Source organism: Ochlerotatus camptorhynchus, unplaced genomic scaffold (genome assembly GCF_037179485.1).
Source record: "Ochlerotatus camptorhynchus isolate MF236.1 unplaced genomic scaffold, CSIRO-AGI_Acam_v1.1 ptg000055l, whole genome shotgun sequence".
NCBI lineage: Eukaryota > Metazoa > Arthropoda > Insecta > Diptera > Culicidae > Ochlerotatus > Ochlerotatus camptorhynchus.
This window is the reverse complement of record NW_027040545.1, coordinates 3,703,356-3,837,520: the sequence shown is the minus strand read 5'-3', so window position 1 is coordinate 3,837,520 and position 134,165 is coordinate 3,703,356. Positions and strand designations below refer to the sequence as shown.

The following is a 134,165-nucleotide window of genomic DNA, read 5'->3' as shown; positions in this document are numbered from 1 at the left end:
CTTTTTATTATCGTTTCAGTTGAAAACCGGAAAATCCCACGAGCGCCAATTGAATTTACTCTCGTTCTGTACGTTAAACATAATGTCGGACATAGTGCGCTGTATTCGCACAATGATGTGCTATTCAGCGCACTATGTCCGACGTTATGTTTGACGTACAGAACGAGGATAAAATCCATTGTCGCGTGTGGGTTTTCCGGTGTCCAACTTGAACGACAATATTGAAGGTTCTTATAGAAGCTTTTTATTGTGGATTCTTTAAGAAGGCGCTTGCCCGTTCCTTTACTCCTGCATGTAACTAAAAAAAAAAACACGTGCAGAACCGTAAACAGTAAATCTGCGAACATAGTAACCTTAGTAGAAACCCTAAATGGAAGTTTTACTTTTAGCGTATTCTGATGCTTATATCAGAACGCAGCCGTGTCACAGTTTTCAAAATCCCCCTTATTCTGCGAGTCACGTGACTCTCTCTCACCGGTGAGGTGACAATTGTCACCTCGCGTGAGGTGACTCTCCATGCAAATCAAATGGAGAGTCACCTCACACGAGGTGACTATTGTCACCTCACCGGTGAGAGAGAGTCACGTGACTCGCAGAATAAGGGGGAATGTCATCTCCTGCTAAAACGTGGTCATACGTCGTGAAAAATAATCTTTAAAAAGTGTTGAAAAATGTTAGAAAATTGGCTCAATAGGTTACAGTTACGTGTACCGTTCGTGTAAAAAGTATGGAATTTGTGTTTTTAATCGTGTAAATTCGAAATCATCGTGCTTATCCGAAGTTGCTCAGCTGAATTAAATGGCTTCTCTTTGTCTAGCAGCAAGGGGTCGACCAGAAATGCCGTCACAATGAGAAAAAAATCCTGAAAATTTGATATAGAGGAAATGTCTAATGTTGGCCTATAGAGATTTTCACGTCCGATTGTATTGGTTCGATATGTGAGAGCGTGTTAGTGAATATCCGAGGAAAATACATAACAAATCGATGTCAAACTCATTTTGACAGATCTACTTTCATACATTTTTTAGGTTAGCCTGAGGAAAATAATAAACAACTTTACACGGCGTTGCCCCCGCTAGTGTGCGTGCGTTAAACGTCACTAATCTCTATGGATCTAAGATTGGGCCCATCGCTAAAAATCTGCTATTTATCAATTTTATCTAGATTATACATAGGTATTAATTCCTTTAGTTTTTTTTTCACAGATGGATCTCTAATAGAGGAGTCCACTAGTTTTGGTGTATTTAATAAATTTCAGAGCGCCTCTGAATTTCATAGAAAAAAAAAGTGTACAGCTGTTTTAAAGCCGCTTGCCCCGTAACGTGGGTAGATCACCTTTTCGTGGTACGTTACGGGATGTAAGATCTACCATCGATTCCTAGTCCTGAGTACTTCAAACCCAAGAGAGAGGAGCCAGCTCAAATGACAGATGCTTTGTTTTGGTTGTCTTCTTCTTCTTCCTTTTTGTTGAAAAAATTGTTGATGGAAAGAATCATTCAAACGAGGATGCGCGTTTGTCACTCGGTTTGTTGATATAGTTTTGCCGTCGGAGTGTTCAAACTTGTCGTGAACTGTAGGTTGTGAGCAAGTATCTTACTGCATATTGCTTAGAGCTATCGGGTTCGTATTAAACGGGTTTGATTTTGTGAATTCTGGTGATTAGGAGGAGGTTAAAAGTGATACACAGCAGATAAAATGCGTTGTCAAGTGAAGCGTTGCGGCCGGAACAAGAAAACCCACCCGGATGTGTTGTTTCACCGGTTTCCAAACGATCCATTGCATCAAGCACGGTGGGTTGAGTTTTGTAATGTAGGAGCTGATTTTATTGTCACAGATGCAATGAGAGTACTGGGCAGAGCTCGTCGGAAGCCGTTTGTTTTTGTTACACGATCCATATTTTATTTTTTTATTTGTATGGAAGAAAGCATCAACCAGCATTTTGAAAATCACCTCCAGTTAACCAAGCATCAATTTTCTTCTCTCGAAAAGTCTTTAAAATCATTACCTTTGGAAATTCCTGGTTGCCACAGTTTAAAAACCAAAATTATCAAAAGGTTTTTGAGATTCAAAGCAAACTCAAATCGTACGAAGAAATCGCGTAAGCGAAAATATGAATAGTCGAAGTATGCTAAATTGATACAAAAACTTCAAATAAGAATCAAGAGATACCACAATAAATATGTCTTTATTTCACAAATTAACAATTATTTTAGTCAGAAATCTGAAATAGACCACCCACTCCTTCACAGTAGTCGCCAAATAGTCAATGTATTGTGCAAAAAAATGGCTATTTTTTAGGAGCTCGGAGTAGCAGCATTTCAATGGAAAATAAATCCTTTGCGTGAAAACTACTAATAACACCCTCACCCTGCTTCACAATAAGTAACAGAAACGCCGAACGTCCAAAAACATTTGTATTTTGCACCGTCATTAACTGCCATTTCAAAAAAACTATCTTGAAAAAAAACAATACGCAGATTTTTTCCGATTAACAATACTTCCCCCACTTTATTGAATCAAAATTTCGGTTCGCAGTGACAGATCATGACTGGTTCGCATTGACGTTTACGCGATCGGCTTCAGAGCTAGCTGGCGCCTCTCTCTTGGCTTCAAACTAGGGGAACAGGATTTTTCAGTAATCCAAGGAACACATCTTAGTCCTTGTTACTTTTTATCCCTTTTTGATAGTGACAAGACTCGGCTTTGTCTACCGAGGAAGATTTTGAAACAAGGAAACAAAATTAGTTAGTTGTCTTCATCTAGGGGAATTTACGTATTCTCGTCAATCTAAGCAGCGTCTGCACTTCTACTAGCATTTTCTCAGCGTCACGCACATATATGATGTGTCTGTTTGTTTACATTCATCTGCTGCTTGCTTTTCTATCCATTCCAATCGACAGAATTTTTCAAAACGTTTTGAAAGCGTTTTTACAACGCTCCAAACTTCTCAGGTGAGTGTGACTATTGTCGGCAGCCTCTTTTTCTTCGGCAACCTTCCCATTAGAACTGCGTGTTAACCAGCTGTTCTATTATCGGCAACTCGAAATCAACCCCATTTAGTGCGTATGCTTTATTTGAAGAAAAATGTAGCATTACTGGATTGCTCGATCGTTCAAATATAATCAGATTGAAGCTGAAAGGCTAAACAATCGTTTGGACACATTCAGGGAAGTGCGTTGATGGGAAAACATAGTGAAATTAACGTTTAAATTTTGGTTGCCGAAAACAGTCAATGGGTGCCGAAGCCAACATTTACCCTATGTGATTCCTAATCTTCTCATCGTTGTTCCCTAGTTTGAAGTGGTTAAGACTAGGGTTCTGATGCATGGTCATTATCGGTGTCATACCTTAATTTTGTTAGCAACAATCCAATTTTGACTGACAAAGGGGCGCGCCTTTGGGGGTGTTTCAACACTCCGAAGGGTATAAATAGCGGGACCTTTCAATTAGAGTCGGATCCTTGCGATAAATGCAAGGGTGGCAACTGTAAAAAAAATCGAATACTTCATCATTTCCCAATAGTGATGGAGAAATACGACATGCACTAAACTCAGGACACGGGATATATTACAATAGATCAATTTACTGGTCGCAGTAGTGTTAGGTCCCGAACAGAGAAAAAAAAAACAGCCGCTATTATTTACATCCTGTCCTCATTCTTTATTGTTCAAATTCACTAATCAAGTGCAAAGGCCTCAAATTCCAATATCAATCTGAGTAAGAAATTAACCAGTAATAGACCCCCATACGGTAGTAGAAAATACACAACTTAACAGCAGCAGTGACAAATTTCCAGGGTCAGTTGTTTATAAACAGTTGCTACCGCGTCGTCAGCGATGCGCGCTGGCTTAACTAGGTGCTTCGAGAAAGGTCAAAGTAAACATTGGTGAGTAAGCATCCTACATAGCCGTTCCTACCGCGAGGAGCATTAATTCTTGTTAAAAAAACAGACACCGACTTTCCAAGAGAAAAGCTATCTGTCTCGCTTTATATGTACATACTGGAGAAAAACTATTGTGTAGAGTTTAAGTAACAAATTCATGTATAAAAGGTTTCGAAGAATAAAGAATCGGGGCAGTTGTTCTGATGAGTTATTATCCGAGGTTTGCTAGGTGCGGACGAGCACAGTTCCAACCTCAGGATAACTGATTCATCAAAGAGCTTTTTCCATACAGTAGAAATGGAATTGCACTGTCTTTCATTTTACGAAGAAAGAAAGACCACGCGAGTTGTTGCTCTACGTTGGGCACTTCAACACGGGAGTGAAACATGGATGCGCAACGGAGTATGGGCGCTTCATCTGGTGACAGCGGAAACTAAACCGCTATTTTCAAGTGTTGGAACGCCAAAATTTCGACTGGCTAAAATCAGTAAGTGTTAAAAAACCAAAAAGTGACTTTGATTAAATAACAAAAAAAGAAAGAAGTGAACTAGTGATTAATAAGGAGTACAGCACATTGGTGCACATCTGGTCAACTATAAAGATATGGGAACTTCATCGCAGACTCAACAAGGAATAACCCTGATCCTGCTCCTGATAGGGTGAGTACACAAAAAAAAAAATAAAAAATTGTGTAAAGTTCTGATACATTACCGTATTATAAATATTTTACGCGTACAATATTATAAATAGTATACATTTCATCTTTGTAAACAACATTTCTTGCAAGATGCTTAATGCTTAATCAACCACTTTAAGGGAACGTTAAATTAATTTAAACAAATTTAAAAGGCCAACATGCAAATTTGATTAACAAAGCACAAAACATGAAAAAAATTGTCTTGAATTTACGCTGAAAGCGTTTTTGATCCAATTAAATTCGCGAAAAGGCAAGATAATAACAATATCCATAATTTAATAAGGGACTGAGAAACAGTCGCAGTTTTTCTCGTTTGCTTCGAAAAACAAACAAAAAAATGGCAGAGTTCCCAACTGAAAGAGCTATTCAATGCATTCCAGAGTTCAGAGGCGCAGCCTCAGAATTACCATCGTTTCTATACCAGTGTGATTTCTTCGCTAAGAAATTGCCAGTTGAAAAATCGCATGAACCTTTAATTCAGGTAATTTTGATGAAATTGAAAGCTCCGGCATCAGGGTATTTCAAACGCAGTATGCAGAAACATGGCCCGAAGTGAGAACCAATCTCGAAAGAGAATTTGGGACAAATATTAAACTGGAAGAAATTTTTCAGAAAATCGAAACTTTGGAGCAAGGACCAAACGAATCCTTTGAAGATTACAAAGATAGGGCATTAACATTAAAAGAACACGTGGATGAATATGAAGAAAATAATGCCAAAGGCAGAGAGTCATATGCACTACGGAATTTGAGGATACATTTTTTGGGAGGTTTGAAAAATAGGAACTTGAAAAATATGGCAAAATCACAGAAAAATAACACCTTCAATGAACTAGTCAAATGTTTACAGGAAGAGTGTATCTACGAAAAACAAATTGAGGATATCGAAAAAAGACTTCAGTGTATTCACATCGCTGAAAAATCAAAATCACAAAGGAACCGAAATAATTGGGATAATCATGTTAATCAACCCAAATATTTTAACCGATATCAACGAAAACATCAACAAAACAATTCTTTTGATAGAAAATTCAGACCTCATAGAGATTTTCCGAATAATTTCGTTAGGTCTAATCAAAGGCCGTTCAATGGAAATCAAAATGGTTACAGGGGCACGAGTTACGAATATCAAGAAAATAATAATTTTAGCAGAAATATGAATAACAATAATTCACCGAATAGGTCAGACAATTACAACAGGAATGATAACGGAAACTACAACATAAATTACCAAGGTGAATACAGCAATAGATACAATGACGAAAACCGCAGAGAGAATTTCAGTATCAGAGATAATTTCAACACAAGACATAAAAAACTAAAATTCCGCAATCCTGGAAAGACACATGTTACAGATTCCCTATGTTTTCACGCTGGGATAAAATTTAACCGAGTCATTACAACAAAGCATAAATATCCAATGTTCGGCGGAAATAACGGGGATTTCTACTGGTATATGTCAACAGCAGAAAACCCGGAGTTCTTTTGCAGATACTATTTTAACACAAGTAAAACCGAAAATTTTATGCATAAAAGTATAGCATTGAAAGTGGGAGCAAAACTGATTAACCCACTTAGTGTGGCATATACAGAGATAGACGGAGAAGAAGAAGAATCATTTGGAGACATTTGGGTCAATTTAAAAATAGGCAGAAGTAACATACCAATTAAATTTAACTTAGTTCATAATTTAGCTGTACCAGCCACGATAGGCACAGCATTCGCAAGAGATCATATCGAAAGTATAGGTGGGAGCTTCAGATTTGCAATCTTCAAAAGCTTCTCTCATCCTATAAATAAAAAATATATTGATTATATACATAGAGAAAGTAGTGTGAAAGACATTAAACGATATGTGGAAATTGAACCATACGTTTTTAAAAAGGACATGGTAGGAATCACAGCGGATGAAAATATAATTGAGAGAAATAAGGAGCTCTCAAGTAAAAATAGTCATGAAATAGAATTTAATTTTCATGCAATAATGGGGAAACAAAATAAAAATAAGCAATATAATAACAGCGAATCACCCCTTTATAATATAATATCAAATAAAATAGCACTTAAAAAAATCTATTCTAGAGATAACTTATTTTTTGTCGAGATACCTACATCTAATAACCCCGCATATAGGCTGAGATGTTTACTCGATACAGGTTCATCAGTAAATCTGCTCAGATATGAAGCAGTCAAATCGCTAAGAATAGACCAAGTAAATACAAAGGATACTATAACAATAGCGGGAATTGGTGGAAATACAAAAACAATGGGATCAGTTAATATAGGTTTAATCATAGGAAACATAGTTTTCCCAGCAAAATTTCATTTAATGACACATTTATTAGTACCATGTATACTCGGAGGAGAGTTCCTTCAAAAACATGTAGCACAAATTGGAAGAAATTTTGAATATGCTATTTTTGAGCTTGACACTTGCAAGAAAAACTATAAAGAAGACGAGTGTAAAGATTTTACACAAGTCCATACATTCAATGGAATGGAAATAGATGACCCGTCGGAAAATGATTTTTATCATGAAGAATATAATGAAGAAGGAAGTGAATATGACGACAGAGAAATGTTGGACTTAAATACTGACATAGACTACGATATTGTCAAATACAAAAATATTAAAATGCTTCAAGGACACGAACGATATAATAAAATCTTCGAACAGATCGAACTTGATCATTTATCACGAAGCGCTTTAGAATCAATTGAATCAATTTTAAGTAATTTTAGTGATGTGTTTTTTCTTGAGGGTGATAAACTGACAGATGCGGCAGTGCACGAAATAGAAACTTCAACGAACGTACCCATTAATAAACGGCAATACAGATTCCCAGAAGCAACAAAAAAGCAAATTAATGAAGAAATCGAAGAAATGTATAAGCAAGGGATCATCAGACCAAGTAAAAGCCCGTGGAATGCACCAGTCTTGTGTATACCAAAGAAGGACTTGGATTCAGCTGGAAATAAGAAATATCGAATTGTAGTGGACTTCAGGGCTTTAAATTTGATAACTAAGCCTTTTGTATATCCAATTCCACTTATCAATGAAATCATGGATAATCTTGGAGATAGTGTATATTTTTCAACATTGGATTTAAAATCAGGATTTTATCAAATCCCAATCGATCCAAAAGATGCCGCTAAAACAGCCTTCTCAACCCCAAAAGGACACTTTGAATTTACAAGAATGCCTATGGGATTAAGGAATAGCCCATCAACTTTTCAAAAATTAATGAATACGGTACTATATGAAATCGGAGATGTTCGAGCCGTTGTTTATCTGGATGATGTCATCATTTCAGGAAGAACAATCGAAGAACATAATGAAAACTTATATAAAGTATTGCAAGGACTACGCAAACATAATTTAAAATTGGAACCTGTAAAATGCAAAGTTTTGAAAACAGAAATCAAATATCTTGGTCATATAAAAAATCAATATGGTATAAAACCAACCAAAGAAAATGCAGAAAGTATACAAAAGATGAAAAGTCCATCTACAGTGAAAGATGTTCGATCATTTTTAGGTACAATTAATTTTTATGGAAAATTCATTCCCAACATTGCAAAGTACAGGAAACCTTTGAACGATTTATTGAAGAAGAATGTAAAATTTGTATGGACACGTGAATGTGAGGAAGCTTTCGAAATGCTTAAAACATGCCTCATATCTGAACCTTTGTTAGTAAGGCCTAATTATGAGGATACATTTGTCATCACCACAGATGCTAGCAATTACGCGATAGGAGCGGTGTTATCTAATGAGAAAACTGTCGATAGACCGATCGCCTTTGCGAGCAGGGCATTAATAGGTGCAGAAAGTAGATACCACACAATCGAGAAAGAATTATTAGCGATCGTTTGGGCGGTTGACTATTTTAGACATTTTATATTTGATCAAAAATTCATTGTTTACACAGATCACAGGCCTCTAATTTCAATTTGGCGGTTAAAGGAAACGTCACCCACATTAACAAGACTGCGTCTTAAGCTGCAAGGTCTTAAATGTGATATACGCTACAAACAAGGGAAAGAGAACATTGTTGCAGACTTTTTGTCAAGGCTACCATGCACGAAGGAAAACAAAAACGTCAACCAGATTCAACCAACAAGTTATTGTCAGGGGCAATCAAGGTTAAAACGTTGTAAGGTTAAAAAAGGTAGCGTAGACATTAAGAATCAACAACATACGTCGGTAGAACAAGAGCAGGTAGTTGCAGTCGTTACGCGTCAGCAGCAAAGAATGCAGAGGCAGACAACCCAAACAAAAATAAACAACAAGCGATCAAGCGATTCCACTGACCAATATTTGAGAACTGACCAACCTCAAAGGGACTCAGTTTTTAATGAATTAGTTAACATGGATATAAGTGACAATGAAAACACCACAAAGAAAGATGATGACCACAATTTATACAATGATTTCAAAGCAAGCGTAGAACAATCATTAGTAAACACAGATGAACTTATGATTTCAGGGCAATTAACTAATGACTCAGCAGATGCTACATTAGTTATATTAAATAGTAGATCAGCCTACAAGGAAATTTCAACTCTGTGTAATTTACCACATGGGTTGAAGGATTATGATAAAAATGGAATTATAAATATACCAAACGAAAAGATTGCAGGATTGATTATCGAGGGGAAAAATAACTCTTTGCTCAATGGTAAAAGTTTCCTAAAGAAACTCAATAGGAGCTTTATGGAAGGTCCTGACTATCTAAAGCAAGCAAAACATGTCCATATATTATCATTTCGCAAAATAAAACAGTTTAGAGTATTACAAATGATACAATTCATATCATTGAAATTTGATAAGAAAATTTCTTTGTACAATGCAGACTCTGAACGTATCCAAATAGAGGGTGAAGAAATCAAAACAATTTTACGAAAGCACGAAATTTTTAAAATCGAAGATTACCAACTCAAGCTTATTGATATTATTTTTTGCAAAAAGATTCTCAAGCTCAGTAAGTAAGGGGGATGCAACAACCCCAAATTCAAACATCAATCCTTATAGCTAATTATTCGTAATGATTCTATAGAATGTTAACATTAAATATCAATTGCAACAAGAATGGTATAACTCAACTAAACGCATAATTAACGTAAAGTCAGTTAGGCACATTTTCATATCAGCAAAACGCGTGATAAAACTTGTTAACACATATGATTTAGCCAAATAACAAAATTAAGTTAAAGTATGAACGACTGAATATGTTTATCAATAGTACAAAGTAGGGTCAAAAAGGCACAGTAGGAGTAAGAACCATAGTAAGAAGATCCAGTAAAAAATTAGCAAATATGGAATAGATACCAGCGCATATCCTTGAGAAGAATCTCTTCGATATTATTCTCAAGCTGGTTAAGTAAGAGGGGATGCAAAGGCCTCAAATTCCAATATCAATCTGAGTAAGAAATTAACCAGTAATAGACCCCCATACGGTAGTAGAAAATACACAACTTAACAGCAGCAGTGACAAATTTCCAGGGTCAGTTGTTTATAAACAGTTGCTACCGCGTCGTCAGCGATGCGCGCTGGCTTAACTAGGTGCTTCGAGAAAGGTCAAAGTAAACATTGGTGAGTAAGCATCCTACATAGCCGTTCCTACCGCGAGGAGCATTAATTCTTGTTAAAAAAACAGACACCGACTTTCCAAGAGAAAAGCTATCTGTCTCGCTTTATATGTACATACTGGAGAAAAACTATTGTGTAGAGTTTAAGTAACAAATTCATGTATAAAAGGTTTCGAAGAATAAAGAATCGGGGCAGTTGTTCTGATGAGTTATTATCCGAGGTTTGCTAGGTGCGGACGAGCACAGTTCCAACCTCAGGATAACTGATTCATCAAAGAGCTTTTTCCATACAGTAGAAATGGAATTGCACTGTCTTTCATTTTACGAAGAAAGAAAGACCACGCGAGTTGTTGCTCTACGTTGGGCACTTCAACACGGGAGTGAAACATGGATGCGCAACGGAGTATGGGCGCTTCATCTGGTGACAGCGGAAACTAAACCGCTATTTTCAAGTGTTGGAACGCCAAAATTTCGACTGGCTAAAATCAGTAAGTGTTAAAAAACCAAAAAGTGACTTTGATTAAATAACAAAAAAAGAAAGAAGTGAACTAGTGATTAATAAGGAGTACAGCACATTGGTGCACATCTGGTCAACTATAAAGATATGGGAACTTCATCGCAGACTCAACAAGGAATAACCCTGATCCTGCTCCTGATAGGGTGAGTACACAAAAAAAAAAATAAAAAATTGTGTAAAGTTCTGATACATTACCGTATTATAAATATTTTACGCGTACAATATTATAAATAGTATACATTTCATCTTTGTAAACAACATTTCTTGCAAGATGCTTAATGCTTAATCAACCACTTTAAGGGAACGTTAAATTAATTTAAACAAATTTAAAAGGCCAACATGCAAATTTGATTAACAAAGCACAAAACATGAAAAAAATTGTCTTGAATTTACGCTGAAAGCGTTTTTGATCCAATTAAATTCGCGAAAAGGCAAGATAATAACAATATCCATAATTTAATAAGGGACTGAGAAACAGTCGCAGTTTTTCTCGTTTGCTTCGAAAAACAAACAAAAAAATGGCAGAGTTCCCAACTGAAAGAGCTATTCAATGCATTCCAGAGTTCAGAGGCGCAGCCTCAGAATTACCATCGTTTCTATACCAGTGTGATTTCTTCGCTAAGAAATTGCCAGTTGAAAAATCGCATGAACCTTTAATTCAGGTAATTTTGATGAAATTGAAAGCTCCGGCATCAGGGTATTTCAAACGCAGTATGCAGAAACATGGCCCGAAGTGAGAACCAATCTCGAAAGAGAATTTGGGACAAATATTAAACTGGAAGAAATTTTTCAGAAAATCGAAACTTTGGAGCAAGGACCAAACGAATCCTTTGAAGATTACAAAGATAGGGCATTAACATTAAAAGAACACGTGGATGAATATGAAGAAAATAATGCCAAAGGCAGAGAGTCATATGCACTACGGAATTTGAGGATACATTTTTTGGGAGGTTTGAAAAATAGGAACTTGAAAAATATGGCAAAATCACAGAAAAATAACACCTTCAATGAACTAGTCAAATGTTTACAGGAAGAGTGTATCTACGAAAAACAAATTGAGGATATCGAAAAAAGACTTCAGTGTATTCACATCGCTGAAAAATCAAAATCACAAAGGAACCGAAATAATTGGGATAATCATGTTAATCAACCCAAATATTTTAACCGATATCAACGAAAACATCAACAAAACAATTCTTTTGATAGAAAATTCAGACCTCATAGAGATTTTCCGAATAATTTCGTTAGGTCTAATCAAAGGCCGTTCAATGGAAATCAAAATGGTTACAGGGGCACGAGTTACGAATATCAAGAAAATAATAATTTTAGCAGAAATATGAATAACAATAATTCACCGAATAGGTCAGACAATTACAACAGGAATGATAACGGAAACTACAACATAAATTACCAAGGTGAATACAGCAATAGATACAATGACGAAAACCGCAGAGAGAATTTCAGTATCAGAGATAATTTCAACACAAGACATAAAAAACTAAAATTCCGCAATCCTGGAAAGACACATGTTACAGATTCCCTATGTTTTCACGCTGGGATAAAATTTAACCGAGTCATTACAACAAAGCATAAATATCCAATGTTCGGCGGAAATAACGGGGATTTCTACTGGTATATGTCAACAGCAGAAAACCCGGAGTTCTTTTGCAGATACTATTTTAACACAAGTAAAACCGAAAATTTTATGCATAAAAGTATAGCATTGAAAGTGGGAGCAAAACTGATTAACCCACTTAGTGTGGCATATACAGAGATAGACGGAGAAGAAGAAGAATCATTTGGAGACATTTGGGTCAATTTAAAAATAGGCAGAAGTAACATACCAATTAAATTTAACTTAGTTCATAATTTAGCTGTACCAGCCACGATAGGCACAGCATTCGCAAGAGATCATATCGAAAGTATAGGTGGGAGCTTCAGATTTGCAATCTTCAAAAGCTTCTCTCATCCTATAAATAAAAAATATATTGATTATATACATAGAGAAAGTAGTGTGAAAGACATTAAACGATATGTGGAAATTGAACCATACGTTTTTAAAAAGGACATGGTAGGAATCACAGCGGATGAAAATATAATTGAGAGAAATAAGGAGCTCTCAAGTAAAAATAGTCATGAAATAGAATTTAATTTTCATGCAATAATGGGGAAACAAAATAAAAATAAGCAATATAATAACAGCGAATCACCCCTTTATAATATAATATCAAATAAAATAGCACTTAAAAAAATCTATTCTAGAGATAACTTATTTTTTGTCGAGATACCTACATCTAATAACCCCGCATATAGGCTGAGATGTTTACTCGATACAGGTTCATCAGTAAATCTGCTCAGATATGAAGCAGTCAAATCGCTAAGAATAGACCAAGTAAATACAAAGGATACTATAACAATAGCGGGAATTGGTGGAAATACAAAAACAATGGGATCAGTTAATATAGGTTTAATCATAGGAAACATAGTTTTCCCAGCAAAATTTCATTTAATGACACATTTATTAGTACCATGTATACTCGGAGGAGAGTTCCTTCAAAAACATGTAGCACAAATTGGAAGAAATTTTGAATATGCTATTTTTGAGCTTGACACTTGCAAGAAAAACTATAAAGAAGACGAGTGTAAAGATTTTACACAAGTCCATACATTCAATGGAATGGAAATAGATGACCCGTCGGAAAATGATTTTTATCATGAAGAATATAATGAAGAAGGAAGTGAATATGACGACAGAGAAATGTTGGACTTAAATACTGACATAGACTACGATATTGTCAAATACAAAAATATTAAAATGCTTCAAGGACACGAACGATATAATAAAATCTTCGAACAGATCGAACTTGATCATTTATCACGAAGCGCTTTAGAATCAATTGAATCAATTTTAAGTAATTTTAGTGATGTGTTTTTTCTTGAGGGTGATAAACTGACAGATGCGGCAGTGCACGAAATAGAAACTTCAACGAACGTACCCATTAATAAACGGCAATACAGATTCCCAGAAGCAACAAAAAAGCAAATTAATGAAGAAATCGAAGAAATGTATAAGCAAGGGATCATCAGACCAAGTAAAAGCCCGTGGAATGCACCAGTCTTGTGTATACCAAAGAAGGACTTGGATTCAGCTGGAAATAAGAAATATCGAATTGTAGTGGACTTCAGGGCTTTAAATTTGATAACTAAGCCTTTTGTATATCCAATTCCACTTATCAATGAAATCATGGATAATCTTGGAGATAGTGTATATTTTTCAACATTGGATTTAAAATCAGGATTTTATCAAATCCCAATCGATCCAAAAGATGCCGCTAAAACAGCCTTCTCAACCCCAAAAGGACACTTTGAATTTACAAGAATGCCTATGGGATTAAGGAATAGCCCATCAACTTTTCAAAAATTAATGAATACGGTACTATATGAAATCGGAGATGTTCGAGCCGTTGTTTATCTGGATGATGTCATCATTTCAGGAAGAACAATCGAAGAACATAATGAAAACTTATATAAAGTATTGCAAGGACTACGCAAACATAATTTAAAATTGGAACCTGTAAAATGCAAAGTTTTGAAAACAGAAATCAAATATCTTGGTCATATAAAAAATCAATATGGTATAAAACCAACCAAAGAAAATGCAGAAAGTATACAAAAGATGAAAAGTCCATCTACAGTGAAAGATGTTCGATCATTTTTAGGTACAATTAATTTTTATGGAAAATTCATTCCCAACATTGCAAAGTACAGGAAACCTTTGAACGATTTATTGAAGAAGAATGTAAAATTTGTATGGACACGTGAATGTGAGGAAGCTTTCGAAATGCTTAAAACATGCCTCATATCTGAACCTTTGTTAGTAAGGCCTAATTATGAGGATACATTTGTCATCACCACAGATGCTAGCAATTACGCGATAGGAGCGGTGTTATCTAATGAGAAAACTGTCGATAGACCGATCGCCTTTGCGAGCAGGGCATTAATAGGTGCAGAAAGTAGATACCACACAATCGAGAAAGAATTATTAGCGATCGTTTGGGCGGTTGACTATTTTAGACATTTTATATTTGATCAAAAATTCATTGTTTACACAGATCACAGGCCTCTAATTTCAATTTGGCGGTTAAAGGAAACGTCACCCACATTAACAAGACTGCGTCTTAAGCTGCAAGGTCTTAAATGTGATATACGCTACAAACAAGGGAAAGAGAACATTGTTGCAGACTTTTTGTCAAGGCTACCATGCACGAAGGAAAACAAAAACGTCAACCAGATTCAACCAACAAGTTATTGTCAGGGGCAATCAAGGTTAAAACGTTGTAAGGTTAAAAAAGGTAGCGTAGACATTAAGAATCAACAACATACGTCGGTAGAACAAGAGCAGGTAGTTGCAGTCGTTACGCGTCAGCAGCAAAGAATGCAGAGGCAGACAACCCAAACAAAAATAAACAACAAGCGATCAAGCGATTCCACTGACCAATATTTGAGAACTGACCAACCTCAAAGGGACTCAGTTTTTAATGAATTAGTTAACATGGATATAAGTGACAATGAAAACACCACAAAGAAAGATGATGACCACAATTTATACAATGATTTCAAAGCAAGCGTAGAACAATCATTAGTAAACACAGATGAACTTATGATTTCAGGGCAATTAACTAATGACTCAGCAGATGCTACATTAGTTATATTAAATAGTAGATCAGCCTACAAGGAAATTTCAACTCTGTGTAATTTACCACATGGGTTGAAGGATTATGATAAAAATGGAATTATAAATATACCAAACGAAAAGATTGCAGGATTGATTATCGAGGGGAAAAATAACTCTTTGCTCAATGGTAAAAGTTTCCTAAAGAAACTCAATAGGAGCTTTATGGAAGGTCCTGACTATCTAAAGCAAGCAAAACATGTCCATATATTATCATTTCGCAAAATAAAACAGTTTAGAGTATTACAAATGATACAATTCATATCATTGAAATTTGATAAGAAAATTTCTTTGTACAATGCAGACTCTGAACGTATCCAAATAGAGGGTGAAGAAATCAAAACAATTTTACGAAAGCACGAAATTTTTAAAATCGAAGATTACCAACTCAAGCTTATTGATATTATTTTTTGCAAAAAGATTCTCAAGCTCAGTAAGTAAGGGGGATGCAACAACCCCAAATTCAAACATCAATCCTTATAGCTAATTATTCGTAATGATTCTATAGAATGTTAACATTAAATATCAATTGCAACAAGAATGGTATAACTCAACTAAACGCATAATTAACGTAAAGTCAGTTAGGCACATTTTCATATCAGCAAAACGCGTGATAAAACTTGTTAACACATATGATTTAGCCAAATAACAAAATTAAGTTAAAGTATGAACGACTGAATATGTTTATCAATAGTACAAAGTAGGGTCAAAAAGGCACAGTAGGAGTAAGAACCATAGTAAGAAGATCCAGTAAAAAATTAGCAAATATGGAATAGATACCAGCGCATATCCTTGAGAAGAATCTCTTCGATATTATTCTCAAGCTGGTTAAGTAAGAGGGGATGCAAAGGCCTCAAATTCCAATATCAATCTGAGTAAGAAATTAACCAGTAATAGACCCCCATACGGTAGTAGAAAATACACAACTTAACAGCAGCAGTGACAAATTTCCAGGGTCAGTTGTTTATAAACAGTTGCTACCGCGTCGTCAGCGATGCGCGCTGGCTTAACTAGGTGCTTCGAGAAAGGTCAAAGTAAACATTGGTGAGTAAGCATCCTACATAGCCGTTCCTACCGCGAGGAGCATTAATTCTTGTTAAAAAAACAGACACCGACTTTCCAAGAGAAAAGCTATCTGTCTCGCTTTATATGTACATACTGGAGAAAAACTATTGTGTAGAGTTTAAGTAACAAATTCATGTATAAAAGGTTTCGAAGAATAAAGAATCGGGGCAGTTGTTCTGATGAGTTATTATCCGAGGTTTGCTAGGTGCGGACGAGCACAGTTCCAACCTCAGGATAACTGATTCATCAAAGAGCTTTTTCCATACAGTAGAAATGGAATTGCACTGTCTTTCATTTTACGAAGAAAGAAAGACCACGCGAGTTGTTGCTCTACGTTGGGCACTTCAACACGGGAGTGAAACATGGATGCGCAACGGAGTATGGGCGCTTCATCTGGTGACAGCGGAAACTAAACCGCTATTTTCAAGTGTTGGAACGCCAAAATTTCGACTGGCTAAAATCAGTAAGTGTTAAAAAACCAAAAAGTGACTTTGATTAAATAACAAAAAAAGAAAGAAGTGAACTAGTGATTAATAAGGAGTACAGCACATTGGTGCACATCTGGTCAACTATAAAGATATGGGAACTTCATCGCAGACTCAACAAGGAATAACCCTGATCCTGCTCCTGATAGGGTGAGTACACAAAAAAAAAAATAAAAAATTGTGTAAAGTTCTGATACATTACCGTATTATAAATATTTTACGCGTACAATATTATAAATAGTATACATTTCATCTTTGTAAACAACATTTCTTGCAAGATGCTTAATGCTTAATCAACCACTTTAAGGGAACGTTAAATTAATTTAAACAAATTTAAAAGGCCAACATGCAAATTTGATTAACAAAGCACAAAACATGAAAAAAATTGTCTTGAATTTACGCTGAAAGCGTTTTTGATCCAATTAAATTCGCGAAAAGGCAAGATAATAACAATATCCATAATTTAATAAGGGACTGAGAAACAGTCGCAGTTTTTCTCGTTTGCTTCGAAAAACAAACAAAAAAATGGCAGAGTTCCCAACTGAAAGAGCTATTCAATGCATTCCAGAGTTCAGAGGCGCAGCCTCAGAATTACCATCGTTTCTATACCAGTGTGATTTCTTCGCTAAGAAATTGCCAGTTGAAAAATCGCATGAACCTTTAATTCAGGTAATTTTGATGAAATTGAAAGCTCCGGCATCAGGGTATTTCAAACGCAGTATGCAGAAACATGGCCCGAAGTGAGAACCAATCTCGAAAGAGAATTTGGGACAAATATTAAACTGGAAGAAATTTTTCAGAAAATCGAAACTTTGGAGCAAGGACCAAACGAATCCTTTGAAGATTACAAAGATAGGGCATTAACATTAAAAGAACACGTGGATGAATATGAAGAAAATAATGCCAAAGGCAGAGAGTCATATGCACTACGGAATTTGAGGATACATTTTTTGGGAGGTTTGAAAAATAGGAACTTGAAAAATATGGCAAAATCACAGAAAAATAACACCTTCAATGAACTAGTCAAATGTTTACAGGAAGAGTGTATCTACGAAAAACAAATTGAGGATATCGAAAAAAGACTTCAGTGTATTCACATCGCTGAAAAATCAAAATCACAAAGGAACCGAAATAATTGGGATAATCATGTTAATCAACCCAAATATTTTAACCGATATCAACGAAAACATCAACAAAACAATTCTTTTGATAGAAAATTCAGACCTCATAGAGATTTTCCGAATAATTTCGTTAGGTCTAATCAAAGGCCGTTCAATGGAAATCAAAATGGTTACAGGGGCACGAGTTACGAATATCAAGAAAATAATAATTTTAGCAGAAATATGAATAACAATAATTCACCGAATAGGTCAGACAATTACAACAGGAATGATAACGGAAACTACAACATAAATTACCAAGGTGAATACAGCAATAGATACAATGACGAAAACCGCAGAGAGAATTTCAGTATCAGAGATAATTTCAACACAAGACATAAAAAACTAAAATTCCGCAATCCTGGAAAGACACATGTTACAGATTCCCTATGTTTTCACGCTGGGATAAAATTTAACCGAGTCATTACAACAAAGCATAAATATCCAATGTTCGGCGGAAATAACGGGGATTTCTACTGGTATATGTCAACAGCAGAAAACCCGGAGTTCTTTTGCAGATACTATTTTAACACAAGTAAAACCGAAAATTTTATGCATAAAAGTATAGCATTGAAAGTGGGAGCAAAACTGATTAACCCACTTAGTGTGGCATATACAGAGATAGACGGAGAAGAAGAAGAATCATTTGGAGACATTTGGGTCAATTTAAAAATAGGCAGAAGTAACATACCAATTAAATTTAACTTAGTTCATAATTTAGCTGTACCAGCCACGATAGGCACAGCATTCGCAAGAGATCATATCGAAAGTATAGGTGGGAGCTTCAGATTTGCAATCTTCAAAAGCTTCTCTCATCCTATAAATAAAAAATATATTGATTATATACATAGAGAAAGTAGTGTGAAAGACATTAAACGATATGTGGAAATTGAACCATACGTTTTTAAAAAGGACATGGTAGGAATCACAGCGGATGAAAATATAATTGAGAGAAATAAGGAGCTCTCAAGTAAAAATAGTCATGAAATAGAATTTAATTTTCATGCAATAATGGGGAAACAAAATAAAAATAAGCAATATAATAACAGCGAATCACCCCTTTATAATATAATATCAAATAAAATAGCACTTAAAAAAATCTATTCTAGAGATAACTTATTTTTTGTCGAGATACCTACATCTAATAACCCCGCATATAGGCTGAGATGTTTACTCGATACAGGTTCATCAGTAAATCTGCTCAGATATGAAGCAGTCAAATCGCTAAGAATAGACCAAGTAAATACAAAGGATACTATAACAATAGCGGGAATTGGTGGAAATACAAAAACAATGGGATCAGTTAATATAGGTTTAATCATAGGAAACATAGTTTTCCCAGCAAAATTTCATTTAATGACACATTTATTAGTACCATGTATACTCGGAGGAGAGTTCCTTCAAAAACATGTAGCACAAATTGGAAGAAATTTTGAATATGCTATTTTTGAGCTTGACACTTGCAAGAAAAACTATAAAGAAGACGAGTGTAAAGATTTTACACAAGTCCATACATTCAATGGAATGGAAATAGATGACCCGTCGGAAAATGATTTTTATCATGAAGAATATAATGAAGAAGGAAGTGAATATGACGACAGAGAAATGTTGGACTTAAATACTGACATAGACTACGATATTGTCAAATACAAAAATATTAAAATGCTTCAAGGACACGAACGATATAATAAAATCTTCGAACAGATCGAACTTGATCATTTATCACGAAGCGCTTTAGAATCAATTGAATCAATTTTAAGTAATTTTAGTGATGTGTTTTTTCTTGAGGGTGATAAACTGACAGATGCGGCAGTGCACGAAATAGAAACTTCAACGAACGTACCCATTAATAAACGGCAATACAGATTCCCAGAAGCAACAAAAAAGCAAATTAATGAAGAAATCGAAGAAATGTATAAGCAAGGGATCATCAGACCAAGTAAAAGCCCGTGGAATGCACCAGTCTTGTGTATACCAAAGAAGGACTTGGATTCAGCTGGAAATAAGAAATATCGAATTGTAGTGGACTTCAGGGCTTTAAATTTGATAACTAAGCCTTTTGTATATCCAATTCCACTTATCAATGAAATCATGGATAATCTTGGAGATAGTGTATATTTTTCAACATTGGATTTAAAATCAGGATTTTATCAAATCCCAATCGATCCAAAAGATGCCGCTAAAACAGCCTTCTCAACCCCAAAAGGACACTTTGAATTTACAAGAATGCCTATGGGATTAAGGAATAGCCCATCAACTTTTCAAAAATTAATGAATACGGTACTATATGAAATCGGAGATGTTCGAGCCGTTGTTTATCTGGATGATGTCATCATTTCAGGAAGAACAATCGAAGAACATAATGAAAACTTATATAAAGTATTGCAAGGACTACGCAAACATAATTTAAAATTGGAACCTGTAAAATGCAAAGTTTTGAAAACAGAAATCAAATATCTTGGTCATATAAAAAATCAATATGGTATAAAACCAACCAAAGAAAATGCAGAAAGTATACAAAAGATGAAAAGTCCATCTACAGTGAAAGATGTTCGATCATTTTTAGGTACAATTAATTTTTATGGAAAATTCATTCCCAACATTGCAAAGTACAGGAAACCTTTGAACGATTTATTGAAGAAGAATGTAAAATTTGTATGGACACGTGAATGTGAGGAAGCTTTCGAAATGCTTAAAACATGCCTCATATCTGAACCTTTGTTAGTAAGGCCTAATTATGAGGATACATTTGTCATCACCACAGATGCTAGCAATTACGCGATAGGAGCGGTGTTATCTAATGAGAAAACTGTCGATAGACCGATCGCCTTTGCGAGCAGGGCATTAATAGGTGCAGAAAGTAGATACCACACAATCGAGAAAGAATTATTAGCGATCGTTTGGGCGGTTGACTATTTTAGACATTTTATATTTGATCAAAAATTCATTGTTTACACAGATCACAGGCCTCTAATTTCAATTTGGCGGTTAAAGGAAACGTCACCCACATTAACAAGACTGCGTCTTAAGCTGCAAGGTCTTAAATGTGATATACGCTACAAACAAGGGAAAGAGAACATTGTTGCAGACTTTTTGTCAAGGCTACCATGCACGAAGGAAAACAAAAACGTCAACCAGATTCAACCAACAAGTTATTGTCAGGGGCAATCAAGGTTAAAACGTTGTAAGGTTAAAAAAGGTAGCGTAGACATTAAGAATCAACAACATACGTCGGTAGAACAAGAGCAGGTAGTTGCAGTCGTTACGCGTCAGCAGCAAAGAATGCAGAGGCAGACAACCCAAACAAAAATAAACAACAAGCGATCAAGCGATTCCACTGACCAATATTTGAGAACTGACCAACCTCAAAGGGACTCAGTTTTTAATGAATTAGTTAACATGGATATAAGTGACAATGAAAACACCACAAAGAAAGATGATGACCACAATTTATACAATGATTTCAAAGCAAGCGTAGAACAATCATTAGTAAACACAGATGAACTTATGATTTCAGGGCAATTAACTAATGACTCAGCAGATGCTACATTAGTTATATTAAATAGTAGATCAGCCTACAAGGAAATTTCAACTCTGTGTAATTTACCACATGGGTTGAAGGATTATGATAAAAATGGAATTATAAATATACCAAACGAAAAGATTGCAGGATTGATTATCGAGGGGAAAAATAACTCTTTGCTCAATGGTAAAAGTTTCCTAAAGAAACTCAATAGGAGCTTTATGGAAGGTCCTGACTATCTAAAGCAAGCAAAACATGTCCATATATTATCATTTCGCAAAATAAAACAGTTTAGAGTATTACAAATGATACAATTCATATCATTGAAATTTGATAAGAAAATTTCTTTGTACAATGCAGACTCTGAACGTATCCAAATAGAGGGTGAAGAAATCAAAACAATTTTACGAAAGCACGAAATTTTTAAAATCGAAGATTACCAACTCAAGCTTATTGATATTATTTTTTGCAAAAAGATTCTCAAGCTCAGTAAGTAAGGGGGATGCAACAACCCCAAATTCAAACATCAATCCTTATAGCTAATTATTCGTAATGATTCTATAGAATGTTAACATTAAATATCAATTGCAACAAGAATGGTATAACTCAACTAAACGCATAATTAACGTAAAGTCAGTTAGGCACATTTTCATATCAGCAAAACGCGTGATAAAACTTGTTAACACATATGATTTAGCCAAATAACAAAATTAAGTTAAAGTATGAACGACTGAATATGTTTATCAATAGTACAAAGTAGGGTCAAAAAGGCACAGTAGGAGTAAGAACCATAGTAAGAAGATCCAGTAAAAAATTAGCAAATATGGAATAGATACCAGCGCATATCCTTGAGAAGAATCTCTTCGATATTATTCTCAAGCTGGTTAAGTAAGAGGGGATGCAAAGGCCTCAAATTCCAATATCAATCTGAGTAAGAAATTAACCAGTAATAGACCCCCATACGGTAGTAGAAAATACACAACTTAACAGCAGCAGTGACAAATTTCCAGGGTCAGTTGTTTATAAACAGTTGCTACCGCGTCGTCAGCGATGCGCGCTGGCTTAACTAGGTGCTTCGAGAAAGGTCAAAGTAAACATTGGTGAGTAAGCATCCTACATAGCCGTTCCTACCGCGAGGAGCATTAATTCTTGTTAAAAAAACAGACACCGACTTTCCAAGAGAAAAGCTATCTGTCTCGCTTTATATGTACATACTGGAGAAAAACTATTGTGTAGAGTTTAAGTAACAAATTCATGTATAAAAGGTTTCGAATAATAAAGAATCGGGGCAGTTGTTCTGATGAGTTTATTATCCGAGGTTTGCTAGGTGCGGACGAGCACAGTTCCAACCTCAGGATAACTGATTCATCAAAGAGCTTTTTCCATACAGTAGAAATGGAATTACACTGTCTTTCGTTTTACGGAGAAAGAAAGACCACGCGAGTTGTTGCTCTACGTTGGGCACTTCAACACGGGAGTGAAACATGGATGCGCAACGGAGTATGGGCGCTTCACAAGAACAACACGTGAAAAGGGCATATAAGCTTTTTGTAAACATCTCTTCTTATGTCCTTTCTCGTCACCCATATTACACTAACGCAACCCATCAACATCACCGGGTAGGGGAAACTTTCCTTTTCCCGATGATGTAATTGGTTGGCGAGATAATGGCCTACAAAGGTTTGTTTACAAAAAGCAAGTATGCCCCTTACACATGTGGCTCTTGAAATGTAAAAGAAAAAGTTATATCAGAAAATGTACAGCTTTTTGTGCTCTGCTCATACTTCAAAATATAAAAAGAATGTGTAGGTGCCATAAGTAGAATACTATGGAAAAGTTGCTTAAGTGATCTGATTGGGTACGTTTTCAGACAGAGTAAAACAACAAAATGGTTTATATTTTCAGATATTTGAAAAATATGTAAAACATAATTGTCGTGACCGGACCGAGGTTTCCAGCCTCGGTCACGGCTACACGAATCTCGGCTGATCTGCTTCCTTCCACTGCTGCTGGTACTTCTGCTGCTGCTGCTGTTCCTGCTGTTGCTGTTTCTGATGCTTCTGCTGTACATCCGTTGCTTTCAACAATCGTCACAAGAATGCTTCAACGAGCTCAACTAGCCCGTATACCCTACTTAATTTCCCCTTCTTTACCCAGTGCTACTAGCTGTGTCGGGATTTCCCCTCATGAAGTAATGGGATTTTGTTCTCGCGCTCTCTTTTCTACTATCACCTCTGCCATGTTCCATGCTAACTAGATTCTGCTCATATAGAATGTTTAATTACTTGATCTAATCGTCAAATTGATTTGCCTTCAAATAAAGTTTTCATTTATCATTATTATTACACATCAACTCTATCTACCACATTCTTCCCCTCTTCTACTCTTATGCATACATATTTTGTTTTATTTATTTATTTATTTATATATTGCTTGAAACAACAAATCAGTATCCATTTTTTTTAAATATTGCAATGAAACTCAAATTTCTATCATTAATTTCATAACTGACTTCTGACAGCTTCATCATTCTGCATCTATGTGTATCACAATTAAATTTCCGCCTATTTCACTATGACCGTTTACTTCATTGTCATCAATGTTCACACTGTATATTTCTAAAATGCCTTAAACTTTATTATGATATCGAACTTCAGCATAGATATCAAGTTCAACTTCACCGTATATATCAAAATTGCCGTTCACTCAAGTTTTGAATGAGCTTAAATACAAGTATTGTCTTCAAACATTATTTGTAAACCCAACTGTTTCGTCAACATCACAATTACTACGAATTTAAAAAAAAATACACCAACCACCAACACATGACCATCAACTTTACCAAAGCTGAAAACTACATAACAATTTAATATCAGCTTCACATCAACTTTAAAATTATCTTAAACTTTACTATTGCTGTTATTCTTCTTCAAAATCAACTACCAAGTTATCATAAATCTGAATATTGACCTCACTTCAGCAGTTCCATCAACATAAAGTATTACCAACAATCAATACGAAACTAACGATTTTAAATTGGCTCACTACTTGACTAGCCTATTGGTCCCAAGCAAAAGCCTATTGGTCCCAACCGAAGATAGTACCAGAGCTGAACCAAAAAATTGAGCACGTTTCTTGGGGACCTTCTAGTTTAGAGTTACCTCTATGGTATTACTCTCTTCTTGAACATCATCATCGATATACATATTGAAACCAATTTCATCATCGTCATCAACTTTAATAATGAAGTTAACTATCTCATAGATAAAAAAATCTTTATCATCAATTTGAAAATTTTTTCAACATTGACATCAACATGCATTAATTTTCATTTCATTGTCAATGTTTCAACTTGACCATCAACTTGGCCATCATTTTAAAATTGATTTAACTTATAAAATTTGAATATTGATATAAATTACAATGCTGTTGTCAATCATTATTATCATCAGTTCAATATTCTCATATCTTTTATGTTAAAATCAACGTCAACTGCGTCATGCACTCAGTTATTTCAATCAATTTATTTATTTATTTGTCGTCAGTCCGTGGCCGTTTTGATACAATAAACTGCTATACTTGGTTCTATATTACCATGAACTTCAACATCATCAACAATAAACCTAGAAACTTCAATAATTTTATCAACTTCAGTGTTTCTATCAATCTCATCAATCTAAATAAACATCATTTAAAAAATGCTCAACTTAATCAATGATGTCAGCTTCAACATTGCCATCCACTTACAATCTTCTCGTAAAATTTAGCAATTTTAGCAAATAACCTTCGATTTCAAGTTTGGAATGAGCTAAAATATAATTATCAACTTTAACGTCAACATCACTATTACTATAAATTTAAAAAAAATACATTAACATAATCATGAAAACAACTTTATCAAAGTCGAAAACTACGTCATTATTTACAATCAGCTTCACATCCACTTTAAAATTATCTTAAACTTAACCATTACTGTCTCCTATTAAAATCAACTGCCAAGCTACCATAAATCTGAATATTGACCTCAACTTCAGCAGTGCCATCAACATAAAATATTACTCTCTTCTTCAACATTATCGTCAATCTAAATATTGAAACCAATTTCAACATCGCCATCAATTTTAATAATCCGGTTAACTACCTCATCGACAAAAAATATACACACTTCCCAAGTAACAATTTCGGTTTTATAAGGTTTCTGTAGACCATGATTTAGACTTGTAGCATGCTTTAAAACCGCCATAAAACTTGCAATGTTACTTGGGTTATGTCGTTTTCGTTTTTGCCGAGAATCCAACAGCCAAGCCTTTGGCAAACATCTCATTAAAAAATTCAATTGCCGTGAGATCGGCAAAGCAAAATTTACCACCACTCTCAAATTATACCAAGCCTCCGGAAAAATAGTTTTCCGTTTATCGTTTTTTTTATGTAGGGGAATTTACGTATTCTCGGCAACCTAAGCAGCGACCTTCTTTCTATAGCCTTTTTATCTAAGGAACGCACACATATGCAGTATTGGTTTGTTTACAATCTTTTGCTGCCAGCTGCTCTAACAATTTCAGTCGAAAGAATTGTCAAAAACTGTTTTGAAACGCTTTTACAAAGCTCCAATCTTCTCTAGTGAGAGCGAGTATTGTCGGCAACCAGTTTTTCTTCGGCAACCGTTCCATTTAAACTGTATGTAAATCTGCTGTTCTATTATCGGCAACTCGAAATCAGCTACAATTTGTAGTGCGTGTGTTGCATTTCAAGAAAACCTTGCTAGATTGCTTTTTCTCTGTGGTAAAAATATAGTCAAATTGAAGCTGAAAGCATAAAGAATCGTTTGCATGCATTCAGCGAAGTGTTTTTGTAAGAAAATCCAGTGAAAATAGTGTTTCAATTTGTGTTGCCGAAAATAGTCTGTCATGCCGAAGCCGTCATTTCCCCTATCACATTTATTCTTCTTAGATCGTTCAATTTTTCTCACAATTACCTTGAAGTTCTCCTTCCGAAAACTTCATTGTCTAGAAATTCTTCTCGTGATGCCATATAAATTATCGTCAGAATTTCCTCAAAACTTTTGCACCAATCCCAAGGAATTTTATCCTCGAAATTCGGTTCCCTTAGTATTTTTACAGATACTTAAATCCTTCACAGAGCAACATAAAACAAAACTTTGAAATCACACAGTTGACTAGGAGTTCTAGTAAACTCTGTCTTAGAGTTCATTCCAAAAATCTTACATTTCTTAACTGTTGTTCAAATGAGGTTATTCTGAAAATCTAGTTCAGTGCATTTTTCTTTTCATGGTCCAAATCATGTTTTTTATCAATATATCAGTGCCAACATTTCAAAGGGGCGTAATTGCTTTTGTAAACAATGACTTTACCCGTAAATTTCTCGCGAATGAAATCTTACCTCTCCAAAATAACAATGCTAGCTGGTAAAGGAAACATTCCTCTACCTGCTGGTGTCATTATTTTTCATGAGTGAGCTTTTATTCGCGAGAAATCGACGGCTAAAGCCATTGTTTACAAATACAATTACGCCCCTTTGAAATGTTGGCACTGATATTTAGTTGAGAATTAACTGCCACTAGACTGTGATCTGTCAAAAGTTCTTGGTAAACAAAAAAGTCAGCTGATCGCAACTGTTCCGTGGACAGCCTTATTGTTTTTTCAACTTTCTCCTTTTTCCGAGGAGCATTTTCTTTTATCTATAATTTGATCCTTCTCTCAGAGAGCCTACCGTACTTTTTTTAATGTTTGTTTCAATTGTTCTATCGGCTACTCCATCACTGAGTGCGTCAGGGAGCCTACCAAACAATATCTCCTCTAGCGTCCTTCTGACGGGGAACTTCTTTCATCTCCCGGCTTACTCCACTGCTCTTCCATCAGGGAGCCTACCGGGAACATTTTGTTTTGTTTTCGTCTTTCGGCCTACTTCACTGGCTATTCTACCAGGAAGCCTACCGCAGACAGTTCTCCTCTACCGTCCTTCTGACGGGAAGCTTTTATTTTTTTTTATCTCCCGGCCTACTCCACTGCCCTTCCGTCAGGGAGCCTACCGGGGACATTTTTTTATTAATTTTTTTCGTCTTACTCTTACTGGATAATCTGCCAGGGAGCCTACTGGTGACATTTATTTTTTTTTATCACCTTCATATATACATTTTTTTTGGTTTCCAGCCTACTCCGTCAAGGAGCCTACTGGAAACGATTATTACTGCTCCGCCCTTCCGTCGGAGAGTAATTCTTTCCGTTACACTATACTTACATTGAAATTAATTGGTCTACCGGCTGCGCCATTGTCGTGACCGGACCGAGGTTTCCAGCCTCGGTCACGGCTACACGAATCTCGGCTGATCTGCTTCCTTCCACTGCTGCTGGTATTTCTGCTGCTGCTGCTGCTGCTGTTCCTGCTGTTGCTGTTTCTGATGCTTCTGCTGTACATCCGTTGCTTTCAACAATCGTCACAAGAATGCTTCAACGAGCTCAACTAGCCCGTATACCCTACTTAATTTCCCCTTCTTTACCCAGTGCTACTAGCTGTGTCGGGATTTCCCCTCATGAAGTAATGGGATTTTGTTCTCGCGCTCTCTTTTCTACTATCACCTCTGCCATGTTCCATGCTAACTAGATTCTGCTCATATAGAATGTTTAATTACTTGATCTAATCGTCAAATTGATTTGCCTTCAAATAAAGTTTTCATTTATCATTATTATTACACATCAACTCTATCTACCACAATAATGATGACGATTGAGACTACCACTCATGTAGCAAGGCGCCTGCACATAGCAATGGGCAATCCAATCTAGACGATTTGATCAAGTCCCACTGACAAATAATATTCAGCTTGGCGCTGTATGAAGAGCCAAAAACGGAGGGGTGGACCCGTAAGCAGAAACACCCACACGAAACCCACCGGGAACAGAATTAGAATCTCCTTCCAGCAACCAAGATCATGTAATTCGCAACGGAACAAGCCCTCGTCCTGAAGGATGCCCCATGAGTGTGATGAGAAGAGCCTGCCCTTTATCCACGAAATGTTAGCAACAGGAAGTTGGAAATCTCACTCTCCCTATCCAAATCGCTTCAATCGGTTGCCCTGTTGGACCCTCCTTTCCCTTTTGTATATGTATTTAAATGTATATTTATATGTTTTATACTTATTTTTACTTTAATTTCGTGTTTATTGATTCTGGTGCATATCTTGGCTTCATTTCCTCTTGAATTTTCTTTTCCAATGTTTGTATTTATCTCTTTCACTCTCGTTTCCATCCGTGATTCCCCGTCTGATATTTCGCTTGAACTATCTTTATAAATTCATCTCCTCATCTATCGTATATAATGACCACTTAAAGTCTGTTATCTGACGCTTAGCATCTTAAACTATTTATAAATTGTTTCAGCTGTTTCTTTTAAGTCTTTCTCTATCTTTAACTATCTCTATCCAATCTATCTTTGTTAATTATCTATATATATATTTTTATCTTGCTCAAAATAATCCTTCCAAGTTAATGGAAAATATGTAAAACATAATATATAAAATATAAATACGATATTAAAGGTAATACCCTATGCTTCAAAATGGAACCAATGTTTCCAATTCGGAAATAGTGCAGATACTAAATTGAAGCATTATATCCTACTATCAAAGTTATCCGCATTAGCAACGATACCCCGTTTTACGGTACCTCTATATGCGCATTTAGATTCGCATCCGAAGTTCCTCCTTTTTGCTTTTGCTTGAGTTCAAGTCTCCGTGTACATCGTACGGGTTAGGCAAAAGATGTGCGTTCGTCTTTCTACTGCCGGATTAATGGCCATTCGCTCATTTTCAACTTCTATTCAATTTTCATACTGCCGTACTCTAACGGAACTAACCACCTACCCTCTTCTTTTAAAGGGTGTCCACGATGAAATTGCCACACTATGAAATTGCTCTAACTTTTTAACCGTTGGGTAGAATTTAATGAAAATTTGGGTGGATTTAGTTCATAGTGCATTATTTACATCCTGCAAGTTTTAAAGTCCTGTGATCAAAACTCGCGGAAATGGAGTCGAAAGAACAGCTCGTGCGTGATAAAATCTTGCGCATTCATCACGAGAACAAGGATCTCTCGCATCGTTCCATCGCTAAAACGTTGGGAATCGCGAATTCCACGGTGTCGCGAGTGATTAAGTGGTTCGAGGAACGGTTGACCACCGATCGGAAGCCCAGAAGTGAAGGAAAAAGTATTCCGTACAACACCAAAAATCACAACCGCGTAGTTGGGGCCTTCAACCAAAATCCGAACGCCTCCGTTAGGGATGTGGCTAAGAAGCTGCACCTAAGCCGAAGTTTTGTCCAGAAGGCCAAAACTAAGGCTGGGCTTCGAACGTTCAAGGTACAAAAGGCCCCTAATCGCGACGAGAAGCAGAACAAGTCCGCCAAAACCCGTGCCAGGAAGTTGTACCTCAACATGCTGACGAAAGTTGAATGCTGTATCATGGACGACGAAACATATGTGAAGGCCGACTTCAAACAGATCCCCGGCAACCTCCTGTTTTTCACGGCCAAGGATAAGTTCAGCGTTCCGGAGCATGTCCGCACTCAGAAGATGTCCAAATTTGCGAAGAAATTCCTGGTTTGGCAAGCCATCTGCACGTGCGGGAAGCGGAGTGCACCTTTCGTGACCCAGGACACGATGAACGGACAGGTGTACATAAAAGAGTGCCTCCAGAAGCGGCTGCTTCCTCTCCTGAAGGCCCACAACGTCCCAACAATCTTCTGGCCGGATTTGGTCTCATGCCACTACTCCAAGGACGTGCTGAAGTGGTATGCGGACAATAAGGTCAATTTCGTGCCGAAAATGTTCAACCCTCCCAACACTCCGGAGCTCCGCCCCATCGAGAAGTACTGGGCGATTATGAAGCAGCACCTTCTTAAACGACCTAAGGTAGTGAAGACAGTCGAGGAACTGAAGAAAGTATGGGTTTACATGCAAAAAACGGTTGATTCACAGGTTGTGCAGAATCTTATGGCCGGGGTTAAGGCCAAGGTGCGGGCATTTGCGTATGGACTGTAAATAAAATACGAGTAAAATGGTAAAATGAAGTTTAATAGTTATTTCTCAATCCCTGAAAATTTGATGGCAATCGGATGAAAACTCAAATTTTGCGAATCAATTTTGTGTGTGGCAATTTCATCGTGGACACCCTTTAACAGAAATACACCAATTTGAAGTTGATCAATTTTTGCGCGTTCCAGACTTTACACACGGAATCCAATGTTCAAGCTGCCAACATAGGCTAGTCCTTCTGCTGTATTGTCAAAGATAGAAGCAACATTTATTCAAATGGGTCAAGTCTTGAAAACTTAGCTGACACGCAGCTCCAGCTTGATACCCAATAAAAAACCGGAAAAGGTCAATTACACTTTTGTATTTTACTCTTTCACTTAGCGTGGATCGACTCATATGCTTATCAAAAATGGTTACAATTTAGATAAACAATAAGATTTAGATTAGCAAAACTATGCAGAACAACTTTGTCTAAGATCGCAAATCGATTAGATATTTGCATTGAATGGCATTAACTTTTAACTGCACGCCAAGTGCGCGCATACCTATAAGCTCAATCAATTTGTAATCTTAAACAGCGTTGTTCTGTATAGGGGGAGAGGTAGCTCATCGATTCTTCCGGTTCGCCTCCTAGCATCGTGCTATAAGGTACCAGGCGATAACCAGGGTAGTTGATCGATAGCTCGATGACGTCATTTCGTTGGCGTCTGCAATGGGAAATTCTCATAGCAGGCGTTGACGATGGGACGTTGTCGAGTTGTTGAATAGCAACTATCGTGGTAACTCACCGATTACCTGTCGATCTGCCAAATTTGGAAAGACGTTTGCATTGAATTGTCTCATATAATAATATTCCGCCCACTATATCAGAAGAAATTGCGAGTAGCTGAGTGGAATGGAGATAAGTTAAACATTGGGTACAGGACCAAGTCTCTCCTGGGTGGTGCCAAAAGATGAGCGCAATAGAATCATCAAGTTGTCATAAGCCACGGAATGAGACTATTGCATGGCTGGGTAGTCAAAGTCTTCCATTCGTTAGTCATTTCAGGTGGATTAGAACAGGTTTAGGTGGGCGTTAGCCAGATTTGGATTTTTCAGATGTAATCCTGGATAGGACCCTGTCATTGAACGTCGCGTGAAACTGGAACTTAATGAAGGCCTCATTACTTTTTCGTAGTTTTTAGTATTCGGATTTGAAAGATCGTCGGTTACAGTGGCCTGCTTACTGAGCAGAAAAACGCGGTCCCAGGTCCTTACATATCAAAGAGATTTATGGTAAAATCGCTTGTGTATCGTGTATTTTGCGAAACTCGTTGTTGTCGTTGGTTCCGGGTTTGAATGGATACACAAATTTGAGCAACGGTATTATGTGATATGAGGGGCTCGGTGGCCTTAGAGCAACCGTTTTTGCTTACTGAGCAGAACATCATGAGTCTAATCTCAGGCCCATCCACATTCAAGATTCGTCAATCGTTTTATTTGTTAATATGACTACATGGTAATAACAGCAACTCGGTGATTAAAAAGGTGCTCGTCTGCCTAGTGGCAAACGTTTTTGCTTACTGAGCAGAAGACCGTGGGTTTAGTCCCAAGCTCCTTCGCGTTATATGATCGTTAGGACATCAATTCAGCTTATCGTTTATCAAAACGAACCCTGCTGCAAACCCAACCCTCTTATCCAACATCCCAGTGATTCCTCGTGGAAGTGCAGAGGTGTTCTCGGCTTCCATCAAAGCGAGTGTCATGTCAACACAATCCTTCCCATTCCTTTCTTGACCTGTGTTCGGGCGCGGCCGGCGCTGGTATTGCCTAATTTAAGATCACCAGTTTTTACACATTGAGGATGATTGCTAGTCCCAAGCATCGTCTATTGGTTCTCTGTGTAATTACAGCTGATCTGGCAGTAACAGAGTAGCAACCGTGGGCGGTCAATCAAGCTCAAGCTCAAGCTCAACAGCGTTGTTCTGTATAGTTTTCCCAATTTCAAGTTTGATCAAAATTTAGATAATTTTATTTTATTTTGAAAAGCAAAAGAATAGTTTTGCGGTTTTGCTGTATTTGTTTAAATAAAATATATTGTTTGAGTCAATTCCAAAAATCTCGAATATATCTCAATATATCTGTGAGATATTTTGAGGAAGTAAAGAGTATTTGATGTATTGTTGCGTTCACTTGTGTGCACGTTTTAGAAAAGTCATTCAGAAAATCATGTATTCTTTAAAATTTCATGTGATGTATATTTTTCAGTACTCTAAAAATAATAGCATTGATCTAGACAATATCGTGTTGATCAGTATCGTTCGAGCAAAAATGATAAAAGTATTCTTTTGAACGATTGTTCAAACTATAAAACTATAAAAACGTGAATTTCTGTTACATTTTATAAAACGTCGTATATCTCGTATCAGTTGTTCGAACAGCTTTTATGTCTACAGAAACTTTTCATAAAATTCTACGTTCTACAACTTTACCAAAGACAGCAAACCTCTATCTTGCGAAATAAAAAGTTTGTATCGCTGCGCCATCTTTTCCGCCAAAACTTGAACTATTTTTATCCACGAAATTGTAGTTTAAATTAATCCAAGAAACTTCACAGAAGGTGAGCTGACGCCTTGGATGCAATCTCAAAGTGTTATTTTTTTCCTGCTAGATTTAATTCCTGACCCACTGTGCATTTTAAGCAGGTCAAATTATGAGGGACATCAGACTAGCAAAATTAAGCTATGGTATGGCAGGTTATGCGCAAGATTATTAAAGATTTTTTTTGTGTGAAAAGTGTTAATTACATAGGGGAATTTACGTATTCTCGGCAACCTAAGCAGCGACCTTCTTTCTATAGCCTTTTTCTCTAAGGAACGCACACATTTGCAGTATTGGTTTGTTTACAATCTATTGCTGCCAGCTGCTCTAACAATTTCAGTCGAAAGAATTGTCAAAACCTGTTTTGAAACGCTTTTACAAAGCTCCAATCTTCTCTAGTGAGAGCGAGTATTGTCGGCAACCAGTTTTTCTTCGGCAACCGTTCCATTTGAACTGCATGTAAATCTGCTGTTCTATTATCGGCAACTCGAAATCAGCTACAATTTGTAGTGCGTGTGTTTCATTTCAAGAAAACCTTGCTAGATTGCTTTTTCTCAGTGGTAAAAATATAGTCAAATTGAAGCTGAAAGCATAAAGAATCGTTTGCATGCATTCAGCGAAGTGTTCTCATAAGAAAATCCAGTGAAAATAGTGTTTCAATTTGGGTTGCCGAAAATAGTCTGGCATGCCGAAGCCGTCATTTCCCCTATTCTCATTAGTGGATCTTTCAAAAAATCGTTTCACGCAATTGTTAAACTACTTTTGTTTTTTTTTGTGTGATAATTATATAGCTACGTGTTACGGATGGGAGTGGCTGTGAGGATTTGTTACAAGGGGTTAAAAAAAAACAAACAAACAAAAATTTATCAAATGTTGGACCCGTTCAAATATTTGATAACATTATCTGTAATATTACAGACTTATTCTTGGATTAGTGATAGTGAAATTTGTTATAAAACCATTACATACCTACTTTTTCCTTTCCGTCGAAGTTCTTTTTAAGTTTCATAGTAAGCTGTCACACGCCTATTAAAATGGCAAATCTCATCATTATGTTTATTATTGCAAATATTTTGTGATTTATTCAAATTACAAAGGTTCTAAGAAAACAAAACATTCCCTACTAAGAGTTAACCGTTTGAGTAATATTGCACATTTAAGTAAATGTGTCGTAATAATAAAATATATAAAAAAAAATATTGCATTCAATTGGTTAGTTTCACTAACGAACAATAGAAACAGTGTGGTGGTAACATTATCATTTCTTTAATTCTCCAATCATTGTCAATCGTTCTTCAGCACTTTTAAAAATTGTCATTATAATAAATTACTTAAAAATTAAAGAAACAACTAAAAATGATGACTCAAATGTTCCTACTTAGTATTGTCTTTTTCATGTTTCACATCTCTTTTAAATTACATTTAATCCATTTACCTTAGTTTAATGTGTTTTTTTATTATCATATAGAATAACTCTTTTATTAACGTTACTCGTGAGAAAGGCACTGATGCACAAAGATCATACAATTTCAATCAAGGCACAATTCGCTTAGTCGAAAAAATGGGGACAGTTTGTTTGAGTGTCTTTTACAGGTTTGTCTAGAACAGGTATTTTCTTGATATACTAAGTTATAGTTATAGGGGGTGGTTAGGAAGAGTTTGTGGTTTTCCAAAAATGTTTGAGGTAGACCAAAATTTTGACAGGAAATATTAAAGAATATAAAAAAATTATAATGGAAAATCGATTATGGGAACTGGGATGTAACTGCTTTGAAGTTGTTGTTCAGAAAAGTCTATTCAATTGATCGACTATCACAGCTAGGGAAGTAGATACAAAAATCAGAGAGAAATCAAAAAACAAAAATGTTTTTATCAGGGATTTGACTATCTGTTTTTTCAGTGTAAATAACTTAATTACTTATGTTAAATTAATGTCTTTTATAAATGTGGTTCTGCATTATGTCGCTTCTACTTAATCGCTAAGAATCTCATTATAGAACGTGACTAGTGTTATTATGGCGCAGATCCTGCGGTTGGACCAGGTTCTTCCGCAGCTGTCGGTTGACCTTGGTCCATGCTTTCCGAAGATCCGTTGTTCGCTTTGGCACATTCAGCGATGGTTGGTGAAGGTGATCCGTTAGCACTTTCCGGCAGAGATATCGGATGGCTGAGATCCTTTGGCTGGTTCAAGACGTCGGACATTTGAGCCGTTGTCAGGGAAGAGGCCAGGGATGTTGGGATCGAAGCCGCATTGAATAGTAGAGATTTGGGGGCAAATGCAGACTGCATGGAAGCAGCCTGTTGAAGGAAGGTAGGAATCGATACGATCGAATTGCCCTGGGAAGTCAAATTGGCTAGAAGCTGATTGGTGTGGTGTTGCTGCTGTTGTTGCTGTTGCTGTTGCTGTTGATGTAATTGATTCGATTGTTCGGATAGGAACTCCTGCTTAATCAAGTGACTCATCGGGTTTTGGTCGTTGAGCATTTCCTGCTTGATCATCTGGCCAAGATTAGCTTTCGAACGCTTCCGTTTGGTGTCCGGATCGCATGGGCTAGGCGTTCCAGGGTGTCGATAGGATACGTGTTTCCTCAGGGCATCCTTGCTGCGGGATACGTGCGAACAAACGGTACATGCATACCTGGAAGTAAGAATTATTACTTTAATCTTTGATGAACACTGATTTGGGTATCCCAATCTATGGCATTAGAAATGAATGGAAAATATCGACGTATTTATCACCTTTGCCGTAGTGCCACTTACCTGACATTCTGATGCGTCTCCAAGTGCACCCGCAGATTGTACTGATTACTGAGTTGTTTGTTGCAGATGAAGCACGTGGCGTACAGCTTGGTGGGTGGCTTCTGCGGTGGTGTTCCACCGGTACCCATGTGATGGCCGGCAGCGGCAGCCGCCTTCAGCATATTGTTGGCAGCACTGAGCGACGAAGCCCCCACGATGTCCATCGCCATGGAAGGGGTAATTGTCGTGGCCGTGGAGCATGCTGATGATGAAATTGGCGACATTGTGCCACCATGGTTCATAAGTAAACCTGTTCCACCGGGACTTGGGTGGGCCGGATCAGGTAGGATAAGGTTTTCCGGTGTCTTCGATGCAGACTCGTTCGTTAGGAAATGGTGTGCGAGAAAGGACGGCTGTTGTTGGCTCACAGGGGTGACGGTGGGAGGTTTGCTGAAAAAGTGTAGCTGCGAGAGTGACTGCGAGCTCGGTGGGAATTTCAAGGATTGCAACAAATGCTTGTTGAAGGATGCTGCGGCAGCTGCAGCGGCGGCGGCAGCGGCTGCCGTCGCGGTTGTTTGTGTTCGGAGATTCTCTGCAATTTTGTCGATTTTCTTTCGTTTGCTTTCCTGACTTGTGGATCTCTTGACAGAACAAGTGTTTAGGGACAGCGAGCGTTGCTCGTCCGGATTGCTGGAAGGCGTGGATGGTGCGGAGTCGTGCTGCTGTTGATGCTGCGCTTGGTGAAGATGGGTGCTATCGAGATTAAATTTAGGATCTCCACTAGTGGCAGCGGATTCTGTGTCGTTTTTTGTCACATTGGACTTCTCGATGCCCTGGCCGGTGCTGATGTTGCTGGCACTGTTGTTCTTATTATTAGCATTGACAGATTGTCGATCTTCTAAGCTATTGCTGCTGGGACCGTTATTGCTGCCATTTTTGTTGTCTCTATTTATAGATTCACCTTCCTCATTCATCTTCCATAGCGCTTCGTTTGGCATCATATCACACTTCTGCGGAAGAAATCGTGAGAATGGGTCTGTCGATTTACTCGAGCTGTTGTTGTTGCTATTGCTGTTGTTATGTGTCGCCAGGTTGAGTGCTTGTGGGAAAAGTGGCGAATGGAAATTGAACGGTCGTGGAAAGTAGGAATCGCCTGGGGATTCCATTTTGATGCCTTGATAGGGCGATGGAATTTCCGACTCCCGTGAAGAAGCTTCAGTCGTTGGAGTGCTGGATTTTTGTGAATTCTGTTTCGAACAAACAGCATTCCATTAATCGTCTACATTGATTGAATAGAAGTAAATGGTGGCAATACTTACTCCACTGAAATCCGCTAATCCTTTGATACCCAAAGTCTCGGCCAGCGAGAGTAGGGTAGAGATTTGTTCCTCATAGACGTTAACCTCTCCGGAGTACATGAAAGTGAGAAGCGCTACAACTGAGTGAAAAGAGGCCCCTGGCAGGACTACAACTGGATACAGAGGGCCATCCAAGGTTCGGAACAGTTCCGAAAAGAATGTACTGCATGCACTGAGTACCACTCGGTGTGCTTTAATGTTGCGTCCTTCTGCTATTAGCGTTACATCGGTGAGATGGGATTGATCCAATAGAAGTGGAAGTGAGCTTAGTAAACTCGCCTGTTGGGGGTGAGAAAGTAAAACAAAGAATTACGTTTCGATTATGGTAGCAAGTTCCCCTATTACGCTCAAGTTCAGTACATATATAACCACATGATCTTGTAGGTGTAATGTTGTGTTATATAGAATTTCACGAGATGATGCATTGTGCGAAATATGGCATTCCCCGAAATTGGCCTTATAAATCATCTTCAAAGGTCTTAAGGTTTACTTCAAAGAGCTTGTAGGTCACCTTCAGCCGCCTGACTTTGGACTTCGAAGACCTCACGGGATAACTGCAGAAAGTTCATGAGCTAATTCCACAATTCAGTCAGTTGCATTTGCTATCCAGACATTTATTAGGTCCAGTATCTTATTTCATCGATACGATTGAACTTCAGAGATCTGATGGGTCAACTTCAAATATTTGTTGAAATAATTCTGCACTAGCTCTAATGCCTTATAAATAAAATTCAGATATAATATTGAAAGAATTATGAAATGATCAGCAAGATGTTTGGGATAATTTTCTGGAGAAATTTGGGATTGTTCTCCAAATCTCTCCAGAAAATTATTCCAAACTTCTTGTGAATCATTCTTTCAATGTTATCTCTGAATTGTATCTATAAGACAGTAGAGCTAGTTAAAACCGGAAAACTTAAGAAATATAGAGATTCAACAAAGCATTTTCCGAGATTCAGCAATCAAATGTCACTTTTGCTGAGATCTCAGTAAAACAGATTGCCAAGCACTGGGCTGTGCAAATCTCGGCAAAAAAAATGAAGTGTTTAGTATGATTGTACATTAGACTGATGCAAAATTAGAAATTTTCTCTCCACAGTGCTCAAACGGTTCCAAATTGGGCCTTGATTAGCCTCCCAAAATTTGAACTCATTTAGTGAGAAACTGACGTGGCACAAACCATTTGAAGTTTATATGGGAATTACTATGGAGAAACCATAATTTCGGTTCATAATTATCTCAAAATTCACCAGTTTACTCTACTTTAGAAAATGATGACTGAACTTGTTGAACATTTTCTCAGCTACAACTTTGTTCAAGACCAGTTTTCGATCAAATGTAAGGAACAAAAGTTTTTAATGATTCTTGTCACTGATGTCTTATGATTATGCTCAATCAACTGTTCAGCAGGCAACATTGGTGTTTATGGCGCGTAGAATTGAGGACAAAAATCATGGTTACTATGTCACACTGCAGAATACAGTGTTGCCCACAATACAGTTGCTAAATCTTGTCATAAGATTATCAATCTCTTAAACAATTAATAACTATTTCATTTAACGTTTGGCTGAAAAACAATGTTGTAGCTGATGAAAATTTCCATAAGAATAGAAATAGAATTTGTTAACAGTACAATATGTGAAAAGGCTAGAAGACAATGAACAAAAAGTTTTGTATTCCCATAGTAATTTCCATATAAACTTCAAATGGTTTGTGCCAACTCAGTTTCTTATCAAATGAACATTAAACATTCAGTGGCTAATCAGGACCCGATTTGAAACCGTTTGAACACCGTGAAGCGAAAATTTCCAATTTTGCATCAGTCTATTGTACATGCCACACAATCATACTGATGTAAAAATTGTAAGGCATCGAAAGCTCTCATATCTGTGGTAGTGCATCTAGAACACTAAGTTGAGAGCACGCTATAAACTAATATGCAATAAGCAATAAGCTTAAAATGCGAAGAAGAAGATGAACGAAGCCATCATCCGCCATGATGTAGATGTTATCAGAATTGAAAGTAGCGCAGTGGACGAGACGTGGCATCTTTAAAAGGGAGATTAGGGTGGCCAGGATTGGGCTCACGATAAGTTCTACCAAAACAAAGCATGTAGGGGGTCAACGGTTCGATCTATATTGAGGTTCCCGACAACTGTGCCAAATTTGAATGGATTTGGTTTTGCTGCAGAACTTTAAAGTTTGTATGCGAAAATGTATAGGAAACGGAAAGAAACTGTTAATTTGCTTATTCAAAATTCAATATTACCCATACCTGAGACTTAGATTGCAAAAACTTACTATTTATAAAAAAAAAATTCGGGATGTAAAAAAAAAGTCCGTGGTCACGCAAGTTTCTCAATAGCCATTACTAAAAAAAAAATCGAAGTGCAAAATCTTAATCTATGTTTTTGTCTTAAAATACCCTGGATCTTATATTTTTATCAATGTTAAGGTTTCTAAAACAATTTCTAACCTAGCTTTTTCTCTCATCCAATAGTCTTCGACATTATTACCCGGAATCGGTTGTAGAGAAACTAGGGGCAAGAGGGTCACCCTAACGATAGCGCGTTTTGCGATTTGCGATTCCGTGAATATTTATAGGAGTTTGAACCGAATTGTAAGTTTATAACCTTGTCTCCATGTATCATAATTGAAATTAAAATTAAACCCCATTAACAAATGTCAATGATTTTTCTCAAAATATCATGTCATACCTGCTCTAAAAATGCTACCGGGCAAGACGGCTACTTTCATGGGGAAAAAGGCCATATGTCTACAATGAAGTGAATCACTAAATGTTCATTTTTAAACAAAAAATTGTGTCAGCAACTGTTTTTATTGTTAATTCCACTAAAATATTGACTTTGCGATATTTTTTATCGTTTTTTTTTAAGTTCAGCGCTCACCGGCTAACGAACGCCAACGGCCTTAGACTTATCGAGTTCGCCGTCTCTAAAAACATGGCCATACGTAGTACCTACTTCCAGCATAGCCTCCCGTATCGATACACCTGGAGATCACCGCAGCAGACAGAATCGCAAATCGACCACGTTTTGATCGACGGAAGGCACTTCTCGGACATTATCGAAGTCAGAACCTATCGCGGCGCAAATATCGATTCGGACCACTACCTTCTAATGGTCAAGGTGCGCCAAAAACTTTCCGTTGCCAACAATATTCGATACCGACGCCCGCCACGGTACAATCTGGAGCGACTGAAGCTGCCCGAAGTCGCAACTGAGTACGTGCAATGCCTCGACGCAGCGCTGCCGGATGAGGGAGAGCTCACCGAAGCCCCTCTTGAGAACTGCTGGAGCAACGTGAAAGCAGCCATTAACAGCGCTGCTTAAGGCGCCATTGGGTTCGTGGAGCGGTATCGACGGAACGATTGGTTTGACGAAGAGTGTCAGACGGTTTTGGACGAGAAGAACGCAGCGCGGGCGGCGATGCTGCAGCAAGGAACCCGTCATAATGTGGAGCGATATAAACAGAAGCGAAGACAGCAAACCCATCTTTTCCGGGATAAGAAGCGCCGCCAGGAAGAGCTGGAGTGCGAATAAATGGAGCAGCTATATCGTTCTCAAGAAATACGCAAGTTCTATAAGAAACTCAACGCATCCCGCCAAGGCTTTGTGTCGCGAGCCGAAATGTTTCGGGATAAGGAAGGGGGTATCTTGAAGCAGCACTACGATGAACATCTGAACGGTGCAGAGGCGAAGGACCAAGGCGGCAGGAGGAATGGCTTCGTCGGTACAGCGGATGAGGGAGACATACCAGCTCCCACGATAGGTGAAGTTAAGGATGCTATCCGACAGCTTAAGAACAACAAAGCACCTGGGTAAGATGGTATCGGAGCGGAACTTATCAAAATGGGCCCGGATAAGTTGGCCACTTGTCTGCACCGACTGATAGTCAGGATCTGGGATACATAACAGCTACCGGAGGAGTAGAACGAGGGAGTTATATGCCCAGTATATAAAAAAGGCGACAAACTAGAATGTGAGCGATCACTATTCTTAACGCGGCCTACAAAGTGCTTTCCCAGATCATCTTTCGCCGTTTATCGCCGTTAGCAAGCATATTTGTGGGAACTTATCAAGCCGGTTTTGTAGGCGGGCGTTCGACAACGGACCAAATCTTTACGTTGCGGCAGATCCTCCAAAAGTGTCGTGCATATATCAAGTCCCTACGCACCACCTATTCATCGATTTCAAGGCCGCTTATGATACTATTGATCGTGAAGAGCTATGAAAGATTATGGACGAGAACGGTTTTGCCGGGAAGCTGACCAGACTGATCAGGGCTACGATGGATGGTGTACAGTGCTGCGTGAAGATATCGGACACTCGTTTGAAACGCAAAAGACTTCGACAAGGCGATGGTCTTTCCTGCCTCCTGTTTAACATTGCGCTAGAAGCTGTTATGAGACGTGCGGGCTTTAACATGCAAGGTACGATCTTCAATAAGTCCAGCCAGTTCATCTGCTTCGCTGACGACGTGGACATTGTCGGAAGAACGTTTCAGGCCGTGGCGAAGCAGTACACCAGGCTGAAACGTGAAGCAGAGAAGGTTTGATTAAAGGTGAATACGTCGAAGACAAAGTATCTGTTAGCTGGAGGAACCGAGCGGGAGAACGGTGTATGGAGGCGAAGGATGAACCACGAGCTGGCGCAACTCTATGGCGAACCCTGTATCCAGAAAGTTGCGAAAGCTGGACGGTTTGCGAAAGCCGGCCAGTACAAGACGAAGAGTAAGTAAGTAAACGCCAAAGAATTCAAATGGAACCTATTTTTGATTTTATACAGTTTGTTGGAAACATAAATGCCCAATTGTGCTAATTTCTGAACATTTTTGTACAAATTTATACATACAGCTGTGTTCGATAAAATAGCAGCGCATGCCGATTTTCATACAAAATGGTCAACTTTGACATGATGTAACTTTGTTAACTTATGATCAATTGAACAATTTTACGATAACAAAATATTAAATTTTTGGAAGCACCTGCCGGAAAGTGAGACACCAGGTAATATTATTCAAGCAGCAGTTTTTTATTTGAAAATTTACGTGCTGCAAATATTATAAACATTTTTCACTATTATGTACATTTTTTAATTGGGTGAGGATTGTTAGAATTTTGAGAAATGTAAAATTTAAAATCTCAAATTAAGCAGAAATGAAAATTATTAGTGCAGCGAATCAATCCTTTTTTCCTAGCTTTATACTATTTTTGCTATGTTTTAGCAGACAAAATGAATCCAAATTGCGGGAATCTGATCCAAAAACAATTCTCTAAATCTTCTTCTTCGCATTTCAAGCTTATTGCATATCGCATATTAGCTTATTGCGTGCTCTCAACTTAGTGTTCTAGATGCACTTGAGAGCTTTCGATGCCTGTAGCATTTTGCATTGGTATAATTGTGTGGCAAGTCCAATCATACTTTTATGCCCAGGGAAGTCGAGAAATTTTCCAACCCGAAAAATTCCTAGACCGGACCGGGAATTGAATCCAGCCACCTCGAGCATGGTCTTGCTTTGTAGCTGCGCCTTTACCGGCTGAGCTAAGGGAGACCCCCGATTATCTAAATCATTAGTCTTGAATCTACACAGTCACACACAAAATTCTGAATTTTGATTGTGATGTAAACATTTGTTTACGTACACTTGTATTTCATTTCACGCAAGCAACTTGTAAGCAATGTTGTTTACAACGATGGGCTTTTGTACACAATATTTGTAACTTTTCATGAAATGTCTCAGATCTTTACACGATGTATAATGTAAACTTATATGATATGGGACGCTCCATTTATGTGCATCATATTGAACAGAAATTTATACTTAAATTTCGAACTATGTATCATTTCCAAGTTTGCACTTGGTGAGAACGTTTTTCATATTTTTTCTGTTTCGCACTCGATTCACTGTACTACTGTAAATTCTGAGTATAGGTGCAGTCATCTTATTGGTAGAATCAACACTTGCTCAACTATCTTTTAGCTTCCAATGGCTATTTTTCTGCTCACTTGAGTGAATGAATTTATCACTAATTGATTCAATCAAAATCGTTTAAAATGCTGTTTCATCCAAAACACAATGTTTTGCAATCGTTTTCACAACTTTCATAGAAACAGTAAGAGTGAATAACGGAATACCTTCTAATTCTACTTAAGTGCCCTTAGTGGTCAATAAATGCCCTCTTTGTGAATCCATTTCAGAGCTAGTAAATATCACGGCCGTCATGTGACAATGAAAAAACAGGTCCTCTCACTATCACGAGACAAACACTGTCACGTTCTGTCATGACAAAAAATTGGATGACATTTTGTAGAAAATCTCTATCATCGTTTTCTCATCCGATGATAGTGACAGAAGTATCTCCGTAATTATCGCGTAAGAACATTAATTGAAAATGACATTTGTCAGCCCTGCTCCATTTAATATGTAGGGGAAATGCAGGTAATGTCGGCCTAAGTGTCCCTAATTTGGGCCCATACATAAATTCAGCAATCGGCTAAATTTTCAATAGCAACCAAAAATATCCATTAGTAGTAACGTCCCAATAACGCGTTCATCTAGATAAAATTGATAAATAGCAGATTTTTAGCGATGGGTCCAATCTTAGATCCATAGGCCAACATTAGAGACATTTTCCCTATGTATATTTAAACTTCAAAATTGGCTTCAGCATTTTATAATAATGTATACATAAATCGGTATGAACAAATTTATACAGTCAAAATTTAAGAAGGTTCGACTTATTGCAGTGGTTTGACAAACTTTACTCTCAGAGTACTAAGGGTGAAAACTGCGTGTCGATGCTGCGACACAGCACGACTCTCCTGTTGCCGATAAGCGAGCTTGCGTGTCGATATTGTAACACGCAGTGTGTAGCCTTGGTACTCTGAGCGTTAATAGACAAGTGTTGTTTATAAAATCTTAAAAAATATCTGATTTCAAAATCATGTTGTGATCATAATTGCAGGGCTGTTACAACAGGTGGGATTTTGCAATTTTTGCAGATTTGAACTTTCAGTCGCGAAAATTGCGGAAACATTAAATTATGTCGCGAAAATTGAGAAGAGATAGGAACTTTCGTTCCCAATGTGAATTGTTTAGGGTAATTTTTAGGAAAAAATAATCACGATTTTCTTCGATTCTTTGTCTACAGAGCACTGTTTTTGGACGTATCCAGTCAAACAGTTAAAGTTTTGAATCTTCCAGATTCATCCAATTTTCCATTATTAATAGCAAAATAAGTTGAAGAATTATAACCAGAACAGAATTATTAAGATGCTTACAGTTTAAACTTTTATATTGGAATTGAAATCTGAAAATGCAGTAGGGGAAATGTTGGATTCGGCAATACCTTAACCGATTATCGTCAGGGGGATAAACAACGTCCTTGAGAGCTCAATTTTGGCATGTGGATACATTGTGTTTCAGAGCATCTATTGGCCAAATTTGAGTGCTCTAGGACTTTGTTTACGCCTCTGATGATAATAGGTTAAGGTATTGCCAAAGTCAACATTTCCCCATTTAATTGAAATGAAATATTGCAATTGAAATCCGCAAAATGCGTGGCGATGCTACGATCAAGTTCGCTTCACGGCAACTGGACAAGCTTGCTGTGACACAGCATCGACACGCATGTTAACATTACTTTATGTCGTAGTTAAAAAAAAACTGATGTTGAAAACATGTAACAAATCAGTAAGTTTCAGAATAATAGAACCATGATTAATTTCATGTTCGCAACCTTAAAGTTCGAAGTTCGGTATTTCAAATATTTCTGCTAGTTTTGAATTATGAAAACTTCTCACGTACCCTTCTCCCTAATCCCCTCCTCCATGTTTGGAATATTTAATGTTAGATAAAATACCATGAAGATTCCTTGTCTATGATAACGACCGCGTTGCCCTTGTCTGCTTTTACATAGTATACAGCTTTACTCTTCAGCTCCTTTACAATCCGAATTTCCTTCTCGTTGGCCCGACTTTTTCTTGTCCATCATTGATTACGTTCGATGTGATAGTCCTGATGATCTGCTCCGCGTCTGGCTTGGTTGTAACCGCGTATCCTAGCCCCTTGTTGAGGTGTGTCAATTATTCTAGGAGTAAAAATTACCAAGAGAGACGGAGGACACACCGAACGGGTGAGCAGATCCCATCCAGCATCACCACGACGCCGAGGGTTTATTCCATTGATGGGTTGGTTGTAAACCTATCGACGACCGCATTCACGGAAGAACAATTGACACACCTCAACAAGAGGCTAAAATACGCGGTCATTGACGTAGAGACAGTGATTACCAAGACACTTCCAACGTCATCACAGAATACGGTCAAGACTATCACATCGAACATAATCAAGGACGGACAAGAACAAAGTCGCGCCAACGAGAAGGAAATTTGGATTGTAAAGGAGCTGAAGAGTAAAGCAGTATACTATGTAAAAGCAGACAAGGGCAACGCGGTCGTTATCATGGACAAGGACGATTACGACAATCAAGTGACAACGAAGATTAACAACGGACCTATAGACAGCTTCGAGTAGAACCCTTACAGAACATGGTAAGGCGCTTGGAGAAAGCACTGAAGGAGTGCAAATCAATATTAGGAGATGGAGCAGGTCGTTTACGGTAATAAATCCCATTCTACCCATGATCAAAGGTCTCCCCAAAGTCCACAAACCGGGAAATGAAATGCGAGAGATCGTGTCTGCAGTTGGTTCCCCCACTCACAAACTAGCGAAGTGACTAGTCACAGAGTTCCAGAATATGCCGAATCAGTTCCAGAGTAAAGCAGTCAGTAACACCAAGGACTTCGCCCAGCAACTACAATCTTCAGGAGACATCAACAAGGACGAGATTATGGTATCTTTCGACGTCACAGCTCTTTTTCCCAGCGTACCGGTAAAGGAAGCGATCAACCATTTGGAGGACTGGCTATTTACACAACGTGAGGATGCAGCATGGAGAAACAAGGTTCGGACGTACCTTAAGCTGACCCGCCTTTGTATGGAAGAGAACTACTTCTCTTTCCGAGGTAACCTCTACAAGCAGACGAAAGGAGCCCCAATGGGAAACCCCCTATCCCCCTTCCTGTGTGAAATTTTCATGGTCAACTTGGAGACAATTCTGAAGGAGAAAGGACTATTACCAAACCGTTGGTGGAGGTTTGTTGTCGATATCTTCAGCGTAGTTGAAAGGGATGCCCTTCCACAAATTTTAGATGAAATCAACAGAATTCACAAGGATATCAAATTCACTCACGAGGTAGAAAAAGACGGGAAACTCGCATTTCTCGACATTCTAGTCATCAGGGAATCGTCATCATCATCTTCGCTTGAATACGAAATTTACAGAAAACCAACAAGCACCAAAAGAGTTATCCCCTATACTTCCAACCATTCGTTTCAACAGAAAATGGCCGCCTTCCACCACATGATTCATCGGATGAAGACTCTTCCACTCAGCGATACAGGAAAGGTTAAGGGATTACAGTACATCTTCGAAACAGTGAGACTCAACGGATACAAGGAGTTCACAATCCAGGCAATCATTGATAAAAAAGCGAGAATTCTACAAAGGAGATTATTTACAATCTTCACCGCAGCACCTGAACCCTTGAAACGAGTGTCCGTTCCATTTGATCAAGATAATACTTGTAAGCTAAGACCACAGTTAAAACAATTCGGATTAGATTTAGTTTTCACCAGTAGACATAACCAGTTGAAATCATTGTTAGACCTAAGTTAATGTTTTAGGTAAAGCAGGTGTATATAAAATAAGCTGTAATCATTGTAACAAAGTATACGTAGGACAAACCAAGAGAACTTTAGCAACTAGATTTAAAGAACATATAGCGGAGGTGGATAAGGCCAAAAAGCAAGAGGAAAAAGGCCTAACATATGATTTCAAATCAAAGGTTGCAGAGCACATCTTCACATAGGACCACCAACTATCGACGGAGGACATCACGATTTTATGAACCGTATCTACATCATGGAAACTGGATGTTGCAGAGAGCCTCGAGATCAACAAACAACGAAATTCAACTTTACTCAACAGGGGTCCAGGAAACGGACACACATGGCTTTTCAAGTTACTACCTAGGACACATAAACAAGTAAGCAGCGGAGTACCTGCTCCTACAGGAAATTAAATTTAAAAAAAATACGATGTTTTGCTTCAGTCGAGTAGTTTAGTACAAGACACTGAAGAAGTCTGCACATTGTAGACGAAATACGCGTATCTGTCAAGGATAAGCAAATAAGGTAGTGGAATTAAATGGTAACTACTAATCCTCTCTCTCTCTCTCTCTCTCTTTATACAGGTATTCCACTAAGACGCCCACATTCATCAGGATAAAACTAAAGATGTACGAGGTTTATAGATCTCTAAATGTCATTTTTTAAACCTTTATTTACGAGATAGGCAGTTCCTCGGGCCTCTGTAAATTGTAGGCATTACTTGCATAGCTTTATGTGAAAAGGAAGCAAAAAAAATCACTTACAATCACTATCACTAATCACTAATCACAAATCACTTACAAATCACTATCATACAACAAAATCAAATCTTGTCTAAAAACATGATTAGTAAACCCGGAAAATTCTTGAAACAATGACCGGGAAAAACCTGAAATTTTAAAATTGAAATTCACTTGCCACCCTCATGGCAAAAATAATTCAAAACAGATTTTTTCATTTGTTATTTCTGGACAGTGCTGCAAAATCTCATTCATTCACGGCAATATTTACAAAATAACTTTCGTCACTATCGCGAACTGAAAATAAAAATATTCCGACTACGATTTTCGTCAGAAATTATGGTCAAAACAATTTTTGTTTTTCGATTTCTCTTAATTTGAAATAGGTCTGGGTTTTGGGTTTGAATCAAGGCCAATCTGAAAATACTGAGTTAAGGCACCGGCAAAACATTGTTTTGCGTATCTCAAAAACATATTAACTATAATTTACCAAAATTGTAATGTTTAAAGGTTAAGAATTGTTATGCTGATGGTCTAGTTAAAAAAATGTTGATGAATCAGTAGTTAAATAAGATTGAATCAATTTTCTCTTACCTGGTGATTATGCCATCGAAGGCAAAACTGCTGAGGACTGCTACCACCCCCATTGACCGTTCCACCGCCGTGCGTTTGCGTGTCCATGCTGCTTGAATTACTGCGATCGGTTTCAGGTCAGGCTGAAATAGATACGTCGATTGCAGCGCGCGTGAAAACACAGAAGAAGAAATAAACACAATCACACACTGATTAATTTGCGCCGATCATGATCCTTGGTCCTTGATCTATAGACTATAGCAAAAACACAGAGAGGGCTATCCTGTCTCCACCACCGTCACCACTGTTTTCCTACACCCTGCATGCACACCCACACGCACATCCCTAGTCACTTCACCAGAATATGTATGGCGAAATTCACTCACCGATTTATTCGTCATGCATTCCGTTTTTTCTTTTCTTTTTTTTTCTTCTTCCAAGGAAAAGCAAACACCCAAAAAGAGAGATATAGCGCGAAAAGCAATAAAATCGGTCGACCACTTGTTACACACCCATCATCATTAGGCGATCGTTCGGAGATGCTATATGTACCTATTGGCTGCTGCCAGCCCTCTCGCTCTCTGCCACTGCACTGACGACGAGGAACGCGATGGATTTGGATTTGATCGAGTGGTTTTTTCTCCGCAGTCGCCAATCCATCAGCAGCGGACGACGACGGATTGGATTTGAGGAAAAATAAAAATAACGCATAGTCTCGTTGGTAGTCTCTCTCGGGCCAGCCAACAAAAGGGACAGAGCCAGGCCGAGATCGTGAATAAAAGAGTGTGATGTGAAAATTCTCCACACGAACGGAAAATTGCCATTTGTCACACGTACTGAACTGAACCACCAGCCGACCAGCCAGCAGCTAAGATAGTCAGCCAGGAAAAGTGTGCGGCAACACGATCAGGGCATTACACGACGAGAACCACGACTATCGCAAAACAATACGGTCGAATCTTGGATCTCGCCAGTGGTGTCAATAGGATTTTCGCAAGTAGGGAATTTATGTTTCTTGAAGCTAGTTCAATGTTAATTTTACTGTGAAGGAAACACCTTAATTTTCCCTGCGGAGCCGTTTTTCTCATCACACTTCGCAATTTCTGGAACACAAATCTCAAGACTTACGAAGATGGTGATAAATCCGTAAATTTTCAGTTACGTAGATTCACAAAAACATTCATGTTCAATTCTTTCAAGATCACCAGAATGAAAATGGAAACTTGATATCGCTTCAACCGCCCACCTCTGGCTACACCGCTGGGGTGGCATTTTTTGGCTGATAGCTAGGGAGAAATTTAGAAAGTGCGCTTCACTGGTGGAAAAATAGAGACACCGAATCGTGTGTTCTTCTAAGCATCAGTGCAGTGCAGAGAGTAGTAGGTACATTCAGCATATAGCATACCTACTTACTTATAGTGAAGGAGGAAAAACAACAACTAGCAATAATAGAAAAAAGAAAGACTAGAGAAAGTCATACCGATCCAAGAAACGAAAACAAGGCAGAATTATATTTTATACGCATTGTAGGTATTGCTTGCAGGCGGAGATCGGGCTAAAATTAGACAATTTAATTATATTGCTTGAGGCCACTTTGCGCCATCTAATAAGGATGCGCGGTACCGACAGCATTATTGTGGTCAATTGGTACCCGTTGGTTGCAAGAAAGCAGATTCCTCAGACTAAACTCAAGAGAAACTATTCGAGGTGAGAATGAAGCCACCAGCGAGTGAAATATGCCGGAAAATTATGAAAGTGCTAACGATCATTCGTGGGGCTAACGATGCGAGAAAATTTTTATTCACACGTTCTTTTGTTTTATGAAAGAGGTCTGCTAATCGGGGGCTGCCCGTCGGCGGTTTGTGTGTGATAAATTGAGACTGATTGGAGGAGTGTGTCATGCTACAGGTAGATCGGTCCCTGGGGAAAATTGAAAATCATGAATACTGTTGCTTTCCGCAACAGGTGATGTGGGATTCTGTACAATTTCGACATTTTTTAATCAAGCTCCTCCATTCATTTGTTGTTTTCAGTCGTCTTCCCCAATTATAAAGCATAACTATTTCCAGCAATTCTTCCGGGAAATCGTCATTTATTATTCAATAGTTCATCAAAACTTAAAAGACCCCTGATAAAGTAGAAGGTTTGTGTTATACATAATTGCCAATCGCCAATCGGATTGGACTCATTAAAGACAAAATACATTGGAGGAAGAGGTGCAAGAGATGATAATATTAGCGTCCCACCGCGAGTTCGGATTGACCGTGATGAAAACGAGGTGGTAGACGAGTTCGCGTACCTTAGCTCACTTGTGACCGCCGCATTAGAGAAATCGAAAGACGCATTATGGCAGGGAATCGTGCTTACTTTGGACTCCGAAGGACGCTCCGGTTGAATAAAGTTCGCCACACCAAGAAGTTGACTATCTACAAAACACTCAACGCCCTTGGTGTTTTTGAACGGATGATGTTGCGTACCATCTGCGATTGAAACTGACGTGTTTTGAATTTGCTGCTGCTTTATTTTCCGAGATGTTTATTGAAAATGTAGTGCAAAAAGTGTAAAACTCCGCTAGCTGGTGCATTTTGGACATCCGGAAACTTTTTCAATAATATCGCGTGTATTTGTTAGTGCTGTGTTTGGTTATTAAAAAAAAGAAGGGTCTGTGCCTAGGGGCACTAACGGAAGCTTGACGTAGGACCGCTAATGGACGGAACAAATGTGACGAGCATTTTGTTCTTTTCATATAAACTCTTCCGTTTTTGATTTGTAAGCGTATCAAATTTGTAGTATTTTTTTTTTCAAAGAGAAAGTTGATGAAGAGAATCATTAAAAATCACTTGCACCCCTGCTTCCAGGTTTGGTTACAAGATTACAACTCTGGAGAGCAGTTTGGGTGGTCGTTGAGGGCCTGTGGTTCTGAATATGGACAAACAGGCACAGATAAATTCTATTCCAACTCTTTACTGTTATAAGCTTGATGGCCCTGAAAAGGGCCGTTTTATTGTAGACGACATCATGGCCGCTTACGCTTGGCGTGTTTAGTGTAGGTGACAGCATCACGGATCTCATTTTCCAGGAACACCTTCAGCACACCTCGTAGATAAGATCGCAGATACGTTTGACACCACCACGGCGAGCCAGACGACGGATGGCGGTTATCTCGAAGAACTTTGCGATGACGCTTGGTGCCTCTTTGAACAAGACCTTATCCTTCTTTGCCGCGACCAGTCTATTGTTGCTTGTTGAATGTAGAAGGATTGACTAGCCACCCCCTTTCTACTGCTGCTGAAGCGAAAATGAGTTGATGCTAGACAGAAGCGCTTTTTTATAAATCAGAATGATGTGCAATAGAGTGATGCAAAATTTGAAATTTTCGCTCCACAATACTTAAACGATTCCAAATCGGATCCTGACTAACCTCTCAAAATTTGAACCCATTTGGTGAGAAACTGAGATGGCACAAATCATTTAAAGTTTGTATGGGAATTAGTATGGTAAAACCAAGATTTCTGTTCATGTCTATCTAATAATTCACCATATCGATCTGCTCTGCGATCTGCGATTCAAAAGTTTTCAACTATACTTGTAGGAAATTTTCCCAGCTACAACTTTGCTGAAGACCACTTTTTGATTAAATGCAAGGATCGAAAGTAATCAATGGTTCAATGCGCTGATGTCTTATGATAATGCTCAATCAACTGCTCAGCAGGCAACATTGGTGTTTCTGGGGCATTCAATAGGACACAAAAATCACGGCTACTATGTCTCACTGCAAAATACAGTGTTGCCTACAGAGCAGCTGCTTAATCATGTCATAAGTTTACCAATCTCTTAAATAATTAATAACTTTTTACAGCCTCGTTTTACATAGAAACGATCTTCAGCAAAGTTGTAGCTGAGAAAATTTTCTATAAGAATGGCTATCAAACTGTTTCGCAGCTCAATATGGAAAAAGACTAGAAGGCAATGAACAAAAAGTCGAGATTTCCCATATTAATTTACATGTAAACTTCAAATGGCTTGTGCGAAGTCTGTTTCTAACCAAATGAGTTGTAACTTTGGGAGGCTAATCAGGACCCAATTTGAAACCATTTAAGCACTGTGGAGTCAAATTTTGCATCAGTCTAATGTGCAACCAAGTGGTATAAAAGCTACAAAGACTCCTTCCATTATGAGCAGTTTGCTATCAAGAAGCGACACAGGCTCCTTTCCTTTTGCGTAGTTTGCCAATGGCAACACCATGAAAGTTAGCGGTGGTGTAGTGGTAAGCGTGATTACCTCTTACCCTAGCAGGCCTGGGTTCAATCTTAGTCAGCTCCACCGGCATGTTCTATAAGGCATAACATCTCTGATCACGCCTTCCTTCGGGAAGTAAAGCCGTTGGTCCCCGGTTGAGTTGATGGGTCGATAAGTAGGTTCCAGGTGTGGGAGCCACCAATTTCATTTAAAAAAAGAGTTGGAGCAGAATTTTTAAAGAACTACAAAAATAGTTTTCACCATTAAGTCAAGGCTATTTTTTCTCATTGATGGCGCTGTTCCATTGCACAGTGGTCCAGAATGCAGATTTAGGTGGAATGATATGGTTTGAGCCTGAAACTGAAACTTTAGACTAAAAGTCTCTTCTACAAAGTTATTCCTTATAGTTAGGCCCTCATTTTTATGACAATGAATTCTAGGGTGGTTCCTATTATCATTAAAATCAATTATCTAACTTTTTTGTTTGAATAAATTAAGGTATACATTCTTTGACAAAGTTATAGCTGAGCAAATTTCAAGCAACTTTGTAGAAAATAACTTTTTTGTATCTCTTAAATTGGCCGATTTAGAGCTATTTTCTTGAATTGAGTTAGGGTGGCTCTTGAAAAAACAGTTTTTTTGTTCTAGTTTTCTTATTTCAAATTTCTCAGCAAAGGTGTTTTGAGATAACTTTTAGATCTTAAGAAGGCGCAAGTTTTTGCCACACAAAGCTTGTCAATATCTTTCGCCGATAAAGAGTTATTGACGTTTTTATACTAAAAATATGCACTTTTCAAATGTTAATATCTCTGGTTGGGGCAAACAAAAAAAAAAAAGTTTTTTTACGGCATTTGAAAGAGCGTATGTAATTCTCAATATTTTGACAAAATTGGAGGTATGTTATTTTTTAAACTCGTATAAAATCAATTTGAATTTAGTCATATTTTTTACTATATTTGGGTATATCTTTTTTATTAGAAGAGATACAGGCAACAAATTCAGTTATAAAACATTCGTCTAAAAGAGTTTTAAAATTCTCTAGAAGATAACTTTCATGAGAAATTTTAAATAAAAAAGTTATTGGAAAAAAATGGATTTCATAGGACTGTGCATTGATAGTAAGTTAGAAATTTGGAAAAGTGGATGGAACACTTTGGATGCATATTATGGTCAAAATAAGTCAAAAGAAATCATTCATTATCGTTCAGTTTTTTCCTAGAATTTTTTGATAAATAGTATATTCTTGCAGGGAGGGAATTTTTATGTATTTTTTATGCAGAATATGCAAAATGGAAGGGACTTCAAATGTTAATCCTCCCTCCCCCACCGAATGTCACAGAGTGTCATCAAAATACATGGAATGTTGAGATATTGAGATCGTGATAGTGAATTTTATCTTTCAAATTTGAATGTTTTGGCTCTCTGAGGATTGGTAGTAAAGCGGTTAAAAAATGTATGGGAAAAACCTTTTTTAATTAATTCTAGCTGATTTAACAAAAATTTCCAGGAAAAACTGAACGAGAAAGTGCAGAAACGATTTCTTTAGCTTGTCGTCAACTTTTTTGGAAAGCCATATGAAATTCACATGGATTTTATGCATTACATATGTGATATATTTTTTGAGTGTATCCCCTGTTTGTGTTACAAGATTACAACTCTGGAGAGCATTTTTTGTGGTCGTTGGGAGCGTGTGGTTCTGAATATGGCGATGAGTGTGAAAAATATTACGCAATTCCATCCTCGCTATTCACACGCACCCGAGGATCGGAGGCGAATGCCACTTCGGCTTGTTTCGTCTACTTACTACTCTCTGACGACTGTGCTGGGGAAGCAGCATATGCATGTAGGTAATTGGTGGATTTGTTAGTTAATTCGACGTTTTTGGACAATGCTTGACATTTACTACTTTTTCAATAATTTCTTGTTGAACATAAACTGTCAAAATCATTGATATCGATGCGTAAGCGTAGCCCTGATAGATTGGTGATAAAATTATTGAAATTGGTTCAGGGGCAGCTAAGTTATTAACGTTCAAAATCTTTCATAATTTGGTTACATGTTCCATTTTCAGTTTTCACAAAGTGTACCCCCATATAGAAATCAAAGACGTAATCCTACGTCAAAAAATTAAGATCGGAATAGTTTTTAAGATTACCGCGAGTGAACCGGGAGTTTTTATTTGCATTACTTTTCTACCAATATTTGTTTGCAGAAAAACTACTTGTGTCAAAGTTAAGATACTAGTAATTTATAAGACTAGTTATAAATCTCATAAGCTCCAGAACTTTAGAGAACACCATCATCAACCAGAAGTTTACATCAACCTTCTCAGCTTTGATGATTCTTGCAATTTCTAGTGAAAGAAATGATCTCCATCACATCACTATTCATAACCACGAGCAATGACGAGGAACTGCATCCCAAACCCCATGATAAACAAGGAGCGGATGCATCCAACGAAACTGTTAAGCGCAAAAGAACCATTACCAACATAGGAGAAAATTCCGTAAGATCCTTCCATTGCATTATTTTATGATTCTTCGATATCGTACAACTATTTACACATTACACACAACTACACATACCCCCCTATTCTGCGAGTCACGTGACTCTCTCTCACCGGTGAGGTGACAATAGTCACCTCATGTGAGGTGACTCTCCATTTGATTTACATGGAGAGTCACCTCACACGAGGTGACAATTGTCACCTCACCGGTGACAGAGAGTCACGTGACTCACAGAATAAGGGGGATAGTAACTCGGAGCGTTTGGTACGGTATGTCCACGCATCCTTCCACCCCTGTAGATTCAAGAAATGTTCCCATTCATTTCCAAGAATCATCTTTACGGCAAATACAACGCAGTAGGTCTGGCCGTATTGATGTTTATATCATATCTCAGATATGCTGTAAATATCAATTAGACAAGAAAAATGATTAGACCTCATCTAACCTAATCATTTTCCAGGATGCTTTCTCGTACTGGCTGCGTTTGTATTAGATAGATAGATAGATAGGATGGTGTTGCGTACCATCTGCGGTGGAGTGCAGATGTGGAAGAAGGAACGTCGAGAAGGCGAATGAACAGCGAATTGCACCAGCTGCTGGGAGAACCGCAAAAAATCGGGCGACTACGGTGGGCTAGGCACGTCGTAAGAATGTCGGACGTCAGCCCGGTGAAAATGGTTCTGGATAACTAACCGACTGGAACGAGACGAAGAGGCGCGCAGCGGGCAAGCTAGATCGACCAGCCTTAGCAGGCTGCGAGGCTGGCAACGTGCAGCCGTGGCTCGAGTTGAATGGAAATGACTTCTGTGTACATGCTGACGGAATCTCAAGAGGAACTGAATGCAGCTTATTTATCAACATAGTTTAGAGTTGTATGTGTCCCTATGGAGCATGGAGCAACTTCAGCTAGGTCTAACTGTCCACCGGCGCTGCATCAAGTTTTGGTTGTTTGCAAAAGTCGCAAGTGCATCAGGGTGGCCACAGAACCGGGAGATCTGGGAATTAACCAGGAATCGAAAACAGCAGGGGAAACCGGGAAATAACCGGGAATATGATTTGAACCTTAAGTCGACTTGTTTTCTAATCTAATGTCTAATGTCTGCTAAGACTGATATCTTGAATATTTCTTCAAGCTCGCAATTCTTAACTTACGCATAGTACGAGATACCTGAAATTAAGTCTGAGTTCTAAAAAAAATAACCCATGTCCCAGAGTTACATACATTTGTCAAGTCCAAGATCATGAAATTTGTTCTATATAATTCCAGGGAGAATCACCCAAGCCTCAGGTAATTGATGTATGTCAGTTTCGTTATATTAAAAGTTTTTCGATGTCGGATGTTCAGCAGTTTAAATAACTTTGTTAGTTATGGAACGTTGCAAACTTTTCATGACTCTAGAAAATTTCTCCTCGGAATTCCTTAAAGAATTTTCTCCATTCCTTATCTACACAATAATCCACTGATTGGTAACTACGGAACTGTTCAGTGAATGTTTAAAATCCAAAAATTAGAAAATTTATTCCGACTAATGATATGATTTAATGAAATTGTCGATTTTATTGATTTCTTTCGTGTAATGGTAATTTGAAATTAAACCTACTTTTTCAGTTGTTCAAAAATCCGGTAGTTTTTTACCGACTTCGATGATCTGAATCCAGTGTGTTGGAATTATCCTTAGGATTCAGTGTGTAGGAATTATATTTAGGATGTTGGAATTCACCCCAAGTTTGCCATAGTATTGTTCTAAAATTACCATGGAATTCATATAAATTCATATCGAAAATCTATGGAAGTGTTTTTCAGAATTCTCTCAGAATTCTTCTTGAAATGCTCTTGAAAGAATCTCTTGAAATTTCCTTGGAATTCTCTTCGGAATTCTTTTGAAACTCTCCATATATGTAAACCTATCGGCACTTTCTGCCAAATCTTCTGGGAATAAAATAACTTGAAATTCAGCAAAGATTTTTTTAGCTATGGTCAGAATTAGATTCGCTATGAATATTTCCATGGAGCTCTCCTCAGAATGTTCTTTGATTGATTTATTGATTATTGATTAATTGATTGTCAATTTAAAGATTTTTCTCTGTTTTTGGAAAATAATTATGCATTTTAAAGGGACCCTCCTTGACTGAGTATAACGTATGTCAAAGTTGTAGAGACACCACAATTAAGTTTGTAACAAGGTTAATTAACTTCGAATTCCCTTATAGAATGAAATACTTTCAAATTTCTAGTATTTGGTATTGGTATTTGGTATTTTATTCTCAATCTCCATAATAGTCTCATCAGAACTACCTGGGAATTCATCTTTAGTTCTCCTTACAATTCTCTAGACATACTCAGGGCAGGTCACTTTTTTAGTGACTTTGTCACTATTTTGAAGTCAGTCACTAAAAAGTCACTTTTCACACCAAAAAGTCACTGAAGTCACTATTTCCCTAAAATTAGTCACTAAAGTTACTTTTACACAACTAAAATAAAGTGAAATGGAAAAATATCAACATCATTTTTAAATTGAGTACTTGGCACTAAGCAAGTTTACAGTAGTTATGATATGACAAAATATACATATCTGTTGAAAAATTTACAATTTTAACCAGAATGACCAGTGAACCCCGAAAATTCAAGGACCTTTGAAACACCAGGATAAGTACTGGGAAATGCCTTCAATTTCGATAAAAAAATTTGGTAAATATACCTCCTATCTGCAAAAATAAATTCTAAACCTAGGAAACTTTTCAAGGGTATTTATCTGTGCTAGATTTTCAGAAGTCTTTGAAGAATTATCAAGAACTAAATCAAATTCAAAAGACATTATAAGACAATTTTAAATGAATATACCAAGACATTTCAGAGAAGAATACCAAAGTACAGACTACGAAAGTCTCATGTAAAATTAAGTGCTCTGAGGGCCGATTTCTTCACCTCCGCTGAAATCTTAAACCAACCCCGTAACGTGGGTAGATCACCTTTTCGTGGTACGTTACGGAATGTAAGATCTACCACAGATTCCTAGTCCTGACTACTTCAAACTAGGGGAACAGAATTTTTCAGTAATCCAAGGAACACATCTTAGTCCTTGTTACTTTTTATGCCTTGTTGATAGTGACAAGACTCGGCTTTGTCTACCGAGGATGATCTTGAAACAAGGCACAAAAATGAGTTAGTTGTCTTCATCTATGTGATTCATAATCATCTATTCGTTGTTCCCTAGTTTGAAGTGGTTAAGACTAGGGTTCTGATGCATGGTCATTATCGGTGTCATACCTTAATTTTGTTGCTAAGGAATCCAATTTTGACTGACAATGGGGCGCGCCTTTGGAGGGTGTTTCAACACTCCGAAGGGTATAAATAGCGCGACCTTTCAATTAGAGTCAGATCCTTGCGATAAATGCAAGAGTGGCAACTGTAAAAAAAATCGAATACTTCATCATTTCTCAATAGTGATGGAGTTTTACGACATGCACTAAACTAAGGACACGGGATATACTACAATAGATCAATTTACTGGTCGCAGTAGTGTTAGGTCCCGAACAGAGGGGAAAAAAAATCTTAAATCAGGTTTATCCATATAGTTCTATTCTTCTTCTTCTCCTTCTTCTTCTTCTTCTTCTTCTTCTTTTTCTTCGAATTTCAAGCTTAATGCTTATCACATTTTAGCTTATTGCGTGCTCTCAACTTAGTGTTCTAGATGCACTTCCACAGTTATTAATTGAGAGCTTTCGATGCCTGTACCATTTTTGCATTGGTGGTATAATTGTGTGGCAAGTGCAACCATACTCTATTTGCCCGGGGAAGTCGAACAATTTTCCAACCCGAAAAATTCCTAGAACGAACCGGGAATCGAACCCAGCCACCTCCAGCATGGTCATGCTTTGAGCTGCACCTTAACCGACTGAGCTAAGGGAGGCCCCATTTGGTTAAATCTGGTTTAAGGTTTAAGCGGAGGTGAAAAACCCAGCCCTGAGTCAGTGAGTGGACACATACGAGGGTTGCATTTTTTTTAAGAGAGCTCTGATGGGAATTCCATGTAAATCCCGCGAACTCCAAAGCTTATGGATATTCGATTTCGCTAAAAAGGTCTGTCCGGACTCAGTTCCAGCACAAAATATTCTTCGAGAAGCGTCTCCTAGCGGCGGCTCTCTGGATAGACCATTCTCAATGCTGGATTTCTCTATGGCTCTTCTTTCATCGAACAACTCCTCACCGGGAAGCGATATGATTAAATTCAATCTTCTGAAAAATCTCCCAGATATCGCTAAAAGACGCTTGCTAGATTTATTCAATTCCTTGCTAGAAAACAACATTGTACCGCCTGAATGGAGACAGGTCAAAGTAATGGCCATTAAAAAACCTGGCAAATCAGCGTCTGACCATAACTCATACCGTCCGATTGCTATGCTTTCGTGCATTAGGAAATTGTTAAAAAAAATGATCCTTCGGAGACTCGATCACTGGGTCGAATCAAATAACTTGCTATCAAATACACAGTTTCGGTTCCGCAAGAGCAAAGGAACAAACGATTGTCTAGCGCTGCTTTCCACAGATATTCAACTGGCCTTTGCGCACAAGGAGCAATTGGCTTCAGTATTCTTGGACATTAAGGGGGCTTTTGATTCAGTTTCCATTGAAATTCTGTCAGACAATCTGCACAGATGTGGACTTTCTGGAATTTTAAATAATTTCTTGTACAATTTGTTGTCAGAAAAGCAAATGAACTTTTCCCTTGGACAACTGACAACTTCCAGAATTAGCTACATGGGTCTGCCCCAAGGCTCATGTCTCAGCCCTCTTCTTTATAACTTTTACGTCAAAGATATCGACAACTGTTTGGCAGAACAATGCACGCTAAGACAAATTGCAGATGTCGGTGTGGTTTCCGTAAGAGGTCCACATGCCGTGGGCTTGCAAGGACCATTGCAAAATTCCTTAGATAACTTGTCTTCTTGGGCTATGAATCTAGGGATCGAATTCTCGCCGCAGAAAACTGAACTGGTAGTGTTTACTCGAAAGCGGTACCCAGCCCAAATGCAGCTTAATCTTTTGGGCAGAAACATTACCCAATCATTGTCTTTCAAGTACCTTGGGGTCTGATTTGATTCAAAGTGCACTTGGAATACCCATATTACGTATTTGAAGCAAAAATGTCAGCAGAGGATCAACTTTCTCCGTTCAATTTGCGGCACATGGTGGGGTGCTCATCCGGGAGACCTCATAACGCTTTATAAAACAACTATTCTCTCTGTTCTAGAGTACGGCTCTTTCTGCTTTCTCTCGGCAAGAAAAAGTCACCTAATAAAATTGGAACGAATTCAATATCGTTGTCTGCGTATTGCTCTAGGCTGTATGCACTCAACGCATAACATGAGTCTCGAGGTTCTGGCAGGAGTAACTGCCCTCCAGAGCCGTTTCTGGGAGCTCTCTCTCAGAATACTAATCAAATGCGGAGTGACGAACACACTTATAATTGCTAATTTTGAAGAAATTCTTGGGCTGAACACACAATCTCGATTTATGAGAATCTACCACCACTACATATCGTCGGATATGTGTCTTCCTTGTTATACTCCAGACCGTGTTCACTTCACCAATCGCAGTTCCTCAATTGAATATGATCTGACCATGAAACAAGCAACTCATGGGATTCCCGATCAACTTCGACCTATTATTATTCCGCGTATTTTTACTGAAAAGTACCAACAAGTCAATTGCATGAAAAGATATTTTACAGACGGGTCCCGTCTCGATGGATCCACTGGCTTCGGTGTCTTCAATGAAAACTCTAGCGCCTTCCGCAAACTTCAGGAACCTTGTTCCGTTTTTGTTGCTGAGCTGGCAGCAATCAACTTCGCATTGGGGATGATTTCCAATATGCCCACAGACCATTACTTCATCTTCTCGGATAGTCTCAGTTCGATTGAGGCTATTCGGTCGATGAAACAAGGTAGGCACTCATCTTATTTCCTTTCAAAGGTAAGGGAGCAGATGAGTGTACTGGTCGAAAGATCATATATGATTACCTTTGTATGGGTCCCCTCGCATTGCTCAATCCCAGGCAATGAGAAGGCGGACTCTCTCGCAAAGGTGGGCGCGCAGGAAGGCGAATTTTATGACAGGCAAATTTCACACGATGAATTTTACCATTTAGTGCGTCAGAGTACCCTTTCGAGTTGGCAAACCGATTGGGACAATGGAAATCTTGGACGGTGGTTACATTCAATTATTCTTAATGTTTCTTCGAGAGCGTGGTTTAAAGGCTTGGGCTTAAGTCGTGACTTCATTCGGGTGATGAGTAGACTTATGTCCAACCACTACTCGCTAGATGCTCATCTCAATAGAATAAACCTCGTGGACAGCAACATCTGTCAGTGTGGAAACGGTTACGATGACATCGAACACGCAGTTTGGCAATGTACGGATAACGACGCCGCCAGAGAGCGACTTTTGAATACCCTCGAGGCCCAAGGAAGACAACCTTATGTTCCTATCAGAGACTTGTTGGCAACTCGCGATGTCTGCTATATGCAGTCCGTTTATGTGTTTCTTCAAATGTCTAGTATAAGAATTTAATTCCTTTGTCTTTTGTCTCTATTTATTAGTTTTTGTTTGTCTTGTCCCCCCGTCTCGATGAGTCGTCGCCCACTGGTCACCATAGCCGGTCGAACTCCAGACGAAGCTAGAACAGCACTACTATTCATACTGTCGATAACGCTCTGATGAGAAAACGAAACCCTACCCCAAGCTCCTCCCCTGATCCTATCCTTCAACAATGTACCCCTCTAACCTCGAGTAAGCCGCGAGTAATCGGCCCAACTCCTACTAGACATAGAATTAAGTGAATTTTGTTACAAACAGTGAACAATGAATTATCGGCTCCGTAAAGCTAACGCGATTGAGCCTTCCAAATAAACGAAATGGATAAAAAAAAACTCCAAAGCTGATCTTTGCGGATAGTTATAAAAGAATTCTGGGATTATTTCTGAGGATACTTCCAAAAGAACTCTAAAAAGAGTTCGAAATAAATTCCGAGAAAGATTCCAATGGAATCGGCTTTTGAGGGTTCAATCTCAAAGGAATTCTTCGAAGAGTTTCAAGGGTATTTTGAGATGGATTATTGTTTTGAGAATTCTGAGAAAATACCATGGGAATTCTGAGGAGAATACAAATTGAATTACCAATATAATTCAGGGGATAAGTCCATTATTCTAAGCAGAAAGTTATGATACTTCTGAGGTTAATTACATGGAAATTCTAAGGAGAATTAAAGTAAATTTAAAATGGATATATGGAAATCCTGGAAGAATAATAAAAAACAAAATCGAATATAATCTACTTTAACTAATTATGTTTTATTACTTCATGCAGGAAGCTATCGATTTACATAGTCGCAGATGCTTAACGTCAAATATCAGAATTAAAGTGAACATTTTATACGATAGATGAGGAGAAGAAGGTACAGAGTTGATAGTTCCTTTGTAGTACGGTTGCGTAAAAATTGTATATAGAAAGTAGAAAGCGAGTAAAGGACATTTTGATGAAGGTACGATTCAGGTAGATCAATCAGGTAGATGCTTACGTCAGATGGCGATGTGAGTGTGAATCAATTGATAGAACTGTTTCCGCACATCGGATGTACATGAGAAAATCGGTGATCGTCCCTTTTGCCAGTGTGGTGGGGTGAAACACCCCTTACTATCCCTCATCAACGGATGAATTTGGTAAAAGGGATGCTCTACCCGATTCGCACCTTCATTAAAATTGTTTTAAGCTCGCCTTTTACTTTCTATATACAATTTTCACACTGCCGTAGTACAACGGAACTATCAACACTATAATTTATTAAAATGTCCTCTTAAGTATGATATTTGACGTTAAGCAACTCCAACTACGATAACAATCTATTTCCAACAATATTGTGCATTGTTCTGCAAAGAATTTAAAGAATGCGATATTATTTTTGTTAAGCTTGTTTTAGAAGCAAGTTTAAGAAAAGTGGAATATTTCTAAAAAAGTACTTGAGATCATTATGAATAAAAGTATATAAAATGTTCTTAGCTAATTATCAAAGTTTTGTCAAAATTTTATTGATTTCAAAGACTGAATCGAATTCAAGATCATAATTGTCACTATTGGTTACTTACTTATTATTTAAAAGTCACTATTTGGTCACTATTTCCGTAATTTTAGTCACTAAGGTCACTACTATTATATCGCATCAGCACTACCAGCCCTGCATACTTCTCCAAATCCCTATATTGTCTGGAGTTCGTTTCCTGCCCGATAAAAATGTACAGACCTTAGGTGGCGCCAGTGTTGGGAAAATATCAAAAAATCAAATCTCACCAATGCCCAAGATCACGCTTGATTTTCGTAGACAAAAATCAACAAGCAAACAACTGCGGTTGATTTTGCAAGCTGTTATATCGCAGCTCAGAATATCAAACTAACAAAACTCACCAGCTGCAAATCTCAGCAAACTGTGGTGAGATTGAGTAACATGATTTTCGGTTTACACCCGAACGCAACCGAAACTACCATAACGGCTGGCAGCAGTCACTTCGTGTCTGCCATCGGTGAGCAGTAAAAAGAGATAGCAAACTATACTTTCTCTTTCTTAGAAACCGATGTGCAACGGAATCATTTTTATGTCGAGTCAACTCTCAGCTAGATTTTTGCGCGTTGTGAATAGTCTCGCAATATCAAAGGAGCTTGTAAAATCAATATCAAGCATGATATTTTGTTGCAATATCACGCGTGATATTGAGAGGGTTTGAGAGCAGAAAAATATCATTTGATTGATGATATTGCCAACACTGGGTGGCACCCTTGGAATTCTCTTCGAAATTCCCATTCCTCGAAGAATTTCCTCGTAATCCTCATTAGCGTTTTTTTTTTTTGTAAAACTTTTTGATTTTTATGAAATAATTTTATAAGAGATCAGTGAAGTTTTTAAGGTGATTCCTTGAAGAGTCCAAAAATGGCTTTTATGATGGCTAATATGCCTTATCACTTCAAATTTTCAAGCACAAATCTCGGACACTATTGCGGCATCGCTGATGAAATTGGAACTCCCTGTTTGCTGCTCCCTGAATTTCCAGTTTCAGTTTTGTGTGTGTTTTTGGGAGCTGATATTTTTGCTCTTGAAATTTCGAGGATCAATCTGAAATAAGGTTTCCAATGCGATTCCGCTTAAAAGAAGGTTTTGCATAGATTCTATAATGTTAATCTCGGAATAAATTAGCTTGACAAGAAGGATTTTTGGTAGCAATATAAGCTTCGGTGAATTTTATTTTCGACGAAATGTCCCGCAGAAATTGCTCTTAGTAAATTCTACAATCATTCCACATCGAACGCTCGACTGTTTCGGTCAAGTATTGCTTGCACTCCGTAATCGGTACTAGTTTTTTTCCCATATTGAGGTTTTTTTTTTTCAATCCGCTTTCATACTGAGTGGTGTTGTAGTATACAACAGTGCAGTGAGCATCGCGGAATTGTAATTGCCGCTCAATCGTTCGAGAAAGGAAGCAGTCATTTCCGGCCGAGTCCGGCAGATGAGCTGTACATCTCTAACCAACAAGTTTCATCGCATCACGAAACGGCAAACTCAAGGTCATCGAGTTCACCAGCCGGCGAGCCAGCCGGTGCTTTGTTGCAAACACTCGAGGGCAACAATAGAACGATCATCACCATCATTCTCACATCAGGATAGATCATCGTCATCAGCCACACTCCGTGCGCTTGTGTGGAGAGTTAAGTAACAAACGGTTATCTTCCGTTCTCCGCAACCTGATTAATCTCCATACAGTGTTGATTAACTTTTCTGACACCTTTTTGTTTTTTCCTGAAAAAATTTTCATTTTTTTTTTCTCTTTTTTCTCATTTACTGTTTTTTTTTTGCAAGTTGATTAATCTCCCTATAGTGTTGATTAACTTTCCTGGCATTATTTTTTTCCATTTTAAAGTTTTTTTTTTTTTTTTGCTTTGTTGGATTAAGTATTATTTTTACCGTTATATTTTTTGGATAAGTTTATTTTTTTCTTATTTTTTTTTTATTTATTTTTTTTTTTTCTCAACGCATATATATATATATATATATATATATATATATATATATATATATAAATATATATATATATATTTCCTTTTTTATGTCGAAATCTGTTGCGGAGGTACTTAAGACCCCGCAATGGATGAAACCAATGATGGCGGGGGTATTTCGCTAGCAGATATCTCCGATGATGAGTCTGTTAAATCTCCATCATTCGAAAATCTGCTTCTCACTGAAGAGGAAATGGATACCTCAGGGGATTCTACTTCGGACCCCAAAACGAGCACTGGAGCTTACCCAAAGGTGATGTCTAAACAACAACCTTCTTCACCCCCTGCCCCCCCTTCTCCACCATCGCCCCCTCGTCCACCTGTTCCCCCTACTCCAACCGTTCCCTTAAAAATTTCTGCGACCCCCCGCCATAAAGCTTACCCAAGCGACTCAAAAGGTCCGTGGGTTGTTTTTTTCCGGCCCAAACAAAAACCTTTGAATATTTCTCGGATTTCGAAGGATCTGACAAAACATTTTTCGGCCGTAACCGATATCTTTAAGGTAACGTCAAACAAACTGCGCGTTACCGTTGATGACCTGAAACAGGCAAACCGGATTGTTGCCTGTGAGCTTTTTTCGATCGAATATCGAGTCTACGTCCCCAGTTGTGACGTAGAAATTGAAGGAGTGGTCACCGAATCGAGTCTGACTTGTGAGGATTTCCTGCAAGTCGAATCTTTCGGCATTTTCAAAAACCGTGCCCTCCCGAAAGTCAAGATACTGGACTGCATTCAACTGCAGTCAGTGTCGCACATAGGCACAAAAAAAAAGTATACCCTCTCAGATTCGTTTCGTGTGACCTTTTCAGGATCGGCATTACCTGACTACGTCACAATTGGGAAGGTTCGACTACCTGTACGCTTGTTTGTACCGAGGGTAATGAATTGCTTGAAATGCAAACAACTAGGTCACACCGCGGACTTTTGTTCCAACAAACCGCGGTGCGATCAATGTGGGGAGGAGCATACGGAGGGTCCTTGTCATGCTACCCCAAAATGCGTTTACTGTAAGGATGCTCCGCATGCTCTGAGTGATTGCCCGAAGTACAAACAGCAGGGAGAAAAACTAAAGCGGTCTTTGCAAGCTCGCTCTAAGCGCTCGTTAGCAGAAATTTTAAAAACGACCGCTTCATCTTCCCAAACCACCCCAAAAAGCAACAACACATTCCACCTCCTGCCAGATGATGATCAGGGCTCTGACTCAGAGGTGGGTGAGAGTAGTCCTTTTGTCTTTAATGGCAACACGAGGAAGCGGTCCAAAATAAACGTCACCCAAAAACCTCGTAAGGCCTCTCGTATGGACTACCAACCTACCTTGACAAATTTAAGAGGTAGCGGAAATGTACCGAAACCCCCACCACCGGGATTTAAATCTTGTAATTTTAACAAGGACTTTCCGCCACTTCCGGGATCATCTAAAACCCCAGATATCCCAGTTTTTCAGCCAGAAAAACAGCTGAATAATCAGCAAGAACATGATGCCATGTTCACGTTTTCTGAAATTGTGGAGAGCATCTTCAATATATTCAACGTCTCTGACTCAACTCGGAACATTATTAATTTAGTGCTTCCATTCGTGAAAACTCTTTTGAAGCAACTAGCTTCTAGGTGGTCTTTCCTTGCATCGATCATATCCTTTGATGGATAATTTTCCGAATGAGGTCGGGGATATGATCTCTGTTCTTCAGTGGAACTGTAGAAGTCTTATACCGAAACTTGACACATTCAAATTTTTAGTTCACAACTCACTTTGTGATGCATTTGCTCTTTGTGAAACATGGCTTTCTTCAGACACCGATCTCCCTTTCCACGATTTTAACATTATTCGCCTTGATCGAGCAGATTCGTATGGAGGGGTGCTTCTCGGGATTCATAAGCTCCATTCCTTTCATAGAATCGATCTGCCTTCCGTGACAGGCATTGAAGTTGTCGCATGTCAGGTAAATATTCGAGGTAAAAGCCTCAGTATTGCCTCAGTATATCTTCCTCCAAGAACTGCGATTTCTCGCCAAGGTCTCTCAGATATCTGCTCAGCTTTATCTGAGCCTCGGTTGATATTAGGAGATTTTAACTCCCACGGTACAGGCTGGGGGGAACTGTACGATGACAACCGCTCAACCCTGATATACGACCTTTGCGATAACTTCAATATGACAATTCTAAACACTGGGGAAGTAACACGAGTGGCCAAACCTCCAGCAAGAGAAAGTAGATTAGACCTCTCCCTCAGTTCGAGTTCACTATCGTTGGATTGCTCGTGGAAAGTAATTCAAGATCCCTACGGTAGTGACCACTTGCCAATCAAAATTTCTATTACCAATGGTTCATCTTCCACTCGCTCGGTTGACATCGCGTACGACCTCACGAAAAACATCGACTGGCAAAAATTTGCGTCCGCGGTTCTCGGTGGTACTGATTCGGTTGACATACTCCCTCCGCTGGATGAGTACTCCTTTTTATCGCGACTTATCGTTGACTGCGCTCTTCAAGCACAGACGAAACGCGTTCCGGGTGTTTTCGTTCGCAAACGACCTCTCACTCCGTGGTGGGATAAGGATTGCACCGACGCGAACAGCGAGAAGTCCGCCGCGTTTAAACGCTTCCGCAAACACGGTAAGGTCGAAGATTTCGAGCGGTACACCGACCTCGAGAAAACTTTTAAGAGCTTGATTAAAGCCAAAAAACGCGGTTACTGGCGTCGGTTCGTCGATGGTTTGTCGAGAGAGACTTCGATGAGAACACTCTGGAATGTCGGCAGGAGAATGCGCAACGCGTCATCACCGGTCAACGAAGACAAGGAGTACTCAGACAGTTGGATATTCAGCTTCGCGCAGAAAGTTTGCCCGGATTCGGTGTCGGTTCAAACCAACGTTCGTGATAGTCCGTCGGGTAGTAACGAAATAGATTCTCCGTTTTCGATGGTGGAATTCTCACTTGCTCTCCTCTCATGTAACAACTCAGCTCCAGGAATGGATAGAATCAAGTTCAACTTGCTCAAAAATCTCCCAGACGTCGCGAAGAGACGCTTGTTGAACTTATTCAATCAATTTCTGGAGCACAACATTGTTCCGGATGATTGGAGGCAAGTAAGAGTTATCGCCATTCGAAAACCCGGTAAACCCGCGTCGGATTATAACTCGTACCGTCCCATCGCGATGCTGTCCTGTATACGGAAATTGTTGGAGAAAATGATTCTTTTTCGTCTAGACAAATGGGTCGAGTCGAATGGTTTACTTTCAGATACGCAATTTGGATTTCGAAGAGGCAAAGGGACGAGCGACTGTCTTGCGTTGCTTTCAACTGAAATTCAACTGGCCTATGCGCAAAAACAGCAAATGGGTTCAGTTTTCTTGGATATTAAGGGGGCTTTTGATTCTGTTTGTATCGATGTCCTTTCGGATAAACTCCACGATAGTGGGCTTTCACCAATTATGAACAACTATTTGAGCAACTTGTTGTCTGAGAAATATATGAGCTTTTCTCATGGAAACTCGACAACTTCACGAATTAGTTACATGGGTCTCCCCCAGGGCTCATGTTTAAGCCCCCTTCTTTATAATTTTTACGTTAAAGACATTGATGGTTGTCTTGATGAAAATTGCTCGCTAAGGCAGCTTGCAGATGACGGCGTTGTGTCCGTTATAGGGCCAAGTGCACCGGACCTGCAAGGACCATTGCAAGATACCTTAGACAATTTGTCTACTTGGGCTATGAAGCTGGGTATCGAATTCTCTCCGGAGAAAACTGAGTTGGTTGTTTTTTCTAGGAAGCATCATCCTGCACAGTTACAGCTTCAACTAAAGGGTAGAACAATCACTCAAAGTATATCTTTCAAGTATTTAGGTGTCTGGTTCGATTCCAAATGCACATGGGGAAAACATATTGCGTATCTAAAACAAAAATGCCAACAAAGAATCAATTTTCTTCGTACAATTACCGGAACTTGGTGGGGAGCACACCCGGAAGATCTTATCAGGTTGTATCGAACAACCATCTTGTCGGTTCTAGAGTACGGTAGCTTCTGCTTTCAATCCGCGGCGAAAACACATATCTTGAAGCTGCAACGAGTTCAATACCGTTGCCTCCGAATCGCGCTTGGCTGTATGCACTCGACGCATACGATGAGCCTCGAAGTACTCGCGGGTGTTCTCCCACTGACAGATCGTTTCGCTGAGCTGTCTTTCCGGTTCCTCATCCGTTGTGAAGTATTGAATCCTTTGGTAATAGAACACTTTGAGAAGCTGCTCGACCAAAATCCTCAAACAAGATTCATGAGTTTGTACTATGAGTACATGACGCTGGAGGTTGGTCCTTCTTCATTAATCTCCAATCGTGATTGCTTCCAAGCCTTCTATAGTTCCTCTGTAAATTTTGATCTGACCATAATGCAAGAAATCCATGGAATACCAGATCACCATCGGTCGATGGTTGTTCCCTCAATTTTTGCAATCAAGTACCACCATGTAAGTAACGATAAAAGATTTTTCACAGATGGGTCAACCATAAATGCTTCCACTGGATTTGGTGTATTTAATCAATTTCATAGCGCCTCCTATAAACTGCAGAAACCATGCTCCGTATACGTTGCGGAACTCGCAGCTATATTTTACGCAGTAGAGCGAATTGCCTCACTACCTTCTGACCATTATTTCATTTTTACGGATAGTCTTAGCTCATTGGAGGCTATTCGTTCAATGAGGCCGATGAAGCACTCCTCGTATTTCCTGCCTGAAATACGATCTAAACTGAGTGCTTTATCTAACTGCTCCTATACTATCACCTTAGCTTGGGTCCCATCTCATTGCTCAATTCCGGGTAATGAGAAAGCGGACTCATTGGCTAAGGTGGGCGCTATGGAAGGCGATATTTTTGAGCGACAAATCGCCTTCAACGAATTTTTCTCCATTGCTCGCCAGCAAGTCCTCATCAGTTGGCAACAAAAATGGAATGATGGTGAATTGGGAAGATGGTTACATTCTATTCTCCCACAGGTGTCGAACAAACCATGGTTCAAAGGGTTGGACATGAGCCGCGACTTTATACGCGTTATTTCAAGGCTTATGTCCAATCACTGCTCGTTAGACTCGCACTTCTATCGAATTGGGCTCTCAGGCAGCAATTTATGTGCGTGTGGCAGTGGTTATCACGATATCGAGCATGTTGTTTGGTCGTGTACCTTACACCGTGTTGCCAGATCTGAGTTATCCACATCCCTCAGGGCCCGAGGAAAACAACCCGCGATACCCGTTAGAGATGTCTTGGCGAGCCGAGACCTTGACTATTTGAATTTAATTTATGTGTTTTTAAAACGGATAGATTTGAGGATTTAGAAGTTAGTGTCATCTTGTGTTCTCCCAAGTTGTTAGCTACCCATCGGTGTACCCCCATGTTTGTCTTTTTCATCAGAGTGTCGCCTAGTTCGAGATCAAGAGCACATTGCTCTCCAAACCTTGTGTTCACAATCCCTACCCTGCCATCCATTTGTTACAATTTGTTACCCCTAACCTCGAGATAGCCGCGAGTAATCGGCCCCCGCTTTACTAACGTTAGTTTTAAGTAATTTTGTTATCTAAACAATGAATATCGGCTCCGCAAAGCTACAGCAAATGAGCCTGGAAAAATAAACGAATTATTAAAAAAAAAAAAAAAAAAAAAAAAAATTCTACAATAAGCCTTCATTTATTTTCTAGCTGTGGACGCAGCAGCAGTTGTATCTCTCGGTGTCGATACTGCCATCGAATTACGATAAAGTTAAGCGTGTCATCCGGGAGAAATTCCCAGCAGAGCTGTACATGTTCTCAATCAGAAGGGGGATGTATTCTATCAAGGGACCGAAACGTGTGTTTTCTATGTAAGATGGAGGGACATCGGATGGATTCCAGCTCGAAGCGGAAAGCTCGGAAGCAGCAAGAGAAGCAACAACTGACCGAAGAGCGAAAGTAGGACATGAAAAGCGCAACCAGGACGAAAAACGGAGCATAGTAAACAATGACTTCAACCGCAGATGCTTTTATTCACGAGAAATCTACGGCTAGAGTAATTGTTTACAATAGCAATTTCGCCCTTTTGAAATGTTTGCACCGACTTGTTCGTACGTAGGTGTGGTAGCCGGAGATGCCACAGCGGAGGCAATACAGGTGCTCGATGAAAAAATGATGAACCCGGATACTGAAGAGAACGGAAAAGGAAAACAAGCAAGGATCAGCAGCGAGTTTTTTTTTCGATTACCGGATAGACCCAACCTACTGAGCGGCAAAGGAACTACACATTTTTTTTATCGAAGTTTGAAGTTTCTCTATATGGACAGGTACGCAAATTTTAATACCCAAGCCGTACTTCATATATTTTTTTAAGAACCCGCACCCTACCCGAACCCGGAATTTAATATTTATCAATACCGTTCGGTACGGGTACGTTTCGGCAGCACAACCTTAGCTCAGTCAGGTCTGGCAGAACTATCTTCTGGGTCTATAGAAACTGGATTCTACTTTCTAAGGTCGGGTAGCTACGCTTTACCAATACGTAGAGATGAGCAGAAGCACTTCTATCAAATCATGGAGCCGCACGGTCTTCTACCTTCTACCTACATCCCAGCTTGTTGAAAGTCAAGATCAATGCACTGAATCGTGGGTGGTTATATACGCCACAATAATAAACCATGTCATCTAACAAGTGTCACACCTTCCTTGTTTACAATTTGTCGGGTTTTAGAGATGTTGTTGCTGGTGCCATTGAATTATGCTTTGGTCCACAAGTGAGGCGACGCAAGCAAGCAAATAGGCAAGGTGGCGTCCGATGGCGTCGTCGTCATCAAGTCATTCAGAGTGCAGAACTTTTTGTATCTCGAATCAGTTCATGTGGGGGAGTTTTCACCGAATGTCATCGCGGGCTTGGGATTTGTTGTTATGTGTTCGGTGGTGGGTGGTTTCAGCTTTCCACTGCCACTTTTTTTCTGTGTTTTACTCAACCGAACAAGTGTAAATGAAAACATACTTAACTGTTGTTCGTCGCACGCGTTCGGGTGGATGTGTGTTTTTCGTGCTGTTCGTAATCATGATCAGGTCTCGTGTTGGTCGTCGAAATGGAGGATGTGAAGAAGACACGCAATGCGGGCAAAGCTCATTCTATTCCTAATGACTAACGAGGCATCTTGGTCCACTTTGGTCAGGGAATTGGCAAGGGGTAGCTGTTTAATGTGTTTGCGATGTGTTGTTTTCTTCCCGGTGGCAGTGTATTCATGGAAAATGTGATCTCCCAGCGATCTGACCATGTGTGTCATGTGATTGGTCCTCCGACGACCGACCGACCGAGCGACGGCGAGTATCTCCAACAACTATACATACACTTAACACGCTCGGCTAGTGGCGAGACGACGCGAGTTTGATGCGCCCGATTTAGTCACCCAAATAGTGTGGCAAATATTTCGAGTGCTACTGCTGGCCAACAAAACTATGCTACCGAACGCGTGTACTCGGCCTGGCTGGTATTGTACATTAAAACAGTGAGTCTGGCGCGAGGACTTCGATTGGAAGTGTTGGTACTTTTTTTTCTCGAATGTGTTATTCAATTAGGGCTACCAGCCTATGGGATGAAGGAGCTTACTTCTGGAGTCAATGGAATTTGATGAAATTACTATCACCAACACCAGGTCACTGAATTATTCAAAATCGAAATCACGTGATGATGATCCGTGGATATAATGGAGAAAATATTCTCCTTTGGAATTATCGCGGTGGCAACCCTATGATCGGTATGTTGTTTTTCTTCGGGCCGCTTCTGGCTGGCTCTTGTGTGCGACAAGGAATCCAACCGACGTCGTCGAGTTGACGAAAACACGGACACAGGACAGTCGTTTTTCTCTCCGCTCGCTCACCAGTAGTAGCGGATTTGTATTTTTAAATTTTCCATACTCTCACTGGTTGAAAATTGGTACCACTGCTGATAGAATTTCTTAAAATAAACCGTTTCAAACAAAAGATGGTGATAACTGGTATGTGAGACCGTCCACAAACACTAGGAGAGTCGAATTCTAGCCAGCAGAATGAGCGAGCTCTCCACAATCGAGGAAGTGCCGTGTCTGTATCGGCTGGTGGCTGGTATTTTTAGGGACTTCCAATTACAACCACTCTCTTCTGGTCACACGGCGGGCAGAAATCGAGCAGAAAAAGGTGATCAACTTGGACACTTTTGTGTTTCGTTTTTCCTCATCGCGGCTCGGGATGATGCTGGGAGATGGATGTGTGGAAGATTGATGATCGCACAAAAACTGTGGTGATGGGATTTATCGAGGTTACGCGACACAATGATATTTCCCCCCATGGAATCGAACGACACTCGCTGGGGAGCAGGAGGTCCATTTTTCGTCACCGTGTGGCGTCACTTTGAAGTAAGACTGTGTGATGATTAAATCCGCTACAGAAGGCGATGGATAGTGGAAAACTAATGCGAAGTAGCAGAAATGACCAACGAGCAAAGCGAGCGATGCTGGGATTAGGGAGGATGGAAAAAATGGCAAACACTGTGGGTTGCAGTTGTTTGTACCAGTTCATAAAATAAAATGTAAATGGTAAAATGCCTCGCGTGGTTTTTTGTTGGTTTCCTATTACTATGTAATTATGGGATATTGTGTGCCGAAATGCTAGTTTAAGTTCAGATCTAGCAATGCTGCTGGTTAAATTCACGAATTGATTATGGGAAAGCTATGAAAAGCCACGCGGGGCCATTTTACCCCAAGGGTACGTTTTGGACTGTCCTACGCTACAGTAAGTTGCAATGGCATAACGGGCTCAGAACCCCTATTTTAAAGTTGAGATAACCGGCGTAGTGTGAAGTCACTCAATATGCTTGTAATCTAGAATCTAAACAAGTTCGGCTCAGAAAATGGCAAACAAATCTCACGCTTGAGATTCTCATGCATTTTCACGCACTTACAACACCAAAAAATCATTCCAGCTTTAAACTCGTAAAAACCATTCAAACGTCGACTGATAGCATGCTTATGCATATTGGGTTACAAAAAACAAAGCAATGCATTTTTAAACTTGAAAACTCATCGTTTGATTTTTGTGCAGTTGAATTTTGCAAGACAAAACTCATGGGTGAATAAACTCACGCATGAGATTTGAGTTTTTGAGGTTTTTCGAGCACTGTCTAGTACTCTTATGCAACAATGACAGATGGTCAGAAGTGTAAAAAAACATTGTAAAACGAGATCTTAAGGTTAGCACAAGACGAATTGGTATCAACATTGTTGTAACCATGATTTAACATTTTACACCTGATAACCAAGGGTTCATTAAAATTTTCGTTAGAATTGTTTATGATAATATTCAACTGCTGCATATTAAGTGGACCGCAAGCGATATCCGATCGAAAGAGATCGACAATAAAGATGGCTTTAGAGACGGCACGGCTAACACTGACAAATTGGCTCATATAATTACAGCGACTTTAGGAATATTTATAATACCTCAATCAAGGAATGAAAAACATCTCCAAATGACAAAATGACAAACGATCAACGAACTGAACGATAACGCTTTGTCAGAAATAGAAAGCATTAATGATATAATCTTCTTCCTATTTTCATGACAACCTGCTTTATTCATATAGCTCGCTCGGGCGGGTAGAAGGAAACGACCAGATTGTTGACAAGCTGCTTCACGAAGTAACAGAGAGAATTTATCGTGGTAGTGGTAGCAAGCGTTTAGTCTTTATCGTTGGTTGCTTTATGTGTTTGTATTCGATGAGTTCAATTTTTCAATACTTTGATATTAATAGAAGATCCACATTCAAAGTTGGCAAAGTTGTTGGAAACCTCAATTGTTGTTTTGTTATATTTCTCTTGCCCCTCATCATACACACATTTATAGTTGCTCATTTGAATGAGGCTTTCCTAATGGTGAGTGTTACCAACTAGGAGGCACCAGTGAGCAACATATTGTCTCATTTCTTATGGACCGTATGGAAAGTTCCCTCTTCGGCAAAGTTATTCATTTAAATGAGAGCTTTCTTATTGCGGGTACTGTCGTTCAAAATTTGCTCACTAGGCATCATTAGTGAGAAAAATATTGTTTGCACTGATTTCTACACATCGAAAGTTTTCTTTGGTAAAGTTGTTCTGTTTCAGATGACGAAATAGAAAGTACCCGTCATCGGTAAAATTGTTTATCTGAGTGAGACCTTTCAGACGGCGTACAGTTTTTTTTTTCAAAAATTAGCTGGAGGTGCTAGTGTTTTGTTTGCTTTCAATATTGATCCTGCCAAGGAAATGGAACATACTTACATCTAATGTGAAGGACAAACTATAAACGAGTCAAATAATAATGGTTAATTAGTGTCCACATGCAACATAATAATGTTGTTTGTCATTGTGGCACGATTGATTTTTTGTTTTTTTTTTTTAGTCTTTATTAAGAAGATTTTTAGCCGTGGCTAGTTCATCTCCATGCAAGGTTGATGATACACACAAGCTTAGTGGATATTTTCTGTTCTATAATCCCATCGTTTTGATCATGACCAGGTAACCAAGATGCATTACAAACTGCACATAATCAGCAGCTTCTACGGCAAGCTCTATAGTGCTTTTAAACATTATAGTCGCTTTAAATACAACTAAAAACCACATTGGAAAAATGTAATGCTTTACTACTAGGCCCCACAATCTGACGGTAAAGATAGCATTACAATGGCATTCAATACAGGTTATTAATAATAATTTAAATGAATTATTTATTATTTATTATATTGTCACTATCGGACTCTTTCCACCACCATTTGGATGATTTCAATGAAATTTCGAAAAATAGGCATTGAAAATGCTAATTTGCGGCTATTGTGCATTAAATTGCTGCGATCTGGCATAAGCATTTGCTTTTTGCATGCTGATTTACAACAGAAGCACCTGCAATGCAAATATGAGGTTGATATACTACAAATACTAATACTTGGTGGTTACCTAATTGTTGTGCAGCAGAGAGAGTTGTTCACGTTGTTGCTCGCTCACCGTCTTTTGATACCCTGATCCTGTCCAGGGATGCCAAGTGATTTTTGGAAAAATCTGGCTCTTGTAGAATAAAAAGTTTGGATTCGTATGGATGTTCTTGACAATGAATATTTTTATTATATGTGCATTCAAATGCCTTTTTTTAAGGTGTTCACATTTGTTTTCAGCAGAAAAAGGCTATACATACGTTTGTTACTTTTTGACAAACATTAAAATAGCGTGGAGATGTCCGCCTAGTCACTATCATTGGTGTTGAGGTTAACATGTTTATTTGTAATCAGACGCATTATCGAAACATTTAGCATGTTTTGAGATTTCGATCAGTTTATTTAGAATTCTCCAATATATTCTGAGTTTGGCGGGGCCACACGGCTTGGAACAAGTTTTCTTATTTGAGGAAATGCCAGCTCACCACTTTAACCCCAAAAAAATAATCCAACAAATTAAGGTTTCTCAGCTCTCTAAATTCTTGATAAATCGCCTGAATGATTCCTCGAGCAGCAATATTTGTAAATTTTCCCGGAGCGACAAAATCGTTAACATTAAATGGATCAAGTTCCAGCGTAGAAAAATTGTTCATAACTGTTTTATGAAGTTATTCTTTTTACTATCGGAAATGTAGCCATTATTATCGTACCATTTGAAAAATAGCTAAGTATTTTTTTTTTAAGGTTGAATGAAACAAAGTTCTCGTTGTTCACATCTCTGATGAAACAAATTTATTAAATATTATAGAACCGGATGCTCAAAACAAACATTTTCAGGTGTCAAAATGTTTTAATAGTCTGTTTAATAGTAGAATATGTGATGCAAATTCAAATGATAACTTGAGATTCGTCAGAAGTTTGATTATACCAGCAAAGTTAATGATACATTATTGTAAACCAAAGGCTAATTAAGAGCTCTGGAAAAATCTGGAACATTATGAAACATCTATTCTAGACAAGAGATTGTCTGGATGTCCATAAAAATCAGGAAGAATCCAGATAAGATGGTTTATTTCAAAACTGGATCGCTAGGTGCGCTAGTGAGCCAATCATTATTTTATCGCAATCCCAATGATAACGACCATATGGAAATTTTCCGTCTTCGACAACTTTAGTAGGACCATTCAAATTGAAGTTAGCTTAAATAGTGTCTCAATCCATTCCATTCTGGCCGGAATTTAGTAGGGAGAACATATTTACACCGTTTCTATTCAATGAAGGCGATAGGTATCTTCGTAGAAGTTGTTTAGAATTAAATGGTGTGTGTTTTTTTAGAAGTGTATTACCTTTCAATCAGGATTTCATTTGATGTTTTTGGTCAGCGTTGCCTAACTTTCGGCCCTCGGGCTTGAAATAATTTTTTATTTTTGACGTAGGACTACTGGGATGCAAATAAAAAAAAATGTCACGAAATAGTGTCAGGTTATTGAACGCTTATAACATGGTCATTGCTGAATGAATTTCAATTTTAATTACAGCATTTGATTCAGATTGAATGTAAGATGTGGTTGGTATAATGCTGATAGTTTTTAATCAATAATAATTAACTAATGAAAATTGATTAAACTTTTTAGCCTTAATCAACCAATCACGTGCTCGCTTGCTATGACTATCGAGCTTGTAATAAATTATTGAGGCATTTTGATTATCATTGCTCAGCTATTTACCGATTGATTTTAAATCTATTGATACCGAATAAATCTTTAAAGTATTTTAAATTTTAAGTTTCAAATGGTGCCAATAGATTTTAAATTCGTCAATAGTTGGCTGAGCTATATTTTGTTCAACTTGTAGGCTGGCTCAGATGGATAATTCGTTGGTTTCATGCAATATTTTCACAGCTCATAATATACCATTTTCCGTTTAATCGGTTTAAAGCTTACAAAATGTAAACGCCGTTCACCCTTAGACTGTCTTGTCGAGATCGGCACCGCTGACTACCTAGGAATTTATTTTAACTGAAATCTCAGCAATACTCTCGTTTATCAACTGAATCTCGGCATGATTTTACTGAGACGCAGCTAAACAGAATGTCGAGCAACACTGTAATATAAACTAAGTGTACATTCATGTAGCGGTGGATTGTCGGTGATTTAGAGATGAACTAGCCTAAGGCTAAAAATCTCTTTAATAAAGAATTAAAAAAAAAAAAAGATTGTCAAAAAATTGGAATTCAGGCTCAAAATCTACAATTAATGAGCGTGATTGATCGCCTGTGGTTTGATCGCCTGTGGTCAGATCAGCTGTAACTGCTCGGGACTAGCATTCATACTCAATGCGTAAACACTGGTGCTCTCAGCGCCGGCCACGTCCGAATGCAGGTGAAGAAAGGAATGGGTAGGAATGTGTTGACGTTACACTCGCTTAGATGGAACCCTAATTAACAAATAATATAAATTAACGATAACACAAATGGTAGAACTATTCAACAAATGGTTTGGATGATACCCCGAACACGTCGTTAAGCAAAATAACCATACAAATTTTATTAGAGAAGCCTCAGGCACAGCATCTACAATTAATCAAAAACAAATTGACATTTTCGATGATTCGACACTAGTGTGAAATTTGAGTTCAAATTAACCAATTTGTCAAGCTTCTGCATTCATGTTCCATCAGATGTCACTGCTGTTGTTTGCAGTGACATCTATCGGAAACTACGCATAATCTGTTTTCCGTTAATTGTCCACAGAGTACTGGGCAGTGCAAAACATGTCTGGTACCTCTATAGATTAACATTCGAAGTCCCTGCTTTTTACATATTCTGCACAAAAGATACTTTCTGCCCCGTTCCATTCATTAAAAGAAAACGGTACATTAAATATGGCAAAGTTGTTTAATCGACACAGCAATGGTCTGATTTTATTTACACGGATGAAATATTTCATTTCTAAGTAAACTTGACATAAAAAAAGATTTAATTTTTAAATAAATTAGATTTCAACGAAAAACTATTTACAAAAAACGCAAAACGTTACAACGCCCAAGACTGGACGGGCGGTAGCTGGAGGCCGTGAACGGTTCCTGGGAAAGCACTAAATGCGACGCTCCTCCCAGATGACCATGGCAATACAGGAAGTATTACAACAAAGGTAATTGCTATTAGATATTTTGCAAACAGTGACAGATAGTGGTCATGAAGAACCAGTGGAGGTGTCGGGCAAAGGTGTTTATCCTAGACAAATAGTAAGTTACAAATTCGCTGTTGTCGTTGTCGTAGGCGCCGTCGTAATCGCCGTCATAGTCGTAGGCAGTACCGTTAGTATATTTAAAATTAACCACCAACCACTGAAAATATGAATTATCGCGTATTTCTGTTGTTCATTACATGCCAAGTAAAATTTGAGAACGTAATTTCATTTGAATAGCTTGTTCAACTAGGTCTTAAACAATCGTCACGTCGGTCATAGCTTGTTATGATTACCTGAACCATGCGTAAAGTGAAAATCGAAACATTTAACGTCGCGTGAAAATGGATCTTAATAAAGGCCTCTTTCGTAACTTTTAGTTTAAGGATTTCAAAGATCTTCGGTTGAAGTGGCTTGCTTACTGAGCAGAAAAACGCGGTCCCAGATCCTTTCATATTAAAAATGTATGGTTAGATCGTTTGTTTATCGGATTGGATCTGACGTGTTTTGTTTATGCTGCTGCTTTATTTTTCGCGAATTTTACTGAGTGTTTAGTGAAAATTTAGTAAGAGAATTGAAAAACTCCGTCAACTGAAACTTAATCAATAATTTCGTGTGTAAGTGCTCGGTTGTTACAACAAATAGAAACGAACGGATTATTAGACAACCACGAGTGGACAAACCGGTGGGAGATAGAAGAGTGTTGTGCTTGTAGATGGAAGCGAAGAAATTTGATCCCGTTAAATTTATGGATTTTGCGTTGCTCCGGATTTTTTTCTAACATATGTGGATTGGATCAGACGGCCAAGACGTATTTCAAGACTATACATTCCGTGCAAGCTTTACCACAAACCGGATTACCCTGTGAAGCGAACCGTCTACAATTGCGACTTCCCCTCTAACACATCATACCAGCTTGTTAGGTTCACTTGGCCAGATTTGGTGAGTTCGTTCCATTTTGTCCTTTACAATATTTTCATACTTAATTTCCGAGTACTAGTACTAGTGATACTACAAACATTTCCAACTCATTAAATACGCGTCAATCAAGCAATACCGCTTGGTTGAAAGTCCCAGTACATTATTAATGATTCCTACATTGAAATGTATTGGAGCGGGGCTTAGCATATACGAAAAAAGCTTCGGAATGCTTGCGATCTTGAAATGGGCTTTAGGAGTTGTGATAGAGCTGTCACCTTCTAACTCCCGGATTTAAGCTTCTTGAAATTATTTATATAAAAGATGGTTCCAGGAGGATTTTATCCATAATGCCACTGCCAGTCAGTGGACAAATTCATGAAAGAAGGATACATATGTGGTAATATAGTAACAGGTTTCCTAATGACTACTGACTACTGATATTAGGCAGAATATAATGTTTCAACAAACACGTGTCGGTCGAATTAGGATTTATCCCAGGCTACTATTGTAGAAAAACGTAATTGATAGATATTGGGCGGACCGCGTCGGAATGTTTAGAAAAATAGGGCGCACGCTTGATCCGGTTTAAGATACATTGTTGACTGCTTTCGGGAACATGATTTCATTTTAATAACTTGTTTACTTGTTTAACCAGGGCTTAAGCAATCGTCACGTTGGTCATAGCTTGTTATGATAGCCTGAACAATGCGTAAAGAGCAAACCGCGAAACATTGAACGTCGCGTGAAAGTGGAACTTAATGAAGGCCTAAGTGCTTTTTCGTAACTTTTAGTTTTCGGATTAAAAAAATAATCGGTTGCAGGACAGTGTTACCGATTTATATTAGATAATTCAAAGCTATGTTGATCATTATAACATTAAATTTTGAATAACAAATGATAAGACAATTTTATTCAAATGTCGTAATAATACCTCTGACCAAGGAAAAATGATTTAGGGGAAATGTTGGCTTCGGCAATACCTTGACCTATTGTCGTCAGGGGGGTAAGCAACGTCCTTGGGAGCTCAATTTTGGCATGTCGGTACATTTTATTTCAGAGCATCTATTGGCCAAATCTGAGTACTCTAGGACTTTGTTTACCCCCCTGACGATAGTAGGTTGAGGTGTTGCCGAAGCCAACATTTCCCCTATATAGTTTTCATAAAAGTTGACGATACAAATACTAATGAGGAAAGGAATTCCGCATTTCCTTTTCCCAAGTCCTTTTCCTCTCCTTCCCTTCCCTTCTTCTCTTTTCAGAAAGCGAGTAATGGCGCTATAACCATATGCCATATAGGGCTAGGACAAGAGTTAGTGCTCAGGTCCCAACCGCTAGAAGAAAATGGTAGCGAGCAAGGGCGCTATAACCTAGGCGAATACAGCATTCCCTCCGTATAGGTTACGTCCGCACACCGCTCTCCGTTGTCCTTCAACTGAGGTCGGCTGGATCGATTGAGGGATGGCAGTGGGTTGGCGGTGCCGTCCACGCTTGTACGGAGGGAGGACTGTTCGCTCGAACACAAGGGGTAAATACCTGTGTTCCATCCCAGGAGATCGGACAACCAAGGAGTGTACATTAACTTTCTTAGCTCTGTCACTCCCAACGATTTATATAGCCTATTTTCAAATCCAGCATACGGAGCGGTTGGTACGGTATGTCCCCGCTCTTTGATTACCTGTGGATTAAATGTTAACCACTGTCTATACTTATTAAGTAGACATGGTAAACATTCACTTCCACAAAAATTAACTAAACGCTACACAGTAGGCCTGGCCGCTTTATTGTTTGTTTCACATCCTTGATGTGCAGCAGGCATTAATAATGACAAGAAAAATGATAGATGTATCATTTTCCAGGATTCTTTCAAGTACTGGCTGTGTATGTGTAGACTAGACTAGACTAGACTAGACTAGACTAGACTATGGTTAGATCGTTTGTTTATCGTGTATTTTGTAAAACTTTTCGTTGTCGGTGCCGGGTTTGAATAGTTATAAAAACTTGAGTAACGCTATAATGTGATATGAGGGGCTCGGTGGCCTTAGAGCAACCGGTTTTGCTTACTGAGCAGAACATCATAAGACTAATCTCAAGCCCATCCACATTCAAGATTCTTCAATCGTTTTATTTGTTAACATGACTACATGGTAATAACAGCAACTCGATGATTAAAAAGGAGCTCGTCAGCCTCGTGGCAAACGTTTTTGCTTACTGAGCAGAATACCGTGGGCTCAATCTCAAGCTCCTTCGCGTTATATGATGGTTAGGACATCAATTCAGCTTATCGTTTACCAAAACGAACTCTGCTGCAAACCCAACCCTATTACCCAATATCCCAGTGATTCCTCGTGGAAGTGCAGAGGTGTTCTCGGCTTCCATCAAAGCGAGTGTCACGTCAACACATTCCTACTCCTTCCTTTCTTGACCTGTGTTCGGGCGCGGCCGGCGCTGGTATTGCCTAGTTTGAGATCCCCAGTTTATACACATTGAGGATGATTGCTAGTCCCAAACATCGTCTATTGGTTCTATGTGTAATTACAGCTGGTCTGGCAATAACAGTGTAGCAACCGTGGGCGGTCAATCATGCTCATGCTCATGCTCGTTCCATTCATAAAAAACGGCGGGAAATCCTCTCAGGGTACAATGCAGTCGTGCTTTGGGCACAACCTTTAACTATTTTTTGTCAAATTTGTTGCTTTTTACGCTTCTGTAGCGAGCGTTTTGCCTGCTCTCAACTTAGTGTTCTAGATGTACTTCCAAGTTATTAATTGAGATTTTTCTATGCCATCCAATGCATAAATTTGTATATTGTGTGGCAAGATAGAATGATACTCTATGCCCTGCAGCATTTAAAATTAATCAGAAAATGAGGACACTTTCCCCAGTGCACCTTATTATTTTGGTTTTCACTTTAAGCAGATAATTTACTGCATCATCGCCGGAACTGCCATGTGGTGAAGCAATTATGCACGACTGGATCGAAGTTTTTGCGTTGTGTGCTTTAATTTTAATATTATTTTAGTGCAGAAAGTTCAATAAATGTGTAAATCTAGGTACACAACAAGGTACAAAAGTATTTTTTTTCGGAAAATTTATTGCAGGCTTTTACAGCATATCTGTAAATAATACCGAAAGATTCGACGAAATAAAAATAAATTTAATTAAAATTTTACAAAACAATTTGTTAAACCACAGAACGCTTCAGTAATTGTGACAACCATTATTTTATTAGAATTACAGATTTTTCAGTAATACAAAACATAACCGAACTATCTACCGAACGGTAAACACGAGATTTCGGTAAAATTAAACAGATTTCTACAAAAAGTTCTAAGTGTGACCTTATTTTAAATGCCTAATTCATTGATATTATGAAACACATTGGGCGATAAGAAAACATGCTCGAAGTAGCAATAAGGTTTCCAGCAATTAAAGCACTACTGGGGGATGTTATTTTAAGGACCATTGTAGCCACACACTATTTTTTACATTTGACGTAATTCATCTTCGGCGTAACTCATGGAACGTAAACATGTCATGTGTTTCAAAACGGAAACATACACAACTCGATGAAAACTGTGTTCGGTTGAATTACATTTCTCGTTCCTTTTACATGATTCTTATGTGCCCACTTACATGTTTCGGTCTCAGGGCACCGAAATTTACATGACTATTTCATAGGGTGCAACTGCAATACTACAAAAGGAAAAATTTGCTTGCTTGGTCTAGTTGCAAAAATCAGACTTTGTACGTCAACCAGAGGCGTCGCGTGCCTCATTTGTTTACCTGTGCACCAAACTTTGTTCGTTATAGTTTACCACCACATATTAGTTTTTGTTTTATTTTGCAATGCTCCATGAATTCGAGGGACATATTCTCAATTACTATATAAATCACTACCTAACGTAACATTTGAAGAGCCTTGCAGTTACAACAACAAAGCTTGCATGGCCCTTTTCGCGCTAACCGACGTAGGAGGAATTGCAAAACTTAGCAAATTCTCGTTTTTATCACAAGGCTAACTCTTTCGACTGAAGTGTAATGAAAAATATCCGTCAAACACTTCCGAAAACATTTTTTGATACAAAACAGTGTCAAAATCTAGAGAAAATTCATGAAGTCCTCTGGGTAGCAAACTTATTAATCAACTCTTAATTCATCAGAACAATACTATCAGAATGAACCAGGGGAAGCTCATAAGTTTTGACAGGCGTACCGGCGCAACCATCGGTAATTGAGAGATTTACAACTGACAAGAGAGTTAGAGCGAGCTTTTGCGCTCTCTTTCTCCATTACTCTCTTTGCCTGCAATCAGATATCCAAGTGCACAGCGAGAAATGCACGCTTTGGGCACCCATACATCACAAATGTTCTTCTAATTTAAACTCACACATTCAAACCGGTCTGTAAGTATGATAACGTCCAAAGCGTACCAGACTGCTGTTTCCGTGTTGCTCCCGTTTGACGCGTAACTGCTGAAAGTTTCAATTACAACTAGTGGTGCAAACCGCCAAGTATTGTGGGAAATTTGTGGTATGTTTTAAGAGGTGATAGAAGATCTGCTTGGCTTACATCAGGCATTTAACCATTCACAAACTTGCCATCCGCCACCCAAAAAAGCTCGGTTTTAGGAGCACTACGAGTTTTGTCATGGGGATTAGGAAGACCATCCGAACTGAACTGAATCCTTTTTGAAGCAAATAAGGTCGAAGATTTAATTGAGCCACACTATAAAATAGTGTATTCATGGTCACTTGTGGTTTGGCGTAAAGAAGTACAGCTATAATGTGACCATCAAATCTATAAAAATCTAAACGCATTTTTTTTTAATTATTTGCACATGTGTCGTGCACAGGTTGCACATGTGGACGCGACGCCACTGACTTCAACATATAATTTAAAACCTTAAAATCTTCAAGTATAAGCATATTTCAGTATTCGAACGTTGTAATTGTAGCTTATTCAGAGCCACTGTCCTATATTTCTATATAAATATTCTGTTTTACGAACGTATATATCATGCATATTACATATTGTTATAAATGATTTGAGAAATTGTAAAATGTTCTAAACTTTGGATTATCGAATCGATGCATTGTTTCATCAATTCACCATTCAATTTAAAACAATAGAAATTAAACAAGATTAAATACAGCTAGATAATTTAATCTCATCATTCTTTGTCCATATAATTTTATTCCGCTCTGTACTGTGGCAAAGGAAAAGACATTTGCCTACTTTCTATGGCTGTGCATCTGCTGCGGGTAGCCGGGAGAAGATTTTAATTGTTCTCAAAATGATTCGGAAGCAGCTTGCCTGAATTTTACATTTATGCTTTGGCCGTATTATTGATATTATTTTTGTTATTGTTGTTGTTGTTATTTTCTCATCTTATGGAATGTACTTTTGCGACTTGCAATTACTTGCGATACGATGTATTACGATGGATTCCACCGTTTGTTACGGCTCGGTGCTGTCGTTTTTTGATTGAGTAAAAGCGAAATTTATTTATAACTGGTATTGAATTGAAGATTAAGAGCAAAAATCAAGTGTCACCCGAAAGACACTGCTGGCTGCGCTGGTACGGTACTAGGAAATTCAATTATCTTTTACTCTACAACACGCTCTCTCACTGTGGTCAATGTTCAGGTTTTTCCTTCTCCGTCTTCTTGGATTGGAAAATTGAGCATTCGCTTTGACATTTCTCACCGTGAATTTGCTCGGTAATGGTGGGTGGTTTAAGAATCGCTTGGAGTCTGTTCACTTCACATCGTCTCTCTTCAATTGCACGTCAAATTCACTTCGACCGAAAACCGTAAACTAGTTATCTACTAAAGGACGTGAAAAGATTAACGCACGCACTTATCTTTGCATAGTTGATCGGTGACTAATTGGCTAATGAGCTCAGGATTCGCGACCGACCCACATGTGTATCGACATTGCTTCTTCTTTGCGCGCACATAAATACATTCTCTTCGGTCTCTTTTGCACTACGATCTTGATTCACACTGTGACGGATGGGTGGGAGAGAGGGACCAACTGGTGATAGTGGAAGGATAAGACAGCAGTCCTTACGATCAAATCACTACTGGGGGGTGTACGACAAACACACACACACACTTTTATCACCTTTGGTCGAGGGATCCTGTCGAAGCGATGCGCAGCTGATTTTGATGACTGCCCTTGTCTCCAAACGGAACAATTGAACAATTTCTCCGACTAGTTGGCGTAACAAGAGATGACGGTCCGTCGCGACGATCACCACGTTCTGCAATAAATAGATCGGCCGAAAAAAGTGCCAATGCAGGCTAGTACCGCTGGGCAACCGAACACCGAGCCGCGCTGAGCTACTTTGACATCTCCCAAAAATCCAGGCCGTATTGTACTATTTTTAGTCTCTGGTGGCCTGGAGAACTACCACCACCACCACTACTACTATTGCTTCAGCTACTACGTCGGTCGGCTGAGTAGGAACGCGCGCGTGCTCTTCTTCTGCTGCGAGAGCATGTGTTCGTGTGGCGGAAGAAGAAGATCTGCGCGCTCCGCGATCTTGGCGACTTCAGAAAACCGCGATCTCTGCGAGAATGTTTTCCACACGTTGACAAACGCCGAAGGGATGGTGGAAGGTAGACGGCCACTCACGTTGACGATGACGATGTTTATGCTTCTCGCTCACTGCTGTTGTTCCAAGATGCCACGGACGCCATAACGATCCGCATCATGTGTCTAGACTATCTAAACGGACGCGACTTTAGTGGATGTACGAGTGGATCGAGCTTCGTCTCCGACGATAGACTGACCGAGACTAACTGGCGTGTTTGGCGAATTTTCCCCAAAGTGAGCACTGAATCGAGGAAAACTCACTGCGCAGCTTTCTCGACGGGTGAGAGATTTTGCCACGAAGAGATCACAGTCTAGAAATGATCAAACCCTGGTCACAGTGACACCCTGGTGCTTTGGTGCTTTATTTGACTTTGATTACTGCTTGAAAGCGAACTGTTTCAAATGCACGGCTTTCTGAGCAACAATCAAAATTTTATAGAAACACCGCTGGTTGGTGTGCACATTCCGAAAGTTAGATGAGTCATCCGATTGTTCGATCCTTTCCGTTGAATAGGAGCACTGGCATGTGGTGTTCAATGATTGTGCAATTCTCGTAATGCTTGGAGATTTGCCCAAGCCCGGTAGCTTGAAGAGTTTCTCAAATCCTGGAATATTACAAATATTTATATATGGGAAATGGCTCTAATGTTGGCCTATGGATCTAAGATTGGGCCCATCACTAAAAATCTACTATTTATCAATTGTATCTATATGAACGGTATTAATGGATATTTTTGGTTGCTATTGAAAATTTAGTCGATTACTGAATTTATGTATGGACCCAAATTAGGGACACTTAGGCCGACATTACATACATTTCCCCTACTTGCAAGGTTTTTTAATTTTTCAACGTCTTGAAAGCATACAAATATTGAGCCCCTGATACTTGACGATTTGGTTGAGTCCTTTAATCTTGTTTTATTTTTTTACGTCCTGAATTATTACACATATGACCGAGCTTGATTAACACTCCGAATACGGTGGGTAAAATACTTTACGCCGGCTACGAAGCCTCCGAAAAACGCGTACCAGCAAGTTTGCAATGACATAACTTAGCCATTTCTTGATGAATTTAAAAAAAAATCGTAAGGTGTGTTTCGGGTTTTGCAAGTGGTTTAAGATCCATAATTTCGATTAATGGGTACAAATGTTAATAATTAGCCAGAATACAGCCATGGTTCTTATATATGGGACCTGCAGATAACGGAACGGTCCTTGAAAGTTCCGGAACATTCGTAAAAGTGGTCTATCCATAAACCTGATCCTAGAACTCCGCAGTTTTTTCGAAAAAATTAGGAACTGTGATATAAGAAAGAATTTGGGTTCATGACATAAACCCGGATGTTCCGGGTCTTCCGAATGACGGTCCAATGGCTATCCAGGTCCATGTTTATGTCACGACCCCAAATTCAATCTTATGACGCAGTTCCTAACATTTCTTGAAATAAACTCTGGAGCTCTAGGATCAGTTTCATGGATTTACCACTTTTAAAGATGTTCCAGATCATCCAGAGGACGGTCTCATGCCTATCCAGGTCCATGTTTACTTCACGACCTATTGTTATTTCTTATATCACAGTTCCAAGAGATTAAAAAAAACTGCTGAGCTCTAGAATCAGATTCATGGATGAACCAATTGTACCAATGCTCCGAATCTTCCGAAGGATAGTTCCATAGCCATGTTCTGGGTCCATGTTTATGACACGACCCCAACCTTTTTCTTAAATCACATTTCCTAATGTTTTTGAAAAAAAACCGCGGAGCTCTAGGATCAGTTTCATGGATGGACCACTTTTAAGAATCTTTCAGATCTTCAGGAGAACGGTCTCATGGCCATCCGGGACCATGTTTATTTCACGGCACTAAATTATTTCTTATATCACAGTTACTAGTGTTTTCGAAAAAAAAAACTTCGTAGCTCTAGAATCAGTTTCATGGATAAATCACTTTCCGAACCTTCCGGAGGACCGTTCCGTTGCCTCCAGGATCCATATATTGGAACCATGACTGTATTCTTGCTAATTATGAACATTTGTACCCATTCATCTAATTTATGGATCTTAGGCCACTTGCAAAACTCATAAACACTCCTTTAAAAAATGTGTAACGACTCTTTTCGCTTTTAAATAAAGTTGACGACCCTATTTTTAATCTTTTTACAATCAAAATAATCTACAGACCCTAGGAATTCTAGAAGTACCACAATTTTTGAAATTCATCAAGGAATGGCTAAGTTATGCCATTGCTAACTTGCCGTTACACATTTTTCGGAGACATCGTATGCGGAGTGTTAATTATTCAAAATATTGAAAATATTTAGTTTGAGCACAATTTCTGAAAGTCTGGAAAAATATTGGAGATTTTCGGAAAGTTTTAAATAGGCTGGGGTCAAACCCACGAAATTCTGCGCAGTAAGCAAAAACGGTACTCTAATATAAATCGCTCTAAGGCCAATGAACCCCTCTACTACAATACACCACTTTTGATCGAGTTGCTGCTGTAATAATCGAAAGCGACGACGATGACAACCAACACATGACGAGCAAGTAGTGTAACTCTAAAACTCTTCAATATGAAGGAGCTTGGCATTGAACACACGATGTTCTGCTCAGTAATCAAAAACGGCCGCTCAAAGGACACTGAGCCCCTCCTATCACAACACATCAGTTATGATAGAGTCGATGCCGTTATAACCGTTCAAACCCAACGACAGAAACTGTCACACAGAACAGGACGAGCAAGCATGTATACCAGATTTGAGGACATGTCTTCATTTTGAAGACATTTGAATTTATGTGAAGACATTTTGTTTCCGCAGACATTTTGAAAACATTTCATATTTTGACTTTTGAAAACATATTAAAATATTTGATATCATTTGATTGCTGACTGCTTCTTGAAAATGGTTATTTTGAGCTATAATTTGAATGTCCTTAAGTTTCAGAAATTTGTTTGGGTTCATGATTATGAAAAAATTTGTTAAAGGCCAAAATCCATTATCACAGCCAATTGATTTATTTTCATTTAGAAATTAAAATGTCCCGTATACTTAGACATTAAAATCTCTTCTTAGCATGAGAATTATAAATTTTTCAAATTCTATGTCTTAAACCTTAAATTTCTCAAATCTGAAACTTTTCTGTGTCTAGGATTTTAAATATTTTATATATGAATCGTTTTTAGCCCTGGACAAGATTTTTTGAGTTTCTTTAGAATCATCTGAGCGCTTTCTCAAAATGCATCTAGGTACTTTCTCTAGTATTCCCCAATTATTTTCATCACTCTAGGAAATCTTTCCTAGCTCTTGGGCAAAGACGTCTCGTGAACAAAAGTTCAATTAAATGATACTTTTTTTTTAAAGCGTATGGTAAAAGCAAGAAAATAATTAATTTAAATAATTTGTTATGAAATGAATTAATTTCCTATGTAACTTCTAAGGCCCTGCCAATTTAGAATCTGTACGCTTCTTTTAATCCGTTACAGCGTTGCTAGTGGTCGGTTCTGAAATCTTTTGATAAAAAATTATTACAATGTTTTTCTCTTCATATCCTGTGAACAATTTAAAAAAAAGTTTATATTTTTCTTGAATTGCCACGCGATGGAAGAAAAAAAAAGAGCACACAAGATACTAAAAGGAGCAAAGGAGTTGAAAATGAGCAAAACCACCGTCTGTGCAGTGCTGAAACGTTTCAAGGAATGTACAATCAAGGCGTCGAAGCGTAGTACAGTAGACAGGCATGGAATCTGCAGAAGACTCCGATTTTCATCACAACCAACAATATGAACGGACAGTTATACACCAACTGAAAAACGTGTATTGCCGTTCATTAGGTCCCAACGGGCGCCGTCAAGTTTTGGCGAGATTTGGTGAGCTGCCACTACAGTAGAAATGCGTAACAGTGGCTTCGCGATAATGGAGTAGACGTCATTGTGAAATTGATCAACCGCCCCAAAGTCTCCTGATTTCCGCCTAATCGAAATGTATTGGGGAATCATCAAAGCTAAACCACAGACAAACAGACATAACACTCACAATCACATTCATCGCAAATAATGTTTTAGTTGGGAATGTGCTTGCATTTGTCATGGTGGCGCCACTGAAGCATTGAGCAAGCCACCACATTTTAATTTTATCAGTGATGCCAGTTCTTTTTCACATATAGCTAGTAGATGTCAGCTCTTGAAAATGTCACGGAATCCCACCGGAGACACATACCACATCTGACGAATACAGAAAAAAAAGTTGTTGGATATTACATCAAAACTGCTACACATTAGTCATTCCGTTCCTTATATTACGTTGTACGATGTATATAGAATTCGAGAACAAATCACGTTCAATACTTCACCAGGAATATCATTGATTGAAACGTATTTTTTTTCTTCTGTGTGCAAAGTGATGAGCGGTGGTAGAAAGGGCACTAATAAGTGATTCATTACCTCGTTCAAAAACTTTTTTCCAGCAAAAGAAAAAGCACACTTAGCAAACAAAACAAATCCCTAAATAAAAGTCTTAGCTTCTGTGAATTTTTCCTACGGATCCGTATTTCTGCAGGATTCAATCAATTCTAGAGAACTTCGGAAAATTTCGTAGACCCGACATCACTGACTTCCATCTGTTTTGTTTTTATTCAACACAGCTGACGCGTTGACAGAACGAGGGAAAACCAACTAGTGAAAAAAAAGCATGAACGAGGGATGCTCCGGTTGCAAAACAATGCTTGGGAATGTGGATGATAGATGGTGCTTGTGCGCATGCAAAATACGCTTGACGATATTTTTTGAAGAATTTTCTTCTAAGTGTTATGTCTGTTTGTCTGTGGCTAAATTGAAGAAGAATGGAAAAATGGCTAAGGATAAGGATGAAATGGCTAAGGATGGCCAGATACTGAAAAAAAAACAAAAGCAACCGGTGAGGTTAACCAGCAGCTTGTGCAGAAGTTGATGGCACGTACCAAGCTCAAAGTTCGAATTTTCATTCGAGATGAATACAAATCGCCAAACCCATATCACAGACAAACAGACGTAACACTTCATTGTGTATCTTCGTTTACGCATTTAACGGTTGATTTGAATATTATCAGTTCCGCGAACTACTCGCCGCAGCGCTGGCATCGGATCACTTTGACGTTTCTATACATTCTATAGAACTTTTATGGAATATTGTTTGCGAGTTAGCGAGCAATCTTGTTTTCCGCGAGAAGCCAGAGAGATGTCGTTACTGAGGTCTTATGTTTTGAGATACTATGTTTTCAAGAAAAACTTGTTCAAAGTGTTACGTCTGTTTGTCTGTGCCCATATTGTATGTTTAAACTACAACATTTTCTTCTAATAATGTTTTATTCCAAACCAACCGATTGAAAGCGTATCAATTCTAAATTGGCAGGGCTTTGTTGCATCCTTTTCGTGAGACAGCAGAAACTTCTCTCACACTCGAGATGCTCTCGCATATTTTCACCCGTTCTGAACGCTCATCGCACCAGCGACAGTGGTTGCTGGTTTTCGTGCGCGGTTCGCTTACGCGGCTTACTGCACAGGGCTGAATAGAAATTAAAGCTTCTGGCAAGGCTGCCCATAGGATCTCCATAAGCAGTTGAACGTAAATAAGAAAACGATCTTCCTCTCTTCTTTCTTTTGCCTGCAGTATAGTTCGGCGATGAATTAGTATATCTTTAGGCGAATTATAATATCAGAAATTTTAGCGCTTCGTTTTGATAGTTAATACCGTTATAGGCTACCTTTAGGCGAATTATAACATCGGAAATTTGAACCAATAGTAACAAAGCTTTTCGCCTTGTTGGTTCATTCACAAAGGCGAACACGCTGTGGCTGTTTGCTAAAGATGATGGCTTCTCATCTTCCACAAATTGTAATGGTTTAGTAAACTAATAAAAAGGTTGCATACATACGATTAGATAAAATTAATTAGGGGAAATAACGGCTTCGGCATGACAGACTATTTTCGGCAACCCGAATTGAAACACTATTTTCACTGGATTTTCTTACGAAAACACTTCGCTGAACGCATGCAAACGATTTTTTATGCTTTCAGCTTCAATTTGACTATATTTTTACCACTGAGAAATAGCAATCTAGCAAGGTTTTCTTGAAATGCAACACACGCACTGCAAATTGTAGCTGATTTCGAGTTGCCGATAATAGAACAGCAGATTTACATGCAGTTCAAATGGAACGGTTGCCGAAGAAAAACTGGTTGCCGACAATACTCGCTCTCACTAGAGAAGATTGGAGCTTTGTAAAAGCGTTTCAAAACAGTTTTTGACAATTCTTTCGACTGAAATTGTTAGAGCAGCTGGCAGCAAAAGATTGTAAACAAACCAATACTGCATATGTGTGCGTTCCTTAGAGAAAAAGGCTATAGAAAGAAGGTCGCTGCTTAGGTTGCCGAAAATACGTAAATTCCCCTACCTGTTCCATGAATAGGTTGCACATGTGGATGAGACGCCTCTGCTTTTGGGATTCACGTTTAAATTATTTGAAAATTCTCTTGAAATTTACCTCAGCGTTTTAGATGTATTCTGCCTAACTTCATTGGAATTATTCCTTGCTCAGTAAGTCTTTGAAAAAAATCTCTGGATTATCGAGGAATACCCCATTGAATTCCATTGTGCGCTTTTTTAAATTTCCTGTGAAATTCTGCTCTGAATTCTTTTTAAAAACTCCTTAGAATTATTTTGCAATTATTGTCAACATTTCAATCGAGTTCTCCTCAGAATTATCCTGAAATTGTAGTCAGAATTACGTTGGAATTCTCTTTTTAATATACATGAAGTTCTCTCAAATATTTTGAATTATGATTCGCCTCATAACCAAGGTTGCAAAGACTCATTTCAGCTAAAATAATGTTTTTCGGAATAATAAAACCAAAAGATGGTATGATGGCATGTTTTACTTGTAACTTACAAGAAGAGGTTACAAAGTATGCGTTGGAAACATAAAACCTGTAAATTTTGCTTTTTATGAGTCACAATCAGCGATTTGCTGATCGCTGAGTGAGTGAGTGAGTGAGTGAGTGAGTTTGTGAAAAATCGCTAATTGTGACTCTCATGAAATGAAATAAACAGGTTTAATATGTCAAACACATTCTTTGCAACCTCTTCTTGTATCCTACCAATTCAAAATTTGATCATGGCATCTAATTATTTCATAATTTAGAAAAACATTGTTTTAGCTGAAATGAGTCTTTGCAACCTTGCTCATAACTATCTTGGAAATCTAAGCCGAACCCCCGCCGGTGGTGTAGTGGTAAGCGCGATTGTCTCGCAGGCCTGGGTTCAATCCCAGTCGGCGCCGCCGGGATGTTCTGAGGCATAACATCTTTGATCACGCCTTCCTTCGGAAGGGAAGTAAAGCCGTTGGTCCCCGGTTCATGAGTTGATGGGTCGATAGATAGGGTCCAGGTGTGGGAGCTGCCACCCTGGCGTCGGTAGCATTGGTGCTCAGCACGGAAAACAAGATTGACGGAAAACAAACCAAGGAAAAAAAAATAGTCCGAACCCCCTGAGAAAATTCACCCAAAATTGTAAATACAATTCTCAATAAATTTCATAAAGTGATTTTATTTTTTTCAAAATTCTTTTATTTGAACTCCCGTAGAATTTCTTCTTAGCGTTCCCTTGGAATGCTCTTAGAATTCTCTTCAGGATTAGCTAGGATTATCCTTAGAAGCACATTGGAATTCTTCTTAGAATTCATTTATTGCTCTCCTCGCAATTTCTTTAGAATTATCCTTAAGTTTCACTAGGAACCTGAAGGATCTCCGAACTCCCGCATAAACAATAACCATAAGAAGCACTTCACCACCAATTTTGGATATAAACCCAATTCAATGCGGTATAGTCGCACTATCTATGGTATCGTTTGTGTGTGGTACCATGGAAGCTTTCCTGATAACTACATTTGAGTACTCCTCAGGATTCCTTTAGATCTCTGCCTAGAATTCCCTTTATGTGCATATGGATAACGCTGATAACGCCATATTTTGAAGAAGCAGTGGGGGCCGTGGTAAAGCCGCAGCTTCAAAGCATGACCATGCTGTAGGTGACTGGGTTCCCGGTCTAGGAATTTTGTGCGTTAGAAAATTGCTCGACATCACTGGGCATAGAGTACATATAATTATACTTGCCACACAATTATACTAATGCAAAAATTGTACAGGCATCGAAAGCTCTCAATTAATAACTGTGGAAGTACATCTACAACACTAAGTTGAGAGCACGCGATAAGCTTGCAATGCTAAAAAGAAGAAGAAGAAGAAGAAGAAGAAGAAGAAGAAGAAGAAGAAAACATTTTGAAAAATGTTGAAAAATTCAACAACAGATTTTCATTTTATTTTGTGTCCCACAGTCTTGAAGATTTATCGTAGTCCGTAATCTCCTCGTGATCTCAATTAATTTATGATCAAATTTCACTAATGCTGTTTTCTTATTAAAATTTTTGACAATACCTAAGAAATTTTAGCAGCAGAGATAAACCGGTGGCAACGGAGCCTCAATAAAGAAACCAAGAAAGTCGAATTTGACCTGGGCCTTGGTTAAAGTAAAAGCAAGCAGTCGCCCAGGATGAAATTCTTTCACGTTGGCCCTTTGCACCACTGAAGGCACAGGCGCAGGATACTTGAGTGAGTAAGTGGCCGGGAATCGGAAATATCGTGGCTTAACTGACTACGGCTCTTGCACTCAGTTCCCAAGTAGCACACTCCTGTCAAGAAAAGGTGCAGCGTCTTGATTGTGTCTAAAATAAGTCGTATAGAAGTTCTCACAACATTTTTGCGACCTTTTCTCTCCATTGAGCTGGCAAGACATACAGAATACAAGGTAGAGGATGCTATAATATGCACGCTAACACAACCCATTGAGAGAATTTTAGATTAATCTGTTATATCAGTTGCTTGATCGTTGACTGTACGAACACATTTTGATAACCTGTTAATCGTTCTCGAATAGAAACTTGAATTAACAAAAATCTTCGTAACTTTGCAAGAACTATTTGTCAAGTTTAAACATATTGGATGATACTATTTTTTTTAAACCATCTCATATTGTGCATTTAGATAACAAATATTGGTATGTCGCTGATGAATTCACTTCCGACACAATATCAGCAATGCAACAGAACTGTGAACAATAATAACAGCAAAAATGTGAAAGTCACGATTTCCGTACAGGTTGGAAGTAGGTTCGGAAGTTACAATTCCAAACTTTAATTTGATGCTCATTCGATTTATCTTGTAGATGTTGAATTCTCTACATTTACTCGTACTAGTTTAAGTCATAGTGTTACTTTAACTAGTTTTATACTTACATCCCTTTGCTTCAGACTTCTAAACTACTTTATCACTTCTATAACTCCGCACGATATCTTAATGATGCATTGGACAGAGGAATGCATCCTCGGAAGTAAACCCTTCCATGGTCACAGCTGATTGCAAACTGAATGCATCGGACTGCAAACAGGAAAAAGCTTACCACGTTCGATTTGTTTGTCTTCTTTGTGGTTTGATACATCCAAGAGAGCAATTTATGCAATGTAAAGGGCATACTAAATGGTTGCAGTACATAGTCCTGGGTATATGTGCGGACGGTGATAGACAAGACGGTAGCGCATGTTTGTTCTCGGCATGTGATTTCGGTTTGCAGAATTCGGTTGGGATTGCGCGAGAAGTGCAAATTTATTATGTCCTTTACCGGTTTCACGGAGCATCCCGAACATATGTGCAATGAGCATAGTGTAGCAGCGTAATTGACGGTGACGTTGTTTTTGTCGATGGCTGGAAGAAGTCTCGCAGCCACGTGTCAGACGTTACCGGTTTATGGTTGTTGCTTTCCTCTTCATCGTTTTTGTTGTTGTTGCTTTGTTGGTTTTTTTTTTTGGTGGATGTTGCTATGACGAGGGGCTAGGGTGAATCAATTCTTATTGGAATGCAATCGGGGTTGCTTCAGTTATTTTTTTTTATTTGGAAATGCAATGCTTCGTGCAATATATTGTGGTTAGTTCCGCCTACAATGGAAAAAATGGACTTTGATTAATGTGCTTCTGCGCATTCTGGAGTTGAGGGTGGAAGGAAATGCATTTCGCTAATTATTACATGTACTGGCATATCTTATGTGGGGATGTTTACATAATTATGGGATAGATAAAGTTTATTATTATGTGTATAATAGGTAACTGATGCCATGTTTGGATTAAGAAGCTGTATTTGTTATAAGGGATATTTTAGATAAATGAACACTGGTGATACATTGGTCTTATATCACGAAAACCCTCATAACACATTAGCTCCTCGGTCTAAATGGTCTAAATATGGCATAATAGAAATAGGTGATAATGCTCGAATTCATCATCGTCATCATTATCAGGTGAAATGCCGTCCCCATAAATTCCTTCGACTGTTTTTTTTTTTGTATGAAGATATTTCAAGGCATCGTTTGGTCGGCATTAAGCGCCCATGGACTTCATTTACACCCGTTCTGTCGATAATAGATAAAGGAATTGACGAAGACCTTAAATACGCTATTTGAAGAACATTAAATTATTTGTTTTTCATGAACTACTAATTAATTACTGAACATCTTAAGCATTGCAAAAAAAAAAAAAAATATCAATGTATAGTTTTTGCTCCATCCACCACAAACGAAAAAAAAAAAATAAGTTAGGGGAAATGTCGGCTTCAGGAATACCTTTACCTATTATCGTCAGGGGGGGGTAAACAAAGTCCTAGAGCACTCAAATTTGACCAATAGATGCTCTGAAACGCAATGTATCCACATCCCAAAATTGAGCTCTCAAGGACGTTGTTTACCCCTGACGATAATAGAATGAGGTATTGTCGAAGCCGTAATTTACCCTATATCTTCTTCGTCATGGCTATTACAGTCCAACTACAAGCTTTGCTCATGAAATTAGGGGCCATCCATAAATTATGCAAGGATTTTGATCATTACATTCCTTCCTTCCTTGTAAGATCTTAGTTAAATATATAAAAAAAATCTGAAAATCGCGGAATATTGAGTTGGGACATTTTTATAAAAATTGATGCAACAAAACATCTGCAATGTGTTGAATTTTAGTGTTCAAGACCAGTAATATGCCCATCAACATTGATTTGGATTCGGTAAATACTCATATAAAACTGTTTGTTCGCTAATCCTTTGAATTGAAAACACTGTGCAACACGATTTTACAAGAAAGTCAAATATGGAAAAAATTGTCAGTCCTAGAAAAAAAGGTCCAAGTTTAGTTGCGAGTAGATTAGTGCATCTGCTCGATCCAACTGTGTCCAACAAAAATGGATCCTTTGAGCGCATTGGAGCGCCTTTGAGATAATGCAATAATGGTAAAGGGTTAACAGAAGAGGATGCTGTTCTTGTTCCTTGTTGTGTTCTTAATAGCCTGATTAGCTCAACTAAATGAGAATTAAGAATAATGGTCTTGCCTGGAAAATTAGCATCTCATTGAAGTTTTAGTATTGTGATGTTGCTGCTATTGCAATGGAGATGGAATTAACTGACAGAATTTTGGAGGTGAATGCGCTGTTTTTACGATTTTATATTTCATAGACAAGTGTTTCATATGTAAGATGCCTGATAGCTGGATGAATTTTTGCACCTAGCGTTAAGTTCGGACACAATCAGAAAAGAACTTTTAAGGGTGAGAAAATTGCTATGCCAAGGATCATGAACTTGCTGAAAACTTTATGCGATTAAGCAAGCCTTTTATGTAGATTTATATCGAGACAGTTGTAATTTCCTTCATTAAGTCTACACCCTGAAAAAGTAAGCATTGACACTCCAAAAAATATGCACGACCGATTAACGTGAAAAATCACGTAGCTGAATCGATTACTTCAACTTCCATTTTTACATGATAGTAGTAAACTTAACAAACATACCATGTCACGTTCACAGGAGCTGATGATGAAATTAGCAACATTTTCACATCAAAGGTGTATGTGTGATTGTGTAAGTATGTTTGTGCTTACGTGAAATGGGTTTACGGGTTTTACATGTATGGAAAAGTTTTTCAATCTAGCAATAACGAGTTCAATAGCGGTTCTCTGTTTTGGATTTCCTAACACTTCGCTGCAAATATTAGAAGGAATATTTTATATAATTTTACATATTTTGAAGACACTAATTAAATTATTTACGATTTCAGACGCTGAAATCAATCTAAGATCAATCTAGCCAAACTCTAAAGCAGGCAGCGCAAGTGAATATTGCATTTAAATGGTTCTGATCAAGTCTGGAGGCAACGAAATAAAGTTCAGTGTTACATTTAAAAAAAAGGCTTGGTTTGTTTTGAATAGAAAAGAAATGCTAAACATGTTTAAATATTCTTTTCATGGCTAATAAATAGTATTTGTTAGATCCTGTAAATTTCAGTTCTAGATTTACGTGAACATCCTTTATCCATATTTGTGGTCATTATAGAACGCAAACGTGAAAAAAAAATAGTTAAACAATATTTTCCAGTAGATATCATTTCAAAATCACCTTAAAGTTACGTGAAAATTCATTTCATTTAAGTGGAAATCACGCTACATTTGCTTTACTGTTCACGTTTTTCGCTAAATGGGAATATTTTTGGCTACATGACACAAGGTAAACGTTACGTGAAAAGTAGTATGAACGAACCATACCAATGTTTTCATGTTGATCGGACGTGTATATTTTTAAAGTGTACGCACAAAAAAACGAATGTAATACAGTGATGACTCGATTTTGTCAGAATTTCATCTTTCAATAATTTCACATAACGGTAATTCAAAATCATTCTCATTCGTCTTCAAGATGTATGTTTAAGGTACTTTCGTGCAAGACCACTGAAAAATGGCATGTGTTTCTTAGAACATTGGAAAATATTTTCAAAAATTGGGCTGGCAAAATCAGATCGTTACTGTAACGCAACAAACGGAAATCATGCGAATATGAAGAGTACATTTTCATGTTCTCAATTCACTGTCCGAATGCCAAATTTGCTCTTTTGTGGCAATTAAAATTACACCATATTTTCGATGTGGTTAAAGCATAGAGGTAACTCTAAGACCAGAAGGTCGCGAAGAAACGAGCTCAACTTTTTGGCTCAGCTCTGGTACTATCTTCGGTCCCAAGCTAATCGATTCACCCCTCGAAACATAGGAAAAACCAATAACCCCTCATTTTATCTCGCAGGGCTGTTACAACAGGCGCGGATTTCGCGAATTTCGCGTATTTCGCGATTTTCGCGGATTTGTCGCGGATTTGAACTTTCAGTCGCGAAAATCGCGGAAAAATTAAATGATGTCGCGAAAATCGCGAAGGGACTGAAAAAAATAACAAAAATTGTGGAATTCATCGTAACCTTTCCGTCCCCGATTAAACCAAACACCCTGCAAATAATCGAAAAATGATCTCAATTCCATAATTCACACCGGATTTACACGGAAAAATCCCTGGGGTCTGTCCAACGTGAGACATTTTCATGTTTTTTTTTTTATTTCCAATATGAACATAGCACTTTTCGTTGTCAAATCATAAACGAATCGTATACATGCGAGTAATTGCCAATGTCTGTAGTATCGAAATATGTTCAAACAGATTCAAAGTGTCTATGTGGATCGTGCTCGACCTATTGAACGTATACATGATGTTATAGGTTCTGAAATCATTCTGGAGATCAGATTATTTTCTACTAGATCACCTAAAACTAATTCAATATCTGTAGTATCGAAATATGTCCAAACAAATTTGCAGTGTCTATGTGCATCATGCCAACCTATTTCCGTGTATGTCAAATGTTCTAAGATTTACAAATCGATATTTCGATACTACAGATATTATCCCAGTCTTTGTTGATCTAGTAAAACAAATCCTCTGAACTGGAGGACGATTTGAAGAAACTAGATCATCTGGTATACGTGGAAATAAATCATACATTTTATCCATATAGACATTATGAATCTGTTTGGACATATTTCGATACCACAGACTTTATTTCAGTCATGGTTGATCTAGTAGAATAAATCATCTGAACTCCAGAATGATTTAGAGATCCTAAAACATCTGGTATACATAGCAATAGTTCATGAATGATCCACATAGACACTGCGCATCTGTCTGGAAATATTTCGATACTAAAGACATTGTCCCAATCTCGGTTGATCTAGTAGATTAAATTATCTGAACTCCAGGACGATTTGAAGAACCTACAACATCTGGATTACTCGGAAATAGATCACGAAATGATCCACGTAGACACTTTGAATCTGATTGGACATTTTTCAATACTTCGATAATATCTTGGTTGATCTAGTAGAACAAATCAACTATAACCTGAACGATTTGGAAAACCTATAATTTCCTTGAGCTTGAGCTTGAGCTTGATTGACCGCCCACGGTTGCTACTCTGTTACTGCCAGATCAGCTGTAATTACACAGAGAACCAATAGACGATGCTTGGGACTAGCAATCATCCTCAATGTGTAAAAACTGGTGATCTTAAATTAGGCAATACCAGCGCCGGCCGCACCCGAACACAGGTCAAGAAAGGAATGGGAAGGATTGTGTTGACATGACACTCGCTTTGATGGAAGCCGAGAACACCTCTGCACTTCCACGAGGAATCACTGGGATGTTGGATAAGAGGGTTGGGTTTGCAGCAGGGTTCGTTTTGGTAAACGATAAGCTGAATTGATGTCCTAACGATAATATAACGCGAAGGAGCTTGGGACTAACCCCACGGTCTTCTGCTCAGTAAGCAAAAACGTTTGCCACTAGGCAGACGAGCACCTTTTTAATCACCGAGTTGCTGTTATTACCATTTAGTCATATTAACAAATAAAACGATTGACGAATCTTGAATGTGGATGGGCCTGAGATTAGACTCATGATGTTCTGCTCAGTAAGCAAAAACGGTTGCTCTAAGGCCACCGAACCCCTCATATCACATAATACCGTTGCTCAAATTTGTGTATCCATTCAAATCCGGAACCAACGACAACGAGTTTCGCAAAATACACGATACACAAGCGATTTTACCATAAATCTGACCTGGGACCGCGTTTTTCTGCTCAGTAAGCAGGCCACTGTAACCAACGATCTTTCAAATCCGAAAACTAAAAACTACGAAAAAGTACTTAGGCCTTCATTAAGTTCCACTTTCACGCGACGTTCAATGTTTCAATTTGCTCTTTACGTATTGTTCAGGCTATAAATAGGCCCTTTTCAAAAGTTACGCGAGAAATACGCACAATCGTCGCCTACCTCGTAAAACTGGTTCCAAACGACAACAAAGGCATAAGCAACGATGGATTGTTGAACTTTGCTGGCTCCAGTGGTGTAGTGCACAGCAAAAAAAGTGTAATAACGATCTGTCTCTGTCTTATCTCAAATACAAAATGCCAATGGTATGAATGTATCTATATATAACTTGGAAATGACGTACAATCAAATAAACCCGTAACCCACTCACTTGGTGAGGCTTCAGAATCGTCCAGTGGGCAGTGCGCTCTACACTCCAAGTTCCCTTTTTTCAAATTTACCGCAAATTTGATATTTTACCCATTGCGTGTTGATTAGTCACAATGAAACATTGTGACAGAAGTTGAGGTTACTAGTGTATTAAATAATCTAGGTCCTATTTAGGATTATCCTATCCTATCCAAATCTGGCCAACGCCCACCCTAAACCTAAACCTGTTCTAATCCACCTGAAATGACTAACGAATGGAAGACTTTGACTACCCAGCCATGCAATAGTCTCATTCCGTGCCTTATGGCAACTTGATGATTCTATTGCGCTCATCTTTTGGCACCACCCAGGGGAGACTTGGTCCTGTACCCAATGCTTAACTTATCTCCATTCCACTCAGCTACTCGCAATTTCTTGTGATATAGTGGGCGGAATATTATTATATGAGACAAATCAATGCAGACGTCTTTCCAAATTTGGCAGATCGACAGGTAATCGGTGAGTTACCACGATAGTTGCTATTAAATAACTCGACAACGTCCCATCGTCAACGCCTGCTATGAGAATTTCACATTGCAGACGCCAACGAAATGACGTCATCGAGCTATCGATCAACTACCCTGGTTATCGCCTGGTACCTTATAGCACGATGCTAGGAGGCGAACCGGAAGAATCGATGAGCTACCTCCCCCGATTTGGAAAACCTATAATTTCCTGTATACATAGTAATAAGTCGTGCATGATACTAAAAGTCACATAGGGTAGATGTTTCGGTAATAGTTGTGTACCTAAAGTTGCGGTATGGAGGTTGTGCCGGAATAGTGAGGAGGATCCGGATAAGACTATTTTTCATCGGTAGCTCTCCTAAAATAAAGCTTATTTGCATATTTCAAACTTAAAATATGCCCAAAGGTGACGGAAAATAATTAATTTTCCTTAAGATTTTCACTCCTTTGCACCTATAGTTGCGGTTGTGTTCCTATAATAGTGGAAACCATAAGAAACCAATTCCACTATTATAGGAACCAAAGTAAGCAACTACCACATCTACTGGAACAGTGTTCTTATTAATGGAGGACGATCTTTCTAAAATTTTATGCAATTTTATTACAATGTAATATTTCTCTACCAAAAAAGAGGTTGAAAGCTATAGATTGACGTATAAAAATTGTGTGTACATCGTATATTTATTTTTAATTGATAAATTGGCTTAGTACCTCCACTACTGGCTCACCCACGATTCGGTTATGATTTGACATCGAAAGGGTTCATATTAAAAATAAAAAAATATCATGAAAATGTCTCACCATTGGACAGACTCCAAGGAATATTCGTGTAAATGCAAAACCGCGACGTGACCAACAAGTGTGACTTATGAAACTCTGGTATTTTCTCAGTTATGTGCAGGGTGTTTGGTTTGAATCGGTATAAAATTGAGTAAACTAGAGCCATATTGTTTTTGTTTATTTGCTCCATGCTGAGTAATTAACAAGAGCGTATTATAGTGTGCGATTGTAAGTGCACAAATGTTTAAAAAAAAACTTCGCTTTGACGTTGTATCTTCTTGGTGTGTTCGGTGCACTCATTTATTACACTAAGGAAAGTAAACTTAAGAATTCCGTAAGGCATGATTTATGAACATAGACAATTTTGAATTCATAAGACACTTATGAATTCAATAAACACGGCTTATAAATGATTATGGCATTAGGTGGTTCTTGTACGCCTTTAGCTTATCCAAGCATTGATAGACGTGAGGGTTAATCACAGACACAATAATCTGAACGCTCAATGTTCGAATCTAGTCTGCTCCATTTTATAATATTTTTTTAAGTTTGGTAATCTGACTTACGAATTTCAATGTTTTTACGCATGAATTAAGTTTCTTAGGTCAAACTTATGATTTCATAATTTTTGGTAATAAAGATAACGTTTCTGGACAGTATTCTTACTACCAAAGATCAGGTAACTAGGAATTTAGAAATTGAAACGGCCCTGTTTTTCAATTAGTTTATTTTTTAAGCTCAAATGCCCAAAAGGACTCCACGGAGCCGAGAACCATTTAATAAATTAATAATTACATTAAAGTATTAAGAGGGACATAGTTTATGAGTTCTTCTTACTCTTCCTTGGAGGCGACTTGAGTTTAGCTTCCGCTTTCATCCGTGCCCTCAACTCCCTTGCTTCTGCCAATTGTTTTTCCTTCAGCAGTGCCATCCGCTTGGTCTCCTCTTCGTCCTTTTGCCGCTCCTTCTCGGTATAGACCACCCGAAATTGTAGTAGTAATATGCATCGTTTTTGCACTTGAAAACACCATTGTTCTTCTCGGCGTCCGGGGACGTCACATCCATCACTACCACATCTTCCACAATCCAGGATCTCAACCGCTTCCTCGTTTGACAATGCACCTCCAGTCAATACACCAGCGTACGTACTGGTCTCTTCCTCATTCCGTTGTTCGTTTTCTTCTTCCGTTCATTGTTGTACCAACAATCAATACGAAACTAACGATTTTAAATTGGCTCACCACTTTAGTAGCCTATTGGTCCCAAGCAAACGATTAACGTACCCTATTCTAGTCGAAATTCTAGTACTACGCAATGTTTGTTTTGATTCGCTATGAAAGTTTGACAGATAACATCAGGGGTGTGTGGATTCATGCAGAACATGCAGGGGTGAGTGAAATAGCTTGGGACTGCTTGGGACCGTTGTTCTGGTACTGAGTGAGCCAAAAATAATAATGATTTTCTTCGGGACCCAGTGGTCTTAGAGTTACCTCTATGGTTGTACTGGCTGCTTTCGGTCCTTCCGCTTGGGGCAGGAATTCATCCGATGCCCCTCCGCCTTACAAAGGAAACACAAGTATGTTACCCTTCCGATAAAGGAAATGTAGCAAGTTAGAAATCTCCTTTTACATCTATATAGACCTCGCACACCTGTAAGCATATCGAGGACGAAGGTATCTGGAAATCTCTCCCGCTTTACACCACCGTATTTCCATAGCACCAATGATAGATCACTTCGGGACTTCTGGTGGTAGGTCGTAAACTCTCAGGTACTGAACGGTGCCCCCAGCAGGCGACATGCGTACCTCTACTAACTTACCATCGGCATAATAGAAAATTAATTGTTCACGATTGTTTAGCAGACAATAAAGCATCGAATTCTCTGATTTGAACTATATGAACATAGATGTTTCCTCCGCTATGCGGTATGTAGCGATCATCTGAGTGGGATCCGCATCCAGGGATTTCACAAAATTTGCAATGTCTTCCATTGATGGTTTCCCCGATCCATGTGGGAAGCTGAATCTGATCGTCAGTTTTATTTCCACCGACATCTCCACTAGTTGATTGCTTCCAACGGGGTAACAGGAAAAGCGAACGAACTTCAAACAATGAGCAAGCACCGCAACAATGAGTTGCTATCGAAAAACAGACTATCATGTGACGCGCACAAAAAAAAACGCACACACATACAGCTGCTTGTGTCAACAGCTTCGAGCGAACTGGACAACGATACCTTTCTGTTATTTGGTTATAAATAATAATTAAGAATATTTTATTTACTTTTGTTTTATTTATTTTTTAACTTACTTTCATCTAGCTTGACGCTTTAATGAAATGTAGCACGATGAAGAAACGCCCTTTGGAGCAGGTTGACTTTACTCGAAAGGGCATAAAAACCTCATATCTATACAGATACACAAATTAAATAAGTTCATGCTAATAAAATACATTATCAAAGGTCAGAAGATGAAAACTTAAAACTATGTCAATGGGTAATTATGCCTATGTCCAATGGAACGAAAAGCCATGCTGCGGTGGGCCATTCTGTATGCAAGCTCGCCTGATCGTCAGTCTCATGTGTCATCTGTCCAGTAATCTACGTTGAAATGCTGCAGCGGATGAGTTGAAGTCGAAGAACAGGTTAACCTCATTAAATATTGCCGTCATAAATCGAATCGGATCGTGTTGACCATACCCTGCATAACGTGCTTCAAGTGACAAGATATCTCGCTGTCGTAAAACTCTTTCGGGTGCGTAGACTTTCAGTTGGGCCAGTATTTTTGCTGCATTTGTTTCACCCAACATAATTTTCGCGACAAACACAGCCTGTGCAATAAATCTTCTACGTTTCAATGAATCAAGTCCAAGGAGACAGCATCGATGTTCATACGGCGGTAAATTCACAGGATCTTGCCATGGAAGACTACGAAGAGCATATCTCACAAAATTCTTTCGAATTAATTCAAATCTACTTATCCACGTGGTCTGATATGGACACCACACGATTGCATTACAATAAAGTGACCGGAGACAGTGAGGATCACGAAATTCATTAGCAACTTTGAAGATGAATCCTAGTTGTCTGCTGGCCTTTGTGATGATACTATCATCGTGAAGCCGATATGTGAGTCCAGAATCTAGCAGAACTCCCAAATCACGTATATGATTCACTCGTACGAGAGACTGGTTGGAAATGTTGTAGTCGTAGATGATTGGGTTTAGTTTCCGATGAAACGTTATTACATTACATTTAGGAATATTAATCGTTAATATGTTTCTTGAGCACCATTCTTCGAATTTGATTATCAGTTCATTTAAACGAGCAACGTTTCAAAATGCAGGATGGAATTCCATCTGGGCTAACTGAAGTGGAAAACTTCATTTTAGAAATAGCTGATTCTACATGTTGGTGGTCAACAACAAAATCCCTCAAATCACAGGCAGCTGCAGGCTGCAGCTTGTTCAGTAGAAGTGATATAACTATTGAATGCACTCTTGAAATGAGTAGCGAATAGCTCACACTTTTCAGAAGCGGATTTAGCGATATCATGGTGCAGAATCATTTCTACATGTAGCCCATTTTCTTTACGTTTAGAGTTCACAAAAGTCCAAAACTGCTTAGGGTTTCTCCGAAGGTTGTCTTGTGTGCGTAGAATTACTAATTATGAATTAATTTCAAGATCATCTTAATTTTTACAACGGCCTGAAGAAGAAACTTGTTTAGCAAAAACTTCACCAAAATAGATACCAATAGTTTAAAAGATGCATTTGTATTGCTGAATTCCCATCTAGATCCAAATTTAGTGAATGCAATGTCCATATTATGTAATTTCATATTACATAATAAGTATTTCTGCTAGTACTATATTCACGTCGCTGATTCTGAAATGATATTTCTTTGAAAAGAACGTTTTCGTATCTTTGTATTTGAACATATGGTTACAACAATTTTCAGGTTTACCAGTGAACAGCAATCAGCTTCCCCCCAGTTTACGGTACATTTTTTTGTACACATCTAAAGCTTCCCCTTGCCTAACCTACACGTATTTCTTCAAGAAGCTCACTGCCATTAGTCACACGTTATAGAAAGGGACCAAGTTCCAAGGTGCCCAGCATGCAAGCCAGCCGCCTCAATGCTTTGGTTGATAGGAACCCTCATTTCTTCACTGCAACAAATAAATCAGTTTTTTAGACATTATTCCCGCCAAAGGATTCGCACACATGGGGTTGATCCGATGAATGGGAAAAAAATCCGAAAGGTGTGCGCCTCACTCGAAGGTTATACACACCTAAGTAGGGCATTCCACCCTTTCCATGTTCCCGTTGACACTACATTCAAACTGCCTGATGACTGCGGGAAAAAGGGGCTGCATGCTTCGTAATAACATAAACAGACAAGCCGACTAGAAAAAAAAGAGCTGCCAGACTGCACGGAGACAAAAATCCATGTTGGGAAACGAGGAAGCTGAGACATTGAGATGATACTGCTTCGCCGGATTCACCTGGAGATCTGATGGAGTGCTGCAACCGGCTTCTAACCAGAGCGCGAAAAGAGGTAAAACAACAGTTGATTGATGGTAGAGTTTACCCATTGCATTCGGAAATTAAAGTTGAAGGGTTAAATTATTAATCATTCATTCCGGTTCCTCTTTTAGGGCTGCCGATGCGCTGCTGCAGACTTTGGTTCTGCTTTCCAAAGTAAGAACGTGTACCGAGATGTATTAGCAGCAAGAATTGAAATATGGTTTTGTATTGCAGGCGGTTTCAGCGCTGGAGCCACACTTTTCAAGTGGCACATTCTTCGGCAGTTACTGCTGCTGCCAATTGCTTCCGACAATGCATTTTCAGTTCGCCAGTGTTTAGATTGCTTGCTCTACCATTTGTGACAAGTGACATTTTCGTGAATGTTTAATAAATACCAATCGGTGCGAACGAGAACGAATATCTGGAGCCAGTCTGGTCTGGGCATGAGATTGGTTTCGAATATATGGAATGGATGCAGATTTTGCCAGCAGACTCTACAGTTGGGTATGGTAGGGTCCAGTTGAGGGAACGAGATCGTGATCCTGCCAGTTATAATAAGTGCAAATTTACCTTCCTGAATGGGTTGATAATCGGTTTGCTTTTTTCACGGGAAAGTCGGTTGCCAGCGTGTTGGATATTCCTAGGAAAAGAGCTGAGGATAATTTATGCATAGCATTTTAGACAGACGGTAAAGTGTCAGTTTCCACAGCTGTCAACTCGTATCCACACAATAATTTATTTAATTATGCACTAAAGTTCACACGAAAAAAAGCAACATGAAAACTGCATCAAGAACCGGTGATTTTGGAAGCAGCATCCGAGTGACATCTCTTCGATGTGCATATCGAATGGGCGGATATCTATTACAGGAGCCGATAGCGAGAAATGCATACGTCGTTCAATTTCGCTCAACACGTGAAAATGTGCCACCTGATTTGCTTTCTCCTCTCGGCTACTACCGCACTGTTACACTTGGCTGTTATATGGAGAGAGTTATCAAAAGGATGTATGGATAAAGCGTTCAAATAGCGCGCAGTGCTGACAGGTCGTAATTAACAAATCAAAATGATTGCTCTTAGTGAGGCATTTATGACAAGGATGAAAGCGGCAAAAGGGAAAAGTAATCCAATGGAAATGGAATGCAAATTTCCACAGCATTGTCATAATTGGAATATGATATGACCTTAATTGAGCAAGAACAAGGTTTGGCAATCAGTAGATAAGTGTTAATTTGAATCAATTAACAATATCGACACAACTACATTTGATTTTGTGATTTCGCGTATAATGATTACTTCGGTTGTTGTCGTTTTGGTTGTTTTAATGGTTAAATTATCAAAATTGAGCGCCAAAAAATCTTCCTTTGACATTAAATTGAAAACTAATTCTGCTATCAGTGAGAGCAAACTGAAAACTAAATTTGATGTACATTTTTCTTGTTGATAACAAAACGAGTATTCAATTTGATGTACTGCTCAGGCAATGAAAACGAAACTGCAACAACATATTTTTGAAGAGAAAATGTACAGCAATATAAAATTTTTCAATCGCGTAATGTTTGATGTTGATATCAAAATATGATTTCGATTTGCTGTAATTTTGATGTTGGACTTTGCTCGGGTACGGTATGCGTTGAGTAATTTAATTGACAAGTATTATCCCAATATCATCCGGAAATCAGATCAACCATAATAGAGTAATGCTTCTGACCAGACTAGAGAGTGGTACAATGCTAACTTGAAACTCAGCCATCGTAGCCCCGTAAGTAAGTTATGAAAGTGATATGTTTTATAGATATTTTTAATCGAATAAACTATTAATTCCAAAATAGTTTAAATCTCAATAAATTAAACAGTGGATAAGTTTTTTGGTACTACTTGTAGAGCTAAACCAATAGACTCAAGAAGCTGTACTAGAAGACCTCTTGGAACATCTATAGACGAAAATCGATTTTAAGTTTTTTTTTGTTCTCCTCTTCTGCTATGTAAACAATGCATAACAACTACTGCTACAAGCGTGGCATCTGTCAAAATCTTGGGCGGATTTTGATTTGGAAACTATTGATATTTCACTGTTCTGCAACATACTAGCAACCAGTGTTGGGAAAATATCAAAAAATCAAATCTCAACAATGCCCAAGATCACGCTTGATTTTCGTAGACAAAAATCAACAAGCATACAGCTGCGGTTGATTTTGCAAGTTGTGATTACGCAGCTCGGAATATCAAGCTAACGAAACTCACTAGCTGCAAATCTCAACAAACTGTGGTGAGATTGAAATTAATGATTTTTGCTTTAAGCCCGAACGCAACCGAAACTTCCATAACGGCTGGCAGCAGTCACTTCGTGTCTGCCATCGGTAAACAGTAAAAAGAGATAGCATACTATACTTTCTCTTTCTAAGAAAATGATGTGCAACGGAATGATTTTTGTGTCTAGTGAACTCTCCGCTTGATTTTTGCACGTTGTGAATAGTCTCGCAATATCAAAGGAGCTTGTAAAATCAATATCAAGCATGATATTTTGTTCTAATATCACGCGTGATATTGAGAGCGTATGAGAGCGGAAAAATATAATTTGATTGATGATTTTGCCAACACTGCTAGCAACAATTGAATACTTCGTGTAATCAGTTTAAGTAAATTAGAGAATAATAATAAAGATAGGAAAAGAAATTTTCAATGGCGCATTGAACCAATTTCTATTTTACATAATGGTGTTGGAACGATGAATTTGCATAGAAATTAATCTTGATGAGCGATTTAAACAATGTTCCACCGAGTTCCACAGTTAAACATTCGCAGAATTGTTGCTGCACGTGTTCGTTTAAAGATTGTACACAATGTAGCTGCAACTTTGTGCAACTCTGTGAGAGCGGCGCCGGTAGTGTAGTGGTAAGCGTGATTACTTCTCACCCCAGCAGGCCTGGGTTCAATCCCAGTCGGCGCCGCCGAGATGTTCTGAGGCATAACATCTCTGATCCCCGATTCATGAGTTGATGAGTCGATAGGTAGGGTCCAGGTGTGGGAGCTGCCTCCCTGGCGTCGGTAGCATTGGTGCTCAGCACGTAAAACAAGATCGACGGAAAACAAATCAAAGGAAAAAAAAAACTCTGTGAGATGTTTAATTATCCGTTGCTTAACGTCTATCGCACCTAAATAGACATATTTGTGGGGCCCAAATTAGGGGCATTTAGGTCAACATTACATCCGGTTTCGGAAATATAGATAGAGGAAATGCTATCTATAATTTCCGAAGCCAGATTAAAAAAAATCTGAATTAATCCTCCTATGGTGACCCTTCTCACTAATATAAATTCCGACAAAAGTGCTCATATGATGTGATATGATAGATGAATTCTCATGTAATATGAGGTATCACGTTATGGTTTTTGACGCTACTGTGTTACCTGACTTATTTTGAATATAAGTTGTATCCGGGGGGACATAAACTCGTTTAATTTTACATTCATTATGATCTGATAAAATAGACGAGGTATACGTCTTTTTACATGTATAATTAAATTTATTGCCTCCGATAGGAAATCTTGCCTGCTTAACGAAAATTATTCAAATATATATAAATTTTATTATATTAAATCTAAACATAAAACAATTAACAGTTCTACATAAAAAGTTCACTTTCACACAACGTAAAGAATTGCATTCCCCACCACGGTAAAAACGGTACCAACATTAAATAACTCTTGTTCGCGCTGAAGGAACTTAATCAAATAGCGGCGTAGTGGTAAGCGTGATTGCCTTTCACCCCAAAACGCCTGGGTTCAATCTCAGTCGTTGCCGCCGGGATTTTGTGAGGCATAAAATCTCTGATGAGCATGTGCATGAGCATGAGCATTGACGACCATACATTTCAGTAGTTGCTACTCCATGATTGACCAGATTTAGCGAAATTTGCACAGAGAAGCATATGAATGAGGCTTGGGACTAGCAATCCATTTTCAGTGTACAAAATCCGGAGAATTCATATTTTTGAGGTCAATAACGGCGCCGGCCACGTCCTTACGGTCATCGGGGAGTAGAGTTACCATATAGTATCCTAAAGGAGGACATGTCCTCCTTTTTCAATAATTTTTCTACATCCTCCTTTTACCCGAAAATGTCCTCATTTTTTTGCATTTTTTCCAGTATCATATTCATAAAATTGTTTTCAAAGAGCGTTGTTTGCAGAGCTTATTTGTTTAATTATGTCGCAACCTCATCTTATATAGCAAATGCCATTCAATGGAGGAACTAGGAGTATACCACAGCTGTCAACCCCCCTACGTTTAGGCTGCGATCCATTTGGTGAATTTTAACTTACAGGGTGTGTGACGAATTTTTGCAGTAAATGGCATATTTGAGAAAAAATACACCAGTTAGTTATTCTAGCAATGAATTTTGTGCGATTTATTTTCTATCGCAACATATGGAAGTTGTAAGTAAATTTATTCAAAAAAATTGCCTTCCCTTTCGACGACTGTAGTTAGACGCTTCCGGAAACTGCAGTATGCACGTTTTAAAATGTTTCGATCCATAGATGTCATCACTGCCTTGATTTTAGCTTTTAGCGACTTAAGTGTGGTGTGAGGGGTTCTATTGGTATCCCGTTGGACGACGCTCTATACAAAATAATCCAACGGATTGATATCGGGACTGCTTGGGGGCCAAATTTCTTCCTCCCAAATTTACGAAATATTTTCCGTAAGCCATTTCTGTGCTTTATTAGCAGTATGAGCAGGTGCTCCGTCTTATCACTTTCCCAAGCCTTTTTTAATATTATACACTGTTCTTTCAGACACATTTACCGACCGAATTATTTCTTTCATGCATACTCCGGCGCGCAACAAAGTGACAACGGCTGACAGATTGCTCTCTTGTTTCGACATCTTTACGTTTACTCAACATTGTTTGTTTAAATCTTACACCTAACAGTATAAGCTATCCAGTGCTGCCAAATATATCTAAATCATGATACACAAGCATGAGAAATTACTATTTGAAATTTACTGCAAAAATTCGTCACGCACCCTGTACACTTGAAAGATGGAAAAATTTCAAATAAACCTGCTATTCTTCCAGACTTATTTCAGACAAACCAGGAATCAATTTTGACAAACATCTCGAAAATCAGCAGGTTTATTCGAAAATCCATCTGTAAAATTTAAGATAAAATTCACCAAATGGAACACAGCCACACAGATTGAATCCAACATGTGTTTGATTTTGACGTTCTGGTTCTATGGGATTTTTGGTATTTCAAGCATAACTATTCAAATCGACGTATCTGATTTTGCAAACAATCGACGATTTGTGGCAACTGCAAGCTCACTCACAGAAACTGACAACACCAGCTAGTAGTTGAAAGTGTCTCCTACCCGATGATGGTGTTTGTTTGAGTGGACGAGTTAGCAGTTAAGACAGATCGTCGATTGAAGAGATTGTTTACAAAAGCAGATACGTCGATTTGAATAGTTACCTTTGATATTTTTAGGCTGCTACCATACTGAGAGCGAAGAGGCACTCGAATCGTGAAATCGAATGTAAGGAATAATATCAATAATAGGAATTCTTTTGTATAGAACGCTAAGCGCACCTCTTCGCTCCCACTATGGCAGCGGCCTTAGAGTCCTGTGCTGAATCAATGGTAAAATTAACAGGTTGCTTAGATGTTCCATGTTGGTTTCAATCAGCGATGACATGTACCCTGATGTTTGGACATGATAAAAGTTGGGATGGTTTTAAGGCTGTAAAGCTGTAGTTTTCATGCAAATCAGCTAGACTATTTAGATCATTTCCAAGTATCAAAAAAGAATTATTGTCCTCCTTTAACGTTAAGAAAAGGAATCAATCATCATCAATCACAAATGAAATGCGCTCCTTTTCAAATTTTTGATACGGTAGCCCTATCGGGGAGGGAAAGGATTGTTTTTTCAACAACCGTTGCTACTAGAGACCGAGTATACCTCTGCATCTCCACGGTTGTCACTTACTTTTCTGAATCGTTCCTCCAATTTCTGTTATTAACGATTTTCTAAAATAGAGGCCTAGATATATTAACTTAGTAATGTAATGAGGCTTGGGTTTTAACCCATGATCTTCTACTCATTAAGCAAAAACAGTTGCTCTATAGCCACCGTGCCCCTTACATTACCACAATCTACAACCGACTCAACAAAAAGTTGAAATGAAGTGACGTTTCTGAAAGCAGCTAAAAATGTCTTCCAAACTGGATCACGCCTATACCCTTTCCGAAATTCATGGTTAAAACTATTCAACTTTTGATTTCTGAGGCATAAAATCTCTGATAACGAAGAAGTGCCAAGTGAAGTAAAGCCGTTGGTCCCCGGTTCATGAGTTGATGGATCGATAGGTAGGGCAGGTATGGGAGTTTCCTCTCTGGCGTCGGTAGCATTGGTACTCACTCAGTACGGAAAACAAATGAAAAAAAAAAACCTTATCAAATATAGCCGTTATTACAGTCTTATAAAAGTCTTACACGCAAACCAAAAATTTATTACATTCAATGTTATTTTCATTTCCTATCATCCTCCGCATAATTTTTTATCTTTTTTATTTCGTGTTCTGTTCACGCTTTCGACTATACCACCAAGCTTTTTATTTATAGCATAGTAGAACGACACACACACACAAGCTTCGAGTCTCTCCAATTTCCGTTCCGCATAAAAAGCATGCGAAATCAAATTATCGTACTATGAGCGCTTCTTATTTGCTTTTAGCCTATCCAGTTCCGAAACATGGATAGAGCAGTGGAGCAGCGTTGCCAAACTTCCAAATTTATGTGGAATCTTCCAGATTTTTTAGGACCATCCAGACATTCAGACAATCTCTTATCTAGATCAGACTTTTCGTGCTTTGTCCAGATTTTTCCAGAGTTCACAATTTGCCCTTGTTCAAAATGTTATGAAAGGAGGCAACAAACCTTTTTTCCGCTCCCGGATTTTTTTTTAAATATTATTCCTCGGGAAATGGTTCAGGTGAATGTTCAAAAATTAAGACAGCTGATAAATCCTAACTTTTCGAATTATTTCTGCTTGAACCAATCAATGTGGCTTCCTTCCTTTCATTTGTTTTCTTAAAATAGTCAATTGAGCAACTGTTGAGAAACAATTGGTTTAAACAGAATCATTTTTAATGAATTCAGGGCTGGTAGCGAGTCACTTTTTAATGACTTGGTCACTTTTTTCAAGCCAGTCACTAAAAAGTCTCTTTTTTAAGGCCAAGTCACTAAAGTCACTTTTTATTGTAATCAGTCACTATTTTCAACTTTTTTAGCGTGAATTTATTTCAATTCCTTGCTTTGTGACTTTTAATCTTTCTCTATCTACAGGGTGTCTACTCATCTTTCTAAAAAACATAAACAAACTGCTGGAAAGTAAGGGAAGTTAATACGCTGAAAATATGGGAGCTTACTGGAAAATTTAAGAACCTCAAAGCGGTTCTTTTAGCATCCGAAAATTTCAAGGAACTTTTATGAAGTTCCTAGAGAACTTCACAGGTGTCAAGCGAACTTGAGAAATATAGGAAACATGAGAGGTATTGTGCATTTTTTACGATATTCCAAGTACCTCAGAAAAGCTAGATCTAGAAACCTTTGGGGAATTTCAGATCTTAAGAGCAGTTTCCGTAGCTTTAGTCCAGAATTTTGGAGCAGTTTAAAGATCTATAATCGTACATTTAGAAAAATTCAGAATTCCATGATGTGCTGAAAAAAAATCGAGAACACTTAAGATATTCCGATTCAGGGATGTACAGAGGCCTTCAGAGAAATTATGAAAACTTCAGAAAGATTTCAGGAACTTCACAGAAGCCCAGAGAATTTCAGGGAAATTTTAAGGTGTTTACATGAATTCCATTTATTTCCGAGCAGAACTGAGATCTTCGATAGAATTTAGAGCTTTATCAAAGCTTCGGGAACATCAAGACAGATTAGAGAATCAAAGGGCAGTTCAAATAATTTCAATGAATTGTAGAAACCTTAAGGAAGTTTCGAGAAACTCAGAGAATCCCCGGAAACTTCAACAAAGCTCCGAGAGAATTTCCGCAACGTGATAAAAATTATATGGACATCCGGGAAACGTGAGAGTATTTTAAGGGTGTTATATCATGGAGATTTCAAGAACTTAAAAAAAATGCGAAAATTTAACTTAGCTGATTAGAGAACATCAACAAAGTTCCATTAAAAAAAAATGCGAGAACTTTTAGCAAGCTTAAAAAAAAATCCCGAGAACTTTTAATACATTTAGATATATTTAGTTGGTTTTATGATATTCAGCGAAGTGCCGAGTACTTCGAGAACGATCAGATAGCTTCAGAATAATCCTATTAATTTAAGCAAATTTGAAGTTTCTCAAACAAAAAAGAACTGCAAAGCAGTTTTATTAACTTCAGGACAAATTTGGGAACTTTCAAGTAGTTCTGAAGACCTCAGAATAGTCCATTCTGATTTCCATTGAAATATACTTCAACATTTCGATGAAGCTTCGAATTCAATTTTCTTTTATTTTAGATTTCCTTTTGAATCTCACCCCTTCCCTTGGAATTCTACTCACATTGAAAGTCTCCGAAGAATTCATTGGCATTTCTACTCACAAATTCTTCTCATAATTTGTTTGGCAAACTCTCCTGAATTTATTTTCTGAATTCCATTGAAGATGTTCTGGAGTTATTCTCATATTTAATTGTAATCCTCCTTTTAGTATTTTCAAAAAGATTCCAAGGACTTATGTCCCGGATTCGTTTTCTCCCACAAACTTTATGAAATTATCCTCAAAAGACTCTTGGAATTTTCCTCTGAAGGAGTTGTTCCTCAGAAATTACTAAGAGTTGTCATTATAATTTGCTGTCAATTCAATTCAGGGTTTCTTGAAATTCTACTTAAAACTATCAGACTTCACAGAAAATCTTAAATTCCTCAGAACTACCTTGAAAGCAAGTTGCATTTGATGTTTTTCTGAAAGTTTTTCTCGCAGAACTTCCTCGAATTGAGGTCCTAACGAATTTTAATAAAATTCCACGAGCTTTTAAAACTGTGCATGGAATTTGACTCCGACAGATTCTTGAAAATTTCTTGAAGTATGATCGCTACTAGAACTAGTTCAAATTTAAAATTTCTAGGATATATGCATGTTCAAAAACAAAACAAAAACAACGTTTCAAGTCTCGATTTTTTTTAAATTTATTTGTTACTGAAGATTAATCCACTCTATCTATAATGTTCAAAGTGTGAATGAAAGTAACGAGAAAAATTAAATGCTTGTTTTTTAAAATTAATTATTTTCTTTAAAATATCCTAAGTAATAAAATTATTAAATTCACCAAGCCTTCCAGGTATTTTAAGGAAAAATAAAGTTTCCTGAGGATTCCCGGTTATCTAGGTTTTTGCAGTTATTAGACACCCCGACTAATACCGTGGGTTTGGTCATAAACTTTCTATTGAATCTTTCGCTTTAAAGGTTCATATCGTACATAAGTGTTTATGAGTTATTTATTGAATAAGTCTAAAACATCAAACATGTATTTGGTGTGCTATCAGAACAACTACTTTTCTTCTCTTAGGTCACTTTTTACAACTATAAGTCACTATTTGGTCACTTATTTCTTCAACATGGTCACTAAAATCACTATTTTTGACAGCAGTGATCGCTACCAGCCCTGTGAATTAGATACATTTACATTGTATAAGTTTTAGCATTATTTTTTTCAAAACGCATTTTTGCATCTTAGAATAACGAAACACCTTCTTCTTGTTCGTTCTTGTAGGGGGGGAGTGAAGATTTACACATCGTGTTTGTTTATGTTTCATCGCTTTCTCATCTAATAATGAATTTAGTCACGTGTAGATTTAATTATGTCTACTTACTACTAGAAAAAAATTTATAGCGTGTGAACTGGGCAATTATGGACATTCGTACGTTTTATAAGCAAGATGAACGCATAATATTGTGTTGGGATTTAACATTTTAATTAATCCAACGAACAGAACAATTCAATAGGTCTTAAAGACATCAAGAATTTGAATGTGTTAAAATGCAAAAAGGTTGGGAATTTGGGGTCCCAATAATTAGTGAAGCCCTTATAGCTGCGGTATGTACTTCAAAAAACGATTAATTGGGTTTCACTTTTATATGAACTACTGTTCTATAATATAAAACAGGACGAGTTTTCCAATAGAATGAAAATTCCAACTTTCTAGAAAAATAAATGAAATATGCATACTAAACTTGTTACTTTTCCTCTACTGGCTGCTCCACCTTAAATAAAAAATGGCCCCAAAGTCTATAATAGGAAGTTATTATAAACACAGTGTACTAAGAGTTCGTTGGAATGCTAACATGAAGCTTTAGTGTGATAATTTATTAGCTAGAGAATGATCTTTAGAAGAGAGTAGGTGGATAGTTCCGTTAGAGTACGGCAGTATGAAAATTGAACAGAAGTTGAAAATGAGCGAAGGGCCATTAATGCGACAGTTTTTGAAGTTAGACGCACATCTTTTGCCTAACCCGTACGATGTACGCGGAGACTTGAAGTATGTCTCCAAGTCTGTACTCTAACGGAACTATCCACCTACTCTCTTCTAAAGATCATTCTCTAGCTAATAAATTATCACACTAAAGCTTCATGTTAGCATTTCCAACCAACTCTGAAAATCGCTAACTTCACGTATGAAGTAACATAAAAACACTGTTCAAAGTGTACTAAATTTAATTTCTATGGTTCTATGTGAGTTTTAACATTTAAGATGAATTAAGTTCGCCGGATGATAGATTAGACTTCTGGTCAGTAAATTGTTTCGAGCTCAGGATGAGATGTAACATATGATTGTGCTCGCTACACAATAGCTTAGCAATAGTATTAATGAGGAGTACTTACTTTATAGAAATAAGTATTTCGAGGTGATAAGAAAATACAATAGAAACTTTACGAAGAAAATGGTTTGCCCTCTACATAACCCAACAAATTTTATATGTAGTAAGGTGTTTATTTGACTGTTTTGACTATTGAGATTCGCATGAAATCGATTCATATAATTCAATCATACTAACTTACCAGACCAGAGTTAAAATCCTATTTTTTACGGATTATGATTGCTTTCGGAATGTCAAAATTTCTCGAATGGTTTTCCAATCACGAATTGTTTACTTTTCGTCGTCAGCGTGTTCTCCATCTTTCCTTCAGTTTCATCACTCTGCAAGCCTCTATCCATCTGAATATTGGTATCGTTTGAACTATTGCCGTCCAGTCGACATTATGCACAGGGTTTTGAGCTAATTACCCGATCGAAATAACACTAGAATCCGTATTTTTTCGAGCCACTCAATAATTACACAACGCTTCCGTTTGGTCGGCGCCATCTTCACTCACTCGCTCACTCACCCACGTACACTGTTGGTTGGTCCCTTGATGAGAGATGACATGTACTAGAAGTTGTAGCAGTCCACCCCCACTGTACCGTCTGCCGTTTGCTCTGGTTCTAATCAGGAAGGACTTTCCCTTTTTTCGGCTATTTTTTGTGCTTTATTATCTTTATAATTTGATAAGATTTTGAAGTAATTTAGTTAAAGATTGCCTCTTTTGTGAATTTTCTAAAATTCGTGAAGATCTGTGCCCAGACTACGAAGTTTTCAATTAAAATCATTGTTGCATTTTTCCCTTCGCCATCACACCGGCGTTGGAGCCATCTTGGTATTTGGGCCAAAAAAAAGTGGTGTGGGGGACAGCAGTGGTTCTCCGTCTCCCTCTCTCGCTCTCTCGTGCTCGTTTGGCCATTAGAGCTCGCACCGCTGCGTAGTCGCTTGTCGTGGGTGGTAGCGTTGGGTGGTGGGTGTGTGTGATTGTCGCTCTCGAACAGAACGCCGGGATAAAGCACATTTTGTGAACTTTCTTATACGTACACTGAACGCTAATCTTGCCAAACTTTTACACGCACACAAAAAATCGACAGCACCATCTCGGTTGATACTGTACGGGAAGAGATGCGCACGCACTACTGTTTCTGGTGGAACTGAATTGTGCTGCTTCTGGTCTGTAAAGGGGTGCGAATTTCTCGACGGAAAAATCATCCCTTCCGTCCGTGCTGTCGTCGTTTGCTCTCTCGCGTAGAGTTGAATTGAAATGGGTTGCCGGCGCGGGTTTTACGCACATCATCAAGAATTGAAGTGTGTTTAAAAGTTTTGGGCACTTTTTTAGCCTCTGCTACTCTCCCTGTACTTGTTTGCTGCATTATTATTATTAGCGCTCCTCCAGTATGCTTCATTATTCTGTACTCTCGCTCTCGTTCCGAAATCCGACTCCGGAGCTAAACATGCAGCACCGGTTCTGCATGACCAGACGATCAAAAGGTGATGCTGATGGAAAGGTAAAAGAAGAGGTGTGCCACAGCTCCCCGTACGCAATCTTGTGCACAATGGGTCTATATCTTGATATTTCTGCCTATAACGATTATTTGAGCATTTCCTTCAGATTCCCAGAAACGGTCCCAAAACAATTGTGTGCTCATTTCGTCCCGTATATTGAAGTTTTTTTTATCTAAATAATAACCGGGAATTTGATTGGAATCATACCATTATTTTTTGATGCCTTTATTATATCAATCGAATTCTGTTAATCAATATTTTACGTATACCTTGTACGTTGTTTTTCCTTTTCATTCATCAAGCAATTTAGTTGATTATAAGCCCGATAACTCAAATATTTGTGTTAAACTCTGAATATTTCTTCCAGCATGAATTTATCAACTTTTCCATAGTATGGTATACTAAAAATCTGACGTCTCATAATATCAGCAATGTTCCAGAATTCACAAAAAAATTAAGTTCAAGATCATGACAACTATCCAAAACGATACCAGTGAGCAGTGTTCGAAAAAAAAAACTCATAAACCAAAATCTCATGCGTGAGTTTATTTGCCTATGATTTTTGCCTTGCGAAATCAAAAAAATCATCGATAATTTTTTTTTTTTCAACATGCCCACTCATCCGTGGATTTATTTATTTATTTATTTCGTCAACCAACGTAGACTAGTACATATTCGAATACAGTTTTGTTTTCTTAAATTTATTTATTTATTTCGTCAACTTTGGCAGCTGCTCCGACAATTTCAGTCAAAAGAATTGTCAAAAACTGTTTTGAAACGCTTTTACAAAGCTCCAATCTTCTCTAGTGAGAGCGACTATTGTGGGCAACATATTTTTATTCGGCAGCCTTTCTGTTTGAGCTGCGTGTTAAACAGCTGTGCTTTCATCGGCAACTTGAAAACAGCAGCATTTTGTAGTGCGTGTGTTTCATTTCAAGAAAACCCTGCTAGATCGCTTTTTCTCAGTGGTAAAATATAATTAAATTGAAGCTGAAAGCCCAAAAGGGTTTGGAACTCGGGTCTAATTTAGAAATATTATTTTCAAAAGTTTTGTTCCTCAGGGCAGAGAATCGCTTTTTAATTTGATTTTGCAAATCCCGCCAGATAACCTTCATGGCAGGATCGCGTGTTCTTTGATATTGTCTCCTACGGACATTTTTAAGACGGATCAAGAGCTGAAGATCATCGTCTATTATAATTGAATCGAATTTAACCTCGCATTTTGGTACTGAGGCAGCTCTTGCTTCAACTATAGAAGTAGTCAGAGATTCAAAAGCATAATTAATTTCATCTTTGGTTTGCAAAGGAATGTTTGGATCGAAGTTATATTCCATAAATGTTCGATATTGCTCCCAATCAGCCCTATGGTAATTGAAAGTAAAGCTGTTGGGATTAGAAATTATTTCTTGGGATATTTCAAAAGTTACTGGAAGGTGATCAGAACCGAAGTCAGCATGGGTAACCAATTGGCTACAAAGATGACATGAATCAGTTAAGATCAAATCAATAGTTGAGGGATTTCTTGCAGAAGAAAAGCATGTTGGGCTGTTTGGATATTGAATAGTGTAATAACCTGCAGAACAACCATCAAACAGAATATTACCATTGGAATTGCTTTGAGCATTATTCCATGAGCGGTGTTTTGCATTAAAACCACCAATAATGAAAAATTTAGACCTATGACGGGTAAGTTTCTGAAGGTCACCCTTGAGAAAATTCTTTTGCTGGCCTACGCATTGGAATGGCAAATAGGCAGCTATAAACGTAAGTTTTCCAAATTTTGTTTCAACAGAAACTCCCAAAGTTTCAAAAACTTTGGTTTCAAATGAAGAAAGTATTTTGTGTTTGATTCGTCTATGAATAATGATGGCAACGCCACCACAGGGTCCATCTAGACGATCATTTCTATAAATCAAGTAATTTGAGTCTTTCTTAACCTTATGGCCAGGTTTAAGGAACGTTTCAGTTATAACGGCAATGTGCACGTTATGAACTCTCAAAAAGTTAAATAGCTCGTCTTCATTATCTTTAAGAGATCGAGCATTCCAATTTAAAATGTTTAATGCTTTAAAATCCATTACAGAATTTTAAAGTCATGACAATATTATTAGCAAATTTTACTCCAGTTTGAATAGCATCAAACATGGAGTTAGATTTAAGCATATCAGAAATCATGTCAATTAATGAATTCTGTAAAATTTCCATTTTAGGAGCAGTAATGCTTCCTAAGTCAAAATTGTCAAAATTTCCGTTAGAACGTTGGTTAGTATTTTGATTTCTACCCGCTGCAATAGCAGCATAGGTAGCTCCATTAACTCGCTGAACATTGTTAGCAGCGAGGGGAGTAGGTACAGATGAAACATTTGAAGCAGGGGTGATATTTGTACCTACGGGTACGAATGTAGAATTTGTTCCTCGCTGACCGTTGTTAACAGCAGAGGAATTTGTACCTGGTCGGAAACGTGGAGCGTTTCCTACCTGTCGGTTAGAACGAGATTGTAGGATCGCTTTGCGAGTCTTACATTCCCAAAAATTGGATTTGTGGTTTTCAATTTGAACACCACTTTTACAACAATTTGACAACACCACCACCAAACAACAATTTGAACATTTAAATTTCTTAGGATCTTCCTTCACAGGACAGTCGTCCTTTGCGTGAGAGGAATCACCACAATTCATGCATTTAGTTGGCATGTAGCAATTTTTAGTTCCGTGACCCCATCCCTGGCACTTACGGCACTGAATGAGGTTTTGGAAATTTCCTCCAGTCTTCCTGAAGTGTTCCCACTTCACTCGGACATGGAGCATAAGGCTAGCTTTTTCTAAGGCCTTAAGGTTGTTTAGTTCACTAGACTTGAAGTGAACTAAATAAAAATCATTAGAAATCCCGTTGCGCGAATCGCCAGGACGGGATTTCATTTTCATTTTGATTACTTGGAGTGGCACAACTCCAAGTAATTTTGCCAGTTCATCTTTGATCTGATCCAGGGATTCACCACTGGGCAGTCCTTTCATGACAACCTTGAACACACGTTCAGTTTAGGTGTCGTAAGTAAAAAAATTGTGCTTCTTCTCAGTAAGATACTTGAGAAGACATTTAAATCCGTCCAAGGTTTCAGTCAATACACGGCATTCACCCCGACGTCCAATTTGTAGTGAAAACTTAACTTTCACGAAATTCAAAAGTTCCTTCTTGGCATTAAGCCGGGAAAGTTTACTAGAATTTTTCTTGGATGATGGATCATTCTCATCATCCGTGAGCAAATCAAATTGATTACTCAAATTAATTTCATCAGAAGGGGGGTCAAGAGTTTGCCCCTTTCTTTTGCGTTTAGGCGCCATGGCGGCAGTAATTTTTTATCCAAATCGACTTCCAAGCAGATTACTATAAGAATCTGAAGGATCGAAGAGGAATTTTCCAAATTGATATCCAAGAAGGATTACCTCGGGTAGGGTCCAAACAAGGATCGAAGAGGAATAAGAGGAGTTGAACAAGGTAGAAAATTTTTACAGGTTGAGCACTGAAAAGTGCTGTTCAAATTTGTTGTAGCTTTAGGTAGTAGTAACACTTCCTTCAGCAAAAAGCAAATAGATCCGCACGACAAGAGAGCACGATGCGGACTGTTCAAAATTTGCTGTGAATTCAACTATTTGATACTCTCTTGGAGTTCTCTTTAATATTTTATAAATTATTTTAGGAATTACCTTGAAACTAGCTTGAAATTGAATAAAATTTCTTTGGGATATTTATAGATGTTGGAGCTCTTCTCAGAATTCTTCTCTTTGAAATCTTTGATTGATCAATTATTTGAGTTAATAAATCATTCACATACATTTCGTGCATTCATTTACATTCATTTTTCTCTAACTTTCGCCATCAACAGAAACCTACTGAAGCTTCATACATAATTTTACGGAATTATTTTGATGAAAAAAGTTAGAGGCAAATGAATGTAACTGAATGCACGAAATGAATTTAAATGATTTGCCTGGTCGCACGTGATCAATTCAGGCTTGTAATTCCCCTCCATATTCCCTTAAGGGCCACTCACATTAGATTCGGATCCGACGCGTTGCGGCAAAGTGACAGAAGACACTGCTGTTAAAAGCTGCAATTTCTGGGTCAAAATATTTATTTCCTATTAATTTTCGTTTCTGGCCCACTGTGTAGTGGTGTCATTTTGGAACCAGAATATGAATTGAACCCGATGCCATCGTTTATCGTCATACACATCGTAGGGCCTGGCCACACCCTGGACAAATCGACCCTGTTTTTAATCTTTAATTAGCATACTTTATTGCAGCGCTGATCTTAGCAAAATCATTCCTAGCCCAATTGGGTTCTTTAAGGGTATTGAGGTAAATGCATATTCGTAATCTGCATTAAAAATGGAACCCAAACCCAAAATTTCATCAATTTTGTTACACTGAAACTATTTTAAATAAGTACGATTACATTTGCAAAAATCACCTTATTCGCGCCCCTCGGTGTCACTTTGTATGGGAGCGAGCTGTCAGTTTGTTAGTTTAGTGTCAAACAGTGAAGTTATTATTTTGCTTTAAATCTTGATTTAAAAATCAAGATGAAAGTGTGTAGGTTCGAAAAAAATATCGCTGTGCTCAGAAAACGAAGCTCTTTCAGATGATATATAAAAACCGATATATTTTTCAAAATTAAAGAACCCAATTGTATTCGCCATTATAAATTTTAGCCCAACGTGAATTAGAAATAATCAAAATGCAGCTACAAACATACAGACCAAGATTCAAAAGGTTGAGTTATTGCAATAATATTACCGAATATATAAAACAGATGAGTGCTTACAAATAATCAAGGCTGAATAAAAGTAAATTGGTACGCCCCTCGTACACCACAAGCACGCCTCTAGTGTTAGGAATCGAAAATCTTTGACAGTGGTTTGTTTACACTTTTATGGAGAACAACTGGTGCAAGTTTGATCAAAGTAGTCGATCGCGTTCATTAATAACGTCAATTGGAACTCGAAAGAAGGAGAAATATTGTGCACAAGCACCTGGAAAATCCGGAGTGATCCGGTTCCAAGCTGACTAGAGTGCTGAAGATGCCGAAAACAACAGTTTGCCGAATGCTCAAAACCTACAAGGAAACCCTGAGTATGAAAAGGAATCAGCGGACCTACGAAAAAAACTGGAACCAGGGATCGTCAGATCCGCAGCAAGGTGTTGAAGTGCGTTAAAGCCAACCCCGGTCTTTCGATCAGAGATGTGGCCAGAAGGTACAACGCCAACTTTCAAACGGTGCAGAACATCCTTGCCAGGGAAAGATACAAGTCGTACAAAGCCAGCAAACATCCGAACCGGCACATGAAGCAGAATTCAGTGGCCAAAAAGCGTGTTTTGACGACCGTGTTTTGACGACCGTGTTTTGACGACCGTGTTTTGACGAAACACAAGGGCTGCACTTTGATCGATGACGAAACATACGTCAAACTCGATTTTAAGCAGCTACCCGGTCAAAAGTTTTACATCGCGACTAGACGTGGGGAAGTTCCGGGAAGATTCAATTTCGTGTTTGCCGACAAGTTCGCGAAGAAGGCCATTATTTGGCAAGCGATTTGCAGTAGTGGCCTGAAAACGGAACCATTCGTCACATCTTCGACGATGGCATCCCCATTTTATATCGAAGAATGCCTGAAAAAGCGTGTAAGGGAGAACAGCCCATAATGCACCCCTGGGGTAAAATGCCCACTTATAGAAAAACAGCGATAGCTTTTCCTCATGTGCATTTTCTGGGTAACGGATTGTGTTTGTTTTCAACTGGAGATTTCACAAATGATTCTTGATCATAAAATCATATATTGACCTACTGATTCCCTTAAAAAATAGCATTTTGTGCAAAATATGACACAGTTGTTAAAATCGTCGACTTCAAATTAAGCTTTTAACAGCATATATCGCAAAAAAATTTAACGAATTCAGTTTTCGTATATTTTTTAGATGTTTTACTTAATGAATCACAGCTTAACACTCTATTGCGACCTTATTTCTGATGTGACATAAAGGAATAATCATCAGGCGTCAGATCACCATGAATCAGGCGTTTTGCCCCGCTTTCATATAGGAACCAATTTATAGAATACCTTGAAAATCATGAAACTGCATCGTTCTGTAGTTCGAAATCACTTGATCTTCGTAGAAAACATGGTGATGAACCAAACACCATTACTTTCTTCTTGATTTTAGCTTCCATACGCCAGTGACGGTGTCACCAGAAGCCGATATCGACAGAAATTCGGGAACGTAAGTGGAGGTGGGTTGGCCACACTCTACGGAAGAGCGGAAATGAAATCTGCAAACAAGCGCTGGATTGGAATCCAGCCGGACATCGCAGCAGAGGCAGACCCAGGGGCTCATGGCGGCGAAGCCTAAACAAGGAGATTAAGCAAGTCGACCGGAATTTGACCTGGGCCCAGGTCAAGGCGAAAGCAAACAATCGCCCAGGATGGAGATCTTTCACGTTGGCCCTTTGCGCCAGGGATGGCGCTCAGGACACTTAAACTGAACTAAAAAATACGCCAGCAATTGACGATTTTGCTTAAACGGTGCGTTATGCACCATCCTACCCATCCTGCCGTTCTTCCGCAAGCATAGGGGCAAAGTCATCTTTTGGTCCGATTTGGCCAGCTGCCACTACTGCAAGGTGGTTCTTGAGTGGTATCCCAAGTAACAATTTCCAGTTGAAGAAACGCTTTCGTTTTGATTTTGTTACACTCTTTTATGACTCCTAAATAATCACTATACAGCAAGCGGTGAAAAGCGTTTATAGCACTTTTCAATGACTCCTTAATAACCGGATAGAAGCAACTTTTATACAACGTTTATAGATGCATATTTAAACTCAAGCTTTATTATTTTGGTGAAAGCTCTTATACAACGTTTGTAGACACTTCTTGACAGCTGCTTTAAAATTTAGTAGAGAGTAAACCTGAGAGGCGTTTGTTGCACTCTTTTATGACTCCTAAATAAATCATTGTACAGCAAGCGGTGAAAAGCGTTTATAGCACTTTTCAATGACTCCTTAACAACCGGATAGAAGCAACTTTTATACAACGTTTATAGATACATATTTAAAGTCAAGCTTTATTGTTCTGGTGAAAGCTCTAATACAACGTTTGTAGACACCTCCTAACAGCTGCTTCGAAAAGTATTAGAGATTGAACCTGAGAGGCGTTTGTTACACTCTTTTATGACTCCTAAATAATCATTGTAGCAAGCGGTGAAAAGCGTTTATAGCACTTTTTAATGACTCCTTAATAACCGTTGTGTAAGTACTCACAATATTCACAGATTAAAATTAGTTTAACAATTGTCGTGGTACGCCAAAATAATTGCTTGTACAGTTTTTATTAATTTAATTTATTTGTGCACATTGAAAAAATATGTAATTGTGCCATAATTCACATTCTGTGATCATGGAGGAAGTAGTAACAAGCATCTGTTTAATCTTTGATTGATATTCTTTCAATTAATCTCTCTAATCATTAATTGAGAGAACTTATCTAGAAATGTTATCGTTGATTATATGATATATGTCTAAATTAATGTTTGCATTTATTAATAACACCTACTCCACCAAGGGTTTCTCGAAGCAAGATTCGAACTCATGATCCCGGATTGCCAGCCGCTTCTGTTTCCATCTGCTCTATTCTTGAATACATATTTTGATCATATGAGAGAAGTATATGAAGCTCATCTTGAGTGACTTCTCTTGCTGTCGAATAATCATTGCCTTATGGTCATATAAACGTGCCTATCACTTGTGCTATTTTTAGCAACAAAATTGTGGTTGGTGGTTAGTCGAACGTAAACAATCATTTAAGAGTGCTCCAAGCAGCTTTTGAAGCTTCTAACCAAAAAGGCAATACAACTACATTCTTGTATAACTCTGGAAGCTATTATTCAACGTTTGATCAACTCAGGTGTTGTATAAGAGCTCCTAATGGTTTGTTTTGATGCGTTTATTCCACATCCTATATGGCTCCTGTCAAACAGTTCAACCGAACGTAAACAATCATTTAAGAGTGCTACAAGCAGCTTTTGAAGCTTCTAACCAAAAAGACAATACAACTACATTCTTGTACAACTCTGGAAGCTATTATTCAACGTTTGATCAACTCAGGTGTTGTATAAGAGCTCCCAATGGTTTGTTTTGATGCGTTTATTCCACATCCTATATGGATCCTGTCAAACAGTTCAACCGAACGTAAACAATCATTTAAGAGTGCTACAAGCAGCTTTTGAAGCTTCTAACCAAAAAGACAATACAACTACATTCTTGTACAACTCTGGAAGCTATTATTCAACGTTTGATCAACTCAGGTGTTGTATAAGAGCTCCCAATGGTTTGTTTTGATGCGTTTATTCCACATCCTATATGGATCCTGTCAAACAGTTCAACCGAACGTAAACAATCATTTAAGAGTGTTCCAAGCAGCTTTTGAAGCGTTTAACCAAAAAGGCAATACAACTACATTCTTGTATAACTCTGGAAGCTATTATTCAACGTTTGATCAACTCAGGTGTTGTATAAGAGCTCCCAATGGTTTGTTTTGATGCGTTTATTCCACATCCTATATGGCTCCTGTCAAACAGTTCAACCGAACGTAAACAATCATTTAAGAGTGCTCCAAGCAGCTTTTGAAGCGTTTAACCAAAAAGGCAATACAACTACATTCTTGTATAACTCTGGAAGCTATTATTCAACGTTTGATCAACTCAGGTGTTTTATAAGAGCTCCCAATGGTTTGTTTTGATGCGTTTATTTCACGTTCTGTATAGCTCTTGTGAATCAGTTTAACTAAGGTGCTATAAAAGTTATCGTAGGTCTTATAAAGCATATAGTTAAACCGAACGTAAACAATCATTTAAGAGTGCTCCAACAGCTTTTAAAACTTTTAATCAAATGGCAATACAACTACATTCTTGTTCAACTCTGGAAGCTGTTATTCAACGTTTGATCAACTCAGGTGTTTTATAAGAGCTCTCAATTGTTTGTTGGGATGCTGCCAACAAGATCTATTTTGTCCCCAAGCTAATGAATCCTCCGAATTGCCCGGAATTTTGACCAATCGAAAAACACTGGGCAATTTTCAGAGCAGCGACTACGACGAAGCCGTCGTCAAGGACATCCAGCAATTCCAGCAATTCCTTGTCCGTTTCCACAAATAGTTACCCTTAATTGATTTACTCGAAACGCAAACTGCACTGGATGAAATAGCACTTATGTAAACATTGTTCAGATAATCGATTGCGCTAGGTCTCATGAAGAGTAGACGACGGTAAATGCTGTTTTCCAACAACTGCTCTGTGATTGCAGACTAAAACTAAACTATCAAAAATTAATTAATCTTTATGTGAAAATGTCCTGTTATACACCAAATTCCCTACAAACTTTATGGTTAGCTGATAATTAGAACATTTACTTGAAACGCCAACGGTTGCCGTGGAAGAAACAACTCTTGACGTTTAATCAAAAAGTGGCCCTCAGTTGCTGCTGGAAAAATGTCACATAAGTACTGATAGCAAACTTTTCCGTATATCATTTAATGTCTAAGATGATGAGCATCTATACCTCTCACATCAAAGTCACGAGTTCAAATCTTGCCCGGACAAGTCACGAATGACCCAAGAGCGTTAAAGTGACTACCGTAAGACGGGGTGATATTGGACCTAGGGGTGACATTAGGCCAAAATTGAAAAATGTTTATTGATGCAAATATCTTGAATATACAGAAAATGATGTCTCGAATATATTTCTTGAACTCCTGGAGGAAAGTATGGATAACGTTAACCAGTGTTTTTATTCAAATACTACTGTAAAGTTAGGTGCTATAAACAGTAGGTAAAACAGGGAGGCTGTGCGTGTGGTCGAACCTGACGTTTGTTTTTTCGGTGGAGTATTTTTAATCTATAATCGGTTGATGATCTGGCCAAAACCAGGCCGAAGATATAATTTCTAGTTCTAGGTCCCTATTATTTGCCGCTGAGAAGCTGTTACGAAGCCAAGTAGAACCTCCACGAAGCGTCCCATCATTAGTTCCATCATTCGTTGAGTCGCAGCGTTGAACCTGACTATTGGCCACGAAAAGGCTTGCCAATGCACATCAAAAATCTACTACATACATCCGAACATTTGTTTATCTCAAATCGACGGAAGACATTCCACGCAACTACCATAAATCGGACTAGTTCATGTTGAACTTCGTCAAGCTTCGTCTACAATTTGGACTTCTACATCAACACATGTCAAGCAGCCATCAGCTTCAATTGGTTAAACTTGGTGAGTTCGTTCCATTTTGTACATTTTAATCTTTTCAAACCAGTAACGTTGGGAGATCACCTTTTTGTGGTGCGTTACTGGTATAAGATCTACCACCGAACCCTAGTCGTGACAACTTCAATCTAGGGAATCAGTTTTCAAGGGTCACATTTTAGTCCTTGTTACTTTTTATTACTTCATAATAGTGACAAGACTCGGGTAGTGACCACCGCCTTTATGCATTTCTATATTGTATATTTCAAATCAAAAATATTGTTCATAGATTTCACATAATCCTTTTCCCTTTGTCCTTCTCCTTTTCCTTTCCCTCTTCTCTTTTCAGAAAGCGAGTAATGGCGCAATAGCCATATGTCATTAAAGGCTAGGACAAGAGTTAGTGCTCATGCTCCAACCGTCAGAAGAAAATGGAGCATCACTTAACCTTTCTAGCTTTGATGCTTCCAACGACCAACCAATCATATAATTACCAAAATCGGAACGTACGGTACGAGATGTCCACGTTTCATCCATTTATTGGATTCTGAAGCATCGTGGTTAAATCTTCGATTTAAACAGGCCCGATGTTTTCTGAATCATCTTGCCCCTTAATTGCTGCACTGTAGGCCTGGCCGTTTTGATATATCAAATAGACAAAAAAAAAAATTATGTAGGTATATATATCATTTTCCAGGATGGTTTCAAGAACTGGTTGTGTTGGTGTTAGATTAGAGTAGATTAGATAAATAGTAGCTAAAACAGGTTTTTAAAAATGTCCACATGCAAACAAAAGTTTGAACACACTTTTCTGTGGATAGACGAGTGTTACACGTGATCTTTAGCCATACATATGAAGTACATTGTGATCATAACCATGTGTACTCCTAATAGCTACGTTACATTTACATATTTTAAAATATTTCAACTAAATTTATGTTTTGGTCCAATGTTCCCCATAAGGTTTTGGTTTATTTTTAATTTTATTTTAGTAAAATTAGATATTAATTTCAATCAACCATTTCCATGACAGTCGTAAACATATCATTGATGAATATATTCATATGTAATCCTTTAAATTTGTCGAACCTCTTAACGGAATCCCTTTATGAAGAGCTTTGAGTGGGTTGGTTTATTTCCTTTAAAAAATGCCGAAAATTAAATCTAACACCTATCAGTCATAAGATTAAGGTTAAGACACCAACTCCCTTAAAAGTAGTTCGTAAGATGGAGTCAGAATTTTTTAAAAGCAAGCATTCAGAGTCTCTACTCAAAGTTGGAAACAAAGTCGTTGGAATGTTATTCCCTGCATTTGAAATTGGCCAAAGAATTCACAATTGAATTTCCACTGTTTTTGACTAAAGTAAAAGTATTGGAGGACTGCGAGGAAAATAGGAAAAGAAAGTTACATAACAACAAACTGAGGTCACTACAATACTATTTGAATTACACAACACAACAGAGCGACCAGAAATCACACAGTTCAGTTAACACAGCTGTGGTTCAATCCGTCGAAGGTTTTGTGGTGAATCGCTCGACGCAGCAGTTCTCAGAAGAACAATTGACACTTCTCAACAAGGGATTAGGATATGCGATTTCCTCAAAACCTGACGTGGAAGAGACCATCGTTGACATAGAGACTGCAATCACTCACACACTTCCTATTCAATTACACGAGACTGCCAGGAATATTATTTCAGAGACAATAAAAAACGGAAAGGGACATTCACTTAGTAAAACCGAAAAAGAGGAAATTCGAATTCTCAAAGAACTTAAAACAAAGCCGGTATTATATACAAAAGCGGACAAAGGTAATGCAGTAGTGATTTTGGACAAAGAGGACTATGACAATCGGATGACGGAAAAAATACTAATGGCCCATACAGACAGTTGATGATTGACCCCCTCCCATCTATAGTTAAACATGTGGATAAAACGTTGAAAGAGTGCAAGGCGTTTATTGGCAACAGTACGAATCAATTGAAAGTTTCAAACCCTATTCTACCTAGGATCAAAGGTTTACCAAAGATTCACAAACCAGGAAACGAAATGAGGGAGATTATCTCGGCTGAAGGATCCCCCACTCATAAGCTTGCTAAATGGCTAGTAAAGGAATTTCAAAATATGCCTAAACCCTTTTCCACTCGCTCAGTTAACAGCACACAGGAATTCGCAAGTCAGCTTCAGGCATCAGGAGAGATTCGGGAAGATGAAGTCATGGTTTCATTCGATGTCACAGCACTTTTTCCGAGTGTACCAGTAAAGGAAGCCATCAGCCTTTTAGAGGACTGGCTTCTGAAGCAACGTGAGGATTCTACTTGGAAAAACAAAGTTCGGTCATATCTCAAGCTTACTCGTCTTTGTATGGAGGAAAATTATTTCATTTTCAGAGGAAATTTCTATAAACAAACTAAAGGCGCTCCTATGGGCAATCCGCTTTCTCAATTTTTATGTGAATTGTTCATGGCTAACCTAGAAAATACTCTGGAGGATAGGAATTTGTTGCCCAAATGTTGGTATAGGTACGTGGATGACATCTTTAGCATTGTCAAAAGGGAAGATTTATCAAAAACTTTGGAGGCCATAAGCAACGTTCACAAGGACATCAAATTTACTCAAGAAGAAGAGAGAGACGGCAAACTCCACTTCTTAGATCTTCTCATCATCAGGGAAACGTCTTCGTTCAATTTCGAAATCTATAGGAAACCAACAAACACAAAGAGAGTAATACCAAGCACTTTAAACCATTCCCATCAACACAAAATGGCCGCTTTTCACCACATGGTTCACAGGATGCAAACTCTTCCTCTTAGCGATACAGGCAAATCAAAGGAAATAGCTCACATTTTTGAAATCGCTAGACTTAATGGGTATCAAGAAAAAACAATTCAAGCAGTAATCGTTAAAAGAACAAGGGATCATTTTAGGCGTATTTCGACAACTCTTACACCAGTAACTGAGGATTTAAAACGGGTAGCGGTGAATTTCGACAAAAACATTACCAAACCATTGATTTCAAAGTTTAGAAGTTTTGGCCTAGATTTAGTATTCAGCAGTAGGATAAATTAGCTGAAGTCACTGTTAGGATCAACTAAAGATTCAATAAATGCCTTAGGGAAAGCCGGAGTCTACAAAATCTTTTGTCCAGATTGCAATAAAATTTACATTGGTCAGACGAAAAGGACTTTGGAAACAAGGTTTAAGGAACACATCGCAGAGGTAAAAAAGGCTAACAAAGAGATGGATAAAGGACTTCATTATGAATTTAAATCCAATTATG

The 134,165-nt window shown here is 38.3% G+C and overlaps 1 protein-coding gene across 6 annotated transcripts; it reads right to left on the bottom strand.

Moving 5' to 3' along the window:
• Positions 1 to 34,312: 34,312 nt before the first annotated feature.
• Positions 34,313 to 87,127, bottom strand: LOC135717393 (protein tramtrack, beta isoform). 6 transcript variants are annotated; one of them, XM_065239456.1, is made up of 5 exons: positions 86,462 to 87,127; positions 48,471 to 48,592; positions 37,342 to 37,659; positions 36,044 to 37,269; positions 34,313 to 35,921 (listed from the first exon to the last, which is right to left on the bottom strand). In XM_065239456.1, the coding sequence occupies exons 2-5, from the start codon at positions 48,555 to 48,557 to the stop codon at positions 35,297 to 35,299; spliced, it is 2,256 nt and encodes a 751-aa protein (XP_065095528.1). In that variant the 5' UTR covers positions 48,558 to 48,592; positions 86,462 to 87,127; the 3' UTR covers positions 34,313 to 35,296. The 6 variants fall into 6 exon arrangements, with proteins under 6 accessions (XP_065095528.1, XP_065095530.1, XP_065095526.1 ...); XM_065239458.1 differs by having other exon boundaries at positions 86,453 to 86,470; XM_065239454.1 differs by lacking the exon at positions 86,462 to 87,127 and adding an exon at positions 86,042 to 86,380.
• Positions 87,128 to 134,165: the final 47,038 nt, after the last annotated feature.

Bases quoted from the DNA above. Each gene is read 5' to 3' on its own strand.
- LOC135717393 (XM_065239456.1), bottom strand. From the start codon at position 48,557: ATGGACACGCAAACGCACGGCGGTGGAACGGTCAATGGGGGTGGTAGC. The intron at 37,660-48,470 runs GTAAGAGAAAAT...CACCCCCAACAG, and splicing joins TTCGATGGCATAATCACCAG to GCGAGTTTACTAAGCTCACT. The intron at 35,922-36,043 runs GTAAGTGGCACT...TCTTACTTCCAG, and splicing joins GAGACGCATCAGAATGTCAG to GTATGCATGTACCGTTTGTT.